Source organism: Dermacentor variabilis, chromosome 1 (genome assembly GCF_050947875.1).
Source record: "Dermacentor variabilis isolate Ectoservices chromosome 1, ASM5094787v1, whole genome shotgun sequence".
Taxonomy (NCBI): domain Eukaryota; kingdom Metazoa; phylum Arthropoda; class Arachnida; order Ixodida; family Ixodidae; genus Dermacentor; species Dermacentor variabilis.
In genome coordinates, this window is record NC_134568.1 from 52,173,765 (window position 1) to 52,280,026 (window position 106,262).

At 45.1% G+C, this 106,262-nt stretch overlaps 2 protein-coding genes across 2 annotated transcripts; one reads left to right on the forward strand and one right to left on the reverse strand.

The window, feature by feature from the left end:
• The first annotated feature begins 42,707 nt into the window (after positions 1 to 42,707).
• LOC142571189 (uncharacterized) lies at positions 42,708 to 49,708 on the forward strand. The gene is made up of 2 exons (XM_075679462.1): positions 42,708 to 42,775; positions 49,413 to 49,708. The coding sequence occupies exons 1-2, from the start codon at positions 42,764 to 42,766 to the stop codon at positions 49,680 to 49,682; spliced, it is 282 nt and encodes a 93-aa protein (XP_075535577.1). The 5' UTR covers positions 42,708 to 42,763; the 3' UTR covers positions 49,683 to 49,708.
• Positions 49,709 to 50,041: 333 nt separating this feature from the next.
• LOC142573731 (cytochrome P450 4V2-like) lies at positions 50,042 to 94,776 on the reverse strand. Its single transcript, XM_075683041.1, has 12 exons — positions 94,250 to 94,776; positions 85,290 to 85,399; positions 83,020 to 83,108; positions 77,898 to 78,097; positions 76,880 to 76,949; positions 71,931 to 72,057; positions 71,644 to 71,835; positions 70,105 to 70,278; positions 66,782 to 66,848; positions 64,750 to 64,929; positions 53,032 to 53,160; positions 50,042 to 50,130 (listed from the first exon to the last, which is right to left on the reverse strand). The coding sequence occupies exons 1-12, from the start codon at positions 94,497 to 94,499 to the stop codon at positions 50,042 to 50,044; spliced, it is 1,677 nt and encodes a 558-aa protein (XP_075539156.1). The 5' UTR covers positions 94,500 to 94,776.
• Positions 94,777 to 106,262: the final 11,486 nt, after the last annotated feature.

A 106,262-nucleotide genomic window follows, 5' to 3' on the forward strand; every position in this document is an offset into this window, starting at 1 on the left:
AAAGAACACCAGGTGGTCAAAATTTCCGGGGTCCTCTACTGCGGAGTGCCTCATAATCAGAAAGTGGTTTTGGCACGTAAAACCCTATAATTTTTTTACATATATAGGCTGCGAAGCAAAGCAAAAGAAGAACTGTTGGAGAGTTGTCATGGATACGAATGTACATTCCGGGGAAGCGCTAATTATGTATAGTACGCTGCAGCAATGAAGACCTCATTGTTGCGACCGAGAAATCGTTTCTCTCGACGCACTCCGGCCCCCGTCAACAGGGTAATTTACAAGTGTGTACAGCTAACAACGGTATGCAAACAACGAAATGCTAACAACTGGATCACGAGAGACCGGGACGCGCGCTAAACTTCTAACCAAGGTTTATTGTCACACTGCAGTGATATACAGGGTGTTTCACGTAACTTGTGCCAAGGATTTTAAAGAAAGTGGCTAGCCGCAGCGGAATGAAACCAAGGGCATATGGTATGGCGTCATGTGGCGCTCGTTTCAATATTTCAATATTCACTTTAGGGTCAAGTGCGTTTCGTTGCGCTGTAGATGGGGTTCAGCAACGACCGACCCAATTTTTGGTGGCAACGTACATGCTGCGTGGTTGTTTCTTTCTTTTTTTGGCGTTTTAAGAAATCCCGCGAAATATGAAATAAAACCGAGTGACTGCGCTCCCGCGCTATCGTGTTGCAGCGCTCTCAATCGCGGTTCGTGCGAAAGAACCATGCGCGCGGACCTTGGCGAAATGAGCGGCCGCGGCTCTAGGCATCGGCTTCACGCATGCGTCAGCATCTTTGGCGGCGGCACCCGGATAGGAAGCGCCGTCGTCCTTGATAAGCGATAGGCTCGACGCACGGTTGAGAGCGCTGCAGTACGATAGCGCCCGAGCGCAGTCACGGGGTTTGATTTCATATTTCGCAGGATTTCTTTAAACACCGAAAAAAATCGCCTCGCAGCATGTACATACATACGTTGCTGCAAAAAACAGGATCGGTCGTTTCTGACCTCGCTCTACAGCCCAACGATACGCACTTGGCCCTAAAGTGAATATTAAGAATGTTGCATGATTGATCAAGGTAATGAACTAATTAAACCCATTGTAAAAAAAAAAAACTCTCAGGAGCGCCACGTGACGGCAAATCATATGCCATAAGTTTCATTCAGCTGCGGCTAAGTACTTTTTTAAGTCCTTGGCACAAGTTACGTTAAACACCCTGTATATGTGTTACCAGGGAGTAGGGCCGCAAGAAGGTGAGATAAAAAAAAAGCACCGCTTGAAGTCTCAACCAGACGTACGCGTTCCAATGCGTCCGCACACGCCGCGCTGACTCGACGTCGCGTCGCGCCCGACGGAGGAAGGGGGCGCGCACCCAAACGATGCACGAGTTGCCGCGCGAAGCCGCGCGTCTCGTCGCGGCGGCACAGGGTTGCTAGCTTGCCATGTTCAAGGCAGTCTAGCCTTCGCTTAACGGCCACGTTAAACAATGTGTTACATATTAGATAGTTTTAGTTTAGCGTCAGCAACTATAGCGTACGCTATACGCTATATTATAGCGTACGCTAAGCAGCGCACGTTTTCTACAATTTTAGTTGACCGGCGATATCTTTGGATCTCAGAGGCCATATGCCGTTGTTGAGGCTATTTCGCGCCTTTAGCGACAAGTGGCGCTGACATCTCGAATGTTTCTTTCGTTAGACTTCGACTCATTCGAAACGAGAAGCGATCTCGAAAACACCACGAGGTTATCCATAATACTCTGTCGTCGAAGCGGCCTGAGACTAAGCGAAAGCCGTTTACACAGTCATTTGCTACGAACGAAGTGCATTTTACAAAAGCAACGCCAAATTTAATTCGAAGCGGGCAGCCGGGACCGCCGCCATGTTTTCCGCAAGCTCCGCAAACCCCGCAACAACGCTAACGCTAACTCGTTTGCGTTGCGTACGCCCGCTGTACCCGCTATTTCGTTTAGCGTTCAGCGCATGCGCAGTGACGATCCGCTATTCTTTAGCGTACGCAGTGGTATAGCGTACGCTATACTAAAACTGTCTATTGCAAGAAAACACAATAATTTTAGCTTAAAATTTTTTTTTATATTTCAGAAACATATTTTACGACTCCTTGTGGGTCATTCAGCTCAACTGCGACCTAATATGAGTATTGTGAGCACGGCGAAACCTGCAGCAGCATCGGCATAGCATCACCAGGTACTGAAGCAGCTTGCCCGGGCTTGCCTGAACGTCGCGCGAAGAGTCGTTCCGGGAGTGACGTTGGCTTACCGTGGTCATGTGAGGTGCGCCAAGCTACTGACGCGAGCGGCAGCTTCCGGCGCGGGCGCAAAAATCCTGGCGGTTGTAGTTCTCCACGCCGCCGCGCGCCGACACGCGAAACAGCCTCCGCGCCTGACGCCGTACGTGCCCAGGCGTGGTGCGGCGCGTGCGGCCGCATTGGAACGCCTACGTCTGGTTGAGCCTTAAGAGAAAACAGAAACTACACAAAACAGCGTCAGATAGCTTAAAAAAGCGAAAGATACCAAACGTAGGTAATAAAATACAAGTTCGTCGCGTCCACCGAACCCCGCCCCTTCCCATGAAATTCACATATATATATATATATATATATATATATATATATATATATATATATATATATATATATATATATATATATAGAGAGAGAGAGAGAGAGAGAGAGAGAGAGAGAGAGAGAGACGGCTATGGCTTACTTATACAAACACACTATTTCTGTATCATTTGTGCTGCCTCAACGATAAAGCGAAAGCGGCAATTCTTGTGGTAATAAATTACAATGGTGTGCTCGAACATAAGTGTATAAACACACGTAAGACAAAGTGCTATCCCACACACACAAAAAAAAAACACATCTTTTTGCGGTGTGGACGTTGTTAGCGCGTTCCCGGGGCAGGTCATTGAGATACCTGCCTGTCTGGCATACACAACAGCTAGGAACCACAGGACAAAATAATATATACCATCACCCGCGCACAATGCATGTAGAAGTATCGATCTTGCACGAGTCGTTCCATTCGAAGAGGGGACGGCTCCTTTTTGAAAGCGAGGACGGCTTGTGTGCGGCGGAAAAGCCACCCATACGCCGGCGCGCTGCCTAATGTTTTGCAGCCTGTTGGACATTTGATGCTTGAACGGGATGACTGCGACCTTGTCACGCGTGTCCGTGTTCGCTTGAGCAGCATCGCAATTCCTGCGCTGCCTCTGTCTTTACTTTTTCCGCGGATTGTGTCCACAATAGAGACCAGGGGTGGCTTGCGCGAACATTTACTAACGAAAATAATAACGACTTTAAGAGTGCGTTCTTAAATGAACCATAGACAACTGCTATTCCGCACTAGAACGCGTTCTCAAATTCGTTATTTTCGCTATTAACTGTTCGTGCAAGCCGCCCCTGAAGGCGTTTCTGGGTTATCCGAGGCCTTTAAGGGGAGTCGCCTAATCTGTGAAGGTGGCGTCCGCGTCATGGTGGGAAGACCTGTCTAGCACGTTTGAGAGGCACATGCTGTTCTAGTTGCCTACCTGACTGATCTGCTGTGAGCCGACGTGAACGGCAGTAATTGTTTCTGCGCATCAGGATCATGCTCCTAAGAGACATGATCAGTGCTATGCTCAACGTAATCTCCAGAAACAGAAGCAAAATTTTTTTTCTGGCATTTCATGAGTCAGTGTGAGAGGTGAAATACATGTAACAAGCGTGCGTAAAATGTAACAAGCGCTCAAGGGACAGGGACTAGCGTTAACTTTTAACTAAGGTTTATACTCAAAATGCACGGACAGGCCACCATTGGAATATGAACCAGGCAACGTTTAACACTAGAACGTTATCTAGTGAGGCGAGCCTAGCAGTACTATTGGAGGAATTAGAGGGCAGTAAATGGGATATAATAGGGCTCAGTGAAGTTAGGAGGCCAAAAGAAGCATATACAGTGCTAAAAAGCGGGCACGTCCTGTGCTACCGGGGCTTAGCGGAGAGACGAGAACTAGGAGTCGGATTCCTGATGAGTAAGAATATAGCTGGTAACATACAGAAATTTTATAGCATTAACGAGAGGGTGGCAGGTCTTGTTGTGAAACTTAATAAGAGGTACAAAATGAAGATTGTACTGGTCTACGCCCCTACATCCAGTCATGATGACCAGCAAGTCGAAAGCTTCTATTAAGACGTGGAATCGGCGATGGGTAGAGTGAAAACAAAATACGCTATACTGATGGGCGACTTCAATGCCAAGGTAGGCAAGAAGCAGGCTGGAGACAAGGCAGTGGGGGAATATGGCATAGGCACTAGGAATAGCAGGGGAGAGTTATTAGTAGAGTTTGCGGAACAGAATAATATGCGACAATGAATACCTTCTTCCGCAAGCGGGATAGCCGAAAGTGGACATGGAGGAGCCCGAATGGTGAGGCTAGAAATGAAATCGACTTCATACTCTGCGCTAACCCTGGCATCATACAAGATGTGGACGTGCTCGGCAAGGTACGCTGCAGTGACCACAGGATGGTAAGAACTCGAATTAGCCTAGACCTGAGGAGGGAACGGAAGAAACTGGTACATAAGAAGCCGATCAATGAGTTAGCGGTAAGAGGGAAAATAGAGGAATTCCAGATCAAGCTACAGAACAGGTATTCGGCTTTAACTCAGAAAGAGGACCTTAGTGTTGAAGCAATGAACGACAATCTTGTGGGCATCATTAGGGAGTGCGCAATGGAAATCGGTGGTAACTCCGTTAAGCAGGAAACCAGTAAGCTATCGCAGGAGACGAAAGATCTGATCAAGAAACGCCAATGCATGAAAGCCTCTAACCCTACAGCTAGAATAGAACTGGCAGAACTTTCGAAGTTAATCAACAAGCGTAATACAGCTCACATAAGGAAGTATACTATAAGTAGAATTGAAAATGCTCTCAGGAACGAAGGAAGCCTAAAAGCAGTGAAGAAGAAACTAGGAATTGGCAAGAATCAGATGTATGCGTTAAGAGACAAAGCCGGCAATATCATTACTAATATGGATGAGATAGTTCAAGTGGCTGAGGAGTTCTATAGAGATTTATACAGTACCAGTAGCACCCACGACGATAATGTGAGAGTGAATAGTCTAGAGGAATTTGAAATCCCACAAGTAACGCCGGAAGAAGTAAAGAACACCTTGGGAGCTACGCAAAGGGTGAAGGCAGCTGGGGAGGATCAGGTAACAGCAGATAAGGGTTAGTAGTGTAACATCGTACATAGCTACTTTCACGGTCGCCTGCTTATGTGCTTGCATGCGGTCTGGACCAATGATGTTAGAACCATTTGGAAATAGTGCGACATAGTGCTACCTACCGTTTATCGCGGATAACCCAGTTGAGTTTTTAGACATGTAGGATCCTCTGGGCTGGTCTTCTGCGCCATAAGGCGGCCTCGCCGCCTACAGGGTTATCTGACTGAGCTATCTCAGTTGCTCGGTTTCTATGGTCAGAAGTTCACATGCTTGTTTTTTTATAGTTTCCCTTTAGAAGTGTTCCATTTGTAGCTATGTTACTGAGGCAGGGGCGTGGAACAGATGTGGAACATCGGACCTCTAATCTGAAAGATATATAGAAAGATATAAAGGAAGGGGTCAGGCAAGGGCACACAATCTCTCCAATGCTATTCACTGCATGCTTCGAAGGAGTATTCAAGGAATTAAACTTGGAAAGCTTATAGGATCGAAGATAAATGGCGAATATCTCGAAAACTTTTGGTTTGCAGATGACATTGGTCCTGTTCAGCAACACTGGGGGACAAATTGCAACAAATGATTGAGGACTTAATAGTGAGAGTGTAACAGTAGGGTTGAAGATTAATATGCAGAAGACAAAGATAATGTTCAATATAGCCTGGCAAGGGAACAAGTGTTCAGGATCGCCAGTCATCCTCTCGACTATGTGAAGAAGTTCGTTTACCTATGTAAATTACTCACAACCCTGATCATGAGAAGGAAATTCATAGAATAAAAATTGGTTGGGGTGCATACGGGAGACATTGTGAGCTCCTGACTGGAAGCTTACCACTATAATTGAAGAGAAAGGTGTAGAATCAATGTATTCTATGGGTGCTAAAATATGGGGCAGGAACTTGGAGGTTCACAAAGAAGGCTCGACAACAAGTTAAGGACCGCACAAAGTGCGATAAAACGAAAAATGTTAGGCGTAACCTTTAAAGACAGGAAGAGAGCGATGTGGATAAGAGAGCAAGCGGGGATAACCCACATTCTAATTGACATTAAGAGGAAACAGTGGAGCTGGGCAGGTCACGTAATGTGTAGGTTAGATAACCAGTCAGCTATTAGAGTTACAGAATGGGTGCCAAGAGAAGGGAAGCGCGATCGAGGACGGCAGAAAACTAGGTGAGACGATGCAATTAGGAAGTTCGCTGGCGCAAGTTGGAATCAGTTGACGCAGGACAGGGGCAATTGGAATTTTGCCCTGCAGTGAACATAAAATAGACTGATGATGAATATACTATGAATTAATGTACAGTAGCCTTATTATTCTTGATTGGGCTTAGACCATGTAATCGTAATTAAGCTTAATTAGACTCAAGTAATTTCAATAATTATTAATTATTCCTGACATGTAGTAATCAATTGATAGTTAATAAACCAAAATTAAACTTAATTATTCTTCCTTAAAGAGAATTCTAACCTAAATTAATTTCACTTGGGATAGCTGTTCTTAATTATTATCAATTAGTCGTTATGCTTAAGTAAATTCATCGTAATTAATCTCCCTTAGGCTTCCTTACCTAACAGTAGTGTTAAGAAGTCATATTCGAGAATAATTAATGGAATAGTAATTAAACTTATTAGCCGTTTATTAAACTTAATTGCTAATACCTGTTCAGTGCTCACTATACATAGTCATAATCATAAATATGAGTAGTCATACGTAGTCATAAGGTATTCTCATACATAACCCCATAGGACACCATGTCTATGTCACCATGCCTATAGAGAGCATCGTGTCACATGTTGGAGATGGATGGACGGACGGACGGACGCACGGACAGATTTAAGAGGAAAGTAGCCCTAGAATGCTTGCCCATTAAATGTGGAAACCGAGGAGAGGTACGGTGTCGTAAGATTTCAGTCTGCCTAGGGCGCAGAGAGGGATTCTTTAGAATTCTGATATACACGAGCCTGCTTCATTAGGTTCCATGCTATTGTGGTGCCTGAACTCATCTGTAGTCGATCCATTGTTTACCTTCGCGAGTTGTCTCGAAGCTTAGAACTTTTAGGCAAATGGTAGGCACTGCTGCACCAGGCGCAAATATGTATACGTTCGGTGCCCATTTACGATGGAAATGTGGCGTAGTGCACGCGACGGTGGCTCATCTATGTAGAGATATAAAGACTTTACAAAGCGAACACTTCACGTATGGTGGAAACTGAAGGAAGAAAACTCGAACAAACGGTGGTTGAAATTGGCCATCTACCGCAGTCACTCTTGCACTCCGATGAGATTGCCTATATAGACAAATAAACGCCACAACGCGGTGGCGACATTGCGTTGTAGGCCACGTTAACGTCTGAAACAAAAATAAAAGCACGTCATTTGAAAAAGGTTTAAGATAAGCGAGTGACTGTTCTTTATATGCGCGGCCACTATATTCCAATCTCCGTAAGGAAACCGGAATGCGGGTCCGTTCGTTGTGCTTGCGAACAGCCTTCGCATAGGTCAAAACAGTTGTTTGTGGGAGAAAGCAAACGAAGGTGGCATTAAAAAAAACAGACGGACCACGGAGGCACGAGCCAAACAGTGACCTGAAAATCACCGTATCGGGTGCCCCCTCCCTTCTTTCGCTCCGGACTGGCGCTTTCAAGTCGTGGCCGACGATAAGGAGGAAGGGAAATCACGCATTGCGTGTTGACGGGCCAGTCTTGAACTTTTGCCTTGAAAAGGTAACGGCTTCGAAGAAAGAAAGAGACAAACAAACAAACAAGGCAACACGCAAATTTCAAGCTTTGAGATCAGCATCCCTCTGAATGCATGGATGGAATGAAAGAAGGTAAGTGAAACACGTAGGCCGAGCGAACTGTTATCGAGTCGGCTGATCTCGAGTCTGCGGCCATACTTGTGCCCCTTTGCAGGGCGATGCCTTCATCCGCGGGCCTCCGTAGATTACGCTTGGCCCTATGTTGGAAGGGCGATCTTCCCAATTTCAGGAGCTGCGATCAGATTGACTCGCAGCCTTGCCGGAATATGACACGGTTATGACATCACGCAGCGCGCGGTGATAACGTGGCTACTTGGGTGCGTTCGACGTTCGAGTATATAATACGGAACTCGGAGCTATTGGAGCACAGAGTCCAGAGCTGCACCAGCCGAGACGCCACATTCACTCATCATGAACGCCATCGTAAGTACATTCACAGAACCGTTGCCTTGCGGCAGTGAGAATTCTGTGCATGCGACGAGCTCGTGCGCGGACGTGTCTACCTGGGTTTGACACACGGTGTCAAACCCAGGTAGACACCGTGGTTTGACATCACTTAGGTGTATACGTCAGAGCTACGGTGCAAAAACATCTGGAAGGATTTCATTGTTCTGCGAGCAACATCGCGAGCAACGACATGTCTCAATTCTTGTAACGCTGAGCAGTGCTAGCGTGCGCCTGGAGCTGGACGTATGTGAGCCCCTAGAAGAACCATATTACCAACTTTTTTGTTACCTACACGCGCAGCTCTCGGTATGTGTTTCAATGCGTTGTGATTAGGAGTGTCAAAGTGGAAAAAAAAACTGTATGTGTTTAGTGTGGGAGGTCGGTGACGTGGTAAAGGTTGAGAGACGGTGGTAGCTGGATTATGTTCTTGAGCTGGATTACCAAGCGGCGGACGTAATTATCCCGAGAAATCAAAACACGTATTCAAAGCATTGACGACAATCCATTATTTACTGATTAATTACCTCACGGTACATGTTGCAATTTATGGATTGAAGCTGATGAGCTTGCAATACGTATCCACATAAAATGAATTTCTAGAGTGCAATCAGTTCTGAGATTTTATTTCACAATGTGTCAGACGAAATACGCGGGCGTTCCAGTTACTTTTGTACTTCAATGCATAAGAGACCGTATTGGCGGCGAGGAGTTACGGAGTCGCCATTTATCGGAAGCGCCTCGCTGGCGTAGTATGAGTGATCACGCGGCGCGCTCCTCATAGGTTTTGCTGTCAGCGCTCACTGAAAACGCCACGCGCGATCTCTCCCGGACATTTCTGTAGGTACTTTCGAAACGAGAGAAGTTTTTACTGTCTAAATAATAATCTTGGGCAAACTGAAAGCACAGAATCGTTTACAGACGCTATCTCTTTACCGAATACGTACAGTGAACGCCACAACGCGCGGTCGCCGCGATGGAGTCTCCCGAACCGGCTTCTTGCGTGAAAGGTAGCTAAACGCTGAAAGCAAACTATGTGAAATATGTTCTTATAGTGTTTGTATAACTAAATGGAGCGTAATAGAATGAAGCCTCAATGCGGCGATCGCACAGATTCGCAGCGACCGACTGAGCGTCAATTCAGGTTTATTTGCATCTATACATGTACAGATGACCAAAGTACAGAAAAAAATCCAAATGAATTCGGCTTGACGGGGTCTGTACCCCTTACAGAAATGGCACTGTGCACAATAAAGAGAACACGTCTGCATGCTTGTCCGCGCACTGTTTCGCTTTCGCCGCGTGCGCGTTTTCGCGCCGTGCCATGAGCTTTAGGCCGCAGAATAATGAGCATTTGACAGTATACAAGCAACCATTGTTGCGTGGGCACTATCAGAGCTCTTCAAAAATAATTTCATTGTAGAGGCTTCGACGCCTACGGGGACTGCGATGTGTCGTCGCGACGATTCAATCTTTCTTTTTCTTCTAAATTCTTGGACATTTCAATATTATTTCTCGAGTTGCGTCGCACTGTATGTTTATCGGTGTTCTCAGCGTGGGATTTCCCGCTGCTTCTGTTTTGTAATCCAGTGCGTTAATTCGTAACACAAACATGACCATATGTCATACTTTTTTATAATGTGCTTCTTACCGCTCCCTTTCCACTCCAGTGAACTTGCCAGTATCTATAGCATTGGCAAGTTCATAGACTAAACCGTCATGACATTAGTCGGGCAGCGGACTCGGGCGAGCGTCTCAGTGCGAGTTTTCAGAAGATCGCAGACCCGGCGCCGTAGCAGAAATCTTCCTCGCGCCTGTGCTTGCTGCATACCCGAGTTGTGGCCGATGACTGTTTGCCGGTTTTATGTTTCGCGAGCCAAGCTTCACGCGACTTGTCCTGCGGCTACGTGTGAATAAGGCCGACACGGGGCTCCGTTGCGTACGTCCGGCATTCCGGAACCGATCAGTAGTCTACCATGTTGCGCGCCTTCAAAGGCAGCCACTACCTATTGTAGTGTTTTCAAGCGTTGTAAAGGAGACACTCGAAACTGGAAAATCTCGCCACTGAATGAGGACCGCAGCGTACGAGGGAATTTAAACTCTCGTTTTCAGCTCGCTTAGGCGCTCCCGAAGCAGCCGACGCGGCCGCTATGTCCACGTGATCCCTAATAGCTCGTTACGCCGACGGTGGCGCCAGCTTTTCCAGTGGTGGAGCTCGAGGCCAATTGTTAAAAAAGTAAGTGGAACAAAAGTGTATTTTATACGGCGATTGTGATTGCGCATGTCTCGAAACTGGTGCCATTCCGAAAATTCATTCCAAGTCGATACATCTTGCAAACTCACTGGCTACAATTCGTAAATTGCCATATGGGCCGTAAAGAAATAAGAAGTTCATTTGTGAATTATTGCTAATTAGTAGAATATATGTCTCAATTTCTAGTGTGAATAATGTCCGGCTCTCTGAATAATCGAGCTCAAGAACTTATGTTATCTTCATGAAAAATATCACGAAAATCACGAAAAATTATTTATCCAGCTTTTTGTTGCTCCATACATGCTAAGTAAAGGGATTTATTTCACGCAGGGAAAAAGAACAATGAAACACGAAAATGTGCCGCGCAACATGTCGCGAGGTCAGCTTTTTAAGCCACAGAGAAGCTCTTGGCTTTCTCCAGTGCCTCTGGGCGACAGGCTTCTGCGACAGTCTCTATAGACTTTGTGTGCACGTTCAGGTGGGCGCGCATGTATGCGTCTTCTCCTGCTCCCCTTCCCTTTATACGCACGAGCAGTTCGCTATTCAGCACTGGGGGAAGAGAGAGCTAGGCCATCTTGCCTTACCCTACTTCTCTCTCTCTCTCTCTCTTGGCTTTCTTTGAGGATGCTTAAGCTTCGCCTTTAAGAGTGGAACGCGATAGCTTTGAAAGATCCCGGACTGCTCTTCACGCTTCCCGGCAACTGCAGCCTATGTAGCCATAATGTTTACCGGGAAACGCCAGCGGCGAACGCTATGCACGAAGGCGAGCCTTCTTGTAGAAACGCGACCACCGGCATCGGCGGGGGCCGATGCCGGTGGTAGTGCACAGCCGCGCCAAATGAATTACATAATTTTCAGGCGTCTGTTATTGTTTCGCATTATTAATATTTAACTCTGAGAAGAGAGAGATAGTAAGTGATAAATGAAAAGCACGGAGATTAACCAGGACTGAGTCCGGTTGGCTACCCTAAACTGAGGAAAGGGAAAAGGGGAGGGAAAGATGAGGAGAAGAAGAGAAGGTCCACTGGGGGTATCGATCGGTCACTCAGTCCGAATCACAGACGGTGATCCAATCCGGTAGCTTTCAGACATCGCAGCAGCGCTTTTGTGGTCTTTTGTAGCTGCGATATGCGAGGTCTTGGTACCAAGATCTTGCTCAAAGTAAGCGGTTTTCTATGTAACTAATTTAGAGCTGGTGCAGAGGTCATCTCTTTTATTTTCAAAAGATTGGCAGTAGCACAATAGATGTTCTATAGTTTCCTCGACACCACAGGCATTGCACTCGGTGCTATCAGCCGTTACAATCAAACACGAATATGCATTCGTGAATGCGACGCCCAAGCGTAAGCGGCACAGCATTGTTTCCTCATTTCGCTGAAGCCCAGGTAACAACCACAGTTGCATAGATGGGTCCAGGGAATACAATCGATGTTGGGTGAATTCAGGTGCGTGTCCCTTCTCAAATGTAATATGGTGCGCTATAGCTTGCTAAAGTGTTGGGCTGCGTCAGTTCGCGAAAAAGGTACAGAAACAACGGTTGATCCTTCGTGTGCTTTCCTAGCTGCTTTGTCAGCGAGGTCGCTGCAGGAGATACAACGATGGCCCAGCAGCCACTGAAACACGACGTCATATGTCCTTTGGCGATCTGTGATGGTGCATTTCTCCTATATCTGACCCGAGTTGTTCACAGGACCGGCGACGAAGAGCTGGCAGAAGACATTGTAAGGTCACCTTCGAGTCGCAGAATATTACCCATCAATTAGCCGGTTGGTTGTCAATATAATCAATGGTGCCTCGGAGGGCAACAAGCTCCGAACCGGTCGATGTTGTCACGTGAGAAATCTGAGAAGATGTAACATAAAAAGCATGCGCTGTCGGCACTTTTTTCCATGACATTTGTTTGTGAGCTGTGATTCTCAAAATTCCGAGGAATAACTTTATCAAGAATGTAAGATAAGATATGAGCAACATTAGCGATAGAATGATGTAGAAATGTAACCCGTATACATCACATGCCATGCACCAAGGCGTTGCCATATGCATACATCCTAAAAATAAGTTTGCACACTTTGGAGTGTATATCTGCCACATAACGATAATCGTCATCTGCCTTGATGCGTTTCCTTTCTTGAAAACGCCGTGCCCGCTACTTTCCTGTCGGGAATGCTATGTCATGCTGATAACGCGCATGCCGTTCGTTATTGGAAAGTACCGGGCTCGCAGCGTTAAAGAAAGGAAACGCATCAAGGCAGATGACGATTATCGTTGTGTGGCAGATATACACCCCAAAGTGTGCAAATTTTTTTTAGAGTGTATGCCTATATATATGTTTGGGATGATTTTTCATTACGGAAAACGCCGCTGACGCTGACGCCGGATTTTCTGCAACAAGGGGCTCTTAACGCTATTACGTTAAAAATGTTGCGCCGGTCATGCTGCAGACGTCGTTCACACTAAGTCGAAACGACTTTTTGCGCCACGCTTTATTTGCAGGCTATCCTCGCTACTTTTGCCCTCCTTGTGGCTGTTGCCAGCGCTGGCTTCGTCGGTGGCTGTGGCGGCCTAGGATATGGCGGACACGTCCTTGGATATGGCGGACACGTCCTTGGATACGGTGGTCATGGCTTTGTCCACGGAGCGGGCTTCGGCGGACACGGTTATGGCCTGCGGCATCTTGGCTACGGCTATGGCGGCTACGGCCTGGGACACGTCGGCCACGGACTCGGCTACGGCTATGGACTCCACCTGGGATACAAGCACTAGACAAAAATAAACAAACGAAACGTCAATAATTTCTCTTTGGCTATCACTTAGGGTGTAAAACACATCTGGAAAATTGAAATGCACCAATACCCCACACACTCGATGCACGAGAGAGGTGGAACGCGATCGCAGTTTAATCCCTGTAATAGACGCCATGAAATACGCTACTGCAACGGGGTTTAAACGAATATATTTCTCTTTCGCAGTTCCGGTTAGCAAATCACAGAAATTTACTATTGAGTGCGTCAAGAAATGTCAACGCGACATACGACATTCGGACAGGTATGCCACTGGGTGATACTGTACAATGGAAGTAGACGGTTAGAACGGACGTTGGAGGAGGAATTATACAGACTGTTTCATTCGACACAGTGGGGATGTCGATGTGTTCCCTCAGTATGGTGACCACGTCCGTCTGCGATTGCTTCCGAATACCACAGCCCCTTTCTATTTACAAAAGAAAGAAAAAAAGAATTCTAGCTGTCGTTTATATCACAAATGAGCCTAAAATCATTGCGGTAAAAAAGCTGTTCCACTACGGCGTTTGCATTGGTGTAACGTTGGTGTAATGCTCCGACAGCCAAACCAATCAATCAATCAATCAATCAATCAATCAATCAATCAATCAATCAATCAATCAATCAATCAATCAATCAATCAATCAATCAATCAATCAATCAATCAATCCTTTATTTCAGTTTGCAATACTGTGTGCAGTAGAAACTGGGGGCAAGAGAGAAAAAGCAGTTTATTGGAACGCTTGACAAAGCTATCGAAACCATTTAACAACATTGACAGTTGTGACAGGAGGAAAAAAAAAGCAAATGAAAGAAAGGAAAAAGTTGAGCAATCATAAAGTAGAATATGTGTAGTGCAATGAAGTACCTCGGAAACCGAGAGTACCAAAGTTACGTAGATATTTATACAATGATATATGGAACTTCAAATGCAAACATAACATGCAGTGAATGCTCTGACATTAAGTGCACAGTACGAGAATATTTTGATGAACGTGAAACAGTGTAACATTATAATATTAAAAGTCAAATGCTCTAAAATGTAAGTTCAACAAAAACTAATTCACGTACGTCTCGAATAACAGAAAATGATGGATATGATAAATTATCATAGAATTCAGTGTTTAGTGAATTCTATGATAACACAAAGTTGATGTACAAATTTGTGAAACCATAGTTAGTTCTACATCGGGGTACTGTATAAGTATGTCGTTTTCTAGTTTCATATGGCGTAATATGCGGGGTGGGTTCTACGCGATTAAGGGAGAGAACATTTTTTTTGCTAGGGTACATATATAAAAACAGGCAAACCTGTATTCAAACAATTTATTTACACCAACAATTTTATATTTTAGGCGTAGCGGGAGTCTTGGGACATCATTTAAGGTATCGGCAAGTATCCGTAGCGTTTTTTCTGAAGAACAAATCATTTTTGAACATTGAAAACTGTGGCGTTACCCTAGACTACAAAGCAGTAATCTAGGCATGAGTAAAAGAAAGCACAGTATAAACTTAGCTTACTCTTGACGGGTAAACTATGTCTATTGCGTAAAAAATTTCCATAAATCTGGAAAGAGTAATGCAAGTTTTATTTATGGTGTGCGTCCCATGTCATAGTAGTAGTAAGAACTACACCCGGGAACCCGATTGGCAGTGTCAGTTATATTCAGAATGTTATTGGACGAAAAAAGAAACAGGTATGCATCATCTGCATACATAATGAATTTTGCCTCGTTAGCGATATTATTGATGTCATTGACACAAATATTAAAGGACAGAGGTCCAATACACTGCCTTGCGGGACACATTTTTGATTTGCATGACTTCAGAAGGACAGTTTCCAATTACTACATACTGGAAACGGTAGTTTAAGTATGCCTTAAATACATTAAGGGCGTGCCCGGTACACCAGAATGTTCTAGTTAGCGAAAAGGTTGTCGTTGTTGAGGGTGTTGAAGGCGTTGCTGTAGTCAACAAATATGCCTAATGTGAATAGTTGGGATTCAAAGTTAAATATGTTCTTCTTGATCAAGTAGTGCTTGTTTCGTTGATAAATTCCGAGTAAAACCATACTGACGGTCAGTAATTACAGAGTGCTTGAGAAAAAAACCGTGCAGACGGCCGCGAATTATTTATTCCGCGTAATGAGGAAACAATGCTGTGCCGCTTACGCTTGGGCGTCGCATTCACGAATGCATATACGTTTTTAATTGGAATGGCTGATAGCTCCGAGTGCAATGCCTGCGGTGTCGAAGAAACTATAGACCATCTACTGTGCTACTGCCCATCATTTGAAAATGAAAGACAAGATCTCTGCACAGCTCTCAACCAGTTAGATAGAAAACCGTTCACCTTGAACAAGATCTTGGGACCATGGCCTCGCATATCGCAGCTACAAAAGGCCACAAAAGCGCTGCTGCGATATTTGAAAGATACAGGATTGAGTCAGCGTCTGTGATCCGGACTGAGTGACTGAACGATATCCCCGGTGGAATTTCTCTTCTTTCTTTAATCTTTCCGTCCCCGTTTCCCTTTCCCCAGTGTAGGGTAGCCAACCGGGCTCAGTCCTGGTTAACCTCCCTACCTTTCATTTATGATTTGCTCTCTCTCTCTCTCTCCCTATCGTCTTCCTTGTAAATATCTGCAACTCTTGGTCGCTGCATATCTGCGGGAAATTGTTCTGTGATTACTACAGTGTTAAATATATGTCTTAGACATGGGACGAGAAAGGATAATACATATTTGACCGGCCTGCTTTGGGCGTTAAATGCACCTAAGCTAGAGCTATCGCGTAAAGCATTAAAGGTAGAGTATACCTCATTGTCGTCTGCTGGCTCAAAAAATAGTGCCTGTGGTGTTCGGTTATTTAGAAAAAAGGAAAAGTTAGGAATTTAGCAGCTTCTGCCAATCTGGGCAAAAAATTCATTGAATGCAGCGGCTAACTTTGAACCGCATAGTTTTTCTCGGCCTATCGTTAAGCTCGTGAGTTCCTCGGTTTGGGTATCTCTGTTTTATAGTTGATTCAAGTATCTCCATTTACCTTTCGGTTTGCGTAAGAGGGCTACGTCAAATAAGTTATTAAAAATTAAATTATGGGGTTTTACTTGCCAAAACCACTTTCTGATTATGAGGCACGCCGTAGTGGGGGACTCCGGAAATTTAGACCACCTGGGGTTCTTTAACGTGCACCTAAATCTAAGCACACGGGTGTTTTCGCCCCCATAGAAATGCGGCCGCCGTGGCCGGGATTCGATCCCGCGACCTCATTCTCAGCAGCCTAACACCATAGCCACTGAGCAACTACGGCGGGTAAATAAGTTATTGTAGTAGGCATTCCTAGCAGAGCGAATTTCGCTGTTAATTTTGTTACGTAGGGATTAGAATTGTGTCAGAATTTCAGGGTCTTTAGTGTTTCTAAATTTAGTAAATAGTTTGTGTTTTTTTATAAGGCGTATAACTCGAGCTCTCATCCATGGCTTGCGTGCTTTTTTGCAAGGTGAAATATCAATGACAGGGAAGCAGTCGTCCTACATCGGCAGGAAAATTCGAAGAAATTCTTTGTATGCGTTTTCAGACGTACACTGTTCATAAACTGGAATCCAATCTGCAGATGCAATGCGATCTTTAAATGTTTCAAGTCGTCTACTGGAAATTATCGGGCTCCTTGATTTCACAGAGACATCATGAACTAGTTTTATTTAATTCGTAAAAATATACGTAGGTGATCGCTAATGTCTACGGCTATACAATCAGACTGCGAAGTTGCAGCATGATTTGTGATAATTAAGTCCAGAGTTGAAGAAATTGCGGCAGTAACGCGCGTTGGGGATTTCTGACATTATCAAAATTAGCACTTTGAATTGTGGTCAGCATTTTCTGTTGAGCGGGGTCGTAGGTGGCCATGTCAACATTAATGTCTCCTCCAAGATAGGATAAGAAATTATCGGGAAGGAACGTTATTTTGCGTTCGAATAAAAAAAATCAGACAGGTTTCTGTGAGCAGGGCGGTAGACAACAGAAAAAGAAAATCGACCACTTTGCACAGTAAGCGTATCGATGTTGCTGTTGCTCAAACATTGTTCTGATAGCAGAACGCATGCACAGAAGCTTTCGCAAGCAACGCGACACCTCCGCCGCTCTTCCCAGCACGATTAAGATAAAATGAGTTGTACCCAGGAATTCGCATGACGTCACCATCGTGACGATACCATGTCTCCGATAGCAAAACCATAGGCAAAACTATGTAAAAAGGCGTGTTGAAGCAAGATAAAAACGAAGCGAGTTGTTCAGCTTTATTGAAAGCAGATTCCATGTTTAAATGTACAATTTGAAAGCACATATGCTTGTCTGGAAACTTTGTTGAACTGAGTACACTCTAAAAACAGAGTTCGGGGCGCTCTCTTTGAGGGAGTAACGCCTTGTCCCATATTTCACTCTTTTCGAGAGTAGATCGACCCTCCAAGGTCGATTCAAATAGGTCGCGAAGCTTTGGGCGAAAAGCGGTTCAGTACAGATTGTCACCGACATCAGCATGGAGGGTTATGGGAGAAGCGATTGAAGCGCGACTATGTTTGGAGGGAACAAACATTGGGAAAGAAAAACGCGTTTTTTAATTCGAATGAGACACAGATTCATTCAACGAAAATAAAATTCCTATTTAATTTTATATATTCGTGACGAGTTAAGAAAATACAAGTTTAATTTTATTATTATTAATAAATGCATTTCTTTTCAGCGCCTATCGCTACAGGGGGCGTTGACGCCTCTATCACTCTCAATGCAATGCACGTCTTGAAATGGGCAGAAAGGCGCACTCGTAAAGGTCACCTGTTGAAATACGCCCCCCTCACAGTTTGTGCTTTCTTGCTTGTCGAAGTTTGTCTGAATTTGGTGGCGAGGGTAGCTTCATCGCTTCTTAATCTGTTCAGTCAAAAGTAGTGTGTTACGACCGCCAGATAATTGTGTAGTTGTTTTCGTGCGACTGCGCTGGCCGACGGGCTTGGCATCCGACAATAGGATCAGCACTCTACACCTAAAGCTTTTGTCGGCCTCCAAAAAAAGTATGTTCTGTGCAGGGATACGATTTCGGTAACCGTATGGCTGGCCTTTTCCTGCATCGCTTTCCACGCTGAAAGCTCGGAACGCCCATCAAGTCGAATGGCGGGGCATTTGAATATATAGCTCCAAAGGAAGGACAACAAAACAAATTTCGCGCCTTCGAAAACAAAATGACGTCACTTCTGCTTTTAACGGACATGGCGTCACATTATTTTTTTTTCCGCCGGAAGTGTTCCCACCACATACAGATGGCGCTAAGCCCCATGAACCGCAGATGGACCACCATGTTTTGAACGTATGGTCTCCTATAGAAGCTTCGCTACCAGGTATATTTACCTTGGACCCTCTTTAAGAAAGAGTGGGATAACTACTCCGGACAGTTTTGTTGCTCCACTGCAAGGGAGTGCTGATACTCTCCACACCGGGGTAATAGTACTCCTTCAAACCGAGTGCTTCTACTCTTCCAAGCTGCGTGTTTCTGCTCCTCTAAACAGAGTGCTAGTGCTCTTCCCAATAGTATGAAAGCACGATGTAGATCCATGGTCACGTTAGAAGGGATTCGCAATACTTACACGTAGGGAATATTTTAGTCCTTGATGAGCAGCACCTGCTTTTGTGCTTGGTTAATGGGATGTAATCTGTAGTCGCCGAGTTACTCAAACGAAACATTTTCTCTCTTAAAAGGTCAAAACCTTTATTTATCAGTCACAAGACAAACTGAATAATAGTTTGAGAAACATACTGACAAACACATAAAATCAGATTACAATGATGACCATGAACTTTTGAACGTTTAATAAAACATAAGTATACTCTCTAAAGTTTCATCAGTAGTACAGTGTAGAAATATCCTTTATTTTCAATTGGCTCCATCTTCTCAAAAATAAAGTGTACAATGGAAAGTTAAACATAGAACAAACGTATGCAAACTCACAACATATTGACACTATGATCGAAGAGAAATATGCGCTACATTACTGGCCAGCAAACGCATATGTTTCTGGCACAAAACGCGTGCACTTATATGGCAGAGGTTACCAGATGAGCTGCTAAGCGTGGGGTGGTAAAGTAGATAAATAGTGCAAGAAACTTTTTTTGTGTGCCATATTATAAGACAGCAGCTCATTTGATAAGGAAGGCAGGGAGGTTAACCAGTTTAGCTTAACCGGTTTGCTACCCTACACATGGGAGCGGGACGGGGGGATGAAAGATGGGGAGAAGAGATAGGGAGCACATAACACGGCACACACATCGTTAGTTACAGTCTGTCACTCTTGCGTGGTACGTGATATCACTGTCACAGCCGCCTGTCCAAGCCCGTCTCCTTCATAAACCGAAGTAGTCCCTTCGTCGCCTTCAGCTGCGATGTCTTCCGTCGGCGATATGTGAAAATAGTTGCAACTGACAATGGTTTATTGTCAAGGTGCGCTAGAACGGACGCCAGGGACTGTCTCTGAACATTATATTCAGGACAGTCGCACAAGATGTGTTGCAGCGTCTCCTCGCAAAGACAGGCATTGCAGAGAGCTTTGTCGTCCATTCCAATGCGAAACGAGTAAGATTTCGTGAAGGCCACCCCTAGCCATAAGCGATAAAGCAGGGTGGCCTCACTTCGGCGGAGTCCAGTTGGCATACAGAGATGCATCAAGGAGGGCAGGTCGCGTTGACGATTGCTCCGGTTCGTCTGGCTGATTGGTGTGCACCATAGAGAGAGCATGATCTCCCGTGCAACCACTCGAAGTCTGCTGGCTGCGTCGGGCCGTGAAAGTGGTATGGCCTCTTCCTGTGTCTTCAAGAGCTGTCTGAGCGGCTTTATCGGCGTCTTCATTTCCTATGACGCCGCAGTGACTTCGCAGCCACTGAAACATCACGTGATGTCCTTTCTCATGTGATGTATGGAGTAGGCATCTAATATCGAGCACGAGCTGTTCGAATGGCCCGCGACGCAGAGCTGATAGCCCAGATTGTAGGGCTGCCTTTGAGTCACTGAAAATTGACTATTGTCGAGGTGGTTTCCGATTGACGAAACAAAATGCAGCGCGAAGAGCAGCTAGTTCCGCAGATGTAGATTTTGTTGGGTGGTCAGTCCTAAAGCTGATGGTAATACCTCTTGCTGGGACGAACACAGCACCGTATGAACACTGGATGTTTATGGAACCATCAGTATAAATATGGGCACTGTCCGCGTACCTCTCAAGCAGAAGAAGCAGAGACAGTTGTTTCAGCACAGGCGACGACAGCTCAGACTTTTTCCCGAATCCTGGTACGCTGAGATGGACTGTGGGGCTGACAAGACACCAAGGGGGTATCGATGGTTTAGATGCAGCGGTGAAGCCCGGGGGAAGTTTGTCGTTGTAATTGACGATAGTTTTAGAAAATGATGCTTGGTGCCTGTCTGAAGGTAGTGTTGCAAGGTCGTGATAGGGGGCACGTGCAAAATGTCTGATGTGCGTTCTCAGGGCTTCCACCGTGATGCGAGTTTGCATTGGATGGTCCCGAGCAATCGCAATAGTTGCCTCTGTTGACGTGCATCTGGGCAAACCAAGGCAAACTCTGAGTGCTTGAGCTTGTGCTACCTGCAGAACACGAATATTTGTCTTGCAGGTGTTGTTCAGTACAGGTAGACTATATCTTAAAAAACCGAGAAAGAGAGCTCTGTAGAGTCTCAGTATTGCGTCTACTGACATGCTCCACGTCTTTCCTGTCAAGTATTTAAACAACTGGGAGGTTGCTGTCAGGCGCCGTTTCATGTAGGCCACATGCGGGCTCCAACAGAGGTCTCGGTCGATAATTACGCCAAAAAATATGTGGGTTCTGACATTGGAAATGGTCCGCCCATTGATTTAAATGACATAAGGCGTCATTGGTTTGCTAGTAAATGCCACTAGGGCGCATTTTTCTGGTGATATGCTGAGACCTTGTTCACACAAGTAGCTCGCTGTCAAAGTAGCCGCTCTTTGAAGCCGTGCACGTATCTGAGGACGTGTGACTGCCGAAGTCCAGACACAGATGTCGTCAGCGTATATTGAAATTTTGATGGTAGTTGGCAAGTATTCAGCAAGTCCAACAACAGCGAGGTTGAATAGCGTCGGGCTGAGAGCACCGCCTTGAGGAACGCCCCTGCTGGTATAGCGTGGCGTAGTTGGGCCATCGTCAGTTAACACATAGAATGATCTTGCAGATAGGTAACTTGCAATCCACAAAAATACTCGACCACCATGGCCAACCGTCGCAAGAGCGTCGAGAATGACCTCATGTAATACGATATCGTATGTCCCTTTCACATCTAAGAATAAAGCTGCAGATAAACGTTTACGGGAGCTTTCGTGCTGGACATATGAAACGAGATCAACTACATTGTCGATGGAAGAGCGGTCACGTCGGAAACCAGCCATGGAATTCGGATAAATCTTGTAGCGTTCAAGGTACCATTCCAGGCGGCCAAGGATTATCCGTTCCATTATCTTTCCTACACAGCTCGCCAACGCTATTGGGCAGTAAGAGGTGAGCTCTAGCGGAGATTGGCCCTGCTTCAAGATTGGCCCCAGGCGGCTCACTTTCCATTCGTCAGGAACATTTCCCTCCTGCCATGAGGTGTTGTAGAGACTCAACAATGCTATCCGTGCGGATTCTCCGAGATAGCACAAGACTCGGTATGATATACCATCTGGACCCGGAGATGATGAGCGCCTGCAGAGAGCTAGTGCCACCTCGAGCTCATCCATTGTAAAAGAAAGGTCCATGTGGCAATCACGGGAATGGGGGACGTCATCTCGGGCTTGAAGATCTGGACGTGTCGCTTGGTCTGCCATTTGCGCACAAAATTCTTCTGCGACATCGATGTCTTGCCGCCCTTGGAAAAGCGCGAGTGCCTTCAATGGAAAACGCTGTTCCGGAAGGCAACGCAGACCTCGCACCGTTTTCCAAATGTGATAATAATAATAATATTTGGGGTTTTACGTGCCAAAACCACTTTCTGATTATGAGGCACGCCGTAGTGGAGGACTCCGGAAATTTTGACCACCTGGGGTTCTTTAACGTGCACCTAAATCTAAGCACACGGGTGTTTTCGCATTTCGCCCCCATCGAAATGCGGCCGCCGTGGCCGGGATTCGATCCCGCGACCTCGTGCTCAGCAGCCCAACACCATAGCCACTGAGCAACCACGGCGGGTATCCAAATGTGAGACAGTGGCTTGCGGGGGTCGAGTGTCTGGCAAAACGTTGCCCAACGTTCCGACGCTAATCTATCCATTCGACGGTGAATCTTCTTTTGCATCTTCCTGGCTGCCCTAAGGTCATGGATAGACTTTGTACGCCGATATCGACGTTCCGCACGGCGACGAACTGCTCGAAGTCGCTCTAATTCTATGTCGAAGTCGTTTCGCGTGTAAGAGATCGTCAGCATGCGAGTGGCGTTTTGCATCGTATTTTTAATTGTTTGTTCTAAACCAGAGGGTAGGCCCTCGCGGCAGGCATCTTCCATATCAGATTTGAAGTTGGCCCGTTGAATCGTCCGAATGGTATTCCGTGGGCCAGATCTAGACGATAAGCCTTTGATGTTCAGATAGGTGGGAATGTGATCACTCCCATGTGTCTCAATATGTGGAAACCGCTTCGCACATCTGGCGAGAGAGTTGGAGACGAAAGCAAGGTCGAGGCAGCTGCCGTATGTCACGCCTCGAAGAAAGGTGGGGCTACCATCGTTCAAGAGAGTAAGGGCATAGTTGTAGGCGATGCTTGCTAATCTTCGTCCTCTTGCATTTGTCTTTGTACAGCTCATTTAATAACGCCCTGTACAGTATATGGATGTTCCTCACTGAGAGTACAGTGCATTTAGAAATGTGTTGTATATTCTCATGTGAGGCCGCAGGTCTAGCTAGCTTTGCTTATATTTCACATAAAGTTATTCATGCATGGGCTGCACCCCTTTGTTTCTGAGTGTGTCTTGTTGTGGTTCTGCAGCAATATTCTGCCCGGTCTCAAAGCAGTACAGAGGCGTATCGTATTTCTTATTCGGTTGGCTTCCTCACGAAAGTAGCTTCCTCGTGCTGTTAGGATTGATCCGTTGCACTTTCCCACGAATAAATAATAATTAAATTTATAATATTATCTAGTGTGTAGCAAATGAGTATAAAACTGCAAGGAGCATTGGCATTAAATCTTGCGCATCAAATTTCTTGTCATATATGGGAGCTTTCCATTCCCATTATGGTAAGAATGCTCTGCTTCGGAAGAGCAGGTTGCATAATTACATGATCAATTATTGTGACTCGTTGAAAATGCAATCGAACTAAAGTATAGCATGGCTTCAGATGTGAACCAAAAATCAGATGTGATGAATGTCATGCATCAAAGGCGACGTAAGCATAAGTACAGGCAGGGCAGTGCACGAAAAAGACTAACAAAGCAAATCATAAATTGAGAAAGGCACCATCCTGTTTCACATATCCCTTCCATGCACGTGGATTTTGCATGCGACTGTACATATACTTGCACAACAAACCAACTACCTGAAACCAAAGCTTTTTTCTTACTGAAGTGGTTAAGACGCGCTAAATTAAGAAAAATTATAGTACTTCACAGAATCTTCGTCTCAAAACAAGTACATATGTGTCTGGGAAGATTAATACATTGCCTCACTGTGCACTCTATCTTAAGTTCATAAGTTTACCATGTGCAAAATGCTTTCATTATATGCCTTATAAAAATTATGTCTAAACAAGCCATGAAACTAAGTGGCTTTTGCTTAACACTATTGGTTCACATCCACCAATTGATGAAGTGTTCTACTCAGATGCTCTCAGTTCTTTTCATTGAACGCATCCCTACCTCCACTAGCATACTTGGTTGGCAAGTAGATTGAGTCACCCTAATCAAAATATCAAATACCTGCCAGAAGCTATCGTATGACTATTTCAAAGGAGAAAACACAATTTTACATTTTTAACATTTTCAATTCTGAGTGACTCTCCTGCTTCTAAGACGTAAGGTGTGCACCATGTTGTAAAGTTAAAGGCCTTAATTGCTCCTTGATTTCACTTTGGGAGGCACGAGTTGTTCTAATGAACTGGTTTCATGAGCATGCATGTAAACGATAATGGCTTCTTAAACATGGGATTATCTTCCCCCAATGCTTTCTGGAACCTAAAAGGGAGCCATACCTCTAAAATTAGATGTAAAAATAGATAAAAGGGAAGACTTGAAAATCTGTCTGCTTCATGTCAGCATTTAAAATACAGAATGACAGTGGTTTGTATTTGCACCCTTGCATTCACATGCTATTAACTGTAAGCTATTAAAGCTGTTAAATGTATGTAAGCACCTAACCACGCATGAGCTGTTTTTTATAGTGAACACAGGCACCATGCTTATTGCAAGTATGTATCATGTAACAAAACAAATATGCAATTTCACTGTACCACTATTTTTTATGACATGGATATATCTGTTGAGAGGCAAGACAAAAAGCAGTCACTTTTCACAAAACTAATCAGCTTTTTTTAAAACACATTCCTAACTTTTCAATGACACTTGCTCCTATGTGTTTGTCTCCAGAGAGCATAACTGATTTTGACTTTCCCACCAGAGACCCGCCGTGGTTGCTCAGTGGCTATGGTGTTGGGCTGCTGAGCACGAGGTCACGGGATCGAATCCCGGCCACGGCGGCCGTATTCCGATGGGGGCGAAATGCGAAAACGCCCGTGTACTTAGATTTAAGTGCACGTTAAAGAACCCCAGGTGGTCGAAATTTCCGGAGTCCTCCACTACGGCGTGCCTCATAATCAGAAAGTGGTTTCGGCACGTTAAATCCCATAATTTAATTTCCCACCAGAGACATTACATAAATATGCCATGTTAAGATGACTGCCTAGAGCGCGTGAGAATGTTCACTTGGTGTGACATACTGTATTTTGATTTTGTTGACATTTAGTCAAATGGTACACCCACTCTACCCACATTCTAGTTTTCTTGTCCAAATTGCATGGCAATGTATTTTGATTCTTTGGCGTGCGCTCCACTGCACTACGTGGAGTCGCACTGGGCTGGCTCTTTGACATCCTTGTGTCCTTGCAGCTGCCTTCTTGGATTATATAAGGCGGGTGCCTAAAAATATATTGTGCAAAAGTCAACACGATGACATGGTGTAAAACCACGTCAAGGCAGTCAAGGTCATGGCACTAAAAGAAAGTCTTAGCTCTTAGTCTTCCTACTGAAATGCATGTGAAACATCTAAATGACTACAACAGTCAACGGCTAAACTAATTTTGAATTTTTAGATTTAAACAAAAAAGAAATAACCGACAGTTCGTCCTCGTCTAGCATCAATGTCAAAATACTCCTGCTAAAAATAGAATATTGGTCATTGTCGGATGTCATAAGTCTGTCATTAGTCTGATGTGTCGTAAACATCATTTGTCACACATTCTAAGCACGTGCCCAATGTGCAACCCGCACCATCTCTGGTTGTGCCACTGCTCAATCCATAATTTTAGGATCATATCTGCAAACATGATGCTCAGTAGAGATGAAAATATGGTCCTCCATGTCAGTGGATATGACGGGATGTGCCTATGAAAAAGGGCAACAAGGCTTGTTATGGCAAGCTTACCCACATTTCAATAATTACAAGAAAGTTCACTGCGGCATGCATCTAAGCTTACTAAAAGGCAAGAACTTATTTGCATTGATAAGGTGCGCAATGGAGTTCATTTTTGACAGACTCGACTATGCTGCAGTTTCAAATCTAGCATTTTATACTCTTGAAGGCATGTAAAAGTTGCAGTTAGACCGTAGTTATTAGTTTATTAGACCAACTCTTTGTTCTGTGTACGACAGACGACTGGTAACACGGAATTAAAGCAACGTTTTATTTTGTTACTTTATTTCTCCACTAAAAATATTAAAGCGATAAACGCATTTTTATCTGCCATGCAGTAGCAACATGCACACATTCTGCTTGTAACCCCCAGAGGAAGGGTGATTTAGCTGTTCATTTGACACAACTCTGAAACGCCAACTCACATTAGCGAATGCGCAGGCATGTCCAAAACAATAAACGTATGCAAAGCGCCCCTGCAATTGTAATTCAACACAGCAGCCGTTATATTCGATGCCGATGCATAAGTCGCTGCTTGACAATTCAACGAGTTCGTAGACATAAGCACCCTTTCAGATTCGCAGCAGGCTCGAAAAATGCAACAGGAGACATAAAGTCAGACATATAATCACACCATTTCAATACATAAGCAAAAACAGTTCAGTGTTAGGGCTAAACCCAGTGAGAGCGATTATGTGCTCGACGGCGGCGAGCGACGGCTTCGAGCGACAAAACTGGCCGTCGCTTGAACATATCGCTCGGTTCTGGAAATCTAGAATTCGTCGCTCGTCGCCCGCAAGTGCCACGAGCGACTAGCCAATAGCGCGAAGCCGGAACTGGGTGTACATACATCGCTCAAATACTACTGATTGTCGCGCGGAACGAGCAAACGATTGAATTTTTATACGTGCAAGGAAAAGAACCTATTGCAAGACCTTCCGAAATATTTTATGCTGTTTTTTACAATAAGATACGTAAATTTAAATTACTAAAGCACGTGTCACGCGAGTTTTGACGCGTATTTGCAATCCTCATACCGGCAACACCGGGGAGGCGTCGCTCAAAATCGTCGCTCGCACGGAGTACGACTTGTAGGCGACGAGCGAACGCGACAGCCATCTCCATCGCATCGCGTGAAGTTGTCGCGCGCAAGATCGCTTATATGGTGTTTATACTTTATTCAGCATAAAACATGAATTCCTCATGCGTTTTCAGTAAGTTCGAGATAACGCACCCAACTGACCTCTTATAGCATGCAGCTGAATGCCTGTGGCAAAGTTTCTAACTAGCACTGGCGCTGTAACTTCAGTGGTTGCAGATTACCCATGGGCGAGACAAGCGCGCGGCTTATTTACAACGAAAGCATGCCGCCAGAAAAATGACGCCTTCTGTTATGTGACTGCTTATTTCAACAGCGTTCCGTACACAGTAGACTGCGAAAGTGAATAAATTCAAACACACAAAACACACGCTAAGCACGCTCTGCATAGGCTCGGAATCATACTCTGGTGAACAAACCCATTTTAAGCGTCCTCTCGCCTATTACACATACCATGATTCTGGCAGCGTTTGCGATTTTCAAAGCTCTTGCGGATAGCGGCAAGTAATAAAACCACACGCAGTTATCGCGACGACTGGCTTTTTCGATTGACATCGAGAGACACAGCGCGCTTGCCTAGTACATTGTCAATCGCGTCGGCTAAGCGCCACGACGACTTCCTGGCAATAGCATGTCATATACGCAGATTTTGCACCTAAGTTAGAATTCACTTACCGTGGAGGATTTGTTTTTATGTCCAACGGATGACGAACGACTGTCGTGTTCTCGCGGTGACGCGAGATGGCTGACACACGATCGCCCTTGGATGACCTTCGTTGCTGCTCGCTGGACGGATCATCTTTCCCCGGTCCTGTGCTGTTCCGGAATGTCGAGCGCGCGCGCGGTGGAGCAACTCTGAATGAAAAAGTAGAGCGCCCGCTTCGCGTTTCTTTGAACTGTGGCGGCCTCTTAGAAGCAAAACGGTGCGTTCTTTGCCCAGCGTGCGTGATTCCTACATCGCCATGTTCGGGTTCAGCCTTCTGCAGTTGAAGCAGAAGCTTACACTACGTTTTGTTCTCTTTTGACACAAGAGTAGAGCAGGCATTCTACTCTCTCCCAGAAGGACAGAGTGAAAAGCACATTTCACTCTCTCCCTGCTGACGGAGTGACCAATACATTTCACTCCACTCGACATTTTGCGAGAGTAAAACAACACTTTGAAAAGTAAATCGGCTGCTTCACTCCTGCGATACCCTCTCTAGTTTTTAGAGTGCTTATGTAAAAAGAACAGTTCCATGCATCGAATGAAAAGAAATATTCGTGTAACTTCGTATTCCTTGGCGGTGTATGTCATCTTAGAAAGATAGGCTTGAGTGTGGATACAAAACAACCGCAGAGTCGCCAGCTTTTTTTTTAGTAAGAATAACGCCGTTCTCTGTGCAAACGTATTGCCAACACACAACTTTCCTTTTGGCGTGAGCTGCGCCCAGAAGCCATTTGTTTTCAGTCATGAAATTCTCATTTACATATACTCGAGCTGCGCTTTCGACATCCATGTCTTTGTTAGTTGTGCTTTCTTTGCCTTCTTGAGTGCCGCGTCTCGCTTAACACGGGACTTGAATCGCACAATTATGTTGCTTTTATCTGATGCTTTCGTTCGGACGCGGTGACAGCATTCGATGCCCGACTCGACGATCGGCTTGCCGATCGGAGTCATTCAGAACTTCACCCTCTTGTTTCACAATTCCTTGAATTTCAAGGTTCATATTGCGCGAATATTGCTCGGACTGCGTCAGCTACCCATCTATATGTCATGAGTTTTTTTTTCAAGAGGCATGCATCTCGCTTGCAGCTGCTCGTTTGCTTTCTGAAGCTGATTATTCTTAGAAATTTCATCGTCCAGTTTTCTCTTTAGCTCATCCATATATTTTTGTGAATACGTTATGATCGATTCCAAATCTTTTTGTTCATTGCACATGCCTCTGATCTCGGTCCTTAGGTTGCGTTCAACATTTTATTTCGAAGCCTTAAGCTCTTGGCGTTGTTCTTCGTTCAGTTTAAGGAGTTCGGCAAGGAAATCCTCTTTAAGCTTCGAAATGTCTTTCGTCATCCCGGCTAATATCCACTTCAAAAAACAACTTCAAAAAGTCAACTCCAGCATGGCGGCAGTGACGACGTAGTAAAATAAAGAAAGGTTTATCTGTAGTTTCCACCAACGCTGGTCATCAGCGCTACTGCCAAGTGTGAGGACCAGGCCAAGAAGTTTTCTTGTGTAGCTTGCTGTTGCGTCCCAAGGAACCACTGCTGCAGGTCACGTGCGCTGCCGATTGCAGACCTTGCGTAGCTTGTATCCAAGATGATAGCCTGCTGAGGCACGTACAAGTGGTCCCAGCTTCCTGAGATGCTCTGTTCGGCTGCGCAGACGGTGAACTGCAGAGAGGCAGCAGAGAGCGTTAGGCGATGTACACTGACCCGCCATGGTTGCTCAGTGGCTATGGTGTTAGGCTGCTGAGCACGAGGTCGCGGGATCGAATCCCGGCCACGGCGGCCGCATTTCTATGGGGGCGAAATGCGAAAACACCCGTGTACTTAGATTTAGGTGCACGTTAAAGAGCCCCAGGTGGTCAAAATTTCCGGAGTCCCGCTCTACGGCGTGCCTCATAATCAGAAAGTGGTTTTGGCACGTAAAACCCCATAATTCAATTCAATGTACACTGGTCGTCGTCGTTACGCACAAGTGTCTTCTCATCCAGACTTCCGTAGCAACAGTGAAAGGGTGCGTGGGCAAAAATCCAACTACGATATGGAACATTAAATTTTCTTTGAATTCTTCATGAGGCTCTTAAGAACAGCACCGTCAATGGAAAGAGGTCAGGTTTTATTCCTGCCTGTTTTCCTTTCGTGTAGGCTGTCTAGGGATGACAAATATAGCTAGTAGGTCACCGTACATTGCCAACAGCAGCATTTAAGACAAGAACAGAAAGAGGACGACTCTTGTCGTTCTTCCTGCCCTTGTCTTTGATTGTGCTACCCTTAACACTTTTGGGGGACGTTGGCTTTAGAAGAATCTAGCTCTAATATATTATGCCTTCGTGAATCTTTAGAATTTCTTCGCGTTTGCCGTGGCATCTAGTTCATTTTCTTTGGGATGTGATCTTGATGTAGAAATGTCTGCGATAAGGGCTCATTAATGCTGCTCTTGCCTTAGCCCTTCGGCAGCGTTGATAAAAAAATCACCTAATGCACACTGACACTGTGTGCGGTGTGAACAAACAACAACAGCAGGTCGGCCTATTTTACCAGTACTTTCAGTTGACCGGTACCAAGAGGAATAGTATTTGTATAAACGTGTGTAATACATTCGAAGTGAATAAAATGCTACAACGTAAGTGCGGGAACTTCCGTACACACTACATCAGGGTTTATAGTGCCTTCTTCGGGAGATAGCTGAGAATGGCTCTAAGAAGTCGAGAATCGGCCAAATAATAATGATGCCTACCTCGCCTCACCTAAAGATACTGCACCGTGGGTTGTCAGTCAGTCAGTCAGTCAGTCAGCCAGTCAGTCATCATCATCATCATCATCATCATCATCATCACCACCACCACCACCACCACCACCACCACCACCACCACCACCACCATCATCATCATCATCATCATCATCATCATCATCATATTTGTGTCCACTGCAGCACGAATGCCTCTGCTTGCGATCTCGTAGCCTACCGCTACTGTATATGGAGGAGGAGGAGGAAAGGTAGGGAAGTAAACAAGACGCAATTTCCGTTTTCTATGCTACACGGGGGTTTAAGGGAAGAGAAGAAACGAGAGGGAAGGAAGGTACTCTCAGTGTGTACGCAGGTGGTTGTCCATCACCCTACAAACGCTTACCGAGGCCAGCCGATTCCGTGAATCGTAGCAATGTCCGCGTCGCTTTGTAAGCCTACGACGCGTGGGGTCAGGGTCCAAGAATTTTCGTTGCTGAAATAGGTCTGCTGTCCAATCGGTATAGCAAACTTCGAATAACGTCGCTTTCGATGTGGTAAAGATTACAAAAACACAACAGGTGCTCGATCGTCTTTTCACAGTTGTGGGAGTCACAGACAGGTGTGTCGGACATCCCAAAAAGAAATCAGCAGGCTTTCGTAAAAGCCACTTCTAACCAGAGCCGGCACACTAAAGTTGCATCACGGTGGAGAAGTGCCATGGAATCTTTAGAGAAAGTCGAAGTGTTCCACGAAGTATTAGTCTTGGTTTGAGCAAGTAAACGACGACCCCTCGCAGCGTCTGTCCTTAATAAGCGAATAGGAGCTGTCGGAGTTCCCACTACCGAGGCTTGGTAACTTTTCTTGGTAGGCGCTATAAAATATTTTTTGCAAGTGTTATTTTACAGATGGGCTTCGATGTATGACGATCCTTCGTTAATAGCGCTACTACTGTGGAACATTATGCACCGTGCCTTTCAATGAGCAGATAACCGTTTATTCATTCATAACACCTATATTTTTTTAGACGGAGAATTTGATAAACAAGCACGCATAAAAAGTAACAGCAAATTGAATGTTTTGCATCCCTGGTTCTTTTCTCTTTCTTATTGCGATGAACAAGGAACACAAGTACGACATGACAGTGCGGTACAATTCTGCGGTGACTGTTCCGCATCTACCACATTCCTCGTACGAAACCACACGCGCAGACTTCCCCTGGCTTTTAGTACGACTTCGTATGTGATTGGGATGGTTAGGATCGTCACGTTACATGGCGCGTGACGCGAGGAAAATGGAGGAGACGGTACATGATTAGGCAACACGCGACAATTATATTAGACGGCACGTGAACACGAAGAATATCTTCATCTAGAAACCCGCATGCAAGGTTGTTCGTAAAGAAGAAAAAAAAAAGTAGTCGCACGAGGTTGCGGTTGAAGTCCGGAGCATGGTGACACTCGTAGAGTCTTTGGGGTGGAACACTAGCTTGTAGAGTGATGACCGACATGGAAAAGTAGACGCAGCAGTACGGGGAAGGAAAAGGTGGACGGCCTACAGCTCCGTAGACGGCAACAGGCCGCTCCGAGGTGTTGTGCAAGACGATGGCCCAAGACGCTCGTTTCGATGACGGACGCCCGGTCGCCTGAACCTCGCGCGTAGATGCGGGTTCCGAGATGTCAGCAGGCCAATCTGAGGCCGTGGGCAAGGCGACGACCGGAGGCGCTCTTCGTCTTGATGACGGACGCTCACTCTCCTGAACCTCGCGCGTGGATGCGGGTTCGAGGTTGCAGCAGGGCGCGCCGAGGTCTCGGGCCGTGCAACGACCCGATGCGTCCTCTGTCCCGTTGACGGAGGCCCGGTCAAGTGAACCTCACTCGTAGATGTGGGTTCCGTAGGCACTGCGGCCCTAGTCGTGCCGGCGTTCCAAACGAACTCCCCTGCGCGAGCCCCTTTTTTATTCGCTGCACGAGCCTCCCCTGTCCTTCTTTTCCTCTTGTTTAGGACAGCCGCACTATCATCTGCTCTTGCGTTCCTCACTTTGTGAGTACTTCTTCACAGTGATCTTGAGCTCTGCCGTAGGTTTCGTAGACTCCATACTGAACTTGGAAAAAACCTTTGCCAGCAACAGTTTTGCTTCTTGTGTGAAGAAGTATTGACCTGCAAACGAAAGTGGCTCATGTTTATAGTGCCCTAAAGCATTCTGGTTAAACGCCGTGCTTCCTAACCCTGTTTTTTGAACGGGAAACGCGGTAAATGTAAAGCCTAGAGGGGCAATATTCACCAATGACAGGTGTATACTAAAAAAATGCCTAACATGCTGAGCATTGTGTGTAAATTTCGAATAGAGGAAAAGTAAGATAAGTTGAAAGGAATATGCTTATAGATAACCACAATATTCGCCGCATCACCCTTTCTTCTCGCATTGGTGCTATGGTATCACTCTGCTGAGAAAAAAAATGATGACGACGGCGTGCGCTCGTACTGATTCTTTAGTTCTGCGTCATTCAGTGGTATAAAAAGTTTGGTAACGAAAAAGAATGGGGGTGTGCGAACAGCAACTTCTGAAACCGAGTCTAATACGAATCGAATAAAGCCAAAAACGAATCGAATCGAAGATAGAATATACTCGAGTAGTATTCGAATAATGAAGAGCCTGTTTGAGCATTATTATAAAATAAAGTTCAGTAGCAAGTATCAACTAGATTATCACGTTTCTGTTATTGCACTTTACATTATTAAATAGGCTTTGTCAAAACCTTGAATCAAGCTTTTAAACAAATAAGCAGGCTTCTTTGGAGCTTGCACGATCGTGCATTATCAGAACGAAGTTTTAAAAGATACTCTTGTGGACCCATTAGGATTTGCGCATGTATGCCTTTGAAAATAAAATGAAAATGCTCGTTGACTGGCAGCGGTGGCAGTACGGAGTACGGTGGCAGTACGGTGGCAGTACGGTGGCAGTACGTTTTTAGTTGAAATGGTCGCAGCAGATGGCGTCACTCAAGTAATGTTTCGGCCGAGCTCATTTAGATTTACACCCAAGAGAACGCATAGCTTCAACATCGACAACCTTTATATATAGCTTTCATTGATTACGAGAAAGCGTTTGATTCAGTCGAAACCTCAGCAGTCATGGAGGCGTTGCGGAATCAGGGTGTAGACGAGCCGTATGTAAAAATACTGCAAGATATCTATAGCGGCTCCACAGCCACCGTAGTCCTCCATAAAGAAAGCAACATAATCCCAATAAAGATAGGCGTCAGGCAGGGCGATACGATCTCTCCAATGCTATTCACAGCGTGTTTACAGGAGGTATTCAGAGACCTGGATTGGGAAGAATTTGGGATAAGAGTTGATGGAGAATACCTTAGTAACTTGCGATTCGCTGATGATATTGCCTTGCTTAGTAACTCAGGGGACCAACTGCAATCCATGCTCACTGACCTGGAGAGGCAAAGCCGAAGGGTGGCTCTAAAAATTAATCTGCAGAAAACTAAAGTCATGTTTAACAGTCTCGGAAGAGAACAGCAGTTTACGATAGGTAGTGAGGCACTGGAAGTGGTAAGGGAATACATTTACTTAGGACAGGTAGTGACTGCGGATCCGGATCATGAGACGGAAATAATCAGAAGAATAAGAATGGGCTGGGGTGCGTTTGGCAGGAATTCTCAGATCATGAACAGCAGGTTGCCATTATCCCTCAAGAGAAAAGTTTATAACAGCTGTGTCTTACCAGTACTCACGTACGGGGCAGAAACGTGGAGGCTTACGAAAAGGGTTCTACTTAAATTGAGGACGACACAGCGGGCTATGGAAAGAAGAATGGTAGGTGTAACGTTAAGGGATAAGAAAAGAGCAGATTGGGTGAGGGAACAAACGCGAGTTAATGATATCTTAGTTGAAATCAAGAAAAAGAAATGGGGGCATGCGCAGGACGCGTAATGAGGAGGGAAGATGACCGATGGTCATTAAGAGTTACAGAATGGATTCTAAGGGAAGGGAAGCGTAGCAGAGGGCGGTAGAAAGTTAGGTGGGCGGATGAGATCAAGAAGTTTGGAGGGACAACATGGCCACAATTAGTACATGACCGGGGTAGTTGGAGTAGTATGGGAGAGGCCTTTGCCCTGCAGTGGGCGTAACCAGGCTGATGATGATGATGATGATGATGATGATGATGATGATCGGAATTTTACGGAGAAAATTGCGGGTTAGCTGGAAGAGCCTGGGCTCCGCTGCCTGAGCGACGCGGCGAGTTCTACGTAACTTCCCATTTTACATTTCTACTACGGCAGGGGTGAAATTCGCTTCATTTTTGCATCAATTTCTTTTTACATCTTGTAGAGCTGGAAATGTGAAGTATTCGGAAAATATTCCAAAAATATTCGGACTTGCGGATAGTGGATTCGAGGAACGAATCGAATCGGATAGTATTCGATTGTGTCACACGTAGAGACGATGCAAAACCCGTACATACGCGTCGGCTGATAGGCCTCTTTAACGCCCACGAAGATCTCCTAAGGAAATATGGAATTAGGCTCAACGGTTTCTTTTGTTTATAATATTCATTGTATTTGGCCTACCCCATTCTTGGATCCCTGGATATGTGCCCATCATTGGCCTATTTCCCATTGTGGACATGTGCCCCTGGAACCAAGGGGGCGTGGAACCTTTGAATGTGTTTAGATATGTGTCGTACTTGTTTGGCCAAGACCCTTTCACGAGCCCTTCTTCCCTAGACAGTCACCAAACATGGTCTTCGCTCTCAGGCGTTGAAGCCTCGTCATGTGCATCAGCCTGAAATGGTGTTTACGTTTCGACATATCTTGCCAGTGGTTTGATGGACAAACATTAAACGTTGCGTGAGATTTATATCATAACTTGCATGGTGCATAAACATAAACAATGCATGAGGCTACACGTGGCATGTGATGTAAGTGAAGAAAATAGTACGCATCGCATTTAGTTTCATAGCATTCCATTAACCGCTTGTTAAACCTTCAATTCATAGAAATCCTGAAATGTGCGTTGGATCTCTCTTCCTCTCATATATATAGAAAAAATTTATCGCTAACTTGAACAGGTGTAAAGTGACCGAAAAATGTGATTGATCTTCAAGGACCAAGCTAGTTAAGATCAATCCAGTGGATTGCGGCGGACGCAGTATGTGCAGTCAAGTGCTGCGAAGGAATTTATGTTGCGCGAAAATAATTTGAACAAAAGTGCGAAAAGGGGAAGGGCGCCTCTCACCTATTACTATGTCGTGTTATAGTTTCCTTCCGAAAAAACGGAATTGGTGGGTAAAGGCGAAGGGTGTCCTGAAAGAAAAACAAGAGTAACAAACACACTATTTTTGTTTCATTTGTGCTGCCTCAGCGATAATGCGAAAGCGGCAGTCCTTGTGGTTATAAATTACAATGGTGTGCTCGAAAATAAATGTACAGACAAAGGTATGACCAGTGCTGTTCCAACAAAGAAAAAAAAACGTTTTTTTTTTTGCGTTGTGGGCGTTATTAGCGCGTTCCCAGAGCAGGTCATTGAGACACCTGCCTGTCTGGCATACACAACAGCTAGGAACCACAGGACACGAGAATAATACATACTATCAGCCGCGCACAATGCATGTAGAAGTTTTGATACTTCATCTTGCATGGGTTCCATTTGACAGTGGACTGCTCCTTTTTGAAAGCGAGAATGGCTTGTGTGCGGCGAAAAAGCCACCCGTATGCCGGCGCACTGCCTAATGTTTTCCAGCCCGTTAGACACTTGATGCTTGTAAGGGATGACTGCGACTTTGTCACACTTGTCCATGTTCGCTTGAGCAGCATCGCAATTCCTGGCTGCCTCGTGAGAGAACGCGGCAACAAAGGGTTCACAGTAATGTTTCAGTGGATTCCCTCCCCCACTGGCAGTGCTGGCAACGAAAAAGCTGATGCTCTTGCATACGGCGCCCTCCATCAACCTCCCAAAGACAAGGGTGCAAGGCGTAATCAAGAAATCGAACATTCGAAATCACTTTGGGTCATTTTGGGTTCCACCACACATGCCATGCGTAACCAAGAGATTTCGTCTAGAAGAAGCCTCACTTCTATATCGAATAAGGACAGGATCTGCTTACACCAGCATGATTATTTAAAGCGATACTAAAGGCAAACACTAAGTCGACGTGCACTGTTTAAATACGTTTCCAGAAACCTCCCAACGCTTATTTTGTGCCAAGGATAGACTTAGTTTATGAGAAAATTGTATCTGAAGGGTCCGAATACCTTTTTCGAAATTCAAATCCCCCGCCACAAAACTGGGGGAGTGGTGACGTGGCGTGCACCATCACGCCCCTTTGCTGCCGTCGATGAGTAAAACGGCGCCCGACAGACGGCGGCACTAAGCCAAGACAGGGCGGCGGATTTGCCGCTGCAACTGCTTTTTGGTCAAGTGGAGTAGTCTGTTCGGAATCTCGCGACATTACATGGAAGTCGAATTCTCTGCTACCTGCAGTTTGTGCGAGTTTCGCGAGCCAGCAAAACCAGCACAGCACTAGGCGATCAGGAAAGTACTGAAACGCGAAAGCAAGGGCGGCGCAGAGTCGAGCTAAGACGAAACCTTTCGACCGCCCGCGTCGTTGTCAACGGGTATTATAAGATGAAGTATTTCATCTTATAATACAATTCGAGGATGTTTTTTTGCAACGAGTCGTTCAGTACTGGTGACAGAATTTAACTGATTAGTGCTTTCGTCATCAGGCAAGTGCTTGAATGTCCCAGGGGAGTGTCTAACCATGTCCTGCATTTACCTCTATTTCTCGGTTATTAAGGCTCTGTTCGCGATAATATCGACGCCCTAGAGACTCTAGAGCACTAATCTATCACTTTAGTTCGACTTAGTATTTGCCTTTAGTGTCCCTTTAAGACGGGGCGCATCATTTCTCCGAATTGTACGACATGCGACGAAACAGGAGACATCAAACACTTCCTCTGGTCGTGCCTGAAATTCCAAGATGAAAGCGCCGCTCTCCTGAAAAATCTACAACAAAAGTACCTTCCACGTGCGTGCCTGCAACACCTCGTGTTCCCCGAAGGACCAGTTATAGCCCGCAAGGAAACTTCTTGTCTCCTTGTGACATTCTTAAAAGAGACTGGTCTGATGGATATGTGGTGAAACACCAGAGTGATCTTAGAGAATATGCTCGGGTGGAGCAATTGTCAGCCTTGATCGCCAGGCTATATCCACCTGTTTCTACAACTCACCACCGCCACCACCACCACCATAGGTGCCAGTTTACGATAAAGCAGGAAGCAAAAGTGATGTCGGTAATTACAGACCGATATCGCTAACGTCCACAGTAGGAAAATTATTAGAGCATATCATATTAAAACATATCACGAGCTATCTAGAGCAAGCACAAATATTTTCGCCTATCCAGCATGGTTTCCGGCGGGGACTTTCAACCATAACCCAATTACTTGAATTAACGCATGACTTATCTCAAAGCATTGATAATCAAAAGCAAGTTGACTTAATAGCATTAGATTTTTTGAAAGCGTTTGATAGAATAATCCATCAAAAACTGATCAGCAAACTGAAAACAACTTTAGGCGATGGTTCTATTAGCCCCGAGAACGACCTAGATGGGCGCTGCGAGCGCCGCTCGAGTGACGTCAGGGCACGGACTTGCGCCTGTCGTCTGCTGCAGTTCGGGCGGTGACCGGGCGCATTCTCCAGTGTTTCCGCTGGTTCGCTCTCGTTCCCAATGCTTGTATACTACTTATGACGGGCCTCTCAAATATATATTTTACGACGTCTTTGTTCGCGAAAATGTAATCAAGGAGCTTATTTCCTAGACGACAATATATTTCTCAAAGGCAACGCTATAGTGCCGCCCGAGGGAGCTCAGACCAGCCCATTGCGGGTTTTTCACGCGCGGATCTACACTTTGCAGTGGTAGCTCACGTGAATAATAAAAGCATAAACGCAAAAGCACAGCACATAAGAATCCAGTTAAGATTCCATACCCGCCATGGTGCAATATGCGTGTCACAATTAAACGGTGGCTATACATGACTTCTACAACATATATCTTGATTTTAACCCGCTAAAACATGTTTGCTCACGACGAATAGTTCACGGTATGATTTCGAATCTTTCTATTTTTTCACAGGAATGCTCGGCTGTAAGACGAGGACTTAAGTTCCACTGCAGTTTAGATTCGGCCAGCACCACTTGCGTTTTTAACTGGTTCTCAAAATTAGGCCGTTCTTCACCGGTTAAATTTAAGTTGCGGTAACTTAAGGTAAAGCTGATTGAGGCTTACAGCTGTTTGCAGCATGCGGAAAGGAATGTACCAAGATTTATTCCCTTTCCGTGCTACACGTACAACTGACTTGAGCAATTTAATAGTGCTTCTTGCTTGAGGAACAGACATGATGAATCTGTTTGGAGAACTGACACAAGCTGCTCGGGTCAAATATTTGAGTGAAATATGCCTTTTGGACCGGTTCGCTGCAGCCAGCAAGAAGCCGAAGCCCCATTCATTAGTAGTGTGGCACATATGGAAAACATCATTATTGCACAGTGGAGTTCACGCGTTCATGTGAGGCTTCTGGCGTCTTCTTTATGAGGCGGGTATGCGAGATTCTCTTTTATGCACTGACGAAGCAAATAGTTTTCTGTTTGTATAATTAAACAACGCAGTATCGAGATATGGTGAGGCAGAATGCGTTTGCATTTTCCATTTCAACGCAGCCTAAGCTGCGCTGTAGTGCCTCGAGTATGCTATAGGCATTGTAATTGGAGCTGTATAAAGAGCTACTTCATGGTTTCAATTAGAAGTTGTAGTGAACTGCTGGATTTCGCGAACCAATGCGCGCCTCGCCACATAACGACAGTCGGTTGCTTCCGTTGCGGGAGGGGTACGTGTGCCATATCGTCGATAAAAGCTACTGAGGGCCGCTGTGACACATTTCATCGCTTACATTTGATTGGTTCTAGATCTTAACCACGAAATTTTCTTTCATGTGATTGCTGTTATGGTATTCGTGAAGTATATGTATACTATACACGATGCGCCGTCGTGTTAACAGCCAATGCGTTTCTGGGTGCCTATTTCAGAGAACGGTGAAAGTGGCACCAAACGTTTTCACACAAAATGCGTGCCTATCTCTTCCTTTTAGTCCTTAATACAGTTGCCACATTTGATTAAAACAACTCACCAGAGTGATAATAATTATGATGAAAGCTTCGCTGGGCAGTGTCCATCTAACACGGATTTATAATGTTGACACCAAATATCAAGGTATTTTTTCCATATCAAATGCTATGTCTCTCATACTTAAGCAGTAAGGGAATGTTAAGTGTTTAGAGGAGCATCATAAATAACTTCGCGTGTTGAACTTGCAGACATTCTTTTTAAGCAAAATTTATGAACAATGCACATATATGCATTGCAATACCAGGAGACCCCATCAGCGCTACATAGCTTGCGATATCCAAGTCGCAAATTTTCATGACTCACACGGTTTCGAAGAAGAAACTGCGGTTCAGGCATGGCAGCAGAAATAATCCCAAATAACCGTCTGTAAGCACGGCTCGAGCCGTCAATACCCCAAGCACGCAAGAAGGGAACGAGCGCGAGCCGCAGCCGAGCGAGCCGGAGCGAGCGGCGTCCTGGCCGTGACGTCACTCGCAAGAGGGCGCCACTCCAAACTCTCGCCGCTAATTGTCAGTTGGATTGAAGGTTACTTAACCAACCGGTTTCAGTATGTTGTTGTTAACAATAAAATTTCTTCCATTGTACCGGTTACATCGGGGGTGCCCCAAGGGTGCGTCCTTGCTCCCACTTTATTCCTTATTTTTATTAATGATTTGCCCTCTAACATCCGCGTTAAAACTAGGCTTTTTGCCGACGACTACATTCTTTATAATGAAATTAACTCCATGAATGATCACGTTGATCTAAACAGCACCCTTCATGATGTAGTGAAATGGTGGAAAAAGTGGCAGATGGAACTGAACATTAAAAAAACTGCCTTTTTATATATAACTCGCAAAAAACATAGGTCGGACTTCGAATGCACTATCAATAACATAGCACTCACCCGAGTTCATGAGCATAAATATCTTGGCTTGATCATTTCCCATGACCTAAGATGGGAATCGCATATTAACAGTATCATCTGCTTTAAAACGGCTGTTCTTCCTGAGAAGAAGACTTCCAGCTGCGCCACCGGAAACTAAGCTGCTATCGTACAACGCATTTATTCGCCCAGTTCTCGAATATGGTAACACAATTTGGTTTCCTTATACACAACAGCTTATTAACAAACTAGAAGGAGTGCGCCGAAAGGCAATTAGATTCATCTTTAACGAATACAAGAATAGCGATTCACCTACCCAACTGCTAAAACAAGCCTGTACTCCTACTCTGCGAAGCCGCGCCAAACTAGCAAGACTAAAATTATTGTTCCAATTATTACACAATGCATTACGAATAAATACTTTGTTGTATATATCCCTAGCTGACACCAGACCTTCCCGCCATAACCATTCACTAACACTTAAAGAATATGCATTTCGCACTGATTGTTTTAGATATTCGTTCTTTCCTCTTGCAATAAGAGAATGGAATAGCCTGGACCCTTGCATAACGACTAACACATCGTTGCCGAAATATGTAACCCTTGTAAAAGAACTGTTGCGCAATAATTAGATTATGCTAGCCGGAAATAACGCACCACTCACGTCGTTTTATAAAATAAAATCTGTATAAGCATTGTATTTGCCTATTCAATTTCACCGTTATTGGCCAAATGCACTGTATCATTCATGTTTTATTTCCTGCCATATGTGTATATCTGCTTCGCATCGATTACAAATATCATTGTTGAAATTATGTAAACCTGCTTTCATCGCTATTTGTGAGTTTATAATGTATGCCCAACCTGTAAAAATCCCACTGGGATTGACCAGTATCTGAAATAAAAAAAATAAACAAATGTGGCGTAGTGCATGCAACGGTGGCTCATCTATGTAGAGGCATAAATACTTAAAAATCGAACGCTTTACGTATGACGGAACATGAAGGAAGAAAACGCGAACAAATGGCAGTAGAAATTTCCATCAAGTGGCCATTAGAGGACGGGTGATATGCAGATTCCTTCGTAGCCATCTACCGCAGTCACTCCTGCAGTTGGGTGAGATTGCCTACATAGACAAATAAATGCCGCAACTCAGTGGCGACATTGCGTTGTAAGCCACGTTAGCGTCTCGAACAAAAAGAGAAGCACGTCATTTGAAAGGGTTAAAGATAAGCGAGTGACTGTTCTTTATATGCGCCGCCACTAATTTACCGTAGTCCCGATCTCCTTAAAGAAACCGGAATGCGGGTCCGTTCGTTGTACTTACGAACAGCCTTCGTATGGGCTGAAACAGTTGTTTGAGGGAGAAAGCAAACGAAGGTGGCATTAAAAAAACAGATGGACCACCGAGACATGAGCCAAACGGTGACCTGAAAATCACCGTATCGGGTGCCCCCTCCCCTCTTTCGCTCCGGACTGGCGTTTTGAAGCCGTGGCCGACGCTTAGGAGAAGGGAAATCACGCATTGGGTGTTAACGTGCCAGTCTTGAACTTTTGCCTTGAAAAGGTAATGGCTTCGAAAGAAAGAAAGAAAGAAAGAAAGAAAGAAAGAAAGAAAGAAAGAAAGAAAGAAATAAAGAAAGAAGGCAACATGCAAATTTCGAGCTTTGAGATCAGCTTCATTCTGAATGCACGGATGGAATGAAAGAAGGTAAGTGAAACACGTAGGCCGAGCGAACTATTATCGGGTCGGCTGATCTCGAGTCTGCGGGCATACGTGTACCCCTCGCAGGGCGATGCCTTCATCCGCGGGCCTACGTAGATTACGCTTGGCCCTATGTTGGAAGGGCGATCTGCCCAATTTCAGGAGCTGCGATCAGATTGACTGGCGGCCTTGCCGGAATATGACACGGTTATGACATCACGCAGCGCGCGGTGATAATGTGGCTACTTGGTTGCGTTCGACGTTCGAGTATATAATACGCAACTCGGAGCTATTGGAGCACAGAGTCGATAGCTGCAGCAGCCGAGACGCCACATTCACTCATCATGAACGCCGTCGTAAGTACATTCAGAGAGCCATTGCCTTGCGGCATTGATGATTCTGTGCATGCGACGAGCTCATGCGCGGACGTGTCTACTTGGGTTTGACATCACCTAGGTGTATACGTCAGAGCTACGATGCAAAAAGATCTGGAAGGTTTTCAATGTCCTGCCAGCACCATCGCGATCAACATGTTTCAATTCTCGTAGCGCTGAGCAGTCCGAGCGTGCGTCAAAAGCTGGACGCATGAGAGCCCGTAGAAGAACCATATTACCAACTTTTTTTATTACCTACACAGGCAGCGCTACATATGTGTTTTAATGCGTTAGCATTAGGAGTGTCAAAGTGGAAAAAAGTGTATGTGTGAAGTGTGGGATGGCGATGACGTGGCAAAGGTTGAATTATGTCCTTGAGCTGGATTACCAAACGGGGGACACTATTAGCACGAGAAATGTAAACACATATTCAAGGCATTAACAACAATTCACTAATTACCTCGTTAAATAAATAATTTACGGGGCATGTTGCAATTTACGGATTGAAGCTGGCGAGCTTGCAATACGCATCCACATAAAATGAATTTCTAGGGTGCAACCAGGTCTGAGATATTATTTCACAAAGTGTCAGACGAAATACGTGGGCGTTCCATTTACTTTTGTGCTTCAATGCATGAGAGACCGTATTGTTAAAAAGTAAGTGGAACAACAGTGCATTTTATACGGCGATTGTGATGGCGCATATCTCCAAACTGTTGTCATTCCGGAAATCCATTCCAAGTGGATACTTCTTGCAGATTCACTGGCTACAATTCGTAATTTGCCATATGAGCCGCGAAGTAACTAAGAAGTTCATTAGTGACTTATTGTTAATTAGTAGAATATATGTTTCAATTTCTAGTGTAAGTAATGTCCGCCTCTCTGAATAATCGAGCTCAAAGACTTAAGTTATTTTCATGAAAAATATCACGAAAATAACGAAACATTATCGCTCCAGCTTTTTTGTGGCTCCATACACGCTGCGTAAAGGGCTTTCTTTCACACTGCCGAAACTGCGAAACACGAAATGTGCCGCGCAACATGTCGCGAGGTCACCTTTTTAAGCCACAGAGAAGCTCTTGGCTTTCTTCAGTGCCTCTGGGCGACAATATTCTGCGACCCTCTCTATAGACGTAGTGTGCACGTTCAGATGAGCGCGCATGTGTGCCTCTTCTCTTCTTTCCCTTCCCTTTGTACGCACGTCCAGTTTGTTAGCCTGCAGTGGGGGAAGGGGATAGTTAGGACTTTCTGCCTTACCCTGCTTCTCTCTTGGCTTTCTTGGAGGACGCTTAAGTTTCGCCTTTAAGAGTGGAACGCGATAGCAATGCAATATGTCTGACTGCTTCTCACGCTTTTCTGCAACTGCCGCCTATGCAACCGTAATGTTTACCGAGAAACGCCGGCGGCGACCGTTATGCTCGAAGGCGCGCTTTCTGATAACCTCCCTCGCCTTCTTCCCGCAACCCTTTCCCTTTAAGATGGGATTAATAAAGTTGTCTCTCTCTCTCTCTCGCTCTGATAGAAACGCGGCGCCTCTTGCTTGGGACGATCACAGAGGTAGTACACAGGCGCGGCAAGTAAATTACATAATTTTCAGGTTTCTGTTATCATTGCGCACTTTTAATATTTAACTATGAGAAGATATAACATAAAAGGCATGCGCTGTGGATGTTTTATTTCATGACCTTTGTTTGTGGGCTGTCATTCTCAAAAATCCGAGGAATAACTTTGGCAAAAATGTAAGACAAGATATGAGCAACATTGTGATAGAATGGTTGTTTTATTTAAAGAAGGTAGGAAAGCGATGCAATCCATGCATATAAATAATCTTCCTTTCTTTATTGTCCCCAAGTGACTTCCTTCTTCTTCTTCTTCTTCTATATGCGACATTTCTTCGGCTGAAAAGAAAAAAAAACCTATCGCATGCTTAGCGCGTAGTCCCTCAGTGTTTAGGGCGTTTTCTTAATTCGAACGCTTCTCCGTGGTGATGGACCGGTTTGTTTTTCCTACAGTGAAGACGGTTCTTGCCGCGACGTATAATGGACAGTCAGTAGGCAAGGCAACGCGCTAACTTGACGAGGCGGGTCGGGTAGCGTTAGCGCCCACTGTAGGAAATTAGGACGATTGGTTGTGAACTTCTTCACAGCTTCTCGGTGCACTGCTTGAAACCTGAAAACGTTCCATACTCGACCGACTTTCAAAAGAAAGGACGCTTGTCCTCGTTGCTCGATAATCCTCTTGGGGTTCTAAAACTGTGAAGAAATCGAACTGTAGGCTTTCTTACACGGACACAGTCGCCGACGGCAAATTGTCTCACTAGAGGGCCGCGTCGTCCACCTGTGTACAGCTTTAAAGAAGCTTGTTCTTGTCTGACAGGCTGACGCAGCATTTTCATTGCCTGTGCTGGATTTTCATGACAAGAGCTATCCGGCAGGTCAACGAAGTTTAATCGCGTTTGTGGCAGTCGGCCATGCAACAAAACAGCGGGCGCAACTCCCGTTGTGGCCTGAGGTGTGCAGTGGTAGACGCCCAAGTAACCTGTGACGGCGACGCGAATATTACGCCGCTCGTATACTGCCATCTGCACAACAGACTTGAAACCCTGTTGAACCTTTCGACAAGGCCGTTCTCTTGGCGATGGTAGACAGACGAGAAACAATGGCATAGACTACGTTCCTGAAGGAAATCTTCAAGTTCAGCCGAGCTGAAGTGCGGTCCATGGTCGTAAACTATCTCATTGGGGTAGCCTTCGCGAGCAAACACTTGTACCGAAAATTCTTGGCCGTCGCTGTAGAAACTTGTCTTGAAAAGTTAACTTCCGGCCATTTGTTGTGATAAGTGTCACTGCATAACGACAATCGATGGGAGCTTGTTCAAAGGATCCAATAACATCAATACCAATCTTCTCCCAAGCTTTGTCAGGGAACGCTAATGGCTGCGTAGGTGCTGAAGCTAGCCGCGCGGACTTATCACAGAACGGACAACGAACACAGGTTTTAACCAGTCGTTCAACGTGTTCATCCATTCGATGCCACCAGTACAACTATCACAGTCGACTTTTCGTACGACTTATCCCCGGATGGGATTCGTGTGCAACTTCCATCAAACGACGAGTAAGGATATTTGGAGCCACTATCCTGTCCCCACGGTAAAGTAAGTCGTGCACAATTGACAGTTCTGCATGTAGATGAAAATATGGCATTAGCTCCGCTTCTATAGATCTATTTTATGAGGCCAAGAGGACCAAGTCCATAACTTTTCTAATAGTACTGCCAGTTGCACTCGCTGCTTGGAGTTCTGTAATCGTTACCAACGGAGAAAGAAGGCAAACAAGCGCATCTTTAGCAGTAACCTCATTAGGTTCTCCTTGCAAAGGTAGTCGAGAGAGCGCATCAGCCACCACATTGTCCCTTCCCTTGCGGTACTGTATGGTGTAGTTGTAACAAAGTAGGCGCGCTGACCAACGTGAAATACGCATTGGCCGATGTCTAGTGCCTTTTGTTGACGACAACGTGACGAGAGCACTATGGTCAGTTCGCAAGACAAAGGGACGACCCCAAAAACAGACGTACCAATGTTCACAGGCCCAAACGAATGCTAAGTCTTCACGTTCACCGGCAGGTTCTTGTGGGCTAAATGTGTGGGAGGCAAAGGCAACTGTTTTTAGAGTTCCCTTGTTATTTTGTTGCAGCACCACGCCCAGTCTGTACCCAGAGGCACCAGTCGTGACGATGACAGGAAGGTTCGAATCAAAGAAATGTAGAGCGTTACAAGTTGTCAGTAGCGATTATAAACGGACGAAACTCCGTTCAGCAACTGGCGTCCAAGCAAGTGGTTCGTTGCCACGAAGCAATGCCTGCAAAGGTTCCACAACACCCGAAAAATGCGAAACAAACGTGGAGTAAAATTCCGCCAATCGTGGCAGAGAACGAAGTTCATTTACGTTTGAAGGCACAGGAGCTTCTTTTATTACTTGAATAGATGGTGCTAGTGAAGAAAGTCCTTTGCCGTTCACAACATAACCCAGAACGTGAGTTCTGTGATGTCAGAAACGCACTTCTGGTTGAGTTTGAGGTCTGCTTTAGAAAGCCATTGCAAGACGGTGCGGAGATTAGAGAGATGGTCTTCTCGAGAACGGCCATAGACAATAATGTCGTCTATGTAGAAAAGTACACCCTTGCATCCTTGAAGTATTAGATGCATCATGTTCTGAAATGCTGATCGAGCTGAAGCCAAGTCGAAGCATATTCTTTTAAAACGAAAGAGCCCACCATGCATAATGAAGATCACGTTGTCAGATCAAGACTCTCAGGGTCGAGTTCCACTTGGTGGCAAGCAGACGCTAAATCCAGTGTCGAAACTCGCTGGGCGCCAGCTAAGCTATGCAGCAGCTCCTATGTGTGTGGAAGTGGAAAGTTAGCAACAATTATAGCTCTATTGGGTTCTCGCAGATCAATGCGTATTCCTATTGATCCGTTCTTTTTCCGAACCACCACTATTGAAAAAACCCACTGAGAGGCGTCAACGCGCTCACTAATGTCTTGTGCTTCATGTTTCTGTAATTCAGCTGACACTTGCTCGCCAACAGTAAAGGGCAACCTTCGGAGCTGGCTGGCAACGGGTGAAACGGACTCGTGATTCTTAACTCTATGTTTGAGTCCATTGGCAAATCCAAGCTGTTTGTCAAACTGATGTGCGTACTCTAAACGTAGCTACAATGGCGATCCAGGAGTACTAGGGGTCAATGGAAGACACTGAAGCGATGTACCTTCAATCTTCATTTGTAGCGCCGCAATGGCATCTAGGCCCAGAACATTGGTGCCGTCAGACGCAACATACAGAAGAATGCAAGCACTTTTGTCGTGGAATGTAGCTGATACGCAATAAAGCATCCTTGAACTCCTATTTTTGACTTGGAGAGGTTGAAAAGCTGTACCGAGGTAGGCTTCAAGGGGCAAGTACTTGCGAAAAAATGACGATAGAGTTCTGCTAGAATAGTGACAAACGATCCCGTAGCAACCAGAAACGAGATAGTCTGACCTTCCATGCAGACGGATGCGTAAATGGCGTTTTTGCGTCCCTTGACAACACAAATTGTTCTTTCGCTGCCGTGTGAGCTAGAGTCGTCGTCGACGACTTGTGGAACTTTCACTGAATGACCAGACGACTTACACATAAAATCTAGATGCCCAATCTTCCCTTTCGCGCCTTACTTGCAGGGCTACTTGCAGGATGGTCAGTCGCTCCACAACGATAGCATGCTCGAAAATTCATAACACGTTTTATTGGAAGCTCGGACGCTTTCGCTTTGCACTTGTCACAACGTACATGGTAATATGTATGATATGATGATTGAGAAAAACTTTGTGCTTTTTAACGTGATGAACTAAGGCATAATCGCAAAATTCCTTAGCTTTACTCACGGACTGTTCGTGCGGATTCGCGATCGTCAGAGTTCGTGAGAGCGTCAGTGAGGAGCCTTCAAAAACTAATCGCTCAAGTAAATGATGATTTGTTGTTTCCGAGACAAGCTTATCACGTAGCAGCTCATCGATTAGACTTCCAAAATTACACTCGTCAATGAGGGTTTGTAAAGCAGCGATATATTCCTCCACTGTCTAACCTGCATGTTGAGCTCGGCGACCGAACGGCTGTTGAGCCACGATGACGTTGACTGAACGCTTCAAATTGTCAGAAAGGAACGAGATTGCAGAGTTATACGCATCTTTCGTCGACACGGTGTCACCTACACTCGAAGGGCCGCAGCAGAGCCCGACGACAAGTCCGCTGACTTGAGTGTAGAGAAAATCCGCATGCCCCTACATGCCAAGACAGGCGAGCAGAATCGCTATGCGGCGTTCGGCTGGAAACTCGGAAGCTCCTCAAGCCACCATATACGTCTCCTAGCCAGATGACCAGGTGAAGGCAGGAAAGGCGGGTGCGATTGTAATCCCGGAACACTCATTGTGGTAATCTAGCAGGGGAAATCAGCAGGAAACTTGCGCTTTGCCTGAGTTGAACCCTCGTCGCCAATGTGTTGTATTTCACAGAAGATAGAAGAAAGATGCAATCGATGTATGTAAATCATCTTCCTTTCTTTATTGTTTCCACCCGATTTCCTCCTTCTGGTAGAAACCCGGCCTCTTGGTGGACCGATCCCGGAGGTAAGGCACAACCGCGCCAAATAAATTGCATAATTTTAAAGTTTCTGTTATTGTCTCGCACTTTTAACATTTCAGTCTGAGAAGATGTAACATAAAAGGCATGCACTGTCGGCACTTTTTTCCATGACATTTGTTTGTGAGCTGTCATTCTCAAAATTCCGAGGAATAACTTTGTCAAGATTGTAAAACAAGGTATGAGCAACTTTAGTAATAGAATGGGGTGGCAATGTGACCCGTATACATCACACGTCATGCACCAAGGCGTGGCATATGCATGTGCCTAAATATTTCTCTGGGAAGATATTTCTGTACGGAAGACGCCGCTGACGCTGACGCCGGAGTTTCTGCAACAAGGGGCTCTTAACGCTATTGCGTTAAAAATGTTGCGCCGATCATGCTGCAGACGTCGTTCACACTAAGTCGAAACGACTCTTCGCGCCACGCTTTATTTGCAGGCTATCCTCGCTACTTTTGCCCTCCTTGTGACTGTTGTCAGCGCTGGCTTCGTTGGTGGCTGTGGCGGCCTAGGATATGGCGGACACGTCCTTGGATATGGCGGACACGTCCTTGGATACGGCGGTCATGGCTTTGTCCACGGAGCGGGCTTCGGCGGACACGGTTATGGCCTGGGGCATCTTGGCTACGGCTATGGCGGCTACGGACTGGGACACGCCGGCCACGGACTCGGCTACGGCTATGGACACCACCTGGGATACAAGCACTAGACAAAAATAAACAAGCGAAACGTCAATCATTTCTCTTTGGCTATCACTTACGGTGTAAAACACAACTGGAAAATTGAAATGCACCGATACCCCACACACTCATTGCACGAGAGAGGTGGAACGCGATCGCAGTTTAATCCCTGTAATAGACGCGATGAAATACGCTACTGTAACGGGGTTTTAAACGAATATATTTCACTTTCGCTGTTTCGGTTAGCAAATCACATAAATTTACTATTGCGTGCGTCAAGAAATGCCAACGCGACATGCGACATCCGGACAGGTATGCCACTGGGTGATACTGTACAATGGAAGTAGACGGTTAGGACGGACGTTAGAAGAGGAAGAATACAGGCTCTTTAATTCGACACAGTGGGGATGTCGACCTCTTCCCTGAGTGGGGCGGCCACGTCCTTGGGCGAGAGCTTCCGTATGCCACAGTCCTTTTCTATGTACAAAAGAAAGAAAAAAAGAAAGCTGTCGTTTATATCACAAATGAGTCCGAAATCATTGAGGTAAAAAAGCCTTTCCACTACGGCGTTCGCATTGGTGTAACGGCGGTGTAACGCGCCGACAGCCAGAGCAATTTTTATCCCCACGTCCGGCACAACAGTGATAGGGTGCATCGGCAACGATCTTACTGCGAGATGGGAAATTAAATTTTCTTTGCAATCTTCATGAGGCTGTTAAGAACAGCGCCGACAATGGAAAGAAGTCAGGGGATCGCGTTTTATTCCCGCCTGTTTTCCTTTCGTGTAGGCTGTCTAGGGACAACAAATCGGCCTAGTAGGTCACCGTCTATTGCCAGCAGCAGCACTTAAGAAAGGAAGAGAACGACTTTTGCAGTTCTTACTGTCCTTACCCACCGTGTTTGCTTAGTGGCTATGGTGTTGGACTACTGACCACAAGGTCGCGAGGTCGTATTCCGGCCACGGCGGCCGTATGTCAATGGGGGCGAAATAAGAAAACATCGGTGTACTTAGATTTATGTCCACGTTAAAGAACCCCAGCTGGCCTAAATTTCCGGAGTCTCCCACTACGGTGTGCCTCATAGTGAGATCGTCGTTTGGCACGTAAAACCACATAATGTATGTATGTTTCTTTCTTTGTCTTTGATGGCGCTGCTCGCAATCAACTTTTTTTGGGGGTGGGGGGGACTCTGGCTTTAGAAGAATCTAGCTCTGTTTCATAGGCCTCGTGACTCTACAACTTCTTCGCGTTTGCCCTGGCGTCTAGTTCATTCTCTTTGGGATGTGATCTTGATGTAGAAATGTCTGCGATAGGGGCTCATTAATGCTGCTCTTGTCTTAGCCCTTCGGCAGCGTTGAGAAAAAGAATCACCTAATACACGCTGCCACTGTGTTCGGTGTGAACAAACGACAACAGCAGGTGGGCCTATTTCACCACTACTCTCAGATGGTTGGAACCAAGAGGAATAGTTTTTTTTATAAATGTGTGTAGTACATTCGAAGGGAAGAAAATCCTACAACGTAAGTGCGGGAATTTCTGTTCATGCTACATAAGGGTGTAAAGTGCCTTCCTCGGGAAATTGCTGAGAATGGCTCCAAGAAGTAGAGAATTGACCAAACATTAATAATGATGACTATCTCGTCTGAACTAAAGACACTGTGTCATGGAATGTCTGTTATCATCGTCATCATCGTTCACTGTAGCATGAAGGCCTCTCCTTACGATCTTTTAGCCAAGCGCGACTGCTTCTGGAAAGAATGTTAGGCGTAACGTTAAGAGACAGGAAGAGAGCGGTGTGGATCAGAGAGCAAACAGGGATAGCCGATATTCTAATTGACATTAGGAGAAAGCAATGGAGCTGGACAGGTCATGTAATGCGTAGGTTAGATAAGCGGTGAAACATTAGGGTTATTAGAACATGAGTTGAGGACGGCAGAAGACTAGGTGGGGGTGATGAAATTAAGAAATTCGCAGGCGCTAGCTGGAATCGGTTGGCGCAGGACAGGGGTAATTGGAGATCGCAGGGAGAGGCCTTCGTCCTGCAGTGGACGTAAAATAGGCTGAGGACGTTGATGACTGCTTGTGGAGGATGATGAAAAGAAAGAAGGAAAGGTAGGGCAGTGAACGAGACGCACTTCCCGTTTTCTATTCTACACGGGGGCTTAAAGGAAGAAAAGAAAGAAAGTAGATGGAGGGAGGAAGGTACTCTCAGTCTGTACACGTGTGGTTGTTTATCATTTCACACCTACAAACAGTCACTGCGGCCAGTCGATTCCCTGAATCGTAGCAACTCACGCGTCGCTTTGTAAGCCTACGACGCGTGGGGTCATGGTCCAAGAACTTTGTCTCTGAAGATGGTCGGCTGTCTAATCGGTTTAACAAACTTCGAAGGACGTCGCTTTCGATGTGCTAAAGATTACAAAAACACAACAGGTGCTCGATCGTTTCTTCCCAGTTGCGTGAGTCACAGATAGATGTGTCGGACATTGCAACAAGCAATCAGTAGGCTTTCGTAAAAGCCACCCCTAATCAGAGGCGGCACAGTAAAGTTGCATCACGGTGGGACATGTGCGATGGAATCTGCAGCTTCAATGTAAGACGCAACCGGTGGAGACGACAGTTGGTGAAAACTGGCGTCTTCCACGAAGTTTCAGTCTTGGTTTGAGCAAGTGAACGAAGCCCCCGCGCAGCGTCTGTCCTAATAAGCGAATAGGAGCTGTCGGAGTTACTTTCCAAGAGGGCAGTAAATACTACCACCGAGGGTTGGTAACTTTTGTTGGTAAGCACTACGAAATATTTTTGCCACCCGCCGTGGTTGCTCAGTGGCTATGGTGTTCGGCTGCTGAGCACGAGGTCGCGGGATCGAATACCGGCCACGGCGGCAGCATTTCGATGCGGGCGAAATGGAAAACACCCGTACACTTAGATTTAGGTGCACGTAAAAGAACCCCAGGCGGTCAAAATTTCCTGAGTCCCCCACTACAGCATGCTTCATAATCAGGAAGTGGTATTCGCGCGTAACATCTCATAATTAAAAAAGAACAATATTTTTTGCAAGTGTTATTTCACAGATGGGCTTGGATGTATGACGAGCCTTCGTTAATAGCGCTACTGCTGTAGAACACTGTGCACCGTTCCTTTCAATGAGCAGAGAATAGTTTGTTCATTCATGACAGCTGTGTTTTTTTAGACGGACGATTCAATAAAAAAGAAGCACGCAAAAAAGTGATACCAATGTACATGTTCTTGCATCTCTGGTTCTTTTCTCTTTCTCATCTCGATGAACAAGGAACACGAGTGTGACATGACAGTGAGGTACAATTCTGTAGTGACTGCTTCGCATCTACCACATTCCTCGTGCGAAACCAGACACGCAGACTTCCCCTGGCTTTGAGAACGACTTCGTATGTGATCTTGATCTCGTCCGCAGGTTTCGTAGACTCCACGCTGAACTTGGAGAAAACCTTCGCTAGCAACAGCTTCGCCTCCTGCATGAAGAAGCGTTGACCTGCAAAGGAAAATGGTGCATGTTTAGTGCTCTAATACGCCCTGCTTAAACGCCGCGTTTCATAAACCTGTTTTTTTAGCGGTAAATGCGGTAAACGTGTAGCCTAGAGGGGCAATATTAACCAATGAAAGGCGTGTACTAAAGAAGGCCTAGGTCAATCGGCGTTAGGCGAAACTGAACGCAATCTCAACGCGTGTTTCGAACAACGACTTCTGATCGCGCCCATGGGGCGTAATTTTCGAACAGAGGGAAAATAAGATAATTTGAAAAGATTACGCTTATCGATAACCACGAAATCCGCCGCATCCCCTTTTTTATTACCATTGATACCATGGTTTCATTCAACTCTGGAAAAAAAGATCGTGACGGCGTGTTGTTCATACTGCTGCTTTACTTCTACATCACTCAGTGGCATTAAAAGTTTGGTAATGAAAAAGAATAGGGGCTTGCGAATGGTAACGTCTGAAACCGAGTCGCATACGAATCGAATAGAGCCAAAAACGATTAGAATCGAAGATCGAATATATTTCTCGAGTAGTTTTCGAATAATGAAGAGCCTGTTTGAGCATTACTATAAAATAAAGTTCAGATGCAAGTAGCAGCTAGATTAGCAAATTTCTGTTATTGCAATTCACATTATGAAATAGGCTTCATCTAAACCTTGAATGGAGCATTTTAAACAAATAAGCAGGCTTCTTTGGAGCATGCGCGATCGTGCCTTATCAGAACGAAGTTTCAAAAGGCAGTCTAGGATTTGTGCATGTATGCCTTTGAAAATAAAATGAATATTCGCGTTAACTGGAAGCAGTGGCAGTGCGGAAAAAAACAACTTTTCTTTAGTTGAAATGGTCGCAGCAGATGGCGTCACTCAAGTAATGTTTCGGCCGAGCTCATTCAGATTTACACCCAAGAGAACGCATAGCTTCAACATCGACAAACAGTGCCGAACAATAGCCATGATGGAATGTCATATGTCTGAGCGGAATTTTACGGAGAAAATTGCGGGTTAGCTGGAAGAGCCTGGGCTCCCCTGCCTGAGCGACGCGGCGAGTTCTACGTAACTTCCCGTTTTATATTTCTACTACGCCAGGGGTGAAATTCGCTTCATTTTTGCATCAATTTCTTTTTACATCCTGTACAGCTGGAAACGGCAAGTATTCGGAAAATATTCAAAAAATATTCGCACTTGCGAATAGTGGATTCGAGGAACGAATCGAATCGGATAGTATTCGATTGTGTGACACCTAAAGACGATACAAAACCCGTACATACTGCGTCGTCTGATAGGCCTCTTTAACGCACACGAAGACCTCCTTATGAAATAGCGAATTATGTTCAGCGGTTTCTTTTATTTTATAATATTCATTGTATTTGGCCTACCCTATTCTTGGATCACTGGATGTGTGCCCATTATTGGCCTATTTCCCAGTGTGGGTATGTGCCCCTGGAACCAAGCGGGCGTGGAACCTTTGAATGTGTTTAGATATGTGTCGTACTTGTTTGGGCACACACCCTTTCATGAGCCCTTCTTCCCTAGACAATCACCAAACATCGTCTTCACTCTCCGGCGTCGAAGCCTCGCCATGTGCATCAGTCTGAAATGGCGTTTACGTTTCGACATAGCTCGTGAGCGATTTGATGGACAAACATTAAACGTTACGTGAGATTTATATAATGACCTGCATGGTGCATAAACGTAAACATTGCATGAGGCTAGATGTGGCATCTTTGCGCATCCATCTTGTTGTACCATGATCAGCCCTCACCACACCTACATGTCCCCGTTCCCCCTCCTCTGTGCAGAGTAGCAGGCTATGGAGCGCCTTATCTGAGGCCGACCTCTCTGCTTTCTTTCAATTAAATTATCTCTCGTGATGTAAATGAAGAAAATAGTACGCATCGTATTTAGCTTAATAGCATTCCATTCTTTATTAAACTTTCAATTCATAGAAATCCTGAAAGTGCGTTGGATCTGCATATAAATAAATAAATAAATAAATAAATAAATAAATAAATAAATATTATGGATTATAAATTGTTGCACGGCGTTTTCTAATGAGCTGCTTTACGGCTTATATGGCTTCATTTTCGTTCACGTCCCCTTTTTATTCATTCTACCGTTACGGTGTTCCGAAATGATGTCCTTCGTCTTAGCAATTCATCGTGCCTATAGGCGGGATTGCGTTGTAGAAGTCGCTCTCGGGAACGACGTTCCACCGTTGCGCACAGGCGAGTTTGCTGTTAGGTGAAAGATAGTTCTTCACGCGGTACGCCTGGTCACCCGGAATTATTTTTCATTGAATTGAAATACGGAAATTTCTTTTTCTGAAATATACTCTAAACTGTGGCCGTTTCCTTGGGCACGCGCCGTTTAAACTGTTACCACTCTCGGTGCAAATTTTAGCTTTTGGCTGCAACAACACTACGGCAGTAATGCGTGGCGTGCCTCGATGCGGTCTCTTTAAGACAAGATTCGTGTATTGATTTTTTGTGTTTGTTACTAGAAAAGCATGAAAGAAAAGAAAAACCTGGTCCGTAGCATTCTAAATGTTCAGTCTGTCTCTCGATGCCGCTGGAGTGCTAGCTCTAATTTGTCCGGAAAAGGCGCATATGTTTTCAAAATAATGCATATGTCATCAAAATAATATATATATATATATATATATATATATATATATATATATATATATATATATATATATATATATATATATATATATATATATATCCGTCAGTGCACCACTTCGGCACTCCTCTAACAGAACGAGTGTTTTGCAGGTAAAAGTTAGGCATTCAGGCTGATACCGCGATCCCTGAGACTGACTTGCAACTGAGAAGGGCGTTCACATGCTCTTCTGTCTGGACATTCAAGAACAGCGTCCCTTGAGTAGTAAATCGGCTACTAACTGGCGATGCATCAAGAATTTCTTCGATGTCCGTAGACAGAGAAGCGGGATTCACTTTTTCACGTTGCAGCCTTCTCTTCTGCAAAAGTATCTAGATAGCTGTTCTACTGTAAAACTTGCTTAATGTCTGCAGAGAGCACGTGGACTTGTGTCGTCACGTGTCTATAAACTCTTCGTAAGATGTCCCTTCGGAAGGTCACACACAACCATAGAGAAAATGAAATCGACTTCTCAAAGTGTCTTGTCCATGTATACGGGGTAATCACTTGTAGTTTTATGGAATTATTAAAATTCGCGTGGTAGCAGATAGCATAATTCTTGTCGTTCAGCTGGATTATTGCAAGAGATGGGTATTACTACAACGAGAAATTGAAACACATATTCGAGTAATTACAAAAATACCAATTACCTTTTTATATAGTTACCTTACGGCATACAATGCAATTGCGAATTGTAGCCGGTGAAATTTCAAGATGTATCCACTTGAAATGAACTTACAGGATGAAACCAGTTTCTAGATATTGACACGTGTACTTATCTTTATCGGGCGACCACGTTTCGCCGCCTAACAAATGTAATCGCACAGCGCGGGATGCGCCTGCATGTATCCGAAGTTTCTGGAAAGTTATCGATGCTTCTATCCGGCTGTCTGTAGTCGCCGAACGTTGTGTTATCTAAGTTCATCGCGTGACGCGAATGGTGTAGAACTTTGTGGAAGGCACGCGGGTCCTAACGATTAGTCTAGAACGTTCGACGACTGCTGTATGAAAGCGGACGCGCTTTACCCGCTGATGAGAACTTCGACGATCGCCGACCGTGTTCGCCGCTATCGTTGCGCTGTAAGTGTAGCCTGTTTTTGTGGGCACAGGTTCGCCCAATAAAAGTTAGTTTCCTCTTTAACAGTATTCCTACTGTGTTCTTCAACGTCACCACCACGTGACATCTGGTGGAGGTGCTTGTGCGTTCATGTACCGAACGCCCCCGCAAAGCCGCGTTCCAAGCCCGAAGCCCGAGGACAAAACCAACATCGCCCAAGACCAGCGTGCTAGCGGCCGACTGCAAGGACTTCCCCCAGAGCACGGACTTCTACCTGAGACGAGCAGGAAGATTGCCACCAAGTCCACCCCAATGGCAGCCCCAGCGTCCCCCGTCGTGCTGCAGCAGCCCAGGGAGCCCCCGGCGTTCCGCGGCTCAACATTCGAGGACCCGGAAACCTGGCTCGAGACGTATGAGAGGGTCGCTGCATTTAACAGCTGGAACAGCGACGACAAACTCAGACATGTCTTCGTCGCATTGGAAGACGCTGCCAGGACGTGGTTCGAGAACAGAGAAGCCACCTTAAAGGGATACGGACACAAAAATTGGTGGGCGGTTTTCTGCGTCAGAACAAAAGTTGAACTGTTAAAAATGACGAATACAACAAGCTGCTTAGAAAAAAAGAACGAGAAACACCTTTCTTTTGCGATTTTCTGTTGCGCCTTGCCTCCAAGCGGCCGCCGGGAGAAGCTGAAACTTGGCGTCATGACACCCCCGCGTGCCCGCGCGCGCGCGGCCAAGGTCAGCCACAGCCGGCGCAGTCTTTCCGGAGTGTCGGTCCCTTGCAGCGTTTGTTTATTGCCGTCGGCTATGTTCGCACGTGGTCTGTCTGAAACATTATCCCCGGCAGTGCTCCATGCAGGTGGTGCATCTTACACGCGTGTTCGCATGGTCGTCGATCGGTATTGAAGCATTCTTCGTAGCGGAAGAAAATGCCCAGACATTACTGCGCCCACGGCTGTTATAACAGCATTATCGGTCGTGATACGCCGTCGCGCACGTTTCCCAGAGACAAGAAGGTGCGTGAACTTTGCATACGTGCCTGTCAGCCACCACACCCAGCATGGAGACTTCTAAAAAATGGCTTCATTTGCGCGGACCACTTCGTCAACGATGCTTATGCGACCAGCCCGGCTGTGCTCAAAAGCCTTGGCATGCCGCTCAAAAGGCTCCTGTTGAGGCAATACAATTCAAAGAGCGGGTGCTTAGTGATGCATTCGTAACAGTTAGCTGTGTTCGCCAACTTTTGATGTTCTAGCAACAGACCCTATCTCTTTCTGTATGCATGTAGCCACAGCGGTGACCGCAGGAGTGTCTGTTGAAAGAAGGGAAATTACCGTTTCATTGGCTGTGCAAGAACAGATATTCTCGGCTTGTGACAGAAATTGTTTACCCTGCGGATGCATGTGTTTATCATAAAACAAAATAGTCATGTTGTGTGCACTTTCGCTGCGTCTAATATTGAACGACAGCATACGAGCGCTCTTCTAATTGATCAAATATACAAAACACAGCCAGTGAATGAACGCCAGACAACAGCATACATGTGTAGTAATCTAAAATGCGCAGCACATTTATCTACATTGCCGTTTCACACGTTGCTTTTCAACCTCAAGCAAAAAATTACGGATTTTCATAGGTCTCTGCATAATCATGCGTCGGGTTTCATGACTTGGTTGTTCGCGCAGCATTTCCCTATTAAATGTCCCAGCTAAAGAGCTTCCTTTGTCTATGGCCACAGAATCGATGTAGCTAAGTGATCTGGTCGACGGGTCCCTAGCGCAGCTGCCCATCTCAACGAGTTCAACCAGTAAATGGCTTCTAATGGTGTGAATGTGAAAGTAGCCGTAAACACAGGGCTATGAAACGGCTGGAAAATTCTACTTATGCCGTGCCTCGTCGCGTAAAAACGAAGTGTGCAGCGATCGAAAGCCGACAGCGTAGGTAAGCACAAAGCGACGAGCTACGCTACCTACGATTCAGCCGTAATAGCTCCCTTTCTGCCTCAACGCGGGTCACGAAACTAGGCATTTTGCATCCTACGTAACATAATTTTAGGAACTGCTGCTGCTGCACTTCAAGTTTACTAGAAAAAGAAATTACCATTTTGCTGGCCCGGACTGCCTGACCGGCACGTTCAAGGCCGCCTGCTCTTCTTTGCCGCTTGACGCGGAAGGCTCGTAACCGTAAGCGATTATATTTCTTGCTAAGTTGGAACGGCCCTTATCTACAGACGTGGACTCATCGCTGGTAGAGGCAGCAGAACCCGAATCCATGCTCGCGATTGCGGCGGCGGCGCGCCTCGAATGACCGTGGCCGGCCGGCTGGCTATCCGACGGGGGTGTCATGACGTCACGCCTTCCAACTCGCTTGGGCCGGGCGGCGTTGCGCGCGCTCACAAAAACGCCAAAAATAAAGCCATCCGCTGAAAAATGAGCGAAGTGACTGCTTGTTTTCGGTGTACTCGCACACTGAGGACTCATTTTCTGTATTATCGTAAAATGTTCAGATTTTGTGTCCGTATCCCTTTAACGACCTGGGACCTTTTCCGAAGCGGCTTCCTGCAGACATTCACAAGCGTCGTACGCCGAGAACGAGCCCAAGCATTACTAGAAACCCGAGTGCAGCTGCCTAATGAGATCACCGCGATTTTTACAGAAGAAATGAGCCGCCTATTCCGCCACGCCGACCCGGAAATGTCCGAGGAAAAGAAAGTTCGGCTACTGATGCGTGGTGTAAAGGAGGAACTTTTCGCCGGTATGGTACGAAGCCCACCGAAGACTGTCGACGAGTTTCTTCGCGAGACCACTAGCATCGAGAGGAACACGAGCCCATATCCGGAAAAGTAAAAGCAGCAACTGATGGAGGTGCGGTTGCTGTTCGTCGAACTGACGAAGATCCTCCGCCGCCGACGAAGGCACCGAAGAAACAACCTCGACGACATAACGACACGCCACCGTCCCGACGAAGTCTCGAAGCAAAGAATACGACGACGAAAGACGACCTGACGACGCCATGTTCCAGTTTCATTTCAACACGACGCAGCCGTGATCCGACGCCGAGACCTAACTGCAACGCCAGACAAAGAACCACCACCTCGACGTGCTTCTCGACGGCCACGCAGTTACCGCCTTAGTGGACACAGGGGCCGATTACTCTGTAATGAGTGGACACATGGCCGCCCAGTTGAAGAAAGTTAAAACTGCATGGGAAGGGCCTCAAATTCGAACCGCTGGAGGACACCTCATTACGCCGACCGGAATCTGCACAGCAAGAATTGCCGTTCACGACCGGACTCACCCTGCCACTTTCGTTATCCTCCAACAATGTTCACGCGACGTCATACTCGGCATGGACTTCTTAAGCCAACACGGCGCAGTCATAGACCTGAAGTCGAAGTCGATAACCCTGTCTGAAGATCAAGCGATGCCGCCGGAGAGCTCTCGTAGTCACCATGCCTTAAGCGTGCTTGAAAGTAAAGTCAGCATCCCGCCTCGCTCCAGCATTGTCATTTCCGTCGGCACCAAAATACCTGCCGACGTAGAAGGCGTCATCGAGGGCGACCAACGTCTACTGCTAGACCGTGAAATTTGCGTCGCAAGAAGGATCGCTCGACTGCATGGAGGGAAAACTGAAGTGTTGCTGACAAACTTCAGCCAGGAGTTCAAGCACATCAACAAGGGCACGACGATCGCGTACATCGAGGAAATTCTGGAAACCAGTAATGCGTTTGTGCTCTCGGATTCCGCAGCATCTACCCCGACGACCATGGTTCCCGAACCAGACTACGACATTAATCCAAGTCTCCCCGTGATTAAGCAGCAGCAGCTCAGAAGTCTGCTCCGACGATAGAAAGGCTGCTTTTCGACGTCATCGAGGATGCGACAAACCCCAGTTGCCAAGCATCGTATAATCACCGAGGAGTGCACTCGACCACTCCGCCAGAGCCCTTACCGAGTTTCGCCGCGAGAACGTGAAGCTATAAGAGAACAAGTCGACGAAATGCTGCGCGACGACATCATCCAGCCATCGAAAAGCCCGTGGGCATCTCCTGTTGTCCTGGTGAAGAAAAAGAACGGAACCCTCGTTTCTGCGTCGATTATCGCCGTCTGAACAAGATCACGAAGAAGGACGTATACCCCCTCCCACGGATAGACGACGCATTGGATCGGCTCTGCAACGCTAAATACTTCTCGTCGATGGACCTCAAGTCTGGCTATTGGCAAATAGAAGTCGACGAAAGAGATCGCGAAAAGACCGCCTTCATCACCCCAGACGACCTCTACGAGTTCAAGGTTATGCCATTTGGACTGTGCTTGGCGCCTGCAACGTTCCAGCGCGTGATGGACATGGTTTTAGCAGGATTGAAGTGGCAGACCTGTCTCGTTTACTTGGATGACGTCGTTGTCTTCGCCGGAAATTTCGACCATCACCTTAGGCGGCTTGCAACAGTACTACAGGCCATCAAGTCATCAGGGCTCACTCTGAAGCCAGAAGAGTGCCGCTTCGCTTACGATGAGCTTCTGTTCCTAGGCCACGTAATCAGCAAATCTGGTGTCCGTCCAGAACCGCAAAAGACAGCTACCATCGCACAGTTCCCGCAACCCATCGACAAGAAGGCAGTGCGTAGATTTCTTGGCATGTGTGCCTACTACAGGCGATTTGTCAAGGACTTTTCACGCATCGCTGAGCCGCTGACACAGCTAACTAAATGTGACGTCGAGTTCAAGTGGGAAACGCCGCAGGCTGACGCATTTCAAGAACTAAAACGACGCATGCAGTCGCCGCCCGTACTTGCGCACTTCGACGAGCACGCCGATACCGAAATACACACTGACGCCAGTAGCCTAGGCCTCGGTGCCGTCCTAGTCCAGAGAAAAGATGGACATGAACACGTGATAGCTTACGCTAGCCGGTCGTTGTCAAAAGCGGAAGGCAATTATTCTAGAACGGAAAAGGAATGCCTCGCCATCGTTTGGGCTACAGCGAAATTTCGCCGTTACCTGTATGGCAGGCCATTCAAAGTGGTCAGCGACCATCACGCGTTGTGTTGGCTAGCTAACTTAAAGGACCCTTCAGGACGGCTGGCAAGGTGGAGCTTCAGACTACAAGAGTACGACATCACTGTAACATACAAGTCCGGACGAAAACACTCTGACGCCGACTGCTTATCACGCGCCCCCATCGATTCCCCGCCGCAGGATGACGAGGACGACGACGCCTTCCTTGGAATAATAAGCGCGGAAGACTTCGCCGAACAACAACGAGGGGACCCGGAGCTAAAAGCCCTAGTCGAGTATTTGGAAGGGCACACCGACGTTGTGCCTAGGGCATTTAAGCGTGAATTGTCTTCGTTCACGCTTCAAAACAACCTACTCGTGAAGAACTTCTCACCAGTCCGCGCCAACTACCTTCTTGTTGTCCCGTCAGGACTTCGTCCAGAAGTATTGCACGCCCTACATACGATCCGACCGCTGGACACCTCGGATTTTCCCGGACACTATCGAGGATACAAGAAAAGTATTATTGGCCGCGCCTGACCGCCGACGTCGCCCGTTATGTCAGAACATGCCGAGACTGTCAGCGACGCAAGACACCGCCGACAAGGCCAGCTGGATTATTACAGCCAATCGAGCCTCCTTGCCGACCATTCCAGCAGATCGGTATGGACCTGCTGGGACCCTTTCCGATGTCAATAGCCGGAAATAAGTGGATCGTCGTGGCGACGGACTACCTCACCCGCTTCGCTGAAACTAAAGCACTGCCGAAAGTTAGCGCAGCCGAAGTGGCGAAATTCTTTGTCGAAAACATCCTGCTGCGACATGGCGCCCCAGAAGTCCTCATCACCGACAGAGGAACGGCCTTTACAGCGGAGCTCACCCAAGCCATTCTGAAATACAGTCAGACAAGGCACAGGAGGACCATCCGGCCTACCATCCGCAGACGAATGGTCTTACGGAGCGCCTGAACAAGACCCTCGCCGACATGCTAGCAATGTCCGTCGACGTCGAGCACAAGACGTGGGACGCGGTCCTGCCGTATGTAACCTTCGCTTACAACACGGCGGTGCAAGAAACATCACCTATCACGCCGTTTAAGCTGGTTTACGGCAGGAACCTGACGACGACGCTCGGCGCCATGCTGTCCCACGTCAGTGACGAAGAGAATGTTGACGTCGCTAGCTATCTCCAGCGCGCCGAAGAAGCCCGACAGCTCGCCCGCCTACGGATCAAGAACCAACAGCGTACCGACAGCCGACACTACAACCTCCGACGACGCTTCGTCGAGTACCAGCCCGGTGACCGTATTTGGGTTTGGACCCCTATACGCCGACGAGAACTGAGCGAGAAGCTTTTGCGTCGCTATTTCGGACCGTACAAGATCATCCGACGTATTGGCGCACTGGACTATGAGGTCGTGCCAGACGGCATTTCGCTATCACAGCGGCGCCGCTCACGACCTGAAATTGTCCACGTTGTGCGACTCAAGCCGTACTATCAGCGTTGATGAACTTTGGGACTTTGCGTAGCTGACCTTTGGACTTTGTTTCTTGTCTTTCTTTTGTTACTTATGTTTAATAAGTGTCCTTTTGTGTTTCGCTCTCTTATATTTGTAGCATAGGGACGATGCTTTTCAAGAGGGGCGTATTGACACGTGTACTTATCTTTATCGGGCGACCACGTTTCGCCGCCTAACAAATGTAATCGCACAGCGCGGGACGCGCCTGCATGTATCCGAAGTTTCTGGAAAGTTATCGATGCTTCTATCCGGCTGTCTGTTGTCGCCGAACGTTGTGTTATCTAAGTTCATCGCGTGACGCGAATGGTGTAGAACTTTGTGGAAGGCACGCGGGCCCGAACGATTAGTCTAGAACGTTCGACGACTGCTGTATAAAAGCAGACGCGCTTGACCCGCTGATGAGAACTTCGCCGACCGTGTTCGCCGCTATCGTTGTGCTATAAGTGTAGCCTGTTTTTGTGGGCACAGGTTCGCCCAATGAAAGTTTTGTCTTTAACAGTATTCCTACTGTGTTCTTCAACGTCACCACCACGTGACAATATTATTCCCCAAAATGCGGGACAAAATACGTGGGTTTTCCAGTTGTTTTATGCTTGAATGCATGAAAGAGCGTTTTCCTGAAAAAGTAAAAAGTCGAACAAAGACTGCATTTTTACGGCGACTCTTATGGCGCATATCTTGAAACTGGCATCTTTCTGAAAATTTATTCCAAGTGAATTCGTAAATTGCAATATGTGCCGTAAAGGAATTCATTAAGATGTGGGTTTGTGAATTTGTGGTAATAACTTAAATATGCGTTTCGATTTCTCGAGCAAATAATATCCGCCTCTCTGAATAATTGAGATCGAGGACTAGAATTATGTCTTCTACAACAGGCGATTTTCAAATATTTCGTAAAACTTAAAAATGATCCCCCTATATATACAGGGGGACCATTTTTAAGTGATCATATCTAGAAACTGGTGTAATCCGGGAAACCCGTTTCAAGTGGCTACATCTTGCAAGCTCACCAGCTACTATAAGTAAATTGTAGTATGCACCGTACAGTAAATAATTAAGAAGTTAAATAATCAATTTTCATTAATTAGTTGAATATCTGTTTCAATTACTCGTGATAGTAGTCCGCCTCTTAAGTAATACAGCCCAAGGATAAAAATTATGCTACCTGCCACAGACAATGTTTAAAATTAACGTAAAACTTAAAAAAAAAATGATCACCCCATAATTCGCATTGCTTTTGCAGTCTAAATATATGTAATAAAATAAACACATAGACTGCATAAACCATTTTCCTTTAAAAAGAAAGGGAAGGGTGCTGGCGTTTACAGATAAAAGGGTGCCGCCTTGCCTGGGCAGTTCTTGGGTCCGGCCGAAAATGGGATGTAAGAGTAGGGATGGCGCTGCGCAAACTCCCCGCCCAGGAAACGCTCAGGCAGGAAGCTGTCGGGCTGCCGGAAGTGTCTCGGGTCTCTGTGCAGGCTGTAGAGGTTCACGAAACAAGTCAGGCCTTCGGGGAGGCGGTAGCCGTCTGCAGCGAAAGAACGAAGAGAGCGCCGTTGAAGCCTCTTTGCGTTCTCCTGGTCTGGGACTCGAGGCAGAGCAGCGAGACGTGGCTTGCCGTGTAAGGTTGTCAAAATGCGCAGCAACGACGGGCAGCAGAAGCAGCGCCCCGGGCGAAGGGCTCGGCGCAATCCGGTCTTGATCCCGAGCGGTCGTGCATGAGACGCCTGCGACTAACGCGCGCTAATACGCGCTCTCGACCGCTAGCACGCGCGTGCACTCAGACGGGCGAGAACGGAAGGACGCGAGGCTCTGGGATTGACACGCGTCTTGCTCGGGAACTCCGCGAAGGAATACCCTGCCTACGTGTTGCCTCCTAATGGGACTGTTTGAATGCTGGAGATACTCGAATCTATGAAGCGGGACAATAGCTGAAAAAAAAAAAAACTATGTAGAAGGTGCGTCAGGCGAGCAGTGCTACTGAACACCTGAAAGAAGCTCGAACTGTGGCTTTCTAAAGGCGCGTAGTGTTGGTAGGAACGCTTTTTTTTAAATTATGTAATTGTATAGATGCGTAATCACAAAGAATTGTTATCTCGCGTTTTTGTTACGTGAGATAAAAAAACGGAAACATCCAGCGAGGAAGTTACCACACAACACCCACGGATGCTCTTCAGAACGGTATATAATTCAGACGTAAACGCCTCGCTCTCGCCTCTACTATATCTTTGCAAGCACTGAAGAAAGACGAAAGCATAATAGCGGCCCCAGCGCACTTAGTCGGCACATGTCACGCTTGGCGAATGCAGGTAATTATCTCATTCGCAATAACAAGCGTCCTGTTGGATTCCTGACATGTTTCACGCACATGATTCACAGCCCAAAAGACGGAACTGAGTAATAATGACATTACTTTTTTCTTAGTATATCTTAGAGTCATCCTATCATTACCATGACTTCACGTTTCAACTGTTTAAAAAAAAGCTTTTCGCGCTGATTCTGTATATTTGAAAAGTTAAGCGAAGAATGCTGAGCATATAATTTGATAATTTTCAAAGCAGATAAAAAAAACTTCACTTCATGTATATTTAAGTTCTCTTTAAAAAAGAAAAGAAATTACATGCCACGGTCAGAAAGTTGAAGGTTATTATCACAGCCTAAAGATATAGAAGTACTTTGGTACATAAGTGCTACAGGAGGCGGTCCCAAAGTAAAGCTGTAACGATGACGTCCTATCGATAGGGAATTGTTACAGGTAAAAGCTGTAGGCGTGCAAATGATTAAAGAGGCATAATTACTTTGTTTAGCGCCAAACAACGGACACAAGAGAGACGACCAGGACAAGGCGCTACTCTCAACTGACATCATTTTATTGCGTCACTCCTTTATGGAGAGCAGAATCTAGAAGAACGTGGTGTTTATTTCTAGAGTCGTGATGTTTGTTTGGGAGATCTACCATCAAATAATGTCTGTGAAACGTCGTTAGCTAGAAAATGAGGTCTTATGGAACAATATAGGATGATACAAGAAAACAAACTATTGAGTATGATTGGCTTTGTCTTCCCGCTGACTTCACTACAGTTAGGGTCAACCTTGTTTACTGAGATGGAGTTCGGAACGTCTACAGTGTGCAATCACACATTTAAGTGGTTCAGCCACGTACAATTCTTGCCAATAGCATTTACTGAAAAATTTCTTGGTTACTCGAAGGGGTGTAAAATGACCGAAAAACGTGATTGATTTTTAAGGACGAAGCTTGTTAAAATCAATCCAGTGGACTGTGGCACACGCAGTATGTGCAGTCAAGTGCTGCGAACGAATTTCTGTCAACCAAATATCACTTGAAGAAAAGTTGGGAAAAGGGAATGGGCGCCTCTCACCTATTACCACGTCGTGTTCTAGTTTTCTTCCGAAAAGTGGAAATGGTGGGTAAAGGCGAAGGGTCTCCTGAAAGGAAAACAACAACAATAATAACGGTGCAAAATTAACCTGTCAACATCTCTTTTTTTATTTCGTGGCAGAGAAGAAGACAGTGTGTGCATCTAACATCGTGCGGCTGTATACAGAATATAGACAAGTTGTGGGCAAGAAGTGCAACAAAGAGGTACAGGAGTAGCACGCTATTCGACAACATAGAATAGGCGGATCCACTTGGAACGAATTCTCAGGATGACACCTGTTTCGTCATATTAATTCCCGAACTTTGCGGAGATATGCATTGGCGTTCCAGTTACTCTTGTGATTCAATGCACAAAATGATGTTTTGTTAATAAAGTAACTGGAACGCTAATGCATTTCTCCGCAAAGTTCGGGAATTAATATCACGGAACTGGCGTCATCCTGAGAATTCGTTCCAAGTGGACCCGCCTTGCGAATTTCCTGGCCAGAATTTGTAAATTGCAATATGGGACATCAGATAATTATTTAAAAACTTCATTTGTGCATTTTTGTTAATTAGACCAGCTTCTGAACTAGAACTGCGCTAGCTGTCACAGGCAACCTTTAAAGAAATTACGAAAGTGTTCGCTAAAATACGCGGTATAAGACTTCGCTATGCGCAACTTCTAAAGTGATTGTTTCAGTCGTTTTAGTTGGCACGTCTACTGTAAAGTGAGCGTAACCCGTCGTCGAGTCTCGAGATCGGATGTAGTTTTCATTACATAAAAGCAACTTGTGTTTGAGGGAAGTCTTGGTTTTGGTTCTGCGACTTTCTTTTTCTGTGTAATGCATCTTAAGGAGGTCACTAGGGAAGTCTCCGTATCTCTCGTGGGCTCCTTTTTTGTTTGTTTATAGTAGAGTACTATCTTCAGAGAGTGCGTCGCGTCTGTGAAAGACCGACATATTTCGCGCATTTTTTCGTGCTGACTGGGAGAACGCAAAGACCGACATTAAATCGAAAGTTTTGTGGCAACCGTTAGAGTGGAAACGTGCTAAACCACTTCTAGAGGTAACTCCTGGACATTTTACAGCGGCGCTGTCTATGGCTAGGATCCCGGGATCTTTTCGGGTCCGTCACGTCTACAGAAAACCGAGGTGCGCTGATCCCGGCGGCAGTGCAGGGCCAGGTGCAATGGCTCATACAACAGAACATACAGCACAGCTTTCATTTCAACACGAAAAGCACACACACAAAAAAAGGCCGTCAAACCACACGATTGATGACGAGGCGGATGCACTTCCGCGTTGATCAAGGTACGCTGCCGCCCATCCTTTGCCGGTGGCCGTCGTCGGAGACAGTAAAGTGGGCTTCTCAAAACCGGAAGCAAAGCAGTAGTTCACCCACTTCGTGGAAGAGTTTCACCTCGGTTACTTCAACGATCCGAGTCAACCAACTACCGTAGACGTGGGTCATGTGTCGATTTAACTTTGGCCAAGAAACATTTCTCAGATAAGAACGGAAAACATCAGTGTGTATCATAGCGACCACAAAGCCGTTATAGCAATAATTTCAAAGTAATTATTAAAACAAAGGTTTTTTTAAGCTGCATTGAAACGTGTTTAAGTCATATATCACTTTGAAGAGCGATGTGCATAATGGTCTCACTTCATGCGATCGGTGCTTGACAAGTTGCCCTACATTAGGCGAAACATATCTACAGCTTCGCTGACCAACCACCTTCACAGGAGTGGATTGGCGGTGATTTTTGTGTTTCCATGTGCCCGCTATCGGTAGACTTGCGGCGGGTAAAAAAACGCGGTTGCCAGCTAAAGCTGCCGCAAAATAGCAATGAAAGCACCGCAGAAGAAGAGAGAAATACTACAGTAATGTTCACCACGAAAAAGATTGCAATCCTGAGTTGTTCTGAAAAATGAAGCACTTTGACACCACTTTATTGCATTTTTCTCAGAGGTTAATTTTAGGGCAATTTCTACCTTATTAAAAAAAACTGTCTGATGTATGTGAGCCAAATGTTGTGAAGATATCATTTAGTACCTCGTACAACTTTGAAACTAGCATAGATATCAGCAAGTTTAGTAAAGAAATAAAACGCATATCTAAGTGGCAGTGGCACTATGTAACAAACAGATCAAAACGTTTCCTGCCCTCATTTTTTCCACGTGCTTACATAGTTCTACTAGTTACAGTTGTGTAGCATACCAATGCCCTAGCTTGTGCAAAATGCGAGTTCTTTGGGACAAAAAACAGATTATGACAAAAAATGTAGATTTGCGAAAAATCAAAAGCTAGTATAAAAAAGAAAGCTGAAATACAATTTTTCAGAGATTTCAAACTTTATAGACAGCTATATTTGAAGACATTAAAAAGCACAATCACGCTTATGACTCCTCAGATTCCAATTATTCCGTACCACCTTTCTAAGTCTCACCTCACCTGAAAGACTCTTTTTGCTACGCCTGTGTTTGCACTGAATAAATGGTGACAGAGCACACGTAAAAAAAGACGCTTAGAAACTTGATCGAATAACTTGAACTCTTGCTGTAGAGTGTGAGATCACTCCATCAGTAAATAGTTCGAGGTATACAATAAGACAAGCTAATCCACAGAGATGTGCAAGGGCACTGTGCATTCGTTCCATAGGCGTCCTTATGGTTTTTGTCGTCTGACAGAAGCTCAGCAGAATTGACTCGAACCACTTCAACATAAGCGAGATGGACTCTTCTATTGTATTTGCACGAAATCAGATGTATTTTAGCAAAATACGCAGAAGAAATCACAGTCATATAGCTCGCGTATGTCCTTATTAAGCTTTCTAAATTATTTTCATGACGCTCCAGTGAGTTGTACGGAGGGCAAAAAGTGTTATAGTTATTCGCAAACAATTTCAAACATCTGTGGCTCCAAAATCGACTTCAGCAGTCAGATATGTCCTTTTCTTAAAAAGACCACCTCATAAACACATGGAGTAAAGGAAACGTTCTTCCTATCCGTAAAAAAATGCTTCTAATTCCGTTAAAGATAAATAATTTTTCGTATTCTTTTCTTCGCAATGAAGTAAACCACAGTGAGCTCAACGCCACTCGAAAAGTTGTTGGAGGTCATTCGAGCAAAAGTGCGAATGATTCAATGACGTGGTGCTTGTGAATGAAAAACGTGCAAACCTATATTTTGATTAGGGCAAGTCAATCGTACGAATACAAAAGTGATTGCATTGGTCCGCACTTTGCCGAATCGTTGCGAGAAAAAATTCAAGATGAAGACATTTCCGACTTGATATCTAATCCTTTGTCACCGCTCACTCACCTTGAGGCAGCATTCGAGGTAATTAAGTTGCAGAAGGTCATCGCTTCTGATGACGCCATCTTTGTCTTGTCCGAGAACTCGGTCCAGCTCTTCGTGAACTCTCGCCAACTTGGACGGGTGAAGACCCAGCAAATAGATGGTCCAGCTTACACCCGACGCAGTTGAGTCGGTGCCCTGTTCCGTATTTCAGAGCGAGCGAAGCCAAGTGCCGAGATGGTGTAGCGAGCAAATGGAAAAACAGAGAAATTCGGCAAATCGGTATTGGGAGTCCCGGAACTTCAACATAAGAAATACAGTGCACTGAAAAGTAAAGGCGACGCGAAAAAAATGCAGTTGTATCTGCACATCTGAGACATCATCAGTTAAAAAAAAACGAAGAAAAAAGAAAAAAAGATAAAGGAAGGAAAGGCGTAATGGGGTTGTTAGCGGATAAATTTTCAGCGGTTCTAGTTCTCTCCAGCCGAAGAATACAGTGGCAGCTTGAGATGTGCGACAAGCGTGAAGGCACTCTAAATTGAAACGTTGAAAAATCATCCTCTAAGTTGGAGCAGTTCAGACCGATTTCTTTCGTTCGAAGGCGGTCGAAAACGCCCGATAATGCCTCGCATGCAAGTCCTAAAGTTTTAGCCTTTCATCCGGCCATGAAAAAGGAGATGCTGGATATTTATTCAACTACAATTACGATCATCTTCCACGTGTTTTTCACGTGTTTTCCGAAATGTCGCCGTGCCTTCGTGACCTCAATTTTTGTGTAAAATATTTTTTACCGGTTTCTTTTAGCCGTTTTCAGTGAACAGCTCTTCACATGTCCGACATGCATTTTGCGTCAGGTTTCTCTTGAGCACTTCTCTCTTTCTTATATAAAGCAGAAGTAAATAAAACATCATTTTCGTGGTTTATTATCCTACGGAAATGACGAGCATTACTTCAAAAGGGTGATAAAACTTGCTGGTTGATAGGCGTTATAACAGAGAGGAACATCGCTTCGTCCGTTTCTTCCGTTTGCCGGGTCCCATGCGCTGTTATTCTAATTAGCTAGAGCATAATGTCGCATGCGAGAGATGACCGACGAAAAGGCTTTATTATGACCATCATGTAACCAAAATAAAAAGCAACGTATAGTATAGAAATATGTAGATATGGAGAAATATACTTGAGGTACCCGAGAAAAGACCCCAAAGCAAGAGCATTCAAATAATATAACGAGCAGCCTCCCGTGTTTATTAAACAGTGCGCAAAAGGCAGAATCACATCCTCAGTAACATGCACTAAGATAATGTTGTCATCTAAAAGAAATGACAATATACCCCCCCTCTCCCCTATGAAGGCTACAACTCATGAATATAGTTGACCTATTGAACCGAGTGCAGCTCTAGCATTGCGTATGCGAATCCCTCCCTCCCTCCTTCAAACAATAAAAATAAATGAATCAACATGCCGCGAGGCGAGGCGTCTTTCCGAAACTCCGCATTCAGTTTTGAGAAAACACGACATTTAGAATGCACATAAATCAAAGGAAACAGGCAGGGACGCACTTACCGCGAATATTATAGAGTCAACGTCGTTCTTTATTTCTTCGACGGAATAAGTAGGGTCCCTGATGTTGTACGCCAGCAAGGAGTCCAAGAACAGTGAAGGGGACTTGGTCACTGTGGAATCTCTTTTCAGGTTTGCGTCCTTCGCGTTTGTCGAGTGGTTTTTGAGAAGCCATTCTTTCCTTTCTCTCAGCACCTGTATATTCGTGGACGATAGAAGCACACGTAAGCTTGCTTTTGCTATTGACATGCTGGAATTAAAAAGAAAGGAAAGGGGAATCTTGGACTGACCGAATAACTGAACATCTGCATCTTTTGCACGGTGCTCTTGAACACTTTTCCTTCTTTCGTCATGTCGTAGACTTGTTGCATCCACAGCCAAGGTCGGCAACCCCGAATAGCAGTCAGGTATGAGAGCCTTCGGTAGTGAACAGGTTATCGGGAACGTCAAAAAACGCGAACAAAGTCAAGAAAACTGGAAAGGAACCACGCACACGGAAATGAAGAAGAATGACTGGAAAGGAACTAAGAAGTAAACGAACAGACAGGAATGAGCCAATACGCTGCGTACATGTCGACGTACAAATTTAATGTGCCAGCAGTTGTCATAGCAGAACTGATGCACAGAGAACGTGTGTGGTTTGCCATTGGTTTGATTAAATATGAAATGAAAAGTCAGTGGTGAAGGTACTGAGCATGACTGTGTTATCTAAGTTCACGAAGAAAATTTCGTAATGGTCGTTTTACCCATTTTGTCACGCGAGGTGCACTGTACAATATTTTGCTATGCAACCCAAAGCTTACGTATCCATTTCTAAAGATTAGGGGTGATTACAATTAGTTTGCCATTTAAATACGAATCAAATATGTTTTGTTATTCGAGCCACACGTCATTCCTGATCTCCGTTTAAGGCCGAAGAAAGTAATTACTAGTAGCAATTGTAGCCTTCGCAGGTAAAGACCCATGTTAGTGGCGGATGTCTAATGGACATTTAAAGTGTAATCTGTTAAAGGGGTTCTGAACCACCCCTCGGGCTTTGTGAAAAAAAAAACGCAATCCCCGGATAGCATGCGCTGCTGTGAACATCTCAGCCAAGTTTTGCAGTCGTGTGCAGCGCGTGGAGCGCTCAAGTGGAGCGCGAAGCCACCTTTCTCTCAGGCACTCTTTTTTCTACAGAAGCCTGCTGCTCACTTATTTTCTGGACGCTTTGTTTCGCAATATAGCAGATTACCATGCGCGGCTGCTATTGGCCAATAGTTGACATCAATCAAGAAGGGTGTTTGGATCAGAGCGATTCGTCCTACTGTTACTCTGTACATGTATTGACGATGTTTAATAAACAGGCTGAAGTAAGCGGAAATCGCCTTTCGAATTTCGATAATAATCACGTACTTCCGAAAGAAACTGACTACCGTCAGCTAGCTGACCGCGGCAGCACGCGTAGGAATTGAACTTGGGCCGCCCCACTTATCGGTGCTGCAGCACCGGGTCTGGCTAATTTCGTCTAGTTTTGGACACTCAACTAGCCTCGAACCACGCGAAACTAAATATCAGACCCCACGCACGCTTGCCAGCGCTCATTTACTCCTGGCCGCTCCTGGTTAGACGCCTTGGCAGATTTCGCTTCGTAATGAGCTATTTGATGGCGCTTAAAGATACGCGAGTTGGACGTGGCTACTATCCGTCCGTCGAGCTGGCTCAGGACAAAGCCGGTGCCCACTACGTACGTAGCACGGCCAGACTGGCGCATATGAGCGCGAGCGAGCACTAAAAAAAAAAAAAGAAATTATGGGGTTTTACGCGCCAAAACCCCTTTCTGATTATGAGGAACGCCGTAGTGGAGGACTCCGGAAATTTCGACCACCTGGGGTTCTTTAACGTGCACCTAAATCTAAGAACACGGTTCTTTTCGTATTTCGCTCCCATCGAAATGCGACCGCCGTGGCCGGGATTCGATCCCGCGACCTCGTGCTCAGCAGCCTGACACCATAGCCACTGAGCAACCACAGCGGGTAGCGAGCACTCAAGCCCTGTCGTGCACAAAGCACACGCTGCGCATACGAACTACAGTTGCATGTAGCTGCGGTTTGCGACGTAGCGTAGATATCACAGCCGCCGCGAAGAGTCCGCTGACATGGCGCACTGCGGCTCGCTCAGGACAACCGCGTTCGGCGCTTGGCGCGTCGTAGGCGCCAAAATCGGAAATAGTGGCGCCTACGTGAACATCCAAAACCAAATCTGAACTTCGCGCCACAGTGACGCTCAATAGGCGGAGCGTTGTGGCTACACCCCACACCGCCGTAGCCTTCGCAGTGCAAGTCATTGTAGAAGCAGCGGAAGGGCCGCGTAGAGGACGTTTTATTGCCACTAACTTCGCTTCTGCTGAACGCATTGAAGCACTTTTTGAATAGTCGGAAATTACTCTAAAATAGTCTATTTTAACTTCTAATTCCTTTCTCGACTTCGATAAAATGTGGTTAAGGGCCCTTTTAAGGTAACTAAGTCAAGAATATGGCCGTTGCTGTAAGCTCTGTTTTGTATGAAAAGATCACTTTTTTCGGCAGTCGCCTCTGTTGCTGTTCAGAGGAAATGGTCCCTGAGCAAGCACGTCCGATAGTAAACATTTGTTTTAGTTAGGGACGCTTCCTGTTCCAGCTGCCTCAATACTTGTACTCCAAGTACCCGCGAAAGTCAATATTTTTTGCTATTTCTTGCAGCTCACTATTTTTTCACGCCATTGCATCAAGGTTACATATATTTACTCGTAGTTCATGTTTCGTACCATATTATCGGAAAGTTGAAATCTTGAATTAGCAATCTTCTATGTAACCAACCAAAATTACGCCTCGATCATGGTGTTCTTTTACTCCCTTCTTGGCATATTAGGCTTCGCAGAAAGTTGCATGAGTGTTTATTGGCGAGGTACCAATCATAAATACTTCTCACTGTATACTGCATACTCGTAAGTTTTTGTTTCTTATATGTTTTATAACAAGAGAGAATAATATCCAATATTAGATTAGATATTTGGTGCCATAAATTTTTTTGCAAGATTTTGAGAATATTAAACAGGAAAAAATAAAAATAAAAAATAAGACGCAGGAGCTCACAGTAGGGTTAGAATTGAAGTTATTTAAATATATGTACTTTTTGCATGTCGAGAATATTAGCCGTGAATAGACGCAGGCCGCTGTTTAGAGGAAGTTGCCTGTATAGGCTATGTCATGCCGTGCAGAGAACTCAGTCATCAATCACCGCGGAATAAGAGACTTGCGGGCGGGGCTGATTTATTTATTTATTATAAATGAGAAATTTTGGCAGCCAATGCAGTATGTCGCCTGCTGCTACAAAGCGTTAACTTCACTTGACCTAACCTAAGTCCACACACGTGCAGGATCTCGTATAAGCTATGGATACGTGTGTGTCAACCGTATTCTCACGTATGTTCCTCAACGCATCTGTGAATGAAGTAAAGATGCCGATGAGCAGTGTACTGTGCAAGAAAATAGAAAGCTGGACCATCTGGAACCAATTCATAGCCTGGAAATCACAGCGCCAATTACGCACGCGAGCTCGTCCCGCGTCCAAATTGTCTCTTGCCCGCGTCGTAGCTTTGCGTTGAAGTTTCCTTGCATACTGTGTATAAAAATGATGCCGATCGAAGAGAAGTCAGGTGCTCTTTATCGCTTTCTTAGCACTGCTTGTTTCTCTCAGCTCCTTGCTGTAAACAAGAGTAGTTACTGCTGACTGTAGCATTGAATGGATGAAATAATAGGTTTTATCATCTCAAATGACTGGCCTGTGGCCTACAGAGGGAGTGGGGTGAATAACGTCGTCATGCTGCCGCATTAGAGCATTAAGTCATGAACTTCAACTTCAGGAACTAGCGCCGTACGACGAAACTTGCCGAAGTTATTGCTTTCCCACAAAAAAGCGGCTTTACACTTCTATTGTACTTGCTTTTGAAGGTGTAGACAGGTAGGCACGCCGCCATCTTCCTTGAATACCCCTCTTCTTTGTCTTAGCCACACGCTGTATACAGTAGACAGATAGGACGGGAGACAAGGACCAACACGAGACAGTCGTGTTTGTTCAGGCTGTAAGCTCTATGGCTCATATAAATTGCCTGCCCTCTTCCCCAATTCACCAGGATACGACTACGGTGTCAGGAAGGTGCCTGTAGCCCTCTAAAAAACGTCTGCCATGTCTCATCAGCTATGACAGTTTTCCAGTAAGCCGTAGTAGATCCCCTAGTGGACCTGCCTGGGGGCTTTCACTCGCGTAGCTCCGTAGTCGGCTAGCATTGAAGCGCCATTGAGTGCAACTGATGCAACAGATGAATGCAACAGATGAAATACCATCGCGACTGATGTGACAAAATATGCGTCGTGCAACTACAAGAAAAAGTACTGTGCCGTTACTTGAAGGACTCACACCCATAAGATATACCCGCGTCTTTTGTTGATGTGGGTTTTCGCAGCGGGCGTTCCGCGAAAAGGTAGCAGTTCAACTGAATTCTAGCATGCAGCCAATAATGCAGTACAACATTGTTGGACGCGCACCATACTACATAGGATAGCAAATCCGAAGTCCAAGCTTCGTGTCAGGTACAGTGAATATTCCGCTGTTTAATGAGAGCATCACACTACTCTCAGCGACACACTCAGCGACAAGTAATGCTCTCGCATTTACAAATAACAAGAATTGCTTAGTGCCCTCGTAGTTTTTCAATATTCCGTGCCTTGTAAACTTTTCACACCGACAGTACACTGCCAAATCTCAAATCTCTCTTCATTCATGAATAATCCTTTTTGATACACATCTGTGCATTAGTGGTAAACCAGATATTCATGTTCAAGAGGAGATACTATATTCTAAAACCGGAAAATATCTTCCGCATCGCACACTGTTTTCAATAGGCTCTCAAAAGTGAAAAATAATGCGACATCGTTTACGCCGCCATTCGTATACGCCCAAACCGCTTTCTTTCTTCTTTTAGCCCCAATTTTTCGTTCATGCTAGGGAATTGTGCCAGTACTTGCACGGCCATTTTATATCGTCGCTGTGATTAAGTTCAGAGAAAAATCCAACTTTTGAAGACATTTTAATCGACAATTTTGCTTTTCCCTTACGGTTCGGGTATTAAATATATCGTCTCCAATGGCATAACGCCGCTAAATCTAGAAAATTACAAAGACACAACAGTCGTAACTTTGGCCACGCTACAATACATTCTCACCGGTTGAAGCAGTTGCCGAAGAAGTTTCTTTTGTCTTCTTGTGTATGCAGGTCGACTCCCATACATACACCTGCGCGCAAGTGGGGTAAGCATAAGCAAATGCTACATGTATAAATATAGCACTCAATTAATATATAAAGGCGTGAACCATGTAAAATAAATTGTTCCCAGAGAACATCACAACACTCGGTATATCTAGGGAAATAATTTATTGCTTATAAAGAAAATAAACAGAAAAAAGCGTGGGACGAGTAGAGCAAGATAAGTGACAAGTACACGAATGCTCCAAAACATAGCTTAGAACATTATACTTATGGATATGGTGGAATAGCAAACACGCAAAGGAGAGAGAGAGATAGCAAAGAGAGGAAAGGCAGGGAGGTCGACCAAACGAGCGTCCGGTTTGCTACCCTACACTGGGGGAAGGATAAATGATAGAGGCAATCGTACGTAAAAAAAAGAAACAACATTTGTAGCTTGAGCAGTTTGTCTGACTGATGCTGTGTCCACATGATCAGAAGATTCAGAGTTACGGAATATAGTTGTACATGGATTCAATAAAGAATGCTTGTGCATTTGTGTGTGTGTGAATATCGGCTATGTTCTAAAGGTCAGTTCTAAAGAAGAAGCACAAAATATTTTAAGGCACAGAAAGTTACTACACTAAGAGACTCGAAGTTGCATCGAATATTAGAAGAAAACTTGTAGCAAGGCCGGTATTTTCTTAAATATACGACGCTTGCCACTAATGAAATACTATGTCGGCTTTCTTCTCAGCCATACGCATCCGCTCAGGCTGCAGGTATGATGGGACCTCGCGTTGAATTTTTCTCTTCATGTCAAAATTTTCTGTTTTGAGGAGAAAAAAAATGTCCTACAAGATTTACGCTGTGGTCACTTGGTGCTTAGTTGTGCGACTACAACCCTTCCTTTTTTATTTTGTTTTCGCCCCACCATACTAACTCTTACACAGTCGGAGAATACTTTAGCGGAGAAGCTGTCGTACGAAAATACGTACGGGCCATGATGTCCACGAAACACTTCTGAAGCCCCTTAAAACAGCAGAAAGGTTCATTTGGGTTGCTTTGCATGAACTGCTCAATTTGATGGATGAAAGCTTCGCTGTTGCTGTCGAAAACGTCCATGTACGTGTCGAGCACGCGCGCGTGGAATGCGGCCGTGAATATTTTGCGCTTTTGCCTCCAAGGCTCCCCTCGGCTGAAATGGAAAAGACAAACAGAGAAAGGTTGGGCTCGAATTTCTTCCGCGGAAGTTCAGAGGAGAAAAGAAACGCACAGTGCCGGATAGCCCTGGCTTCAGTAAAAATCTGACAACACAAGTGCTAGAGAGGAATCGAAGCTAATCATAATCGAAGCTGCGTAGGTTCTGCAGCTGGAATGTGTCCACGCCCTACCGCAGAAGCAGCATCTCCACGCACGAACACATATCGTACGCCAGTGCATTTAAATTATTTAAGAACAGTGTACCATTGTATTCGAATGGTACATATCTTTTTAAACTCCTTACTGAAGGACTAAATGTCTTGAGCCTTTTGAATATAGTGGTGAAGGAACAGATATGATTCCAAAAGGACCTTTTCTTGGGCAAGTTGGTGCTCAGATTTCCTACGTATACTTGAATGTAGCGCGAAATAAATTTTGTGAAGCAGGACAGAAAAAAGTTGGCGCTTCCATGACTTCTTTTTATCTCTCCCTTTTCACGAAATGCATTTCGCGTCACATTCAAGTACACCCAGATATGATTTCTTATGACAAGAAAGAGTGCATCCTATATTTTTTGCACCTCATCGACAGACATGTGTCAGTGAAAGAGCAAACAAAACCAGAAGCGCTACGATGTTTTCGAGTATTATGTGAAGTGTCTACATTTGCCACTTCATGAAACAAGCACATAATTCAACCCTTATTGCATGATGTACAGTATTAGATAAAATCGACAAGAACATCGAGAACAAATATCTCGGAAATTCACAGGATTGGAAGCCACAATTACATTCATATTTTAAACAATTCGTAGTGACCGTCTCAAGAAGCAGAAATGTCGTGTGTAACGCGGCTTTGTAGGCCGTGTTCTAAACCCTAGCATTTGATTACCGCAGTGTCAAACCTTGCTAAGAAGGGAACCACAACATTATCAGTTCCGAATGGTGTTTTAGTACGTAAATGCCTGGCGCTGAAGCAAGCGCCACCTGGACCTCTTCAATGTATACTTATATCTATGACTTGTTCCACGGAACTTTATCTGTGGCATGCTCTTAAAAATAAATATTTGTAATGTCTTACACCATTGCCGTTGAGCAGTTAGATGAATCCTTTTAAGAGACAGCGGTTATCAGATATACTTGGTCTCTGACTTGATGCTCGATACTAACAGCAGAGTCGAGACGACGACGACGACAACAACAACAACAACAACAACAACAACAACAACAACAACAACAACAACAACAACAACAACAACAACAACAACAACAACAACAACAACAACAACAACAACAACAACAACAACAACAACAACAACCCCGTACATTGCGCAAACTCGGAACTTGCGTCTGCTCAGAATGCTTAATAAATCATCATCATCATCATCATCATCATCATCAGCAGCAGCAGCAGCAGCAGCAGCAGCAGCAGCAGCAGAAGCCAATTTTATGTCCACTGCAGGACGAAGGCCTCTCCCTGTGATCTCCAATTATCCCTGTCCTCGCCAACCGATTCCAACTAGCACCCGCAAATTCCCTAATTTCGTCACACCACCTAGTCTTCTGCCATACCCTACTGCGCTTATCTTCTCTTGGTACCCATTCTGTCACCCTAACGGTCCAACAGTTGTCTAGTCTGCACATTACATCACCTGCCCAACGCCATTTTTCCTCTTGATGTCCATTAGACTATTGTCTATACCCGTTGGCTTTCTGATCCAAACCGCTCTCTTTCTGTCTGTTATAGTTATGCCTAGCAACCTTTGTTCCATCGCTCTTTGCACGGTCCTTAACTTCTTCTCAAGCTTCTTTGTCAGTCTCCAAGTCTCTGCCCCATATGTCAGCACCGTTAAATGCACTGATTGTATACTTTCCCTTTCAATGTTAACTGCAAGCTCCCACTCAGGAGTTCACGATGTCTGCAGTATGCGATCTAACCCTTTTTTTTCTTCTGTGAATTTTCTTCTCATGGTCAGGGTTCCCTGTGATTAACTGACCTAGGTAAACGTACCCCTTCAAGGACTCTAGAGGCTGACTTGCGATCTTGAACTCTAGTTCCCTTGCCCGGTTATTTATCGTTATCTTTGTCTTCTGCATATTAATCATCAACGCCACTCCCTGTTAAGGTCCTCAATAATTTGTTGTAACTCGTCCGCAGTGTTGCTCAATAGAACAATGTCATCGGCAAACCGAAGGTTGCTGAGGTATTCGCCATCGATCCTTACTCCTGAACCTTCCCAGTTTAATAGCTCGAACACTTCTTCCAAGCACGCAGTAAATAGCGTTGGAAAGATTGTCTCTCCTTGTCTGACCCCTTTCTTTATAGGTATCTTCCTACTTTTCTTGTGTAGAATTAAGGTGGCTGTGGAATCTCTGTAGATATTTCCCAGGGTATTTACGTAAGCGGTCTGTACTGCTTGATTACGCAATGCCTCTATGACTCCTGGTATCTCTACTGAATCAAATGCTTTTTCGTAATCTATGAAAGCCACATAGAGAGGCTTATTGTACTCTGCGGATTTCTCGATAACCTGATTAATGACACAGATCTGATCCACTGTAATGTATCACTTCCAGAAGCCAGCGTGTTCCCTTGGTTGACTAAAGTCCAGTGTTACCCTGATTCTATTAGAGATTATTTTGGTAAATATTTTATATAATACTGAGAGTAAGCTAATGGACCTATAATTTTTCAGTTCTTTAACGTCTCCTTTTTGTGGACTAGTATGATGTTTGCATTCTTGCAATTAGAATTCTGGGACCCTTGCAGTCGATAGATACTTCGTATAGAGAGCCGCCAGTTGTCCTTGCATAATGTCTCCTCCATCTTTGATTAAAACGACTGTTATGCCATCCTCTCCTGTCGCTTTTCCCCGTTTCATGCCTTGCAAGGCCCTTCTGACGTCACGTCTAGTTATTGCAGGAGTTTCCGTATACTGTTCATTATTGTTTCGAATAGACTACTCGCGAGTCCTCTGGGTACTGTACAGCTCAGTATAGAATCCTTCCGTTTCTTTTATTATACCTTCGAGTTTGCTGGTGATATTAGCCTGATTACCTTTAAGTGCATACATCTTGGTTTGTCCTATGCCCAGTTTCCTTCTCACTGATTTCAGTTTGCGTCCATTTTTTACGGCTTCTTAAGTCTTTCTCACGTTATAATTTCGAATATAACTTATTTTCGCTTTGTTGATCAGTTTTGACAGTTCCGCGAATTCTATCTTATTCTTGAGTTGGACACTATCATTCTTTGTAGTTTCTTTATTAGGTTCTTTGTTACTTGGGAGAGCTTGCCTACTGGTTGCCTTGGTGCCTTGCCTCCCACTTCGATTGCTGCCTCTGAAGCCAGCCTCGTTACAGTTTCATTCATTACCTCTATGTCATCATCATCATCTCTCGGTCAAGGCTGCATATTTGTTTGCAAGTGCCATCCTAAATTTGTCTGCTTTTACCCTTACTGCCTCTGAGTTGACGTGTTTTTTTCTTGACCAATTTTACTCTTTGTTCAAATTGAGGTGAATCCTAGCCCTCACTAACCTATGGTCACTGCACTTTACCCTACCTATCACTTCTGCATCCTGCACTATGCTGGGATCAGCAGAAAGTATGAAATCAATTTCATTTCTTGTTTCACCATTAGGGCTTTTGCAGGTCCACTTTCTTTTGCTACGTTTCCTGAAAAAGGTGTTAATTATGTTCAGCTTATTCCTTTCTGCCAATTCTACCAGCATCTCTCCTCTACCGTTTGTAGAATCGACGCCGTAGTTGCCAATTGCCTGTTCACCCGCCTGCTTTTTCTCCACTTTTGCATTGAAGCCACCCATTACTACTGTATACCTAGTTTTCGCCTTTCTCATCTCTAATTCAACATGTTCATAAAATGATCTACTTCCTCATCGTCGTGATTGGATGTTGGAGTGTAGGCTTATACTACCTTTAATCTATGCCTCCTATTGTGTTTGATTACGACTACAGCTACCCTCTCGTTAATGCTATAGAATTCGCCATGTTGCCCGCTATAGCAGAGGACATGTCCGTTATTCAGCAATGTATAAGCCTCACCAGTTCTTCGAATTTCACTAAGGCCGATGATATCCCAAACCATGTCTGATAGTTCCTCAAAGAGTCCTGCTAAGCCAGCCTCACTCGAGAAGGTTCGGGTCTTAAACGTTGCAAGGGTCAGTTTCCATTGGCGGCCTGTCCGGACCCAGATATTCTTAGCACCCTCTGCTGCGTTACAGGTCACACCGCCGACTTGGTCAGGTCCTCCGCAGCTGTTGGGGACTCAGGACCATTGGTTAATTGTAGATATCATCAGGGAGGCTGTGGCCGAATACTGCACCAGGGAGGCCAATTTCTGCTCTGGTGAGGGAGTGTCTTTGTTTAAACTTAGTGGGACTTCCTAATTTGGTTATACCTGGATTAGTATAGCCGCACTCGCTCTCGGCATCTTTCGCTAGTGTCAGGCGTCACTCCAAGCCTGCAGATGTAGTGCACTGGAGACTGTCAAATTAAAAAAGAAAAAAAAGGAAAAAGAAACCAGGGGGTGGGGTTGGACCTTCCGACTACCGCAACCGAGCATTCGACATAGCTTAGCAAGATAATCCCGCAGGCGGCTAGGCTACCTTGTTGACGAAAAGTACAGCCCAGAGGGCTCTACATGCCTAAGAGATCCACTGATTTGTCCGCACTTGGCGGGTTTTGCTGATCGCCATAGGTTGCACGATATAGTGTCAATTCTCCGTGGTCCTAACCTCTTGCTTCCCGAATCTCACGCATGCACGTGGTCTTGAACGCCAAGGTACATAATATAATTTCGCTGAATTTGAACAGCACTTAACACTTGCGTGTAAAAAGTTATCTTCAGCTCACAAAAAACTCTCAAAGTTGAAGGATAGCAGTCAGTTCTGTAGCCAACCTTGTCAGGAGATTGTTTGGCCCAAGCCAGGCAGCTATAAAGTTGTACACATCCGGTTTCGCCAAGTTGTCCTTGCTGGAGAGAAGTGGCTGCAAACCGAACGCTTATTTTAGTGCAAACGACGTTAATGAGAGAGACAGCATATTACTGCCTGCCATGCCTTCTACTCAGCGAACGTGTTACGGATTTAGGTAGTAGACTGAACAGGGCAAATAAGTGGTTTCACTTACAGAAACGTTCATAAAATGAGTGACAGATAGAACAGTCACAAGTGGTTTAGTTTTTTTTTTGAAACAATACGCTTTAAGGGAACCGGGTGGCATTAAGATACTTATTCACTTCGGTACCGCTCATTTATCTTGGCTTTGAAAATGACCCAGTATATCTAGGACCAAGGAGCGGACACAGAAAGCAGTTTATGCCCTATAGCAATTCGGAAGAACGGCTGCTGGAAAATTGGGATGGCGAACATATTAGCGAAGAGGCCGGCGGATTTAAGGAGCGTTTACAAACTAAACAGTTTCTGAACTCGGCTCTTACTTTGTATTGTTATAGAAAAGACTGAGGCTGAGCTATGCAGTTCGGTTGCAAAGCCAAACTTGGAAAGCTAAACTAAGCTTACAAAAAACCGAAAGTGGAGCATTGTGGCAAGACGGCGCTCAAAAAAATGCTGATAGATGTGCGTCTCTGCAGCCATCCACATTTTTCTACTATTCATATTACCTTCATAATTGGTGAAGTTTTGAAGTTACAAGTTTTAGAGGAAATTTACAGATAGAGATGACGTACGCATCACGGTAACGGTATTTGCTTCTCTTTAAATAGCTTTGCTTATATTACAAAAAAGAAAAGACGCAGGAATTCCAGTCTGCCTAATATATGTGCACGGGTCATGAACCCACACGACAGCTTGAAAGACCGGATGTTACACTGAAGCAATGCCAACAGTGCAACTAATGTTAACTCGCCCTTTTTTTTGAGGAGCTATCGTCCTGTAGCAAATACACGCACGTCGTTTCGTATCGTGGAAGTGATGCTCTTCCTCAAGCGGTAGCGCTTCTGTGCAAGAAATTCTGACCAGCATATCCGTTTTTTTTTTACTTCGAACAGTAATAAAAAAAAGCATGCAAAGTTACTTGAATTTTGTGCCCACACATTAATAATGTGCCCAGGCGTATGTCATTTACAAAAACAATCAAGCGCGATTCATCATTAATCACACGAATGGTATTAATTAGCTTCATGGTTAGCAAGCTTACAGCACTTATTTATAGTAGATAATCCAGTTCCACGTTTGTGCAATTCAACATGGCCATGCAGACCGGAATGCGTGGTGCCAAATGACTGATTCAACTTGCCCGCTTACGCATGCGGCACCGCGAAACGCGGCTCTCGAGCTGTCCCACCGTGGCGTGACGTAAAAACGTGCCGTACAGCGAAGCAGCCGTTGCACTTGCCTTTTTCCACGGTCTTTTTCCGATTGTCGCTGTGCGCAACTCCCGATTGTGCGCATCCCCACCTCAGCAGCAGAAGCCGTGCCGTAGGGTGAAGCTTCGTTTAATACAACATGCTGTTTAATACAACACGCTGTTACAACACAGGAGGGTTGCACCGCGAGCTGCGCTTCGCACTTCTGAGCACGTGATCAGATAAATTGGACGAATAACTTGAGACCAATAATTTCGGTTCGCATGGCGTTTTTCAAATCTTGAAACACGGAACTAGACAGATAGGCGGGTTCCCTTCAACTTTCCAATAATAATAATAACAAAAAAAAATCTGGACTCAATTTCCAACTACGACGTTAATGAATGCTGATTAATAAAAGTTAATGAATAAAGGGAAAATGAGACATCCACCCGTTCGTAGCAATTGCTACAAAGGAAACCCATACGGGTTCCTCGAAAGAAAAGCCTCATAGTTGAAGAAAAATTCGTCCTGGTCCGGGACTCGAACCCGGGACCACCGCCTTTCCGGGGCAGCCGCTCTACCATCTGAGCTAACCAGGCGGCTAGCAGATGGCTCCACCTTGCGGATTTCCGCAGAACTACTACGTCAAATAAAAGTTAATGATTTAAACTTATTTGGTTAATGAATTGCATTAATATTTATTGCAAATGGTGTCCGTTTGGGCAGATAATTAATTTGTAGTGACTTGATGCGAGTAACTTTTGCGGGCTTTTATTAAAAAAGAAAAGGAGTGCTTGGAGCAAAAACAAAAACACACTGTATAGCTTGTCGCACATGACACGGTTGCGTGCGGTGCTTACCTCGACTGCTTCAGGAGTGTGAAGAACTACGATGGGCAGCATGCCAATGTAGGCCTTGAACGTCTGTCCTTTGTAAGTTTCGCACAGTTCGCATATGACGCTAAATAACCCTGCAACAGAAAGATTTCATGCGAAAGTTTAGACGATGACGAGCGATGGTCTGCGCACCACTCCATAACTTCATCTATCCCCAAAGTAGAAAGATTCACCAGATTATAGCCCGACAAAAGTTGTCTCATGCATGTGTCCAGTTTCTAAAATTGTAAGCGTTATAAAGAATGTAGTTTTGTTTTAGAAATTATAATAAGGAAACCTATCTTCTTCTGGTTGGAGTTTATGAGATTAGAGAGCTGTAATGGTGACGAGTTGCCAAAGGGTGTAGTAGTGTGTTTAAAGTGGTTATCGCATACAGTCGAGAAAATAATTTCGTCCCCTAAAGTCTGTCCTCGTATGCCTTAATGTACGCACCACTTGCTTAGCGAGGTTTCTTATCTGGCAGCACAGCCATATAGCACTCGCTGAAATTTTGCCTACCATATAAAAATTATTCCTTAACTAGATTACCTGCTCCTGCTGTCATGGTGATCACGAGAAAATTAAACAGGTAAATGAAATACAGCTTTAGCTAAGTGTCCCTTACGGTCTGGTGCGCTGAAATTTAAGCCGCCCAAGCACTGCAGAGAGCTATTATCAATCCGCACTTTTTAAAGATGCGCTTGTCCTAAACTGTAACCAGTAATTTTCATCCTTATTACTCCCTTTCAGAAATTTATAACAGGAAATGGAGGATGACATGAAATATATCATTGCCTCTGGAACTATGTGTAAGGGAGAAGAAGAAGAGGAAAGGGAGGGGAGTGGAGACTAAGAAGAAGTGAGAATAAACAAGGATGACTACCTTGTCATATTCTCACTTCTTCTTCCTCTCCTTCACCCACCTTTCCTCTTCTTCTTCTTCCTTACAATGGTATTTGGAAAATGTTGGCGCCTTTAAGCGGCACCGTCTACTTCTCTTCGCATAGAACGAATGTGTACCATCAATGAAGTAACAAGCCGAGATTGAACAACAGAAATCTAACAGGAGCAAAAAAAAAATCACACTTGAAGTAAGGTGACATAAATGCACTAAAGAACAGCTCATAATCAACATAAGATAAAACACACTATAACGTAAGTCATCACGATTAAAGGCAGAAAAGACAACTCGCAAAAGAGTTCACATATGAAAAAAAAAAAACTAGAGTGTAAGGTCAGCTCAGACAAATACACCACAACAGTTCACAACTAAGGTAATATTAAACACACTAGAACGTAAAATCAGCTTACTTAGATGCACTAAATATTGAAAACACGAAACCAGGTCACGGGAAAACACACAAATTCCGGGCACATAGTGTAAGTCTGATTTTTTTTTTCGCTCCTGTTAGATTTATTTTGTTCAATCTCAGCTTGTTACTTCATTGATGGTACACATTCGTTTTATGTGAAGAGACGTAGATGGCGGCGCTTAAAGGCGCCAACATTTTCCAAATACCATGTAATTTAAATATACACGCTCGGCCCGGAAACACGAGCGACGCCTGGTTACCTAGGCTGCGAAACGCCAAAGAAGCAAAGTGGAGGCGCCATCGCGTATTACGTTCTAGTGCCTCTTCTCGGCTGCGGAGCGGCTTGTGATGTCCGCTGCCGGCATGTGTGGCTGCGGGAAAATTGTTAGGTTGCACGAGACTGAGCGCAGAGGACCGTAAACGTTGAGCTAGAACTCCCTAAGCCCGCTGTCATGAAACAATGCACCGATACCAGAAGAAAACAAGCAAAATCACAGTTTCCTTATCTCGTATCAATTGCATCTTTGGTCAGCGGAAACATCAAGTCAGCTGTTTTACAGGACTTAGTAGCAGTACGGGCTGGAGTGCTGTAAAGTTCTAAACTGTTAAGGATGTCGTAGTAGTCCTATATGATGGACAGCGCAGTTCCGCTTCGGCAGCTCGGTTGGTTGAAGAGACCGGCATTACATCCACAATAAACCGCGCCGCTCAGTTACCACAGTAGGTGTTTACTATTTAACTGTATTACTAATTACTTCAGGTCACATATTGAAATTTGCACAATTAAAACTCACGCGCCGGAAAGGATGTGCCCCTTCCGACGAGGGCTAGCTTCCAAGGCCAGGAATTCAGCACATTGAAAGCGAGCGTCCCTATACAACGGCAGTGAGTTGGAAGTAAAAGCGGTTTCGTAGAAAAGCTTTGCGTTTCGAGATTGAAAAACGGGCAATAGACCAGAACTGTATAGAGGATGTTGATTCGGTACACTTGGCACACAAGCGCACATGAGCTGTACTGCTTTTTGCAGGGGAAAACCTGTTTCATGTTGCGTGGAAAGCTCGTAGTAGAGAGTGTGTGAGAAAAAAAAACTAATTCGAAAGAAGTTCTCTATGAATCAGAATGGTCCAATGTTTTAGAGCGCATCTCTTGGGCGCCGGCTCCTGCGTTGAACGTCGGCATACCTTGGCGCCCCGCGGTGTAAACGAGCGAACGAGCACAGCGAACGATGAAAGAGTGAGCGAGGAGCGCAGTGGGGGATGAAAGAGGGCGATAGCGAAGACAGCGCGAGGAGGAAGGCAGAGGAGGAGAGTGCAGCTGAACCATGAGAAGAAAATTCAATCCCGGGGTCTTACGTGCCAAAACCACGATCTGATTGTGAGGCACGCCGTAGTGGCGGACTCCAGAAATTTGGGCCACCTGGGGTTCTTTAACGTGCACCTAAATCAAACACACGGGTGTTTTCGCATTTCGCCCCCACCGAAATGGGGCCGCCATGGCCGGGATTTTATCCCGCGACCTCGTGCTTAGCAGCCCAACACCATGGCCACTAAGCAACCATGACGGGTGATGTGAAGAAGCGCGTAGTGCCGCGCAAGACGTGTTCTGCGGTGACGATATCTAAGAGATGGCGCTAGAGTAGCGCACGTCGTCTGCTCACCGATGACGTCATCGATAAGGCATGCCGCGAGGACGTCTACTGATACCATATATGGAAACAAAGCCCTGCATGAGCAGAGGTCTGTCTGCGGCAGCTGCTGTGAATCGCACCCACGCGTCACACACGCGCTGCCTCTCGCGATCTCCCGATTAGCGAGGCAGTCGCGCCACACTTCGCTCCGTTTGCAACGTGCCGCACCAGATAGATTGTCCGCGCCAGTCAATACACAGCGAAATGAAAACACGCATAGAGATGCGCTTAAATTTCGGCTTAGGGAGTATCGTAATTATCGATAATTTTTTTTATCTATTGAAATACTCAGTTTTCAGATTGATATAATGGTGCTTCTCGAAACAACGAAGTTATTTTTTATTAACACGGCAAGAAATTTCAAGCGGAGAAATGTACGTATAGACCCTGTCACTGTTTATAAACATAGGCTCATGAACTGTTTCCGGTTTTGCTCATTGACGTAGCCCGCTAAATTTATCAAGCAAGAAAGGCATCGGCTGCGATATTGACGAGCAAGAGTGCGTTAAAATCTAAGCCCGCAGATTTTCAACATCTTCCCTCTGTACATAAAAACAATTTTACAAGTGAATGTTGCCATAAGTTACACGAAAATTGGTACGTATTTGTCTTGAGGCGTAATGCGCATGTATTTTATCTGAAAACTTAAAAATAGACTTTTCGCCAGTAAAACAACTTAAAAACGCCCTTTTTGTGTTTCGGGGCAGTAGACTGATAAGGCCCGTGACCGGAAGTTTCTTGGGGGTGCACTCCCGCTGCAGTTATCGCGCGAGTGAAACCGTCTACAGTATAAAGCTGCTGATGAGACGAAAAACTTGCTTAGGTCTGTACGGATGGTAGCTGAGCGGTTCTGATGATCAGCGACAAAGCTTTGTGATTAGCTAAATTGGAATTCAATGGCATAATTCCGGCACTCTTCACATTTTCTTCGCAATATCTTCTCTCAGTGCACCGGTCAGTTGCAGCATGGTGACGTACGTCACTGTTGGTTGTCGGCACGAGAATTTCGAATCGTAAAGATCATGACACTGCATGGGGTTGTGTAACTTTACTAGTGGTAGGCCTATTTCACTCTATATAATATCGAATTTTTCTTTAATAATCGCGGATAACTTTCTGGGACTATGAAGAGAAAGCTACGGGGGCGGAGCTTCTGCACATGTAATACCGCGCCAAGAAGTCCGCCAGGTTTGAGTGTTTTGGTTGCTCGGAACAGACGCTGAATCGACGCAGCTTCCACGTGCGACAGTTTCACGTTTGCCCAGATGCGGAAGGTAAAAGCCGCAAAATAAGTAAACTTGTACATTGAGCGCTGTGTTTTGCCTTATTTAACTACCGCTAATAGCGTGTTTATGTTTTCTCTTCCCCTGCTTAAACGAACGTGGATGAAAACGCGGGACTCTTTTCGGAAGCGCCCTCACTTGTGCACGCTTTGCCTCCGTAGCTTTTCCTTCAGAGCCACAGAAAGTTGTCCGCGAGTATAGTAAGCTGGTAATGCGTTTCCCAATATATGCGAGAATCGCACTGGCTTCCTACGCAGTATTTTCCCAGAAAGCCGTCCACACGCTGTGCAGGTGAAAACGACGTGGAACGCCAATATATTTCGTGGCCTGTGTGCGGAACAGGCACCTGGAAACTGGTGCTAGACTATGGACTTGTAAGTAGATAGGCCACGACCAGGATAGAGGGGAGACGCAAAGCGCACGCCTGCCCTTTGCTCGGACGTGGATGGACATGACTTAAGCATGCGCTGTATGCAAACAAGACCTGCCCCAGTCCCCTTGTGCACGGTGCGGGCTGGCCTCACGTGCGGACAAACCTTTCGAAAGGTTGCACACGTGCTTTGACTGGTACAAAACACACGTTCATCATGTCATATTTTCCCATTATTATCGTCGCAAAGATGACCGGTCTTCCCTGCTCACCTCGACAAAGAGGAAAGACGGGCTAGTTGGTTACCTATAGCTTGCATTCATATGTACAGCGCAAATTCAAAAACAAGTAAAGAAACAAAATATACGGCACCCGTGCTTCGTCCCGCATATTTTCTTTCTTCTTTGTCAGCGTGTGTTCAACTTTCGATGCCTATATGTGAATGCACCATGAATGCCGTCAACACGAAATAAAGCTTTTTGATTCCGTGGTACATTATGGTAAATTCAGATGATATTGCTTTCCACAAAACGGCGGGGGCATGAACTTTCATGAAAAAAGGCTAATTGTGCAATAGCAAGGTGCATTACCCCTAATGTAAATGATTATAACGTTGTCAGTTAAACTTTGCTTGATTAACTAAGTGAATAATTAGCGTCCTTATGAATGCAATCGCAGCGTCACAAAATAAATGAGCTGCACTGGTGGTTTGCGCTATCAATTCTCACAGAGTGCAAGAAAAAAGATCGGGTACTCTAAAAAAAGAAAGAGGTATGTTGGAAGGGTTTTTTTCTTTAATAAAATTCAAGCCGCGCGAAGTATCTTCGTGGGAGATGCAAGACGTAGGCGTATTTTATTGGTGAAGCATTCGTCAGGGAAATTTTTATTTATTTTATTTATTTGATACTGTCAACCCCGTTCTTGGGGTCATTACAGGGAGGGTGATGTGTCAAGAATACATGATATATAATTTTCAAAAAAAAGTATTAAATTATGGGGTTTTACGTGCCAAAACCACTTTCTGATTATGAGGCACGTCGTAGTGGAGGACTCCGGAAATTTCGACCACCTGGGGTTCTTTAACGTGCACCTAAATCTAAGTATACGGGTGTTTTCGCATTTCGCCCCCATCGAAATGCAGCCGCCGTGGCCGGGATTCCACCCCGCGACCTCGTGCTCAGCAGCCTAACACCATAGCCACTGAGCAACCACGGCGGGTTTCGAACACATATTATCAATGTCTGAGTGCCATTGCAATGTGTGCACAATACTGACTCCTACGTATTTGAAACAAGCTGAATTATTCAAAGGATTGTTTTCGATGTGGTACATGAAGGAAAGCTCGCTCCTACTTGAGCGAGCATGCGTAAATGTTGTTTTGCTTTAGTTTATTTCCATGTCCCATTTTAAACACCACTCTGCTAATGCCTATAAGCGTCTGTTCAGATTAATTTGGTCACCTTCTCAAGCTGTTGGGGAATAAATCAAACAATCATCGGCAAAAAGTTTCATTTTAACAGGTGTTGCAACCAGTGCACTGATATCATTAACAAACTACAAAAACAGTATTGGTCCCAAAACGGAACCTTGGGAAACCCCCGAATACACACGCAATGAACTTGAAGTGCAATTCTCGATCATTAAAGCTTGTTGACGCATCGATAAATAGGCATGTATCCATTTTATTACTTATTTACCTATTCCTATTCTATCAAGTGTAAAAATCCATTTATGGTGAGAAACATTACCGAAAGCTCTTCTAAAATCAACAATTCTTACGTGTGTTTGCAGGTGTGCATCCATGTTCTTTTCAGGCAGGATTCCGTAAAGGATACTCAACAATAGACCATATTCACACTATCAATCAGGTGATAGAGAAATGTGCGGGATATAACCAACCCTTATATATAGCTTTCATTGATTACGAGAAAGCGTTTGATGCTGTCGAAACTTCAGCAGTCATTGAGGCATTACGGAATCATGGTGTAGACGAGCCGTATGTAAAAATACTGAAAGATATCTATAGCGGCTCCACAGCCACCGTAGTCCTCCATAAAAAAAGCAACAAAATCCCAATAAAGAAAGGCGTCAGGCAGGGAGATACGATATCTCCAATGCTATTCCCAGCGTGTTTACAGGAGGTATTCAGAGACCTAGATTGGGTAGAATTGGGGACAAGAGTTAATGGAGAATACCTTAGTAACTTGCGATTCGCTGATGATATTGCCTTGCTTAGTAACTCAGGGGACCAATCGCAATGCATGCTCACTGACCTGGAGAGGCAAAGCAGAAGAGTGGGTCTTAAAATTAATCTGCAGAAAACTAAAGTAATGTTTAACAGTCTCGGAAGAGAACAGCAATTTACAATAGGTAGCGAGGCCCTGGAAGGGGTAAGGGAATACATCTACTTAGGGCAGGTAGTGACCGCGGAACCTGATCATCAGACCGAAATAATCAGAAGAATAAGAATGGGCTGGGGTGCGTTTGGCAGGCATTCTCAGATCATGAACAGCAGGTTGTCATTACCTCTCAAGAGAAAAATGTATAATAGCTGTGTCTTACCAGTACTCACCTACGGGGCAGAAACCTGGAGGTTTACGAAAAGGGTTCTACTTAAATTGAGGACGACGCAACGAGCTATGGAAAGAAGAATGATGAGTGTAACTTAAGGGATAAGAAAAAAGCAGATGGGGTGAGGGAACAAACGCGAGTTAATGACATCTTAGTTGAAATAGAAATGGGGGGGGGGGCATGGGCAGGACATGTAATGAGGAGGGAAGGTAACCGATGGTCATTAAGGGTTGCGGACTGCATTGCAAGGGAAGGGAAGCGTAGCAGGGGGCGGCAGAAAGTTAGGTGGGCAGATGAGATTAAGAAGTTTTCAGGGCCGACATGGCCACAATTAGTACATGACCGGGCTAGTTGGAGAAGAATGGGAGAGGCCTTTCCCCTGCAGTGAGTGTAACCAGGCTGATGATGATGATGATGATGATGATGATGATAATGATACATGTTCAAATAGATATCATAGAGTGTTTCTGTTGACTGTGTCACCGTAGAAAGGCCGTTCCTAAATCCATGCTGGTTTGTGGAAAGTAACTTGTTAGTGTAAAGAAAACTAATAATATGTTTTGCAATAACGTGTTTTAAGACCTTGCAGCAAATTGACATCAAGGATATGGGTCAATAATTGTTCACTTGCGTACGGTGGCCATCTTGAATAACGGGAATTACTATTGCATTGCGCCAGTCTTGTGGAAGTGAATGCATTCCAACTGACTTCGCAAATATTATCTCTAAGTAAAAGGAAGCATATTCGGCATATAGTTTCAAAAATTCAGTTGATAGACTATCCGGTCCGCTTCCCTTCTTCGCGTCTAATTCATGCAGCAATTCTGAAGCGCCTTCACGGCTGATAATAACTGGTTCCATTGCGGTCCTCATGTCGCCGTTGATGTATTCGCCTATCTTATCCCCTTTGTCTGTTGTATAAACAGACTGAAACAAGAGACTGAAAGTCTCAGCTAAGTCTTCAACTCGTGTCAGGACGTTTCCCTCATGTTCGATCTGTTCAGTTTTTTTCCCTTTCTTTCCCTGAAGTAACGTCAGAATTTGTGCGGCGAACTCTTAAGAAAGTTGGCAAGAGTGTGATTCACAAAAGCTTCTTTCATCTCAATTTTTATAGCTTCAACTTCCATCGCTCTTACTTTCCGTTTTCATAATCTTTTAATCTTCCGTTTCATATGGACAATGCTGCGTGTTATCCTGCGGTTTCGTTTGCGTGTTTTCTACTTTTGTGTATGCTACTTCCGAGTCTTTGAAAGAGTTGCTCCGCAGACTCGCACTTTGATGCTGCACATCCCTTTATATTTGTCGCAACAATACTATGGAGTTTAGACATATTTAGGTCGCGCATGTCCTGTCTGAGCCAACATTAATAAGCATCAAAATGTAGGCTCAGTAAACTCTACGAGCCATTTCCAACGATTACTACCACAGTGCTAAAATAGGACTTCGTCGCCGGACGGTATTGTTATTTGAATGTTGAACCATCGTAAATACCGTTGAAATGTGATATGTAGAAATTAAAGGACATCCGATAAATCTGGTGGAAGCTCTCAGCCGAACTGCTAAAATTAGCGGCGCGAATGCGCACATATAAGCTCGAAAAAAGGAAATTAAGATGTTGTGACACCCAATGTCCAGAGCTCTGCCAATTCACGCAGGTAGGTATAAGAAAGGGAACGTCTTGCGGGGAGAAACGTGAATTTAATGTGCGGCCCAACACTCACCGACGGCGGCGTCCTTAGCGCTGTACTCTCGGCTCTTGTTCCAGTAAGCGGCAGCGGAGAACCAGAAAGGAACGCCATCCCAGGGTCCAGGCAGCGGCCTAAGAGCCAGCCAGGTTTTTATCCACTCTGCTGCGGCGGGTACAACGACAACGCACACGAAAACACCGAGCAGACACAGCGCGACTGTAACCAGCAAGGCGTGGAGCTGACAAGTTCCGACGAGACTGTGCGAGATCCACCGGATAGCCATTATTTCAGAAAAGGTATGAGGAACACGTTGTTGTAGAGAACAATAGCTCCGAGTAGAACTCGCGGAGTCAGCTCATGCTTCCAAACGAATCGTTTTCCGCTGGGGCCAACTGACATATACCTCGCTCATGGCCGCGAGGAATCAGTTTCTCCCTAGTGCAGAAAAATTTTGCCGGGACTGCAAAAGGCTCCTTTATAGCCTGTCCGATTTGGTGAGGGGACGATGCTTTGCCGATTCTCGAAACCAGCAATGTCGAGTATTGCGGTGCTCTCGCGACTGTTCGGTTCGAGAGCGAGGCTCGCGATGCATGGCACTGCGTTTATATGGGCACTGGGCCGTTGACGAAGTTGGCGACCGCGTCAAGTGGGTGAATATCGCGAACTTGTTGACACGGCACGGCCTTGCCGCCACTTTCGCCCTTCAGGTCACTCTGTCACAAAGGGCACACCGGCAGTTACCTACTCCGTGTAGTTGACCGCGCCAGCCGAAACAGGGATGACAGACGCGAGGGTCTTTTGTTCGGAACGAAGAATCACGCTCGACAAGGGCCACCCCACGTCCATTACAAGTTCCTCGAAGGGCAAGCGACACATGCGGTCTGGAGCTGTGTTATATTTTTGCAGAGCTTTCTGCATTAGGGCCGGAGTGAAAGGTAAATGTCCTGCATTCTACGTGCAAGCAATTTGGGATACCCCCCGCTATTTTGGCATTGGTCTTTAGATTCGTTCATTCTTGCGTGAAGACAGGCTCAGTCAACACTAATCCCGCTTGTATTAAATCGAGTACGAGGAAAGAGGGCTGCGCAATGAAGCGTTTCGTGCGATTATAATAGGGGACCAGTCAACTCGTGCCAGCGTGACTGCGTAAGGTTGTTGTTGTTACAGTGACAGCGTACAGTTGACCGCTCTTGGTTCTTTTGTTCTGTCATCCTCCTGCGCTAGCAACTATTTAGAGGTTGTCGCGTTCCCAAATTCCCATCCAAAAAAGCAAAAAAAGAAAGAATGCTGCGTGCAAGTTTTGTACCCGCCTCCTTCTCCCACCAGTCTCACCGCAATTGCTAAAGCGCGTTTCAAGTGGGCCATCATCGACAAATGTATCGCTAACACATAGAATTTTCAAATATCATCTAGGAATGTTATTTAAGAATAAAGGACTGAGGAGACTAACATTAATACGTGTAAAGAAATAAAATTAAAGACGCCAAGGTCCATATGCAAAGTGACGAGCGAAGTGACAGCTGGGAACAAATACATCCCAGAGTGGCCTAGGTTGCAGAGATTGCAGCTTAGACGCAAGAGGGCAAAACTGAAATGTTGTTTTGGCCAAGTAACGACAATGGGCGACAATTATGCTTGCAAGTCTACAACGAAGACCGAGGTTGGAGGAAGGGCGAAATAGCGACAAGCTTCGAAATAAATGCCAACAATTGCAACAGCGTTGTGTGCTCCCGTCGTCTCAGTTTCGTATTGGCGTTTTTGTTGCGCCACATTCGCCGTGAAAGCGACTCGGCGAATCGATCACATTGTTTAAGTTAAATACAACTTAAAGCTTGAAAGCATATATCTTACTTCAGCATAGTGAAACAGCGTTTCTTCTCGCGGCAGTGTAAATATTAAAAAGGAAGGTGACGTACAAACAAATGTACTTGTTCTTATGAGCACATATGCAGGGTGTTTCAGCGAACACGCTAACAATTCTTAAAGCTTGCCCGTGGCACATAGTGAAATTCTAGTTAATGAGGTGGTCTACTCGAAGCGGCGGACACAATTTCCACAAAAAATTGAAATTCGCAATCGAATAACTAACAAAGATTCACTAAGTAACTTTTTAACTAATTAGCTTATGGCCCAAATTGTAATTTACAAATTCTAGCCGTGGAGTTCGCAAGGCGGATCCACTTTCAACAAATTCTCAGGTTGACACTAGTTTCGACATATTAATTCCTGAAGTTTGCGGAGAAACGCACCGGCGTTGCAGTTACTTTTGTGCCGGAATGCGTAAACGGCGTTTTGTTAAGAAAGTAACTGGTACGCCAATGCATTTCTCCACGAAGTTCGAGAATTAATATCTCGAAACTGGGGCCGTCCTGAGAATTCGTTCCAAGCGGACAATCCTTCTGAATTCCACGGCTAGAACTTCTAAATTGCAATATAGTCCACAACGTAATTAATTAACAACTTAATTAGTCAATTCTTCTTAACTGATATATTACGCATTTCAATTGTTTGTGCAAGTAATGTTAGCCTCTTCGTGTAGACCAGCTCATGAGCTAGAATTGTGCTATCTGCCACAAGCAGCCTTTAAAAAAAAATTTTGAAGGTGTTCGCCGAAACACACGATATGCTCAGAAGCGTTAATAAAGCTGTAGCGCTATAACTCGAATAGGTGCACTCGGATGGATCACCTGTGGGCACTTCGCTAAGCGTCCCCTTCAATTACGGTGCACGCGGCTTGTTTTTTCAAGTTTTATTTGGTGCAGATCAAGAAAAAAAATCAGGGACACTGAACTGAGGGTGAATTGTAGTCCCAGCATATTCACTTCGCGTAATTTCACTTAGTGTGCTGAGTATCCCTGCCTACGACCCCTTTATTGAATGTGCTTGCACGTTTGACGGTACATTCAACGTGCTGCGTTTCGTCAGCAACGTCAAAAGAATTGTTTTTTTTTTCGTCATCACAATGCACATAGACCAAAATTAATTGCGTATGCCCTTAAATATGGTGATTTAATTATTTTTATGCAAGAACGCCATGCGAGTGACTGTCCGGTAGATCTCGATACAATTACAGTCTACTTATGAGGACGCAGTAGAAAATGTAGAAAGCGTCGCCATGTCGCCTTTCTTTCAATGAATTCTTTAGCATCTTGAGATAAAATTTTGTAACTTTGACACAATTACGAACACTGCGTCATAATTCGCGACTGAAGGGTATATGAGGCGGTGAAATAGCACGTTGCTATGGTAGCTTTTCCCACCACTGAAATGTGCTTTTCCGGACAATGTATAATCGAGTGTCTCTAATGAAATGCACGAATGCACATGCTAGAAGTGACCGCGAGTTTGTCTTGTGGTTGGAGGAGGGGTCGACGTGATATTAGGCGCCATCGATATCTGGTTTTATTTCGTGTGTGTTTTCATCCATCTTTCATGGGGACCCTATTCAGCGATCTAGGATGGTTCCTCGATTTACTTTGCGCGTCAAAAAAGTGCGGGGAAGGGGTCAATCTAATTTTCAGTCCTCAACTGTACGGCTGTCCCAAAGTCTAGGGGACCCTTTGGAATTTTTATGTGAATAATGAGGTTTCACGACTTTGGCCTGCACTGTGGAATATAACAGACGCCGTAGTGGTTGGCTTCCATTTCATGGTTGCGTAGTTCAAATACAAACGGGGCTTATGCCGAACTGGGCTATGCCGACCACTGTTCAGTGGTCACACAAACAAGCACCTTTCGTCTTCGTCAAAGTGTGAATACGTATTTTTAATGCTGCCAGAACTTTCGGTTTTATTCGTGAAGAGCTAATTAGGAGAGTTTATTGTTTGATGTTTAAAACGCTCTCGAAAACTTATTGATTTTTCTGCGTATTTAGCGACATGCAGTCACCTGCATTCTTATTCTAACAAAACAATATTACGCCATCACCTCTCCTTTATTTTCGCTAAAAATTATCAGCCAGATTGCTCTAATTTTTGCGACTTGTCATTCACTAAAACGCTTGGCATAGTTGTTGCATGGTGAGAATTTTAGTTGCTAATAAGCGGTGCAAACCAGTCCAGTATTGGCTCCTACCCACTTCTCCGATGGGGAGTTGCGCATAAAATGCCACCATTTTATTTTTTCGCCGAACGAACCAGACGAGGAAATGTGTCACAAGTGTTAGTATTGAATGAAGCTGCCCAAAAGATGTGATCTTGTACTGGTAAGCGCAAAGCCTTCTTTCAAGCATGTAAGAATAAAGAAAACACATGGAAATCATATACTGGTACGAAATAATGAAATTGAGGATAGGAAATTATGAGGCAGCGAGGTCAACAAGATGAGCCTACGGTTTGCTACCATATACAGGGGGTAAGAAAAAGGGGGCATAGAAAGAAGAAAAGAGGGAGAGAGGGAACACAGCGAGCACGCGGGAGGATGCACGGAACTGTAAACGGTCACTCAGGCCGGTGCAGTTCAAGAAATGCACTAGTGCGCGAATAGACTTTTGCGCCAGCAATGAGTGGCCACCATCCGAGTGTCTTTGACCCAGAAAATGGTCTCGAGTATAGACAGTCTTACAGTGATTCGGAAAGAGAGGCGTTATACACACGTAAAATTTCACATATTCTCACACGAAATGTTACGATATGTTCCGAGGGAAGCTAATGTCCGACAGAGTGAGAAATAGTGACTTTTCAGAATGTGAAAAGGAACGGAAAAGTGAGAAAAGAAAAAGCTTTCACATACCGCCACGGAGATCCTATTCTAAATCTTTCATCGTACCAAGGTTGAAATAATTAAGGCCTTATTCATGCACGACTGGCCGAGAAACAACGCAGGAGTTTGGAAACAACCTTTTCACAGGATAATTACCGAGACTTGTGTAATACCTAAACCTACCCGGACCAGGCATAGTTCTATGTATGTGACCTCACGTAGAGTGCCTACTAAATGGGTTGGCGAAAGATGTCACGCTACACTGTGAACCTCTCATTCTGAGAAAGAATGGGCTTGAACTTCTTGTTAGTGCGTCGGTATGACTCACTAAAACCGCTGATTCTTTGAAAGATACGTGGGCTGACTTTTGCGTAAGAGAGACTTTTGCTTGAGAGAGGTAGAGTAAGAGACTTAAGGAGGCAGTTACAAAACAATCGTACGGTGACGAACAATTAACTCTCTTCCTCTAGCAGATTCTAAAAGGATTACAGAAGAACAAACAAATTTGGTTATGTTAAGAAGTTTTAAGCCTAGTTGCTTAAACTACGCTCCTTAAGCTGGTTTTTTTTTTTTTTTGCGATGTACCCACTGCGCTTCTGAAGAGTGCTCAGCTGAGTCTGTTCTTGGAAAGTAGTACGAATGTCATTTTTGGTTAGGCCTGCGGAACCGCAACAGACATCCCTGGTGTTAACACCCCACAGAAGGCAACCCGCCGTGCTTGCTTAGTGGTGTTGGGCTGCTGAGCACGAGGTCGCGGGAACGAATCCCAGGCACGGCGGCCGCATTCTATGGAGGCGAAATGCGAAAACACCCGTGTGCTTAGATTTGGATGCACGTTAAAGAACCTCAGAGGGTCGAAATTATTCCGGAGTGTCCTAGTACGGCGCGCCTCATAATCCGATCGTCGTTTTGGCAGGAAAAACCGCATAATTTAATTTTTACTTTTAACTATAAAAGGCAGTGCATTGGGGAATGGCAGGAGAACGACGAGAAGCACGTGTCCTCATTTAATCTTGTTCCGCTCCAATCCCACCCCGCCTGACGAGAGAGGAGGAAGTGAGCCTGCGGCGACTTCTGGGGTTCCACTCACACCGGACATCGTGGAACGTTGGTGGTAGCGTCCTCAAAACTCGTGGAACAAGATGAACGGCTCCCATGCTCAAAGGGCAACAGCACAGAAGGAGCGGTCGATGCGCTACGTCTCCTTTGGAAGTACCCTGCCGCAGAAGTCATGAGAAGAAAGCACCTTCCTCGAGGTCTCATATCACCTCCTGACCCGGATGACCGCCGGGTATGGGTCCACGATCGCTATTTTAATCCATTTGTCGCATTTGTATCACGTACTCGAGTCTGAATTCCCAGATATAGGAGATGCTAAAGCAACTTATAGGCCAGGGGGACAGCATTTAAGTAAAGATGTTTACACCTCCCCCATCCACGACGAATTAGTCACACTTTTCTCATTAAATGCTAACCTCAAGGCCCTTAGCAAGTATTTTTTCGGCTTTCTTTAATTTTCATCACCGGTTCTTATTTTATGCCTTCTCAAGATAAATTCATGACGTCAAAAACCAATAACCAATCGCTTTCTTCTTCTTCTTGTTTGCCGATATGGCTACGTAAGTGAAATTATCGCGAGGGAAGTACAGAGAATCGGATATTCGCTTAACGCGAGCTACGAGCAGACTCACAAATTTGGTCTGCAAATAATATTAACAATGAAAACGAGGATTTGGAAACTACACCTGCAATAGCAATATCCGCGATATCCAGTCTCATTGAAAACGTTATATTGATTAATTGTCACAAGTAGAAATGAATTTCCACATTTTTGTTTTAAAAAGAAGTTCACGAAAGCTATACACCCGCAGTCAATTCACTATCTGTCTTCCTGACTGAATTATTTTGCTTTAACTTGAGTAGAACCTCGAGGAGCGCGGAGAATGCGTGTTCCCAATTACAATGGCCTTCCTCCCTTTTCTCTCGTTGTTTTCAGAAAAATAAAACTGAAGGCTTGAGCTTATTAGTGCTGAAATGTACGCATCGGGGCTAGAACTGCAGAGAACAGCCGTGCAAAACAACGTGAATCATTTGGTTGTTCCCGCGTAATGAACTGAGGGGGGCAAGTATGTTTCTCATACGATGGCCACTCGGGCCATCGGCTCGTTTGTCATACCGAAAGTTAACCCCTCGTAAAGAATCAAAATAGGTCGATTGAAGATTCGCATAGTCCGAAAGTACTTGTCAAGCGTGATCGCGAAATTGACGTTTTAGTAATTTTGCTCTGGTTCTATCATCTTACGTCTATGCCAAGTGTCTTGCATCCACCCTATATAATGCTAGTAGTGCGCCGCGTTGCACTGTGACTCGGGCATTCTTACGCGTCAGACATACTGCAAGTGTGAGTCGATCACGAACCGGCATAGTTGCTTAGTGGCTAGGGCATTGCAGTGGTTAGCACGAGGTCGCGGGATGAAATTCTGGCCACGGCGGCCGCATTTCAATAGGGGGGAAATGCAAGAACGCCGGTGTACCATGCATTGGGTGCTTGTTGAAGAACTCCAGGTGATCAAAATGATCCGGAATCCATTACTACGGCATGCTTCATAATCAGATCGTGGTTTCGGCCCGTAACACCACAGAATTTTATTTAATTTATTTGATCACTTTCCCTTGAGGTGAAAATATAAATGTGGAAAGAACGCGTCCATGTAAGTGTTTTCAAAGGCAAGCACTCAGTATTCTAGAACATTTTACCCCCTCTCCCCCCTCCTTCCAGCTATGCACCAGTTCTACTGTATAGTATACTTGCTTTGTTATATATGCTATACGTATGTGTATGCGTATATTTTAACATGGTTTAATGAGTGCGACGAACGACGCGCTCAACTGTCTGCTGATTGATGATCAGGCTGTGAGCGCGCCAACTTTGTGCTAAAGTGGGGCGTTGCTGAGCTGTATAACGCATAATCCAGTTCTTTTTGGTACAACTGCTGCCCGGAGAAGAGGGAGTCATCTTGGCGACTCAACGGGGATCCTGGAGACCGTCTGTGACAGTGCTAAGATTTTTCATAACGTCGGTGACTCCAGTGGAAAATCAAATATTGACTTTCTCTTCTTGTATTTATCACTTCTTCTCTTTTGCATTTTCCTCAGTGCAGGGCAGCCAACCGGACTCAATCTTGGTTAACCTGACTGCCTTTCAATTAATCGCTTCTCTCTCTATGTCTGAAAAAGAGCAGAGGACAATTACGGGTTGCAGTATGTTTTGATTTTTCTTTACTGCGCTAGTTTGCACTACACTGTAAAATAACTTACACCCTTATAAGTGAAAAACAGTGTAAATGTGTCTATAACTCCAACCCTTAGGGTGTTATCTATATACTGGACACCCTAAGGGTGTGAGGTATAGACACATTTACACCCTCTTTCACTTTTTAGGGTGTAAATCATTTTACAGTGTACGGCATTCTCCCATGCACGGGGTTTCTTGACCATGCTTGCGGAGACCACCAGACGGGGCGAGTGGCTCGATGTGCTAGTACACAGGCGACGTCTGCGGCACAACACGATAGAGTCCGTGGCCCTTGGCGAGGAGATTAGAGAGAGCCAGAGTAAGCATACCAGGCGTCATCCAAATCTGCACTGGTCGTCATGGTGACGAAATTTTTGGCGCCAGTAGTATTCAGTCGTAAAGGAGTTGACAATTTGGTGGCATTCTTCGGCGTATCTGGAAGCTTGAGACAAGAACGTGTACACTGGTGCTTCAGGTTGACAAGACAGAATCGTGTCGACTATAAATGGAGGTTCGCGGCCATATACAGTAGCAGAGGCACTATAACGTAAAGCTATTCCAAACCTTTCTATTCCAATTCTGCAATCAGCTCTCCATAACTGGTGAAATAGTTTTCGCCCCCCCCCCTCCCCCCCGTTTTCGCCTCTATGTTAGGCGACGTCACGAAAACCGCGAAAGCGCCCCATCTGATATGTGTGCACACTGATTATGCATGATCAGATAAAAAAATATAATTATTTCTGATTAGACGACTTTTTCGCCATTTGCCCTTTGCTATTGATAAAACGTTTTCGGGTTGCGCCCACTTCGCCTCTTTGTGACGCGATGTCACAAAATCGCGAAAACTCACCTCGTCAAAGTGGCGTGTGCGGGTTAAGGACGCATTAATGTGACGAACTAAACTGAAAAATTTTCTGAATAGGGTGAGACTGCCCCGTTCAGAAAGCAATAGAAGATGGCTGCCCGCCAATCGCTCCGGCACTAGCTACTCGGAGCTGCCGCGGAGCATGGATTTATTTGAATATAACAGTAATTTTTGCGTGGAAGTATAACATTATCGAGCCCTTTTGGCACGTATACGACATCACTTTGCCAACGCTTTGTTCACCCAAGATCCGTTCTGGTGGCATTTTTAACCTTCCGCTGTACGCCGCCGCAAATTTCGACCAGCCACCGCGAGCTAAGTAAGGGAAAGTGGACCAATCGCAGACGCCGGCACCACCCTCTTCATCCAGTTATCTGCTTTCACTGTGTTGGCTTGGCCCCATCAAAACTTCATCGTGCTCCTCGCCTCCTGTCAGCTAATTCGATAAGAAAATCTGCTCAATGTAGGCAATAATGTTGGCTTTGAAAGCAAAAAAAAAAAGGAAGTCATTTTCTATAAACGATATTGGGCTTTTCAAACAACGCTCCGGGTTGCCGTCCGATGCTGGCGTCGGTCGTTACGTAAATTTCACGTCAGGAGATTGGAATAAAAAGACATTGGAATAGTTTTACGTTATAGGGCGCCAGTACTCGGAAAAGGCCGAGTACTGATATAATCATGGCATACCCCGCTATACAGCGGTTTGCCTCACCCTTCCTGCTGAACTAAGTATGCGTTCAATCGGGAGCTACGCAATGCAGAAACTCGCGGTAAGAGGGAAGCGAGACGGCAGCTTCATTTTACGCCAGCCTATTACGTGGCAGTAGGGTCGGACTACGATCTGCGATCTGCACTACGCCTTCCTGCATGCGCTACGAGGAAAGTTGAAAGTATAATTTGATGGCAGTTATTTCTACCTGCATCGACATTTTGAAATGTAGTAACGCAGAAGTAGACCTCTGACGATTCCCTTCATCTTGTCTATCATATGATGGTGCATTTATCGTATCTCCTACACGAGTTATTCACAGCACCCGCGACGAAGAGATGATAAAAGACATTGTAAGGCCGCCTTCGAATCGCAGAATATCGCCCACGTACGTCGTGTTTCAGTGGCTGCCTGGCTATTGCGGTATCTTCGGCAACGAACTCACTGACGAAGCTTCTAGGAAAGCACACGAAGGAGCAACCCTTGTTTCTGTACCTTTATCGCGGACTGACGCAGCCCAACACTTAAGCAAGCTAGCGCACCGTATGACATCGGAGAAGTGTCACACATCTGAATTCACTAAACATTGATTGCACACCCTCGATCCATCTATGAAACTGCGGCTGTTACCAGGGTTTCCGCGTAATGAGGAAACAATGCTGTGCCGCTTGCGCTTGGGCGTCGCATTCACCAATGCATATACGTTTTTGATTGGAATGGCTGATAGCGCCGAGTGCAATGCCTGCGGTGTCGAGGAGACTATAGAACATCTATTGTACGTGCTACTGCCAATCTTTTGAAAATAAAAGACATGACCTCTGCACAGCTCTCAATCAGTTAGATAGAAAGCCGTTCACCTCGAACAACATCTTGGGACCATGGCCTCGCATATCGCAGCTACAAAAGGCCACAAAAGCACTGCTGCGATATTTGAAAGCTACCGGATTGAGTCGGCGTCTGTGATCCGGACTGAGTGACCGAACGATATCCCCAGTGGATTTTCTCTTGTTTTAATCTTTCCATGTATGTCTTGTCTATTAAACACGCGCCGTAAAGCTTGCTATTAAGAACTTAGTTGATGTAATTAGTTTAATTAGAGAACGGATTTACTGGCTTAAACAAAGTGAGAAATGTGGGCGTGGTATTTACATGTGAATTTGAAGTTCGGTCATTCTATTGTCTATATAGGATTTCGCGCTCTACATGCGTTGTTTCACTGCTTCTATATATGCAATATTGGTAATCATATATTATTCACCCTGTTGTACCTTGTTTTGTATAAATATTTATATGCGTTGTCACAAATAGCATTGCGGGTGTTCACATGTATTGATCTTTTTTTTAGTTAGCTGCTTCTGTAGTTGCTTTGTTCTTGTAACTTATAGCCAAGGGTCCGCATTGCTGTCTTCTATTTGGGGACCCTTATACATATACATATTTACATTCTGCACCTAATGGATTGTATTTTGAAGGAACAATAGACTGAAACTGGTCTGCAAATGAAGAAAAAAATACAAACAAGTAAAAACAATACCATACTTTTGTAGTACGCCGCATAAGCCGAAACAGAGACACACTGGGGAATTGTCGCGATAGAAGGGCGTAATTGAAATTTACGGTTCCCTTAAGTGCCAGGAATTTACGGTTCCCTTAAGTGACTCTGAATAGAACAGGAATGTTTTTTACATGTCCCGTTTCTCATCCAACGAAGAACTCGCGATCCTAGTGAATGTGCGCCGGGCGGAGTATGTAAATGCGTGGGAAAAAGAAACTTTTATTGCGCCATGGTTGGAACTACGCATGTACGCAACACTTAATTCCTGTTTGTCGCGTGGCTAGACCGGGTCTACGGACCAGGCAATTAAGTCATTGTTCTCCCTCTTGGAGAAACGGTACCAGCGTTCATTATTTTTCTAAGAACAACCGAAGTGTGAACAAGGACGAACTTGGCTATTATTTCAAAATGCTGTTAGCATAAGGTACCGGAACACTCACTTCTATTTTGTGCGCACGTATTTAATGCACATTACTTTGGTTTTAGAAACAGCACCCGTGAAATCTTAAGAAGAATGAAGCGGTTGCAATCTGCATTACGTGCAGAGGGGCCTTGGAGAAAGTGTGTTAGCCTGAAATGTAGGCACAACTGAATTTCACTTTTCAGCTGGTCCTATCAGCTTTGTTACAGCCTTCAAGTGAAATCTTTGAAGAGGAGGAATCTACACTTAAAAAAGAAACAAACAAAGTTTGCATTGACAGCGCTGTTCCTGTGCCGGAATGGTTCGTAACAAAATGACCACTGACCAATTGTGACAGTGAAAGAGGTACTGGGGGGATCACAATTGATCACAACCGCAGGAAGAGAAATCTCTTAAGGTCTTAGGTAATCCTTAAGCGGTGGGCTATATTACAGCGCTTTGTCGTTTTATATTGTGCTGCGGTATGCTTTGAAGACGAGGACAGACTAAGGCACACAGAG

What these genes read in the sequence shown, in the direction of transcription:
- LOC142573731 (XM_075683041.1), bottom strand. Translation starts at nt 94,499, where the DNA reads ATGGCTATCCGGTGGATCTCGCACAGTCTCGTCGGAACTTGTCAGCTC. An exon ending in ACACTCCTGAAGCAGTCGAG is followed by an intron (nt 83,109 to 85,289) that starts GTAAGCACCGCA and finishes TTCGGTTTGCAG; the next exon opens with CCACTTCTCTCCAGCAAGGA. An exon ending in ACCTCGAATGCTGCCTCAAG is followed by an intron (nt 66,849 to 70,104) that starts GTGAGTGAGCGG and finishes TTTTCCTTTCAG; the next exon opens with GAGACCCTTCGCCTTTACCC.